The following is a 144179-nucleotide window of genomic DNA, read 5'->3' on the forward strand; positions in this document are numbered from 1 at the left end:
GACTGGGCAGTGTTTGTTAAAGACAACTGTGGGACCCCTGGGCACATTGCTGTGAAAGAACAACTCTGCAACAGAGACATTGAGCTATTAGCCGTTAGCATCCGTGGAGGCAGCCTGTGACTCTCTGTGGTCCGCAGACTGCAAACGCAATCTCCGAGAGCTCTTCTTCTAATATCAGGGGACTTTAATCATGTCTCGCTGGACTCCACACTGCCCACCTTCACCCAATATGTGACCTGCCCCACCGTAGGCAATAAAACATTGTACTTGTATGCCAGTGCAGAAGAGGCATACAGTTCATCTTCAAGATCTGATCGTAACCTAGTGTTTCTTGTCCCTGTGTGCAGTGCAGAGATGGTTCGCGGAGGGCATAATCAAGCAAATAAATGACAGAATGCTTTTTATTTCATGTCGACGTGCAATTTATGTATAGTTGACCGGGAAATTAAAGCAGCGATCACTTGGACTATTCCGTAGCACCCCTCTCACAGTGGTACATCCCTCCAGGTAACCATTCACAAGTCTTGTACAGTAGAGCGGGACATTACGTTTACTCTCAGCGGAATTCACCCGAGAAGGCATATAAGTTCCTGCACTGCACTGGCCTGCACCACGATTAGTATAAGGTAAGAATGAATACATTTTCTTCTATTCTTATTTCCAGTACAGTAAAAAACTCATTAATTTACAGTTTCTGACAAAATGTAGGAGCCCGAAATTGTGTCTACTTTCATCTTACAGTCCAGCAACAAAGAACACATTTTCGTTTCATACTTTTGTTATATTCCGTTACAAAGCTAGCCTTAGCCTTGCCGTCGCCTCGGCCACCATTGATTACGTGGCTCTAATATTAGAGCCACGTAATTGCGCATTGATTTTCCGGTATGGTTGTGCGTAAGTGCTGCATATAATACAATATGTTCAATGGGAGAAACTTAGTCATTTCACTCTACAGCCGAGTAATTATCCCAATAGCCTTTTTCCAGTAAGCAGGATTAACAGACTGTCAAACCATGAAGTCATAGTGCAACACCAAGTTGCAATTTCAGTAAACTCATCTGAATTAGATCGTGACAGATGTTCCGAATTTTCAGCTTTTGATGTTCATCCTTATAACCAGGCATGTGCCTTTTTAAACGCATGTATAGTTGTATCTACAATACCAGGATTTAGTAATACAGTGGTGTATACAAAGAGCCACATGAGACTGTTAAGCAGTCAGTAAACCCAACACTGCAGACTGAAAGACAAAATCCATGAACTGAAAACTGACCTTAAATATGAGTGCGGGAAATCCGCAGTGAAGAGAGATAATGATATTGATTAGGGAGAGAGGACGCAGCTGGGAGAAACAAGACACAGGTGAATTGAATCAAACAAGTATGACCAGTGGAAGCAAAAGCAAGTGCACAAAAGACTAGAGGTCAACAATATAAAGCAGTAACCAACTAAAGATAGGACACAGAAATGCAGACTTTGCACTAGGAACACAGAATGGCAGGAGAACAGCCTCAAAGAGTAAAGAAATGAATAAAGAACAGTATATGCAGAAACTAAAGAATAAAGTTAAAAGACAGCGTGGTCTTCAAGAACCCAGAGTACGATACAAAAATGTCGTTTTATTCAAGTGAACAAAACAGTGTAGACCATGTTCATTTTGTTAATAAGTTGGAAAAAAATAAAAACTAGTGACAGCATTTAAAATAAACAAAGATGAATAACATAGATGGGAACATTTGAAAATGGAATTGTAACATTATCAAAACTGATTTTTCAGATATGCAGAGTAGAAGATGTGGAGATTCAAATTTTTAACTTGGGTGTGTATTTGAAATATGAAAATATTGGTTGACATCGTTGACATACTGTTATTAAAGACAGGAATATGTATGAAGAGTAGATTCAAAAGCTCTATTAACAGAACTATAACCTGTTAGAATCTGACATTTATTTCAGATGTATTCTGTAACTGTTCACAGTCTCAATACTTACAGTGATGACAGAGTGTTTCCAAAAGTGCTCAGTCACATTTTTCATAAGACTAACATGGAATTTTTGATTTATTTAAATATATAAACCTGTTGAAAGTAATAATTTAAATTTTTGTCTTTGTAGGATCACAGTAATGTATAGATTTCTAATATAGTCCAAGTTTGTCTATGAAAAAACACCAGCAAGCAGGGTATGTCCTACAACTGTCGTATCACTGTAAATGACTAAGACTATAATCAAACTCTCTTCCTTAAACAACGAGAAACATGAAGTGTACTCAGGAGCAGATTCGAGCACAGGCTCAGAGTGACGTTAACAGAAAACGTTCTTTACATCATCATCATCATCATCATCATTTATTTATATATCACTTTACAAACACACCTGGTAGACCAAAGTGCTGTACAATAGAAATAGAATTATAGGAAAAAAATAGAAAAAAACAGACAAGTATGTGTATGTGATGCAAAAGGTAAAATTAAAAACAAGGCTAGAATGCATGAATGTTAACTTTGAGTTCTACAACTAGGAGCAAAATGCTATGAACATGGACTACGGTAGTTCATACTAGAGGGAACAGTAACATGATCTGTGGCTGCCGGAGCTCGGCAAGTGAAACAGTGGTGTGAGAGTTGATGGTGGAGCGGCACTGTGGGACCCATTTTTGTGTTGTTACCTTATGTGTGCCGCTACGGGTCACCTTTTGTGTTTTTATGTATGGTGTGTTTATGGAAATGTATTTAAGATAAACGTAACTCAAGCCAGGTGTTTTTGGTCAGAACAAGCAGTTTGTAAACTCTGAGCTGTTATGATAAATGACATTGGATAAAGAGAAGCAAATAAAAATGATGAATACAAAAACAATCTTAACCGTACAAGACAAGTATAGCTTGAGTTGGGCTGTCACAAGTTTAATTCATAACAGTTACATTGCCTCACCCCTGCCATCAAACACTTCAGTGGCTTCAAGTGTAGGCATAGCCTCTACAGGTACTGCAAGAGAGGGAGAGCAGAGTCAGGAGGGTCTTGGAAGAAGTTCAGAAAAGATCCAAATAGGCAGTCTGAACAGTCTTACTTGTTTGCAGGTGGAATAATGCACGAATGGATAAAAAAGAGTGAGAGGTCAGTGGAGATCCGTGTCCAGGGGAGTGATGCTATTGCGAGTGTGAAAGGTTGTCCAGGAAGTAACTAAGAAGACATGAACAGAGAGGTAAGTACTAGAGTACTAAACTTACTCTTTAAGTGTGTGTGTGTGTGTGTGTGTGTGTGTGTGTGTGGGTGTGTGTGTGGGTGGGTGGGTGGGGTGGGCTGCTTTTAACCATGTAAAGCACTTTGTGCTACATTTTTTGTATGAAAAGTGCTTTATAAATAAAGATTGATTGATAGAGCTTTGAGCAACGTGAGGCCAATAACTAACATAGGTTAACAGATAATATGGCAAAGACTGGTTGTGAACGGTTGTCTTAAATACAGCTGGCTTGATTTGTCTCAGGTGGTGATCCTCAGAGGAGCGATGAAGTAGAGCAGCCAGCGCTCCAAGTAGAGCAGGCACTGTGGAAAAATAGTTGTGACTCAACCAGACCATTACAAAGTATGGCCTGGAGGATTTTCATCTCAAGGTGCAAGAACATTCTTAATGACTGTACACGGCGGCTGCTGATGGACGATGTTGGGCCAGATGTGCTACAGTTAGCGTTAAGGAGGTATGATCAAAGCAAGATCGAAAACATTTAACATTTAAACTTGCATAAAATGTTTAAGGGGAATATGGCCTGAGAATATAACATGAATTAAGAAGTAATTTTTGGATATCTTTGAGGTTGGAGACAATGCAGAGAAGCCTTCGGTGGGCAAGAGGAAGACTGATCAATGTAACTGCAGCAGATCAACTTCTGCGTGACTTGGCTGAATTGATTCAGGAGGTCGAACTGTCTACTCAGGATGGCCAACAAGGTAAGCACATATTGTGTTGATTCCTTGACTCATCAAAAGTGTGAAATAAATTATGACTCTGTCTTAACCTATTTTCCAAATACACCAAACGCTTATATATTTTCAGGCTGTTTTGGATACCAGGCACCAGTGGTTTTCAACAGAGGTAGAGGAAGATCCCTTTACCTTATCACTCGGGAACAGCTTTCATTCCTGAAGTCATGTGGATTCACTGCACCTCAGATGGCTGATATTTTGAATGTTTCACTTCGTACAATTCGAAGACGTCTGCGGTCAGTGACTTTTGAAACCAGTGTGACTTTCAGTTCTTTGTGACACACACTCACTGTTTATTCAAATTAAATGGTATTGTGAATTTGTAAAAATAAGTTTATTTGAATGTGCACCACTAGTCAGGTAATGAAGTGTGCTGTTATGGTAGTGATAAAATAGTCATGGTTTTTTTTTTGTCTGATTTCAGACAGTATCATTTCACCCGTGCATCAATGTATGCGGAACTGACTGACAGTGCCTTGGATGAACATGTGCAGGACATTGTTGCTGGCAATGAACAAATTGGTCCTGAGGCTGTCAGAGCCTCCCTGCGAGTACGTGGACTACGTGTACAGCAAAGGAGGGTTGGAGCAAGCATGTTACGGATGAATCCTGGAGCAGCTGCCCTTAGAGCAGTTTTGCGGAGACCAGAATGAAGAACATATCAGGTTGCAGGTCCAAACTCATTGTGGCACATTGATGGAAATCACAAGCTAATACGGTAACCAACCACACTGATTTGTTGAACACCTATTTTGACCAAAGTGAAATTCAGCATTACATCAAATATAATTGTTGAACAATAAGACACGTCCACTAGAGCCAGGCCCTGGGATGGGCAGTCCTCTAACACAACTGGTTATGTTTAAAGGGGAAGATGAGAGAACACAGACAGCGCAAGCAACATACAGAGAAAAATTCAAACTTGACATGTAATAGTCCCATGTAAATCAATTAAGAGTGTATTTTCCATTGTTTCAATAACAAAGCAGAAATAATATTTTTCTTCTTATGGACCACGGTTTTAGGTGGAGGATAGTCATTCATGGGGCTATTGATGGATACAGTCGTCTTGTGGTCTTCCTTCATGCCTCAAACAACAACCGTAGCAGTACCGTTTTATCAAGTTTCATCAGACCCGTGGTATCCTATGGTGTACCCTCGAGGGTCCGGACAGACAGAGGAGGGGAAAACAATGCTGTCTGCCTGATGATGAACATTTTCAGAGGCTTTGATCGTGGAAGTGCCCTACGAGGAAGGAGTACCCATAATCAGAGAATTGAGAGGCTCTGAGGTGATCTGTGGTGAGGAATGCCCAATGTCTACTGTGATTTATTTCACCACCTGGAGGAGGAAGGCATCATTGACATTGACAATGAAATGCACCTTTGGGCTCTCCATTACATCTATCTCCCAAAGATCAACAGAGATTTGAAAGACTTCACTCAACAGTGGAACAATCATGGCTTGCGGACAGAGAGACACTTGAGCCCTTTACAGATTTTTGTCCGAGGCAGCCTCCAGCAACAGGGCCGAGCCTCAACTGCCATGCAGGACATCTTTCAGACTAGAGCAGCTGCTGCTGCTGGGACTATTGGTGGGACAGCTGATGGTAGTGTGACAGCCACTGAGAATGAGACGACTGCTGCTCAGGGCTTAAGTACGGACTCTGGTGGTGGTGGTGCTCATGGTACAGATGAGCTGGGACTGCTAGTCGACTGGCCTGAGAGGATTAATGTGCCAGACATTGAATTTACTCTGGACGGACCAATGATGGAGCAAGTGGTAGAACTATTTAATCCACTAACTGGCACCAGAGGGAGTCATGGTATTGAACTCATCTCTGGCTTAATATACTTTCTGGACTCCACATATCACTGACACAGTTCAATTAATGACTGAAACATAATAGCAGCAAGTGGAAAGACTTCAAAATATCTAGGTGACTGGATACATATAATGTGAAAAGTTATAATACGTGTTTACTATGTACCATTGAGTAGTGGAGATACAAGAACGAGCTGTGTGACACTGACAATAAAAAAATGTTGAGTGATTTTTAAAGTGTATAAGATGGAAGTTGTGAAATGGAAAGTATACAACTGAAACTGAATCTCGATAAAGTCAACTTGATTAATCTAAAAGTTACAGCTGTTGATATTGATAAATACAACTATAAGGCAGTGACAGTAAATAATTAAAAAATAAAAAAGTGTATAGTAGGTCTTGAAGTGGCTCAGTATAGTGTAGTAGATATAAAGTGGTTTAGCGTGTGTTTGATGTTGTGACAGTTCACACCGAGCACATTATGTTTTGCTTTGTACAGATTATGCTTTGTACAAACATAGTTCTGAAAATACTGGACTCCAGTGTAAAATGTGAATAAAAAAAAGAGCAAGCAGTGATTTGCAAATGTCAAAGGCAAAGTTTATTCACAGTAGAACATAGAAAACATGTCAAATGTTTACACCGAGACTATGTCGTTAAAAATAAGTCCATTTTAATTTGATGGCAGCAATATGTTTCAAAACAGTTGGGATGGGGCAAGAGAAGGCTGGAAAAAGTGGTACTAAAAAGAAACAGCTGCAGGGATATTTTTTAAAAGTAACAGGTCAGTTACATGATTAGATATTAAAAGCATCTTAGAGAAGCAGAGTTGCTCTGGAGGAAATATGGGCAGAGGTTGATCAATCTGCAAAAAAACTCCATTAACAAATTGTGCAACAATTTCAGAATAATGTTCCCAAATGTAAAGTTGTAAAGACTTAAAATATTCCATCCTCTAGAGGCATAAAAATATATTTTATCAAAAGATTCAGTGACTGGAGAAATCTCTTTGCAGAAACAATGAGGCTAAAAGCCATGATGTCAGTGATCTTCAAACGCTCACAGGAAAGTTATCATCATGGAGCATTAAACAGACACGATTCTCTCATGGAAATCAGTGCATTTCCTGTATCCTTTGGGGCAACAGACCTGAGTCACACTTTTAGAGAGGTACCTGATGAGGTGGATTGAGAGGAATATCCATGATGCATGGCAGTTTGTTCACTCACTTCCTCTCCACCACAGCTTCCGAAGCGCGGCCAATCACAGAGCTTGCTCTCCTGATCCAAGAAGAACACATCAAAGTGCACTGCACTCACCTGAACTGACAGAACACCTGTCATTAACATTTTGGTGCACACACAAGCTTGTTCTCAAAAACCCGCCTGCCCATCCACTGCTTGTGTACAGCCTCTGTTTTGATCTTCCAGGTAAGCAAATGTATAAATGTGGGTGTCCAGGTATTTGTATTCCTCCACCACATCATATCAGCGGGTTCAGTATCTTATACTTTTGTCAAGATAATGCACACTGCAGCCCATTTGTATCTACAGTTATCAGAAAGAAGCCATAACCAAGTTACATGGATTCTTTTTTTTAATTACTTCATGTCATACAGGTAAACTAGTTATATGTGCAACGCTGTCATGTGCCACTCTCTGTTTCAAATTCATGCAAGACATCCAGAGTACTCTGATGACATTGACAAGGACATCTACAGTTTACATGGGAAACAATTATTTCATGTTTTTGAGATTATTTATTTACATCACTTTTCAGAAAACGTACATACAGGTCTGATTCAAAACTGCATATCTATTTTTAATGCATGTTGAAAGGGCAAAAATATTCCTGAGATGCTGTTAACATTATTAAATTTGAAGACTATTATACAGTGGTATTACTTTAAACTGAGTAAAACGGTATTTTGATAAAAGTTAAGGTCTCCGTTTGTTTCAGAAAAAGCATTCTGTCATTTATTTGCTTTTATTATTTATTTATATGCCCTCCGCGGACCATCTCTGCACTGCGTGGGTGATTAGTGGCTCCGTGCACACTAAGTGCTGCACACAGGGACAAGGCGCAGGAGGTTACGATCACATCTTCCCTGGGCAGGGAGGTGATGAACTGTATGCCACTTTTTCATTGGCATACATTAAGTACAATGTTTTATTGCCTACGGTGGGGCAGGTCACATACTGGGTGAAGGTGGGCAGTGTGGAGTCCAGCGAGACATGATTAAAGTCCCCTGATATTAGAAGAAGAGCAGTCGGAGATTGCGTCTGCGGACCACAGAGAGTCACAGGCTGCCTCCACGGATGCTAACGGCTAATAGCTCAATGTTTCTGTTGCAGAGTTGTTCTTTCACAGCAATGTGCCCAGAGGTCCCACAGTTGTCTTTAACAAACACTGCCCAGTCCCCCTCCTTTCCTCTCACCGCTGTCTCTCGTCTTGTCCGGCCGCAGCAGCTGGAAGCCGGGCAGCCTACTCACAGAGGGAGTACCGGGCAGTGTCGGGGTACTGCCACTGTGACCGGGTTAGCGTCATTAGCTCCTCAATCATATCAGGGAGCGATCTCACATCTACAGTGATTACAGGAAGGAGAGATGGTGTGTAAGGTGTCCTTATCGGGAGACATCACCCCCGTCTCTTCCCTCACTGGGGACGTAGGGTCTGTCTGCCGGTAGCGCAGCTGCAGGGCGCAGCGCTAACAGCTGATCCCTAACGTAAACAAAGGAGCCATGCGTCGAGTGTCTAATTACGGGTGAAAAAGTGGAGAGAAAAGAAGAGAAAAGTCAACATAACTAGCACGGAGCGCTAATGCATGATGGCAGAATCTGATTGCTAAGACATAAGTTAAAGGTTAAGAGAAGTAAAGAGGAAAATAAGAAAGAAGCTCAGAAATGAGCAGAGCTAGCTCTGCTCATTACCTGTTAGCTGCCATAACAGGTAACACAGTTAAGGTTTCAGCAAAAGTATTCTGTCATTTGTTTGCTTGATCATGCCTTAAACACATCAAAATGCATAGTGGGATTATAATACAAGTCAATACTGTGACAAGCACTGGTACCGAATAGGCAATCACTTAGCAGCAAGGTGAATCGGTGATGCATTAGTGTGGTCTGCACTTCCTCTTCTTTGATTGGGTGAAATGAGTTGAAAGTAATTGGATGAGGGAACCATGGGGAGTGCCCTGCATAATTTCAATAAAACGCCGTTTTAAACGCCGTTACAGCTGGCACAGAACGCCGTAAAAAACGCCGTTTTTATGCATCTATGAACGGCGTTTCCTGCCGAGTGGCGGAAAAAACGGCGTTTTCGTCTGTCTTTGAACGCCGCTTTTTACGTCACTCGGATGGTGCGTTCAGGGCGCCATGTGAGAGTCGGAAAAAGCGGCGTTTGTCGGAACAGAACGCCGTTTTTTTCGGCGTTTTGAAAAATTAAACGGCGTTTTTTACGCCGTTTCTTAATCAAACGGGTTAGAAAAGTGGCGATTTATGGCACTGATGGCTTGCCATACCGGCCTGCCTGTGGGGCGCCACGAGACATTCGGTGATCGGCCAGCATAACCCGGCGATCCAGTCCCGACGGACAGAATAGCAACAGTGGGAGGCGACGCGTGAAATCCACAGCAGGGCAGGGGGACGCCTCTGCCTGCATCTGGCGGGGCTACGAGGGAGGCCGTGTACCGGTGTGGAGAGTGGTTGGACTGCACGATCGCGCGCCGCCAGGCGGAGATAGGAGCCTCCTCCCTGGTCTTCTGCTGGCGAGATTCCTCTCCTGTCTCTTTTAGCTAAGGAACATTTGTCCGCGTGTGGCTAGACTGTGGGAATATAGGACTCTGGGGGGAAGTTTTTAGCATATGAAAAAACATTCATTTAGTTTTATTTTTTTAGTGTATCGTTATTTCTGCCGGCAGGGTTTTTAGCGGGTTGTGAACACTATTTTTATTGTATAGCGGGGATTTTAGGTTGTATTTGTGATTCTGGCTGCGTTTTCTTATGAAAATAAATGGTGTGTTTAAAGCCGGTTTAGCTTCTGTGCTCTGAGCGCTGACCCACTCACTCCCCTTCCGCTTGTATGTATACAGACGTGGTGGTGAAGATTTAGGTCCACCTAACGGCTACATCTGCATCCAAAAACTGCACGTGTGATCTACAAACACACAGATACCCACTAATTAGTGCTAAGCAAAAGAGGAATAAAATACAAAAATTTCATGCACCAAAACTGAAGCACAACTCCTTAAATAAAACGCCATTAATGTTAGTCGGTTACTTTAAAAATCCGAACACTGCTACAGCTGCCAGTGATAGGACACGTGTACACACCCTGTAAAACTGGGCATTTTAACAAAATAGTTTCTGATGATTGATTTGCTTTTGTACGTTCATTATAGTAGCCATTACAGAGACTGCAGCTTTTAACAGTTCTGTTGCTTTCACTTTTCAGCCCCATGATTGCAGCTTGGCTCCATTAAGCAGGTCTTTGTGTAATTGTGATGCATCTATACGCTATATTGATGCAACTTGCTAACCATTGGGCGACATATATAGCAACAATTCACAAGAACAGTCACATTATTATTATTATTTATATTACAATAAAAAGACCTACAATATTGAGACTAAGCTTAACATTCAGATGGTCCTCTGTGAAGAAGCCGTTGGTGATGGTGGGAAGGAAGAACTCACGTTTAACAGGTGAAGGGGACAGAAGTGGAAAAAAAAGAAAGCTTAAAGAGAGGAGGATGAAATACAAACTATGTGGCACAGTATTACTGCCACCTACTGGAAAGAAGCGGGTATAAAGGTTAATAAAAGTGTAATCTGAGTATTATCTGTAATCTGCTTTTACTTGGTATTCTTGTCACACCAAGCCTTTACCTGAGGAAAACCTTTTGTTCTTAAAATTATGTCACTGACACCCCACACAACCTGTCCAATATTTAGCTTGTTTCAAATATTTATTTATTTATCTGGGTAGATGGTCTTCATTTTTAATGATTAATGTTTTTTTTTATTGTTAAATGAAAACAAAAACAAAGAATCTATTGATTATTTCTTTATTAGAGAATTTAGCAAATAATAAACAATATAAACACTCATTATTTTATATATATATATATATATATAATGGTACTATTTAGTGTGAATGCTAAGTTATTTTTTAATTAATTTGTCATTACTCAGCTTTTTTAGATTTTATGGATGTTCAGCTACTTTCCAACTTTGGAAAATTCTATGTGCACTTTAGATTTTTAACAGTTCTACACTTTAGCCTTCAAGTGAATGATTCGGCCTTTTTCAGCTCATTTAACATTTTTAACTTAACATTCAGCAATTATTTCATTTCAGCCCAAAACATTCAGCTATCAGCATTCACACTGCAGTTTCTTCAGAAAATGCATTTTCTAGTTTTTTTTCCCTTTCTTTCCTGCGACACTAGATGTCAGTGTTGAGGTTAAAATGAGCTGCTGATGCAGCAGAGGTTTACAGGCTGTGATTATGGAAACACAGAAACACAACCTAACATTTATATCCCATCTGTGGAGTAGCTTCTGCGACTAAAAGTTATGTAACTGTGTATATGATGTCAAATGGCTCATTTTAGAAGACAGATCCAGGCTGCTGACAAAGAAACCACTGAATTTGGAAGTTTGTTGTAAATCATTGCGGTCGGGTAAATAAATTATCTTTCGCTCACTATTTAGTGTAAAATGACATTTTTCTTTAATATATCTAACTTTTCGTGCCAGACAGACCATTTGTGAAGTTGTATTAATATTTGTGCTCAAAGTGATAACAGAAAAAGGCTCTTATTCAGGCTCGGAGAGGGTGAAGAACACTTTTAAATGTTTATGCAAAATTGAAATATTTAGGCTATTTTTTTTTTTAATCTTCATTGTTTCAGCCAAATCTTAAGATTCATGACAAGGGAAACGTTAAAAAAAAATAAAGATATAGATTTAAGAATATTAGTTTAACATGAAATGAAACATAACAATAAGAACTGCCCTTCGTGATTCTATATAATCATGTAATTACGATTTTAATGAAAAACCCATTCAGGATTTCAGTGTGGTCTTTATTCTAAGGATAACGGATCCATATAACGGACTTCATTTCCTTCGTCTGCGCTGCTGCCCTCATCAAAGATCGTCTATTGAAACAACGCCTCAGTTACCAGAAGGAAAAAGACACCGAGAGACACAACACAGACTCGGTGCTCCACTTTTTAAATAATAGCTCCGGTTATTAAAATAAGTTCATTATTAGGATACTAGATATTAATAGTCAGAAATTTTTAGAAGTAAAAGCGGTGTTTACATAGGCAGGTTTCAAAGGTAAGAAAAATATGGTTATTTTAAGAGCACTGGGAACAATCTGTGTGTTGTGTGAACTTGATGTTTCTGCATTTCTGTAAATGCTAACTTTAACTCATCATTGTCCTTTTCTTGCTTTCTTATTTTTCTGAATCTTCGAAAAATTAAAGGAAAAGATTTGGACACATCTGGTCAAAAAATCCAATAAAGGTCACATTTCTGCACATTATTCGTCTCCACCTTTATTAATTCAATTCTTGTTCAATTCTTCAAGATTCATTATTACCATTGTCAGAACAATTAATAATATTTGTTTGATATATTATCTACAATTTTATTTTCGCATTTTCTAAAGGACTTTTAAACAGTTATCAAAGCCTCTCAGCGCGGCTAATGTAAATCGACTCGGCTTGTCCAGCTCCACTCTTTCTCAGTTACATAGATACATAGCTTTGATTGTTCAAATTGCAGTTGTTGGACCTCAAAATGGTCCAAAGGAAAAGAAAAACAGCAACAACACGTCCCCCCTTCTTCAATTTCAATTTCTATGTTTCTACATGAGAAACACTGAATTAAAGCCTCTGACTATTTTGTCTCCAGCTTTGAGCAGTTTCTCTCACTCAGTCCCTTTTGCCTAAAACTCAAAGGCAAACTCTGTTCAAACCCTGACCTAGCCCAGTCATCCTAGGATTTTCCCCCCTTATTTAACTTATTATTTTGTTTATTGATAACATTATTATTATGGTAATTTCGCTGTGCTTTTCATTTTAATCATGTTGTTTATGTGGGTTTTGTCTTTTGTTCTTGTGTTTTTGGGGGGACTTGGGATCTTAATACGTTTACCTACTTTACTACCTAATGTACGTTTACTGGAAAACACTTTTTGTAAACTCTTGTTTATAAATAAAAAACGTTTGACATTATTTTCAATGCCATGAAATCTTTTAGATATTATTTCAAATTCTTTTGAAAATGTGTATTATTCTTGCCTTGCACCTTAGTGAATGTTATGACTTTAAGCAGCGTTGCTCCAACTGCCAGTTTAACATGAGTTGCGACCAAGGCCAACTTTGATAAAGCACAGAGGACTGAGACGAGGCAATGGTGGAGGTCTGGTCTTTTTTACTACGAACACTCTTCAATCACATACAATACCACAGTGCCACCTGCGGGTGGGAGGTAGTAATAACTGCTGCTTATTACAATATACCACATCCCTCCTTTCCGAGATAAAGATACAACCTCTTAACTCCAATATCTTGTAACATGAATGTACCCTTTAAACCGTAGGAACATTATCAATATTATATTCATGGAACATTAGGTCAAGCACACCTTAAATTGCCTATCATTTGAACAATGCAACTACATGCCAGTGCAAAGTTTTGAAACAGACGAACACGTGACAAATTGGATGAGACATGTCAGAATGAACATATGAAACATGACATATTTCGCTCTAATCCAACAGGACAGTTATCTGACATGTACAAAACAACTCAGGTACAGGGTAGAGCGACTTCCAGTTTCCAAATCACTTAGTCTCTATACCTGGCAGGGCGTATTATTGCTCGGCCACTGCGTGTGTAGCATGTGGGTGTATTGTCCATACTTGCAGGACGAGGGTGTTGTGGGGTGTCACTTGCTGGTGGCGCAACTGGCTCTTGGGTGTGAACAGACAGATCATCTGGGTCCATGGATGTGTCCTTAAACAGACTTGGGTGTATTTTCCTCAGATGTCTCCTGTTCCGCCTGAGCACCTCACCCTCTGGTGTTTGCACAGCGTAGGAGCGTGGTTCCTCTCGCCGATGTGCTACAACAGCTGGCTCCCAACCGCGCCGTGTTTGCATGTGCACAGTATCGCCTGAGGTCAAAACAGGCAATGGTCTTGCATGCTGATCAAAGTGGTATTTCCGCTTTGACTGCAGTCCACGCACCTTATCTGGAATGTTCTGTGGGGTTGACTGTCTCAACACAGCACTGGCGCATGGCAGTGTGCTGCGGAGAACCCGTCCCATCAACATTTGTGCAGGTGACACACTCAGTCCTGTGACTGGAGTGTTCCTCAGAGATAACAGCACTAGATGTGGATCTGTTCCAGTTCGCGCCGCTTTTTTAAGTGCATGTTTAACAGTCTTTATGGCTCGCTCCGCCATTCCATTTGAAGAAGGAAAGCCGGGACTGGAGAAAGTTAGCTTTATCTCCCAGGATGCTGCAAACGATCTCATCTCGTAGCTGGCAAATGGAACATGATCGCTCACTATCTCTTTGGGAATTCCGTGTCTTGCGAAGACTGATTTCATCTTCTGAATCACAGAGTGTGCCGTTTTGTCAGGTAAGTTAAGAACTTCTGGGTATTTGGATAAATAATCAACTAACAAAAGATATGGCTGACCGTTCAGTTCGAAGATGTCCGCTCCGATTTTCATCCATGGCAGCTCTGGAATCTGATGTGGAATAAGCGGCTCAGCCTGGTTCTGTGGCTGCATTTGCTGGCATTGTTCACACTTCTCAAGCATAGTCTCTATGTCGTGCGACATGCCCGGCCAGTACAGTACTCTTCTTGCTCTGGCTTTTGTGCGCTGTACACCTTGGTGAGCGAAATGCAACTTCTCCAGGATCACTTGTCTGAAGCTTTGGGGTATTACAATCTTGTCCCCTATCATAATAATGTCATCGTGGATACTGATGTTGTTTCTCATAGGCCAGTAGCTGTGGAGTGTTCTGTCTAAACTCTTCCTTCTGGCTGGCCATCCGTTGAGGTGCCTTTCACGCACAGCTTGTAGCACGCTATCTGCTGCAACTGCCGTTCTCAGGCTGCTCAGTGTTTTTTCACTCAACGCTGCTGTGGCCTCCAGAGCATACACAACTCTTTCTTCATTTGTGTCTTCACTCACATTCTCGTTGTCACTAGTGGTTGTGGCTCGTGAAAGTGCATCGGCTATGAACATGTCTTTGCCGGGGGTGTATGTGACGGTGAGATCATATCTCTGCAATTGCAGCAGCATTCCTTGTAACCTTGCTGGTGCCTTGCATAGCGGCTTACGCATTATCGCCTCCAGGGGTTTATGATCAGACTGCACGGTTACTGGTCTTCCATAGACATACTGGTGGAATCGTTTAGCGGCAAACACAATGGCTAGCAGCTCCTTTTCTATTTGTGCATACCTTTTTTCTGTGTCTGTGAGTGCTCGTGACGCATAGCACACAGGTTGCCCTTCTTGTAATAGGCATGCGCCCAGCCCATCTTTTGAAGAATCGGCCTGCAATGTTAAGGGTTTCTTGTGGTCATAAAATCTCAACACTGGTGCTTGTGTGAGCGTCGCCTTGAGCATCTGTAGCGCTGCTGTGTGGTGCGGCTGCCAGTGCCACGCTGTGTCCTTTTTGAGTAGCTGTCTTAAAGGTGCTGTGAGTGATGCTTCATTTTGAATGTACTGTGCCAAAAACTTCGTCATTCCCAGCAGACGCTGAAGACTTTGTTTGTCTTCCGGAGTCGGCATGTCAACAATAGCTTTGATCTTTGAAGCATCTGCTTTCTGCCCAGCTGCTGTGATGATATGGCCCATGTATTTCACCGTGTCGACTTTGAACTGAATTTTGTCCTTGTTAAACTTCACGTTAGCTGTTCTTGCTTTCTCCATGACCTTCTGCAGGATCTCATCGTGTTCGTGCTCTGATGTAGCTGCAATGATCATATCATCTGCAATGATAAATACACCAGGAATGCTGCCGAAAGTCTCGCAATTCTTTTGTTGAAAAACCTCGCTGGCGGATTTGATCCCGAATGGGAGCCGGAGGAAGCGATACCGGCCCCAAGGTGTATTAAAGGTACACAGCTTCGATGACGGCTCGTCCAGCTTGATCTGCCAGTATCCGTCTTTTTCATCCAATATGGTGAAGATGGATTTTCCTGCTAGCTTGCTTCGAACGTCCTCGTGTGTGGGAATGGAGTAGTGCTGGCGTTTAACTGCTTGGTTCAGATCACAAGGGTCCAAACACACCCTTAGTGTTCCGTTCTTCTTCTGTGTGGCGACAAGACTGTTGACCCAATCTGTGGGCTCATTGACAGGCGTTATGACATCTCTGTTCTGTAAGTCCTGTAGCGTCTGCTTCAGCGGGTCCATTATGGAGAGGGGCACGTTCCTGCATGCATGAATCACAGGTGTTGCGTTTGCGTCAGTGTGTATGTGATGGACTCCAGGGAACTCACCCAAGCCTGTGAACACATCAGCATACATCTCCACAAGCTCTTCCTTGGTAGAAGGTGGTTTGGCTGGTTTCGGTACAGCGGATGGTAAGGCAAGGGCTTCAACTCGCTTCACCAGATGCAGCTCCTCACAAGCTCGCCCACCTAGGATCGGTTTATCTGCATGGTCCGACACAAGAAAATCAAACACAGCCCTGTGCTTCCTTGCTTCACACTCAAGAGACACCACACCATCTACATGTATGCGGGCCCCACCAAAAGCTATGAGTGCCGTCTTCGTGGGCTGTAACCGAGGCATCCCTGGTAACTTGTTGTAAACTGATCTGGGGAGCACATTTGCGTCCGCGCCTGTGTCTAGCTTGAAGGTGACTGATGCGTCCCCGATTGTTACACTTTCGTGCCACCTTCCAGTTTGGTGCTTGTCACTGCACACCATACCTATGTACAGTGAGTCCCCATCAGTCTCAATGTTATTAATAGTCTTTGTTTTCTTGTAATTTCTACTTTTCTCTGCGCCCACTCTGCATACTTTTGAAAAATGGTTATTTTTCCCACACCTGTGGCATGTTGCCCCATAAGCTGGACACTGTCGGGGCGCGTGTTTGTTGCCGCATTTGTAACAAGCCGTTTGCTTGTCGTTGCTCGGTTTGTTTTTACTGTGTCCTGATTTAATGTATCCTGGCGTTTTCCTTAATGCATGTACTGACGTGTCTTGGGGTGCAGTTGTTGACTGCATAGCCTGAATCTGTGACTTGGCCACCTCTGCTGATCTGCATATTTCTATCGTCTTGCGCAGTGTGAGGTCGTTGTCACGAAGTAGTCTCTCTTTTAGTCTGGTATCATTTATGCTGAACACCAACTTGTCCCTGATCATGTCATCTTCATTGACCCCAAACTCGCAACTTTTACTTTTCTGACGGAGTTCTGTGACATATCTGTCCACTGTTACACCTGCTGACATTGGGTATGACCAGAATGTATGGCGCTCAAAAACAACGTTCTTTTGTGGACTACAGTATTCCTTAAACGCTTTCAGAATGTCCTCCATAGCTAGCGCGTCTCCGGCCGGGGTTACAGTGAGTGTGTTATACACTTCAAGTGCCTCCTCGCCGATAGTGTGGAGAAGAATGGCTGTTTTAACCTTTTCATCTTTCTCCAGCGCACCCGTAGCAGTCATATACAGTCTGAATCTTTGTTCCCACCTGCGCCAGGTCTCAGATAAATTGCCGGTGAGCAGTAGCGGCGATGGTGGCTTGAATTGCTCCATGCCGTTAGCACCGTCCACCGTTAGCTAATCCACAGCTAGCTTACTCACGTCGCGGTCGGTCCCTGCTCACACGGTCCTGCCAACTTCTGACACCATGTTATGACTTTAAGCAGCGTTGCTCCAACTGCCAGTTTAACATGAGTTGCGACCAAGGCCAACTTTGATAAAGCACAGAGGACTGAGACGAGGCAATGGTGGAGGTCTGGTCTTTTTTACTACGAACACTCTTCAATCACATACAATACCACAGTGCCACCTGCGGGTGGGAGGTAGTAATAACTGCTGCTTATTACAATATACCACAGTGAATAAGCTACCCCGCTGCACAACAGTACGAGTAAAAGAAAACACAAACACGATTTATTTATTTATTTATTTATTTTTGCTTTATTTAGCCTGAAAATCCAAAAGAAAGTGAAGTTTTTCTTTTCTCCACACTACGTGGTCCTGGGAAATTTCCTCAGAGTGAGCGCTCATCCTGTTTCCGGCGCTTTGTGCTGCCCATATGTCAAAGTCTTTGTGCTTTTCAAGACAGAGAGGCGACAGAAGGGAAAAAAACAGCTGGATCCAACGACCATCCAGCTAGCGTTACCACTAGCAGCAACCAGCTCCTCAAGCCTGCTAACCCCCCTCGGCTGCCTGACTTCCAAAAGGTACCGTGTCTGAAAACTGTCCGTTAACCGAGAGCTAACGGCTCCTTATTCCGACCGCCTTATCTTTTACCTGAGCTTTCTCTTTGACCCAATTTTCCAACTGCCAGCCTGGCTAGCCTGTTAGCTTCCACATTAGCTTCTTTAGATGCTGATTAGCTAGCTAGCTTAGCTGATTAGCCTCCTGCTGCTTGAGCAGGTATCAGAGGATTAAACAAGCTGTCAGCAAGAATCATAGGAGCACACTCGCCTCCCATCCTTTGTTGTCATCTATAAAGCAGAAAGCATAGGGCTCTGTTGGCGTCTTTAAGTCTGCTTCATACTAACTGTCCTTTTAAATACATTTTACTTTTATCTGCTTTTAAAGTGTTACCATACTACATGTACTTTTTTCATTTAAAGTATGCAAGTAGTGCTTTCTGATTGGATTAATTGTTGTCTAGTGCGAAGTATTCCTTTTGGGTATAGAAGAAAATGAAGCAGGAATCACATAAACACTGATCTCAGATGTTAATTTGACTTTTGTCTCATTTTTGTCTTTGCAACATAAATTCTATAATGATACTCAACAAAACAAAAACCTCACGGTAGTGATGTTTCGCTAATTACATGCACATCTTGAGTTAATCTGTATTTCAAATGAATCTTTCTCGATATTTGCATATTTTAAAGCTTTTGTGTTTAATTGCAACCAGCTGATTTCATTGATCTGATTACGTATTTAATGCTGTTTCTGTACAACGTGAAATACAGCTGCTGAGCAGAAGTCTTGGTTTGTTACACTTAAAGTGTGAAGACAATCTTCTTTTCTGAGGTGTTGAAATCTGCAGATTTTTGATAGATTTACTCAGTTTTTACTGGAAAAAATAGCTGTTATCTATCAGACTGCTTCCAGCTAATATTAAGGCCAGAATAGGTAAAGTAACCACCTGTCAAATCAAACATACGAGGCTACTTGTCGTGGAAACCTCTTGTGAATAAGTGAGCACTTGAAAGTAGCATTTATTTCTCTGGTGCAAACACTGGTTGAGGAGCTGAATGGCTCCTGTAACCAGAAAGTCCCACAGCAGTCCCAGCGGAGCACTGGTTAAACACCAAAGTGTTCCTAGCTTGACGAAATGTGCGTTTTGAGGGTGAGCTGGTACGGAGAGATAACTCCCTTTACTGTAGGAGGTTTTCTGAGAGGCATCCTGGTCACATGTCCAAACCATTTCAACTGGCTCCTTCCACAGACTCTAGGTCAGACTCTAAATGGCTTGTTTAAGCAGCTTGTTTGAGTGAGAGAAGATGAACTGGATGCCCTGATAAAGATAAATAATGAACCATGAATGATGCCCAGTCCAAGAATAAAAATAGGGTGCTGATATTAGCTGTTCCTCCTTAATTGGGTAATCTATCATCTATTTTTTATTTTCTACTGCTCATCGTCTCCCCAGGTAGCATCCATTTAGTCAGCTGTGTCATGGGACTTATTGTTATATGCTGTGGCTATCATTGCACTTTCTTTTGTCAGTGTGGGTTTTCGACTGCATGGACTTACTTTGGATATTATGATTGTAATCCAGGTTTTGAATGTCGTTCTGTATGCTGTCATTTAAATTTAACTTGGTGAGCTCTGAAGAAACTCCGTGTCTCGATTCTGTCTGATTTACAGCTTTATCTTGCAACCTGTGTTTGGCAGGGCTCAGCTGACAGCGGCGCTTGAACCCAACAACCTCACGATGAGTTCAGGGTTTTAGAGGTGCTGTGTGCATTCCCCGCTCCCAGTGGTCGTTAGATCACTGCTTCCATTTCTATTTTTACACTAGTTCAACAAACAAGTCAGAACATGTAAATAAGGGAGACTTTGAGATGATGGAAGGTGGATTTTAGTTTCACTGATTTCCATGGGAAATGCGAAGTAGCATGCAGTAAATTTCTAATTACACTTTGAGGAAAGAATAATCTCCCATCCTTGTTTCTTGTCTTTCGTCCAAAACAACGCTTCATCTCTGATTATTTTTGTGTCTTGCTGCCTGGAAGGATTTGGACTCGTCAGCTGTTCACATAAACAGAGTGAGCAGACGTTGTCCTCCTTCCTTTTCTTTTCTTTAAAAGTTCTATGTTATTTTTGATGTCGGGTTTCGAAGCCTAAACTGTTGTTATCAAGGATATGCAGGCTCGACTCTTTCTCAAAGCTGCAATCAGAGGTTTTTTTATTTTGACCCGTTGACTCCCACGCAGTCTGAAAACAGCTCCAGTCTTACACGGACGCACCACAGTGTGTTGCTTTCTGAACATCTTGGACTTCCATGACTGGACGTTTGTTCTTCTCAAAACATAAAGAAATCTCTAAGCGTAGTCTTAATGTGTGGCCAAAGAAACAGACACATTTCTATTATTGCCTTGAAAATGACCATATGAATTTTAAATTACTTCTTGCTATATTTTTCTCTGAAAGCAATGTACAAGGAAAAAAATGTTAGTAATCAAAGATGAGAAAGTTCGGTGGTAGAGTAGGGGTTAAAGCTTCTTTAAGGCGAGGCATGGCACAGCGGCACACAGTAACTTATTATATATGTGAGAAAATTGACGATTTTTCAGTTTGGTTCTAAATGTAGATAGTTGTAAATGATCTCACATCAACAGGCACCATGATCCCGAAAGAAAGAGCCAAAGAAATGAACTGTTCCCTCAGAACATCTGGATCTTATTGTAGGTACACCACCTGATGACGTGAGAGGTCTCACAGTCTGACTCCACTGTAGCCATGGTGTTATTTTAGGTTCTTGTGATCCTCTCATGACTAATTCTTCCATCACTGATTAAGCTGCAGATTTCTTGCAAATAATGGGGATAACGGGCAATCAGTTTTTTTAATTTTCATTTTTTATTTCTAATTTGTGTGTGTAGATATTTTTTAACATCAGCACAAATTTAGTCTACAAAGAAATTTTGCCGCTTTTTTTGACAGCCACCTTTGTAACAATTTGGGAGTTATTGTAGCTGTTGTTTTGAAGCCTCTTTCTAAATGTGCATACATTTCATTGGTCTTGTGTGTATAAAATTCCACCTATAGCCAAATAAGACCGTTAAATAAACAAACACAAAAAATGTTGACTTAGTTTGAGAATGAGGTAAAGAAAAATAACTACCCGTCCCAGTTGCAAGTTATAAAGCACTGATCAAATGGCACGCTGCTTCAGATGAGAAGGATGATGGTAGAAATCTGCTGTGCTGCTTTAAATCATATTTGTCCAGTTCCAGTTTATTTATGTAAACTTGGAGGGTTTTTTTCCTGTCATACAAAAGATGGAGTCATGAGTTCTATAGGGTTTCATGTGGTGCAGAGAGCAATGCAGTTATACATGGTTACATTTCTATTACTATACAGATAATAACTGATTTTCTTTAACTATTAAGTCAGGGAGAAAATCCATTACTGAAGCTACAGGCATGTCTTGTAATTTTTGACTTCAAAACTCGAACAAAACTGAGGTCACTGTATTTGGCCCTAAAAAATTCCAAAATACTGTCTAACCTGATACTCTGGGTGGCATTATTGCGTCCTCCTGTTGTAATGTGAGTCATTTTTGACCAGCATATGTTCTTTAACTTGCATACTGAAATCACATATAGGACTGTCATCTTTCATCTGTGCAATACTGCTAAGTATTACCAGCTCCCAGCTTGGGTTTAAAAAAAAATGTATTTTTTACTTTAAAATTATGCTTAAAACTTTACTTTTTAAGAAAATCTATATAAGGTTCAGGTGAACATGAACCATGGGATATAAAGGGGAATTTGGTGACTGCTGTTGTCAGTTGATGCTGTATAAATACATTTGCATTGAACTCAATAATGAGCCAAGGAACATTTCAAGAAGTGTATTTACCTCCATCTTTACAATAACGACTGAGAGAGATACACCCACTCCCACGCAGCTGAAACTGAACCTCAACAGTATACGTGTGCCGCACAACGTGGCAACATTGACTTGCTATTGCTGTTTGGGTATTTGTGTGAAGGAGTGGGCCACTGGGTGTTCAGTGAAATCTCCTTCTTATACTGTATAATGTGTCTGTCTTTTGATGTCTCATCTTTTCTTCAGCACATCTTACTTTCAATTCTAAGAAGTATATTTTTCACTTTTTGGCAGTTTTTGGTAGTTATTTTGTAAGTGGGAAATAGGGCTGTGCGATATGACCAAAATCTCATATCCCGATATTAAGACATCTATCGTCCGATAACGATATAAATCACAAAAATGTAACATTTTCTGTAAAATATGTGAATCTCGGGCAGCTCGACTTGCGGGAAGTGTTTCCAGCTGCGCGTCATGTAGCTGGAGTCGAGTGTTTTAACCGATGCATGAAACTATACATTTTTAGACATAAGTGGTAACGGCCGCCGTTTTCTTTGTGAGTATTTATTACACAGCGTGCTGCGGGGAAAAGCCTGTTCTAACGTTTGAGTCTAAGGTTTATTTTTTAGCACCTGGCGGCTCTTGTTTTGCTTCTCATCTGTAAATAATCTGCTCTTTCACGTGATTGAGTTTATTTTGAAAAGTCTCAACAGGATCTTGAGCTTTATTGGGAAGGGTTTATGTGGAACATAAACAAGCGGACACGCGATGGTGTTACCGTCGTTGTTGCTAACCACAATGTTGTCGTGCGCTTGTCCGTCCGTAGTGTGGTTATAATAATTATAAGAGAGAGAGAGAAATTAAGAAATTAATATAGCCACTACAGTGACCATCAAAACGATAAAAAAATATTGCCGTAAACAGTTTATTTTGCGACACCACGAAACAAACGATAGCGTAAAATGAAACGATAGACGTTTTTATATCGTCATCCGATATATATCGTTATATCGAACAGCCCTAGTGGGAAACATAGAATTAAAATGGCCTCAAGTGTTATTATAAAAATATGCTAATAGAGCTTTAAAGTAATTTACTAAATACTGGAAACTAGTCTGTGTGAGGTTGGTTTCTATGAAGAGCTTTCAAAGCCAGTTTCATCTTTGATCTGATTGTTGTTATGAGCTCTGAACTCAAAAAAGATATGTAAACACGATCTGATTTAAGCCATAACCATGTTACTCCCTGGTTACTTAATCCTACCAGCTGGAATACAACAGGAAATGACACAGAAAACACTGGCGGTTACAGCATTGGTGAACAATATTTTTTTTTACAAACCATACCAGCTTCATGGTCAGAGCTTATTCTCTATTTGGCCGGATTTTCAAAGAAAGAGAATGGCACTGATGAATGACATGAGCTGATGACGTGTCTTCTCTTTCCTTGCAGTCTGTCAGGATCTTAACTAGAAACAGTGCCGATGTGATTGTTGAGTTTTTCTGTGCTGTCATGTAAATGGAATCTGTTCAATATGTGTTTTCACATTCTCTCTCCCTCTGACAAAATGAGTAATTTGGAAACATCCCTGTGGGCTCTGGAGACTTTTATAGGGTTAGTGTGTAAATTGATTAAAGAACAAAAGTAATAGTTAGAAACCTCATAAGCCATCTTAGCCCTCAGTCACACCGGCCTAGAGACCAGTTGACAACCCCATGACCAGTTCCAGAGTGGTTGCTAGAAGTTGCTGTGAAATCAGTTACTTGCCCCAATCAGCCACATTCATGCAGGCCCAATGATTAGTCAGTGATCCCCTGGTAACCACAGGTTGTGAGTGGTTACTGGAGGTTTCATGTAGTCATCAGGTGATATTGGTTGGAAAGAGGGCGCCACACCAAAAGCCTCCTTGTGAGGTCAAGGTTTGGTAAGGTTTGGTCACTAACAGATTGCTGTGGTTGCCTCTAGTTTGCGTGAAAGATGCCAACTGGTCTGGAAACACTCCCCATTTACTTTCCAGATAGTAGTAAAACTTGAAAATGCATGCAATGCAGCCTGGGAACTTGGAAGGTTCGGCTTCAGAGTAAAAGTTGTGCCCTACGTCTGCAGCCAAGTCCAACTTTTGTTTTGAAGGCGAATGGTCTCATTTGCAGTTTGTATCACACTTTACATAGCAATGAATGAAGGCATGCAGCTTACATGTGTTTATCATCCCTGAAATTTTCATGTGGTTATCCTCTACCTATGATGTTAAGAGGACACAAAAATGTTGGAAAATTTAGGCATTTTATAAATGAATTCCTATGTACTCAGAGGCCATGCATGTAAAGCGGAAAGGTTTCCTAATGTGGGAGTAAAATTCTGCATGGCTTCATTAGATAGCCTAAAGTTATTGTACAAAAAAATAGTGAAAACTTTCAGATTTGACTGATTTTTTTTTTCTTTTTTCTTTTTTTTTTTTTTTCTGTTTCTTGTTTCAGAGTTTGGCTTTTGTTGCCAGGGAGCTTCTTGCTCTTGTGTTTGTTGAGGTTGCGTGCTCATGGTACAAGTCACGCTGCTCTGTGATTAGTCCTGATTATCCCGCTGTTTGTTGCCTTTGATCACAACCGCTCAGTCAGATTGTGCAGTTGACAGTTAGGGCTTTAGGCAGTTTTAAATGTGCGGCATTACCCAGTCGAAGAGGATTTGATTTGCTTCAAATAATCCCTTTTAGCCCTTTCTTGGTGGGTGAAAGACAAAATTCTCCTTAAAATAGAAGTGACTTTGTTATTTGTTCTTTGACTTTGTGCAGAAATTTGTCATATCAGTTAGAAAAAGATCATCAAAAAGCACTTTAACGCCCACTTTCAGCCAAACTGTTTCCTGCAGCTACTTCCTGTGTTTTATCCCTGCTGATCATATCACTGCAACAGTAATTCCCAGACGTGTTTTTTTTTTTTTTTTTCATGTTTATGATTTAAATGCTGCTAAATAAAAAACATAGGCAAAGAAGGTTGTGGCTTTTATTGTCCTGATTTGTATGAAATGCAACCCCCCCCCCCAGAAACGTGGTGGGAAGAATAACTACCAGTAAAACCCAAGTCTCCTTTTTTTTTTTAAATTGTTCCCATAAATTTGAAAACAGGACTTTTTTAATTGGCTCGGCTAAACCAAAAACAACAGGTCAAACATCTAATTCATCAAACACAGAAACACAAAACTGTCTATTGACTTTGAATGTTGATGCTGATGAGCAGAGGGAAACCATTAGTGATATCCTGTTGCTTTGTTAGTGGTTTTACAGTCACACATTGACATCTTGCCTTTTTGTCTGCAGCTGGTTGTGAGGCTGATGATGTGGTGTGAAGATGGAGGCTCCTGAATACCTCGACCTGGATGAGATCGACTTCTCTGATGATTCAGTGGTCAGTATGACATGACAAGCTGCCCACAGGGGCACAACTACCAGCTGCATCTTCATCACCAGTAAAGTTTGATGGGGTTGTACGCAGCTAACAGAATATAAAGCAGTTCAGTCTTTGCGTAAGGATTTTATTTTCAGTTTTTTGAATTTGAATATTTGTGGAACTATCCATAATCTCCACTTGAGCTGACATCTGTTTTACTAGATTTAGAACTTTGCATATCCCTTTAATTACTTTCCCCCCCAGAAAAGCACCTAATGACAAAACACTGTGTAAACCCCATGAGCACACACGCTTGCCCTACCAGTCAAAGCGTATAATGGCTGTTCTTAATTACATATAGTCTCCGGAGCTCAAAAACATGATATTCACTACCACCCTTCAGTTTACACACAGCTATGTAAATAATGCTAACTTTGCAATACGCATATTTATGGTTGCTCAGTTCATTAAAAAAAATATTATTTTGATCAATGATTAGCATGACTGTTGATTGACTTAAAATCATCCCCATTAAGTGAACTTCATAAAAAATGTGTACTTTTGCAGGAACTTAAAAAAAACACTTAAAATGAAAGACAAATAGAGGAGTTGTTCAGTAGAGAGTTAAGTTACATGCACACTGGAAGCAATTTGCAGGGACGTGTCATTGAGAGACTGTAAAAAGTGAATGATATTTGGCAACTTCAAACAGCTGCGGGGGAAATGACCAATGACGACATGAAATGGGCAAGAACACAATAGATTTTCAGGTGAGCAACTCAAGAGACTACCAGTGAGAGTGTTAATTGACATATGATGTGCTAGTAAATACATTAGAGGCTCATTTGGGCCTGGATTATCCACATATAACCAGACCATGTCTGTGCAGATGGTGCCAGCAGCAGACTCAGGCAGTAACCTCAGATAAAAAGTGATGAGGAGCTGAAGCTGATAACCAACTGACACACCACAGAAAACAGATCAGGTTAAAGTCAGAGATGCTGAGACAAAGGCAGCTGCAGACAGCTGTTAGTGATCATTGCACAGGTTCCACAGGATGTGGGCTTTTAGGGTAGTGGCAAAGGCATGGAGCAGGGATGCACTTTCCTCTAAGTTACATTATAAATCAGCCATACACCCTAATCCTAAGGGTAAGGGGCAGGACCTGTTTTATCTATCTGAAAATAGGAAAATAAAATCAAATGAATTAGCCAGCTCATAGCATTTTATCAATTTTGGATGGCTGAGATGATACAGGTGGCCTTGACTGTAGCATCGTGCAGAAGTTTTAGTGAGGTTGCTCTCAGTTCTTGGTCGCATTTGGTCAGTGCATTTTTTTTATATCGTTAACTTTCATGACGGAAAGATTTGGACAGATTTTCTTGGCTTTAGGTCTGTGTAGGAAGGAGTTTGAAATTACACAGCTGTAACTGCTTCAAGTTACAATCTGTCAGTACTTAAAGTAATTGGCTAATATCTAAATATAACTTCTTTGCACAGCTGCTGGACTGCTGCGTACAATTTTCTCTCTCTTTTTTTTTTAAATCTTTCCTCATCCTCCTACAGTATTCTGTCACATCTCTGAAGAGCATCCCTGAGCTGTCCAGGAGAAGCGATGGTCAGGCAGAGGAGAGGCCAGGTAACTTAACAATAATATAATTACAGTTTGGCTGGAAATAGTTTAGATCACATCTCTGATCATCCTGTCCTCCTGCAGCTCCAGCCATCAATTGGAGCCGCGGTGTGTCCTCCCACAGCGGTGGGGGAATCAAACCCACAGGGATTGCTGAGGTTCACAGTAAGTTCCGGCCGGTGAAGAGGGTCTCACCTCTTAAGCACCAACCAGAAACCACTGACGCAGAGACCGATGGTAAAGTCCAAGGTCAGGGGCTGGTTCTAGGGGAGCCAGCTGAGAGTAGTAAGGATGACCCTGATAAACAGACTAATGCCTCCTCTGACGGGCAGGGAGGAAAGGCTAAGAGCCTGGGCAGCAGTGTTGGTGTTGTTGGAGGGAGCAACAACCCCCAGGCTTTGTTTGGGGAACTGGAGCACTATGACCTGGACATGGATGAGATCCTGGATGTGCCTTATATCAAGTCCAGTCAGCAGATGTCCACGCTGCCCCGTGTTCCCCACGACAAGCGGTCAGTGACGGGGAGCAACATGGGTGGAGGCACGCTGGAGAGGAACCGGGGAGGAGGGCTGAAGAACTCTGCTTTAACCCACAATGAGCCTCTGAGCCTGGGCAGCAGTAGTAGCTCACAAACGCAGGTGAGTCAGCCAGCATCTTTTATGCTTCATATTTGTGTATGTATTTACAGATCACAGTGCCTCTGTCCAGACTTAAACATATACATAAAAAAATAAATATAACTTCCACTTCTGAAAAGTGAAGCTAATGTGGATGAAGCTAAAGTTATCTTTTAATGTAAAATAGAAAGGTTTTTTTTGTTTTTTCATCTTCAATAACCATCTTATTTAATATTTAAAGTACACAGTGGAGTAATAATATGCAGAAAAGGGCACAATATTTGAACCACTGATGTTTAAATATCAGTGGTTCAGAATACTTTATTAATCCCTAGGGAAATGATGTGGGTTACAGTTGCTCCTCTACAGTAACATTAACAAAAACAGACTACACTATTTAACAATACAGTATGTTAAGATATAAGGAATAGCACAATATATTCAAATGTGACTACAAAGGTGATTATAAATAAATATCAAGAAAATCGACAGCAACATTACAGAGTAAGAAAAGAGCGTGTGCGAAAAGATGTAACTATTGCAGTGTTTACAGTGTGTTAGATGGAGGAGTTGTACAGCGAGATGGCCACAGGCAGGAATGATTTCCTGTGTCATTCAGAGGTGCTTTTTGGTACTCTCAGTCTCTCACTGAACGTGTTCCTGTGGCTAGCCAGCATGTCATGGAGTGGGTGGGAGGTGTTATCCAACATTGGCTTTATCTTGGACAACATTCGCCTCCCGAAACCACTTTAAGAGAGTCCAGCTTCATACCCACAGCATTACTGACCTTGCGGATCAGTTTGAGTCTGTTGGCCTCAGCAACTCTCAACCTGCTGCCCCAGCATGCAACAGCATAGAGGATTGCACTGGCCACAGCAGACTCACAGAAAATCCTGAGCATTGCCCGACCGATGTTGAAGGACCTCAGCCGCCTCAGAAATTAGAGACCACTCTGGCCATTCCTGTAAAGTGCTGTAGTGTTTTTAACCCAGTCCAGTTTATTGTCTATGTGTACTCCAAGGTATTTATAGTCCTCCACAATGTCCACGTTGACCCCTGTTTCAATCCACGGGGTCAAGCGTTTCGTGGTCTTCCTAAAATCCACGATCAATTCCTTGGTCTTTGCCACGTTGAGCTGCAGATGATTCTGTTCACACCACGTGACTCTGACCACGTGGTCAGAGTACCGACCACAGCCCGGTACTCTGACTCATCACCCCTGCTGATGCATCCAACCACCGCAGTCACCAGAAAACTTCTGAATATGGCAGGTCTCTGTGCAGTGGCTGAAGTCTGTGGTGTAGAGGGTGGAGGAAGGGGGAGAGGACGGTCCCCTGTGGTGCCCCTGTGTTTCTGATTACCTTGTCACAATGTGGAAGACCCACATATTGTGGTCTTCCTGTCAGGTAATCAACAATCCAGGACACAGAGAAGCATCAACCTAGCTTATCACCCAGGAGGGTCGGCCTGGTGGTGTTGAATGCACTGGAAAAGTCAAAAACATGACCCCTGCAGTGCTCGCCTGCTGGTCCAGATGGGTGTAGACACGATTGAGCAGGTAGATGATGGCGTCCTCAGCTCCGAGTCGGGGCTGGTAAGCAAATTGAAGGAGATCCTGATGTGGTCTGACTATGGGTCGGAGCTGGTCCAGGATGAGTCTTTCCAGGGTCTTCATGATATGACAGGCCAGTGCCACAGGCCTGTAATCCTGGGGGCCACTGGGAGGTGGCGTCTTTGGTACAGGGATGAGGCATGATGTCTTCCACAGCACTGGGACCCTCTGCAGACTCCAATATAACTGTAACTGTAATTTTCTCACTTGAACTAAAAGCTCACCTGGTGTTTCCTGCAGTATTGCGTTCTGTCACCAGTGAAGTGGTCTGACCTGAGGAAGTCCAAATCAATGGATCCAGACCTCCACCACCTCCACCGATCCCCAGGTGGAGGAGGAGGTTACCAGCCAGAGATGTCTTCTAGCCTCCTTAGCTGCTCCTCCTCTCTCTCTTCTTTCTCTGATGCAGGTATTAAACAAGTGTACTGTCCTCTGTTCTGTTCTTCTGTGCTAACATATATATACATATAAAGACATGACATGATTTTCAGACAAACTGCTGTCTGCGCGGGTCTATCCAGACTCTCAGAGCCAGAGAGCAGGTGTGGACCCTCCAGGGGGCCCGGGACTAATGTTCCCTCTGCCAGGGTGCAGCGTGAGCAGGCAGGACAGCTCCAAATCCTGGGCTCCTGCATCAGGAGGAGTGGGAGGTGGGTCAAGGGGGTTTGGAGGGAGTGGCGGAGCAGGAGGGGAAGTAGACGAGGAAACCAAGAAGAACCAGAACATCATTAACATCGTTAGAGAAGGACAGATCTCATTGCTGGTGCGTATTTCATCATATTTTGTTATCCTTCTCCTCATCACCCCCTTGGTCTTTATGCTTCACAACCTCTGTGTTTTCTCCTCTTTGTCCTCCTTGTGCAGCCTCACCTGGCAGCTGATAATCTGGAGCTAATCAGAGACGAGGATGGAAACAACCTGCTCCACATCTCAGCCTCTCAGGGCCATGCCGACTGTCTGCAGCATCTCACATCTTTGATGGGGGAGGATTGTCTCAATGAGCGCAACAACCAGCAGCTCACCCCCGCTGGTCTGGGGGTCAAGGTGAACTTCAGTGTTAGACTGGGTGTATGTCTCCAAAGTAACATGTTTGTATTCAGGTGCTGGCAGAGATTCTGCTTTAATGGCATTGAGAAGACAACTTTGCATTACATCAAGCCAGAGTACTGGGACCCCACTGTGTGGGGTGTTCAGGGTCACCCAGCAGTGTTGGCATTCAGCGGTGTCATCATGCATGTTACACACATTAACTGCAGTATCTTGTTTGTCAGGTAAAGCCCAACAAACGTGTAAAAAAATGTGTTTATGCAGCTTCAGCCTTATTTTAGCTATGTATCTACCCTGCTTGATGTGAATGTAATGTGTCCCTATACCCTTTAAGTCTTCAAATTCCCACTGTTCTTACCTGCAGGTCAAAATATTAGTCCTACTGAAAGCAGAAAAAAACATCTGTAAGCTAACAAGGGCATGCAGACATTTGATTGGTAGCTGACAGCTGGTCAGTGAGGTCATACTGTAATAATAAGATGGAGGTTTTTGATAAAATTAGGTAAACGTTTACTCCAGCTCTATTGGCAGCCGCAGGATGTTAGAAAGAAAGAAGTTAAATGCCGCAAATATGAGCAGGTCCTGCTTTGGCAGCCCTGTAGTGGAAACTAGGCTCTTGATTGGCTGCCAGAAGGGAAGTGTGTTATCTGGAGACAAGCTCTGCAGCTGTTTGCTGATTCCTGATTGGCTGTTATTAACAAGACTGTTGTTTATACAGTTAGATTAACAGGATGACAGATTTCCAGCCACCTGGTCCTCGCTGAAGTATGTTAAATGAATGTAGTCATATTACTCACGTTGCAGGGGCATAAATCTTTTCACTGACTCATTGTGGGAACTTGGCTACTTTTTAGGCCACATATCAGTAGTACATAACAGTTTGGATCTAAAGACCCAAATAAGTGCATAGTTAGGAAGGTAATGGTTCCTCTCTGGAAAATATCACAAGAATCATGTTGTGACATTTTAGGAAGCTGTCTTTTCTCACTGTAACACATTATAAGAAATAAATTGTGCCAGCCCCATTCTTACTCCTAGAAAAACTTGTTTATTTTAGGTGAAGTTGTTGCCTGCATGAAGAACACTCGTTAGTTGTTTGTTTTGTTTTTTTTCAAAGAAGCTGGCTGGCTAAATACTGATCTGGTCACATTAGACCTTACAATTTGGACATGCACCGGCTGATGTGGTTTGAAGTGATTGAAACACGAGTGTGTGTTTGTCGTAGAACGGTCATCTGGAGTGCGTGAGGTGGATGGTAAGTGAGACAGAGGCCATTGCCGAGCTGAGCTGCACCAGAGAACATCCCAGTTTGATCCACTACGCGGCCCGATATGGACAGGTAAGACACACACACACACACACACACACACACACACACACACACACACACACACACACACACACACACACACACACACACACACACACACGCAGGTGATGAGAGCAGTCGATTTTATTTTTTCCACATTACGCATTGAGTGTTTTCATCCCTACAAGTCAGTAGTTGGATGTATCGGTAATTTATAATTTGCTTGTGACATCTGTGATTTCCAACTTTGTGGCACAGCAGTCAATAAACAAATCAGATTGTTTAAGATAAGATAACCTTTATTAGTCCCACACGTGGGGAATTTGTTTGTCTGGTTATTTAGTCTAAGTTTAATTTATGTTGTATTTTAAAGTTATCTTTTATTATTTCCAGTAGGAAAATTCATTCACTTTATTTAACCCATCCTATGAAATAGGAGTAGCGTAAAGCCACTGTGCAAGGGACGAGCATCTTAATAACTTAACCTGGCATGTTTTTGGTGTTGATATTTTAGTGTAAAGGCTAAAATGAAATGCTTGAATCGCATGAACTGTTAAAAGCAGCAATAAATTCTCCTAATAAAGTTTAACTATCATTAACAAATAATGACACATTATCATGGTTACTCTAACTCATTTCACCGATCCAGTAAGACGATGAACATTCAGTTATATTGTTTTAATGGATATGTCATCTCTCCCTTCAGGAGAAGGTGTTGCTGTGGTTGCTTCAGTTCATGCAGGAACAGGCTATCTCTCTGGATGAAGTCGACCAGAACGGAAACACTGCAGTCCACATAGCAGCTCAGTATGGTCACCTCAGCTGTATACAGGTAACCTGATGTTTAAGTCTGTGATATAGCTTCAAGATTTACATCGCTGGATGTTTTGCTCCCATAAATACAGTATACAGTCGGCTCTGCTGTTAGTCCGCCTGCTGTCAGAATCTGTGTGGACTGAATGACTTGAGCTCTAACCTCAACCTGCGGCAGGTGGAGAGTTGGTTCATGCCACTAGCTGTGGGCCAAGAAAGCGGAGGGTCACAAGAAATGTAATTTAGCATAAAAAACTAAAATAAAAGACTTTAATGACACATTACACATACAATACACAAAATAGTCTATACCTGACTAGTATCATATTGTTTATTGTCTCAGAGCAGCTAATGCTTTGTCTTCATTCATCTGTTTCTCTGGTGATGTGTCCTTCATGGGGTTTTCTAAAAGTTCAACTATCTTGAACCATTTTTTCCTGTTCCTAAATATTGTTTCTTTGCTCTGAGATTTATCACTTTATCACCGTCCATCACGCTTCTGTAGAGTAAAAGGTTAAATGCTTGCTGCAACATTCTGGTTAGTTCCTTTTTCTCGTACTTAACCTGACACAACACTGATTTATTACAAGAATTAGGTTTTACACTTTTCGCTAATTTTCCTACAATAGAGGCTGAGGGGTATTTTCTCTGTAGGTGGCACACCCTGCTGAAGGAAGGGCGGATATTATTAGTCTTGTCTGCTTCCTGCTGGCTAGCCCAGGCTGACAATCAAAATACTGATAACTAGTGATATGGTTTAAATGAGATAGCTGCTTCTTTGAAACGTCTGAAATTTGAGGGCTAGAGCTCAGAACTGTGAAAGGTTTGTGTTTGTTTATCCAGACTCTGGTGGAGTACGGCTCCAATGTGACATTCCAGAACCAGCAGGGGGAGCGGCCTTCCCAGAGTGCCGAGCGGCAGGGACACACCACTTGCGCGCGCTACCTGGTTGTAGTGGAAACCTGCATGTCGCTGGCCTCACAGGTTGTTAAGCTCACCAAGCAGCTCAATGAGTAAGTTGATGTGTTTTTGCATAGTTTAGAATTGTAGTATTATCATCCTGTTATCTGAGTCTCAAATGTGTCATAACCCCAAAGTGTTCAGCTTATCACATTATGAGATGAGAACTTCATAAACACTGGTGGTCATTAATAATAATTCTTTGGAAAAGATCCAGCCGTCCATTTTTTTTAACTTCTTATTCACTTCAGAGATGCTGGAGGCCTTGAAACTATCCAGGGCCTGTGATTTTTTTTTTTTTTTTTTTTTTTATTGGCTGTATATTCAGTATAATTATTGAAATTTCAGTGGCGTCTCCAAGGATCTAAACCATTCCAAGTTAAACTTCTTGTGCCCTGCAGAAAACCTGATATGACCTCATCCCTCTTTTCCACTAGTACCTGCTGAGCTCGGCTCGACTCACTCAACTCGGTTTTGGTCATTTTTGAATACATTTGAGTACCACCTGATGTACATGGGGTTGGTTTAGCAACACCTCTGAAAGTTCTGTGACATCATCTGTATACGACACAGATCCAGTGCCTCGATGTCCAGTGGAGGACAACTTTTAAAAATGGCGGTTTGGATTTTTCTCTCATGACTCATCATTGACTGGTTAATCGGTGGCATGCTGTCTGTTGACATCACATTTTCACATAGGCTCAGCTCACATCGAACCCCAGCTGAGCAAGTACTAAAAAAGTACCTGATACCCGGTACTGCTATCTAATGGAAAACCCTAAAAACCGAGCCAAGTTAAGCTGAGCCAAGATGAGTGGGTACTAGTAGAAAAGAGCTATTTGCGTCTCTGTGGGATATCTTTTATGAATTATTTGCATCATGAAATCTTTATGTATGTTTGTTTTGAAACAGCCAGTATTCAGACTTCAGTGTTCTTGGAAGAACACAGGAGGTGTCTCAGTGTTAGATCTGTTATATGTGTTGCATGTCTGTCATGTAGACAGGCGTCAGAGAGAATGGCTTTACAGAAACAGCTGCAGAGACTGATGGAGCCCAACAAGGCAGAGGGGACACCGTCTAGATCACCCAGGTAACAGGCTTATCCTACCACACACACACACACACACACACACACACACACACACACACACACACACACACGCTCGGTGTGTAAAAGCCATACAGATGAAAGTTAATCATCTAATAAAAGAAGTCAAGATGTGGAAGCTAAGATCTGCTTTATGAGTCAGAGCTGGTAAAGTGACACAGCAGCAGTTTTCTTAGTATGTCTGTTTATTAGAGCTTGGTGAGGGACCACAATAACTTGAAAAACATAGACGCGAGCCTTAGGTCATGCCAAATAAACCACAGCAGAAATCTTTGCTAATGATTCCAGCAGATCTAGCAGGTAACAGCTGAGCAACAACCTGCTTAAATAAAAAGGCTGTTATACTGTTGAATGGTGTGTATATACTAGGAATGTGAATAAGTAGTTGACTAGGCAGTTTAACACTGCTTTCATCGCTAACCAAAGGTAGAGATACTAATCAGTTAGAATATTATTTTTCATGTGCATGTTTGGCCACACTTGGCAAACTACTCTCACATTATGTATATATTGTATAAAAAATGCAACGCAATGTCTCAGCTTTTCAAAAATGTGTTTTACAGTTTCAAATGTGTCTTAAATACACAATCAGTATTTGTACAGACAGTGTTAAAGTTCATCTGTTACTTTGGTAGCAAAACAAGTATCGATTAATGTTTATTAAAGGAAATGGTGGTAGTAGTAGTAGTAGTAGTAGTAGTAGTAGTAAGTTCACATGGGGAAAAAAGAAAAGAAAAAAATTAACATGGAGCATGATCTCTGTCTCCCTGTCTGCGCTGCAGCTCCCATCAACCCTCTGTGGAGGCGTGGCAAGAGATGATGTTGACTGCTGAGGGGACTCCTGGGGACGGTCACTGGTTGGTTCGTCAGGGTGGGGTGGGTCCAGACTCCGTGCTGCGGCAGCTCCTGGGGAAGGACATGTCTGAGACACTCTGTCCTAGAGAGAGACTGCCTCCTGCGGGTGGTCTGAGCAGAGAAGGCCCTGGGGCTCCTGGGGGCCGCAGAATTGGGCTGGTGGAGAGGAGAGAGCTCAAACTAGCAAGACTCAAACAGATCATGCAGCGTTCCTTAAGTGAATCCGATTCAGATGGTTATCCACCAGAAGAGGGCAAGAATCAGGGAGCTCCACCCTCAAACACACTACGACCTGATAGGCCATCCCACTTGCCAATCACAGAGGAGGAGCCGGTGTCAAACCACCTCCAACTAATGATGAAAAAGCACCTCCCCTCATCATCATCTTCCACAGTTGAGAGGAAGCTGGCATTTTCTCTCAGTGGATCAAAGTCAGTAGATAGCATTGGCTACAACCCGTCCCCCACCTCCAGTGACCCTGAGGCCACAGATGGCAAAACCTCAGACATTCCAGGGGACCAGGATGCCACCAACGGCCAGAAAGTCGCAACCAGCCCCAAGAGTGCTCTGAAGTCTCCCTCGTCTCGCAGGAAGACCTCCCAGAACCTCAAACTGAGGGTTACATTCGATGAGCAGGTGCACAAGAGCTCCAGTCAGGAGGCAGAGCCAACAAAAGTGCATCAAGGGAAGGAGAGGACTCCAACAGGAAGTTCTGAAAGCAAGCGGCCTTTCGGGACGTTCCGCTCCATCATGGAGACACTGAGCGGAAACTCAAACCATAATAACAACAACAGTGGTGGTCAGTCGGGTTCTGCGGTTAAAGTGTCCACCATGCAGAACTCATCTGGCAGGAAGTCAGAGAGTAAAAGCAGCCCAGGAGGCGGAGCCAAGGGCAAGAGCAAAACTAGTAACGTTTAACCAGCGAGTGCCTACTGAAGGGCAGAATGAACATAATAAACAGAAAGCAATCAAGAGCAAACAGTACGAGACAGAACATGAGAAACTTAAATTAATTTACATAATCTGTGTGAGTCATTACAGAAAACTGACCACAAATAGTGACACGGGACATAAAAATGCTTCTTGATAGGCAGACCTTACATGTTCCAGTGGTAATGTCTTAAGAGCTCCCTGAAAAGCCTTCAGTTGATCCCAAGTGATCACTACGCAACAGTAAGAGGATTAAGGGGACTAAAAAGAGAGAGCATATTTCTCCCAAATTAGCTCAACTTCATGGGCTCCCTGTTAAATCCAGAATGTATTTTTTAACTCTTCATCCTTACATAGAAAGCCCAGAATGATCAGGTGCCATCATACCTTAAAGACCTTGTAGTAAAAGTTTTGTAGAATGAGAGCTGAAGAATTCAGCTATCGGGCTAAAGAATTAGCTCCCAGTTTGGATTCAGGAGACAGACACCCTGAACTGAACTGTCCACTTCTAAAATTTTCTTTGTAATAAAGCTTTTACTTATGGTTGGATGAGGTGACCCTGAAACATCCTTTTATGCTGCTATAGGTTCAGGCTGCACTTCCCATGATGCACTGAGCTCTTCTACTTCACTTCTTTTTATTCTTTTATGTGCAACTGTTGCTCTCTTGTTGTTTGTAGTCTCTGTGTCCATCTTTTTTCTCTTCCCTTTTGCTCCACCCTCCACCCAGTCACACTAAATGCAGCCCAACCCTAATCCTGGTTCAGCTGGAGGTCTCTTCCTGTTAAAAAGGAGTTCATTCTCCCTGTTGTCACCAAGTACTCCTTATAGGTGATTGTTGCAGTTCTCTCTCTAATAATGTAGTATGTAACTTACAATAAAAAGCGCCTTTAGATGACTGTTGTTTTGAACAGACACTGTATAAAGATATAAACAACTTTTAAAAACAACAACTAGCTAGAGTGTAACTGAAGTTTCTCGTGTTCATTGTCTCAGATGTTTGGCTTTTGATTGGTTTCTTTAGGGACTAAAACAAACTGTTTCATGTCTTAAGTTCTCTGAAGGATTTGTTTTATTTGATGGGCTGATGATGATGATGATGCTGTGGTAGCTGATGTCCTACGGAAACCTCACGTCTCCATATTTCAGCTTTTCATGCATTTTTACTTTTTTTGTTTGTTTTGTTTTATTTGTTGACACTTTTTGTGTAACAATTTTCTAAATGGAGATTTGTAGTTCCTGTTTCTCTGCCGCTGTTACTGTGCTCTGATCAACACTAAAGATGAACTTATGAATATTAGTATTTATGTTTACACACAGTTATATGATTAAAATTTTTTATGTGGTTATAATCATGCACATTTCTAACGTGCAGCAGCACAACAACCAAGTTTTAAAAACCACTGTATATATTAGTATTTAATTATGTGTTTTTGTTTTGTTTTTTTACATTATATTCAACTTTTTAATTTTTGGCATGAAGTAGAAATTAGTAGTTTGATGTGTTTTTGAGACTGGGAGGTTTAAAGATGCACCTTCTACAGCAGCTGATAAACTGGCTGACCGTATGAACGATGAAGTGGGAAAAGAAAACGTTTAAGCTTTTTTTTTTTTAAGCTTGAAACACGAAGACTGAGGCTGTAATCTGATACTGCTATCCATTTTTTTTTTTTTTTATGTCAACACTGCAACATTTTCTGGTTCAGTGTTTAAAATGGGAGACTTTATTTAGCCACATTTCCACCTAAATTTATCAGAACTCTTACTTATATGTCTAACCTTTTCAAGTTTCCACCACACTCTGGAAATACTTGGCAAATACAAGCCGGTCATTTATAAAATCATTGACTTACTATTAGCAGACCCGCATTGTCGGGTTAATATTTAAAAAAATCTAAAACATAACAATATATAGATTAAAAAGTGAGCGTTTAGTCGAACAATCAACAACGCTCAGGACTGTAACCCCGCCTTAAAAGATTAAGCCCTGCCCACTTCTGCTTCCACCTCGCCATACATGCGCCTGCAGAACACACTGTAGAGTCTACAGTGTAGACGATTCTCAGTGGTTAGATGTAGCTGGCTGGAACCACTGACCATGTACTCTAACTCTAATCCCTTATGCAATTACAGTTTGTGCTCTTTAGTTGAGAAACGTCCATTTGTGTTCTGCAGAAACCTCAGCTTTGTTTCTAAGTTTTAAACAGTCTCCCTGAAACTAAATTTTGTAGAAGAACTCACAAGGTATTTACCTCCCAGGAACATTACTGCATTAAATATGTTGCTTTACATTGGTATAAATGCAAAGATGTTGCTGGGGGTTTTTTGGGGGGTTTTTTTGTTTTGTTTTTTGTTTGGTGTTTTATAGATCAAATAATTTTATTGCATAGAAGAATTGTCATCAGCATAAATGGCTCCAACTATGCTGCCCAGCTCTAAGTCACAGCATATATCAGAGATAACAATATGAAGCAGGACTAAATGGACTCAGTAAATGAGGCATTCCTAAGTGGTGGAAAGTTTTGTGGCACTTTCTTGTAATCCTGAAATGATTTGCAATTTTCTAAACCTTTAATGTTTGACACAGCCTCTAGAGCCTCAGTAGCGCCCTCTAAAGGCTTTTGTTTTACTGTCTGCCTGATTGGATGAAAAGCAGCACAGATTACAGCCCCAGTTTTTTTTAAAAGCTGTGGGAATAACTGGATCACATCTGTTATGTTTTAAACGCATGTTTATGTTCATTCAAATACTGTTACTGATGTTTCGCCGTGGTTGGACTTTATTCTCTAGTTTTTAATTCAAATTCCTGTATATTTCCTGCAGTTTGAGTCAGTATCATTCTGCACTGCGGTTTCAGATGGTTTACAGTCACCTTTTTGCAGTTTGCTATTCCTCTGGCTTTGCACACTCGCTGTGTGTGGTGGGCTGCGGTAGTGGGTGGATATCTGAGGCAGTGGGGCTCAGGAGGATTTACCTGCATCTACTCCTGATCTGTTAAAGGAACAGTCCAACATTTTAGTTTGTCATCTCTGTGCACTTTGCCTCTGATTGGATGATTAAGTCTGGGGACTATGCGTACAGAGTCTCTTCACCTCATGTTTTTATTTTTTTCCCCATTTAATATTTATCTGAATTGATATTTCCCAAATATCTCACTCTTCACTGTTTAATTGCTAAATTTAGACAGTTAAGTGTAAAGGAGGTATGACAATGTTAAAACGTTACTGTTACTCAGGACATAAAGGTTCCCATGCTTGCTTCACACCCCTTCCAGTGAGCACACTGAAAAACACAGGCTGTCATTTGGCTTAAAAAAACAGTCAGATTTGGCTTTAAATGGGACCTGTTATGCATTTACTTCTTTTCTGTGGTATACATACTGTTACAGTGGTGGATGCTCACATTAAACCTAGTTTCAAGTAATGAGGTCAGTGTATGTACAAGTAATCCCTGAAGCCCAGGCTTTAGACTCCCCTAAACACCCCATTGTCCTACAGGGGGGTTTTTTTCCCCCTATTGTTGGGACGTCAGACACAGCAGAGCCATAATTCAGTCATTTCGACAGCCGCACCAACCTGCTGATTATACCTTCAGGTTTTCAGAAAGTTGCCTCAAAGGAGCAGCTGGGGAAAATATGGCCTTTTGTATTTAAAGGTCTGTAATCCTTCTCAAAGATTCAACATAACGTTCATGCTTTTCTGCCAAATTATAATTAGTAATTTGATACTAATTATAAGAAAATAATTTGTAATCTTTTGTTTTTATACAGTAACTTTAGCATAACTGAGGTCATGCAAAATTTTACCATAATACTGTGAAAACTCTGAATTACAGGCCTCTAAAGCATATAGGGTTGGTGCTTTTTAAATTGCCTTATCTTTCCTTCATCACTTCAGGAGCAGATGGACACATGAAATTTTCAGGACTGAAAAGACAATCTTGAAATTTGTTAAAAACTGCAACCAAATTTAAAATCGGTTTTAAACCAACTCGAAGTGTCACACTTTTTTTCTGTGAGGATATGAATTGTTTTAATTTTAATTAATTTTTCATCTGAAATTTCGTGCAGCCAGCTGCTGAACCTGAGAGTCATCTGTAATGTCTACTTAGAAGGTCTGGGACTTGGGAGAAAAAAAACATAGTATGAAGGCGCAGTGAATGAATCATGTCTTCATTGTGAAATGCCAAATTTATTGTATATAAACTGAGCTGATTCTGGCATGATCCGATGGGAACTTTTTTATGTGGAATTACCAGATTAAATACTTTAAGGTCATTTTGAATTTCAAAATTTCAGACTTTTAAAATTACAAACAAAAATCAATGTCCTTTAACAATAATTTCCTGGAAAATATGAACATGCTGCAGGCCTTTAGGACGGTTATACCTGGAGCAGGTTGCAGGGAAATGTTTCAGCTTCCATTGCCCCAAAATATTGCTCGTTGCCAAACAATCAGTGTTCTCTTGGCGGGGCCAGCTGTGTTAAAAGGATTGTCTTTGAAATGAAGTTCTTTTTATCTGGAGCATTTTCTTTGTAGGCACTCCCTCAGGACAAGAGAAGGGAGACAAACTGAACTTTTGTGCTTCTAATGAACTCTTCTGATGGACCCTTACTGTTGCTGCATCAACTTGGATGTTTCCTCTCAATGCAAAGAAAGAAAAACAATAAAATGAGACGCAGTATCGGTGAATGTTGAAGTGTCTGACCTGAGTTTAGATTTTTTTTTTTTACTAACCAATGTGTACAGAGACGGACGTCTTCTGTCCTTCTGCTATTTAAATTGTTGTGAAGGCTGAAGACAAACTGAAATAAACTTTATTTCTGGACTTGCAGGTGGTGTCGGGTCTAATTGTTCACAATGGTGTGATGAATAACGTTCCTCTTTTTTGACCCCCGTTATCAGAGCAATATTTCATAAATATTACCTTCCCTGTATCACAGTGACACCTGAACTCTTATTTAGATATTAACTTACTGCTTCAACAATCATTAACTGGCTGTACAAGTGTTTTGTTTTTTTCATGTTTTATCAAATGAGTAAAGAAAAGGGATACTTTATGCCAGAAACCTTTTTCAATTCCTTTAGTCGCTTCTCTTACACTGTAGATCTACTTAAAACTAAAATCACTTCCTGTCTTTCATATCACTGATACTGTTTTCTAATAAGTGTAGAACCCCAGTTCCACGTAGCTTGGGTGCTGCGTAATAGATGTGCAAATCTTGTAAACTAAACTTTATTCATAATAGAACACAGAAAACATATCAGATGTTCAAACTGAGACATTTTACTGTTTCATGAAAAATATTAGCTCATTTTGGATTTGATGGCAGCAGCACATCTTTAAAAAGTTGAAATAGGGCAACAAATGCCTGGAAAAGTAAGTGGTACTAAGACAAAACAGCTGAAGGAACATTTTATTTCTACTTAGGTTAATTGGCAACAGGTTAGTAAGGTGATTGGGAATAAAAGAACGTCTTAGACAGGAAGAGTTTCACCAATCTGGAATTCACCGTGTGCAAGGGACAGGACCAAAACTCTATATTGGAGGTGCTGCATTAAAAATGAGCGTGGTTCTGTCACGAAATCATTCCATGGGCTCAGGAAAGCTTCGAGAAATGATTGTCTGTTTTGCTGTGCCCTTCAGTGTAAATGAGAAAATGCTGCTTCCACTCTGGGCCAAAGCTCATTTAAAATGGAGTGAGAAAAACCAGCACACTGTTCCGTGGTCAGGTGGATCGAAATCTGAAATTGTTTTTGGAAAACACTGTTGCCGCATCCTCAAGACGAAAAGGAGCTTGTTCTCAACACTCAGTTCAAACGCCTGTATCTCTGATGGTATGGGGGTACATTAGTGCCTGTAGAGCTAGCTGTTTGCACATCTGGAAAGGCAATGCTGAAAGGCATACACAGGTTTTAGAGGGATATTTGCTCCAGACTTTTACTGACTGTTGTTAAAAGCATTGAGGTCAGAAAGCACTGGTAAACATGAATTTGGTGATATGGTACTTTCATCAAATCAAATTTATTTTTTTTGTCTCAAATCTTTTTGTTTTTTCTCAATTTAAGCATTTGATATGTTTACCATGTTTTATCCTGAATACAATATACCTGTTTGAGATTTGCAAATCATTGCATTCTGTTTTTACATTTTATATCCCAACTTTTTTGGAACTGGGATTCTATTTAGGGGAACCTGGACTCAAACCTTAGAAATAGGCTGAAGAGTTTGGTCATTTGAAAGGGGCTCAGGGTAGAACCCTGAGATGCTTTGGGCATGTCCTGCAGGGGAGGAGATTCTGTGACACAACTAACATGATTGTACTTCAGAGCTTTGCAGAGAAGTCCTGACTTTAAGGTTCTGGAGAATAAACTTTGTTCATCTTGAGAATTTGATGGTCTCCGTTAATCTGACAAATAAAACTTCCCAAGTTTTGCAGCCCTCTTCTTCTTCTTGAACAATAAATGAAGCCGTCACTGAGCCGTCCTCCAGCACCGTCAGAGGTCCTCTGCAGGTCCCAGGACCCCACTTTTGACCACGGCTGACCAAGATGGATGTCATGTGTGAATTGTGCTCACTGGTAATTTAATGGACAATACATAACAGAGCGTATATTTATTTCTGCGCGCTTCAGCAGCATCAAAAACAGTCACTTAACAGGGCAGGATTTATGGTGTTTGGGTAGCAAATTGGTCTTTGATGGTTCCCACGCAGGGTCAACTGCTTCCCCACAGAGCCTAATGGGGTTTGCTCTAATAGCGTCCCTCAATCATCGCAGTGAATATGAAACATGAGCTCACCGGCTGACAATTAGCAAAACAACAAGGAGAGATGTGAGGGCGTGATATGTGAGGAATGCAGGATTTATTGGGATTTTTTTCCCAAACACTCCTCGCCTGCTCATGCAACAAAAAATGAAAGCTATTTGTTTTCCCTTTTTTCCCCCCCACCCTCTACTCTTTCTCTTCACTCCTTTTCTACGAGGGGTTGGAGTGGGGTGGGAGGGTGAAGTTAAACTGATAAATTAGACCTCATTTATTGGACAACAGTTTGAGTCAATACCCAGGGGCCTCCACTGTGCAGTGCAGACGAGGCTCCAGAACCACTAATTGGATCACTCTGTGTGGATGGAAGGGGAGGGGCTGTGGGTGTTTGGGTGAGAGAGGGGGGTGTTTAAGGGGGCGGGCGGGACAGGCGGTGCATTTGGCCAACACTGACGCCTTCACACACACACACACGCACACACACAGAGTAGCAGTTGTCTTGCGGTGGACGTCCACGGCACACGCCACGAAAACAGACGAGACAAGCGCTTGATTTGACAGCCGGGGCGGAGGGCCGGAGAGGGTGGGGGGGCTGCAGGAGTCATGTATAGATTTTTGTGTCTGTTGTTTTGGCTTATTTGTGTGCTTCTTTTACTCAGTCAATCAAATTTAATTGACACCGCTGGGCTATGGTCGGGGGCCCCGCGGCATGCTGGGATGACAGGCCTTTAATGCCAAAGAGAAGAGAGGAGGTTCTTCTGCCTGTGAAGGATGGAGGGAATGCGAGGGGGTGAGGGTGAGGAAGACGGGGGCAGAGGGTGACAATTCCTCAGCCCATCAACAGCATTAATTGATGTAACGACAGCGATGATGGATTCTAATAAATACAACCTTTAAGAAAAAAGGTAATTAGATGGCGTCCTGTGCAAAGCGCCAAGCGCTGATTCCAGACTGGCTGATAAACACCATTCGTCTTCCACAGCGGCCTTCAGACGGACACGAGGCATCATTTACATGCAGATCAAACTCAGCATTTGCATTTTAGCTTAAATGAGAACACAACAGAGCATCATGTCGCTTTGTAGTCTTACCAATAGCCAAACTTGGCCTTAAGCTGTCTTCAGATTTTCAGTGTCCTTCAATCCTTAACAAATGTGAAACTGTTGGTATCAAAAAGTGCAGATTTGATATTTCTCATGTCAGAATACAAGTGACAAAGAGTTCTGCATAAGCCTGAAAGTGGCCTAGACAGGACCCAGTTAACCCAAAAGGTGCTGGGCAGGAGATCTGATGTCATGTTTTTCATATTGCATTATAGCTATGATTAATGTTGCTGTTAGCCTTAGTTTTTCAGTTGCTTCGTGTTATATAATATAATAACAAGATCCATCTGTATAGCACATTTCAAAATCTGCATTACAAAATGCTTCACAGAAACAATGACTAAAAGAGGAAATTGTAAATCAGACAATAACGACGTGAGCTTCTTTTTTTGGCAGGTCATTCCACAACTGAGGAGTCCTAAACACTCAATCGTGTTTTGTCCTTAAGTGTGATGTGGGAACAGTTAACAGGTTTCTGCCTGAGGATCTGAGGCTGTGTATTGGTCGGTAGAGGAGAAGCAGTTCTAGTATATATCCTGAGACAAGACTATTAAAAGGCTTTAAGAGTCATAAGTGAAATCTTAAAATTGATTGTAGGTGTAATGACCAGCCAGTGTAAAGGCATTAAAACTGGTGTCTTGGCTCTTGTAATAAGCCTTGCTGCAGCATTTTGTACCATCCGAAGTCAATTTAATGTTTTCTGATTTATACTTCTTTAGACAGCCATTAGAGTAATCTAAATGAGAGGACATGAAAGCATGAATGATGGTATGAGTGTTACTAAAACTCAATATTGAAAGGATCCTTGCAATATTCCTGAGGTGGTAGAAGCACAGCTGGGTGAGATGAGATTAGGATCAAAAATCAGGGTTTCTGACAGCTGATTTTACATGTGTGGATAAAAGGCAGAGAGAAGATTTATTGATTCTTGGGTTCTTCTTGTGTTTTCCTTTTTTCACTGTGCTGCCTGTCTATCTAGGCTTGGGCCCTCTTTCAGTTTACTTCCTGTTTTATTTTGAAGGCTAGACCCTTTTGTGCCTTTCTGTGGTTTGATTTGATTTCCCCGCTTTGTTCTTTTCCCACCCTCTGTTATACCTGATTAAGTTCACCTGTTCATACCTGTTACCCTCCTCGTGCATATTTAGTCAATGTGCATGCACTCAATTCTTTTTTTAATGCAGTGCTTTCTGTTGCTCGTTCTTTTTGCTTGGATTTGTCATATTTTCCCATTTTTGAGTTTTCTTCCCTCTGTCTTCATTGTGTGGTGTTTATTTAGAGTTAGTTTTTCACGCTCCCGGGAATTCTGAGCTACTTTTCTGTTTGCAGTTGGATCTTTTCTCATGACCACAACAAAGTTATTCATATGTGTATATTTAGCTCATGTTTGTTGCCTTTTCTCCAAAGGTTTTCCATCAATATATGGAGCTCAAGTGTTCCCCGGTGTTCTCAGGTCCTTTTTTCCCCTTGTCTTAATCTGCTTGTCCTTATAAGGCTTTTTAGAGGCTGGTTGACACTTCACCCCTGTCAGGACTAGCCTTCCATTCACCATCCAACCTCAAACAACTCAAATGCCTTTTCATCAACTGGCAACTTCAGGAGTTGAAAGATTAAGCCAGCATGGACGTGCCAAACACTAGAGTTCCAATAATAGCCTCAAAAGCAAGTTAATCTTCACAGCATTAGCACAGCATTACAAAGCGTGCTTACATCCTGGTACTGGTACAACAATCTAACACAGACAGAATTTGTGCTCTTGGTGCCTTTTCAAGCATTTTAATGACATTATGCTGACATAAATATGCCTTTTCATAAAGCTTATGATTTACTTTAAGTGAGGTAAATGTTACTATTTTATTTATTTTTCTTAGCACTGATTACTAGAAATGTGGCTAATGCATCTGTTTATGGTAGCAGTTATCTAAGTGAGCTTGTTAGCATTAGCTGATTAACTTTCATCCACATATTGTTGCACAAAATCCAACATGGAAGCGTCCAAAATGCTAAACCAATGGCTCACAATGCTAGTATATCTTGGATATGCACTCTGTGCTTTCCATCCATGTGTTTTGTATTAAGTGTGATCTTACACTGTTATGACGCCCATTAGAGTTGCTTCAGGCTTTTATCTAAAAGTGGAACGAGCAACCAAATGAATCTTTGCATGTAGGGCAGAACAACATCTTTCAGTCTTAATGCATCACATTGCAACACATGAAATGCACAGACTGACACGACCCAAATCAGAGATGAGCCTGAAGCTTGGTGTGACGGGAAGTGGTTCAACAACAGGTGCAATTACTTCAGGTCAAACTTACATCGTTCTAGGTCTGCATGGACACAGACAAAGCCTTCACTTAGATTTTGCCTTTTAATAACATGTTGTGTTACCTGAGTAGTGTTATTAGAATATGATAATACTGATGGCATGCACAAGGTCTGGTGTGTGGTGGATCAGTACAAGCTGCAGGCACACAACCAGAAACAAATCTGTGTACCTAAAGTAAAAATAAAATTAAAAAGATTACATTCACTTTTAAAAAAATGTAAATAGGGACCTGCTTAGTTTTAGTATTTCGTCAAGCTTTATTGCGTTTCACTTATTTATGTTCTTCAAATCATTTTACTGTCACCTTTATGTCTTTGGACATGTGATCTAGAGTGTGATAGTTCAGCCTGTTAGTGAAGTTCAGGGTTTATATTGTGAGCTCAGCATTTATGATTCAGCTGTGATATTGGCAGATGCAAAGAAAACATCATCACTCAGAGTGATAACGGGACTCCCAGCTGGGAGCTGCCATATGTTATAGTTAAATTACAACAAGGCTTTAAACTGAGGAAGCTACAAGAGCTCAAAGAAAGAAAAGAGAGAAGTCTTCATCACAAAATGACAGGAGAAAAGGATTCTTGCAGGTCTATCAGTATTTTTTTTTTTTTTGCCTCATTGTTTGCATTTTTATGTGCTTTTTATTAATCATGGGATCTATTACATTGTTTTAATGCAACTTCATATAAAAATTAAACAATCTGAGTTTAAAAGGTTAAGGAAACCAAAACAGGTGGTTGTAGACCTTTGTCTGTTCCTTTATTTAAGTCTTGAGCTTTCTTTAACTCCAACACAACTTTGATTATATTTCATTTATAATATTTTTTTTCTTCTGTATATAACTCATTGTTTTTTAATCTTATATTTTATCTGGAAAACGAGTGAACCGAGGGTCGAGTCAGCTGACCTGCAGTCCCCCTACAGGGCCAGCTGGGGGCAGCATTGCAGTGTTTAAGCCGCTGCAGAAGCAAACTGACCCCCAGCAGCAGTTTCGCTCTTCAGCAGCCGTTTGGCATTTGCCTCCTCTCTCACGCAGTCGATTTTGTTGATTCTGAGCATGAAAACAGCAGCGGCACCTTGTTAAAGTGTTTGTTCGGCCTGCAGACTGTTTGTCCCCGGAGAACCGGCTCGCTGGGAGCACGTATCCCGAATAACCTGCGGTAAACCGGTGTCTTATTTTAATCTTTTTTGCCTCTATAATTGACAGTGGGCTCAGTTTCCTTCCCTGTGCACAAACAGTTTGTGACCCCGGAGACGACGAGGCGATCGTTGATGATGTTCTGTAAAATGTCAGAAACACGCGAGTGTTACACCCAAAGAGATGATTGATTTTTTCCCCCCACCTCCCAATTTCTAAAATGTTGTGGAAGCGGGAGGCTTTCAGCTGAGAGGTTCTTTAATAAACAGCCGCTTTTCCCTCCTCACACAGGCGTGAAATAGCCACAGAGGGAACATGTCGTTAACATTTATCTGTTTTAACACGAGAGAGCATCAGAGTATTTCTTTTCTCTGAAGACAGAATCTCAAATGTCACATCAGCATCGCGCGCGCGCGCACAGACACGCGAGAACTGTGTGATAAAAATCTCAGAGCTTTAAAATTGTGTGTGCACTACTAAAAAATACACGTTTCCCTGATGTTCTTACAATAAAACTCGATGGAAGCTCCAAATATGAACTTTAATGCTAATTTTTCATTATTAAGATTAGGATAATTAATTTACATGATCCAAGCATTGACAACGGTCACGTCGTTATTCTTTTTACAGTAACAGATGCAGTTGAGTCTCTAAGTATTTGGATATGACCCTGTTTTTTTTGTTGTTGTGTTTTTTATTTATGTATTTATTAATTGTAATTTTGCCTCAGCACAGTCTGACATTTTAAAAACGATTCTTTGTGTTGCTTTATTTTTACTACATTTACTGCAGGACCTTCAGCAGCTGGTTGATTTGAGGTGTGCTTTCAGTTTTGTCTTCAGTCACCAAAACTTAAGCTCTACTGTGAAATCTCTTGTCATTTCTTTGCCTTGAGAATCTCTTGGCTTGCTTTTATAGTATGATTTGCCTCATTATCCAATGGCACTGTGAACCTCCATTCATTCGATTTTTCAGCATTTGACTGCATGAATCCTAGTAGAGCGTATAATTAACATAAACAGAAGAGTTATGGCTGTCCTATTGTTTCATTTTCCATAACTGCTGTTTCCTACCATGATGACGTAGTGCATGGGGCGAAGGCATGCTAACTGGACTGTGCAGGAGCCAGGCTGGGACTGGCATTTCAGGACTACAGCAGATGATTGGCTTCAAGGAGACAAGAAGGGTCCAATCTATGGAGGTTTATTTGTAGCTCTTTATCCAACCAGCCACACCACTGATTGTTTTAAACTTTACTTTGATCTGGGACTAGAAAGAGTAAATTGAGGCGAGCTGCCATTTGTTTTCTGTTACTCCTAGGAGATAAGCGCTTGTATAATACTTTGTTAATGTTGGGTCAGCTGGCTGGAATTGATAGTTCCTTTTGTTTTCTAGAGATCTTGACAGAAAAGAGTCAACTAGACTTCTTTAGGTTCTTGATGACGTTTCACCTCTCAGACAGTCATTGCTATCATCTGAGATGCTTCTTCAGTTTTAAAAACAGAATGTGGAGAGTTCCAGATGTTTAACCCGTAGTGGGGTTTGTCTCCTTGGACATTCATGGGTGTCACTGACCCACAACTGATCCAGTCATAATAGTAGTAGTGGGGTGTGTGTGTGCATGTTTAGACGTCTTTGCAAGGACAGAAAATTGGGATGCTACTATAATTGCGGGGACCAACAGTCACTTAAAAAATGCCGTCCCCACCAGTTTGAAGGCATTTTTGAGGTTCAAAATGTGGTTTTAGTGTCAGGGTTACAATTAGGTTATGGTTAGGATTAGGCTGATGGTTAGGGTTAGGGTTAGGGTAAGCGGCTAGGGAAAACATTGTCAATGAGGTGTCCTCACTCAGATATGAAAATGAGTGTGTGTGTATATAATTTATCTATTTCACTTTATGTGGCATGTTGTGAGAGTAAAACATGAACTTCAAGAGCCTGCTGTTCATTCATGTGATACGGATCATGTGACTAAACCTTTCATCATTCCAACGCTGCAACAAAAATCCTCCCATGAAGTCGTTCTATCAAGACTTAAATCAGTTGTTTCAAAAAGTAACATAAAATAATGTCGGTTAGCTACACTGGAGTCAACAACAATAAACTTTCCTCAAAACAAGTTCACCTCTTTTAAGAAAATAACTCTCTAAGGGCTCAATTACAGAAAAGCTTGACTTGATACAAATGATTTTTTTTTTTCTGTAAAATAGATCCAATAAAAAAACCTCCAGCAGCTGGTTTTTAGTAGTGTGTTTTATGGCTCAGTTTTCCTTTAAATACTCGCCGTGGATCACAGCGTGGACTCTCACACTGTAAAAACTTCAATTCGAGAGGATTCAGTCTGTCACGTACTCAGACCCAAACCTCTGATCGCTCATTCTCACTCGTTCCGTTATCTCCTCCTGAATGAAATAATAGTCAAATAAAACTCTCTCATTTTGCTGAGGGGTCCTCCGGGAACCTCTTAAGGACCCTCAAGAGTCCCCAGACCACAGTTTGGGAGCAGTCGGTCGGGTCCGAGTTTACAGGCTGCGGTAATGATGCTTGTTTGTCCAGCGGTCTGTAAATCACACCAAAATTAGAGTTGTCACAGGATTCACTGGAGACACAGCAGACCATCACTAATACCTCTGTACCCTGGAGACACTCACGCGCGATCTATAACACCGAAACACAAACACACTAAAACCAGCCTGCAGAGGAGATAAAAGTAGTTTTAAACTGATACAGACCATCTTTAATAGGAGCCTCTGGAGTTATGACTATGAACTGCAGACACACAAAGAGACCATTTAAAATAAAAGAATATTATTATTATTACTACTACTAGTGATAATAATAATTTCTTAATTTATTACAGTTTGTTTATGTTTGTGATTAGTGTTGGACAAGTTACTTTGAAAAAGTAATTAGTTATAGTTACTTCTTCAAAAAAGTAACTGAGTTAAAATGTTCTAAAATTATATGTGGGGCAAATTATTGACAGCTGCCCAATCCACAAAGACTGTTGTTACATTAACCTTATGCTGACCCAATGTTGATGATGGTGTGATGAAAAGCAAAAAGATCTCAAATTAATTCTTCCTTATTTATTTATTTTTATTAAGACCTACAGATCAGTGTGATTCGGAGTTGTAGGCAGTTGTTCCTGTGGCAGAATAACATTACAGACATTGAGAAGACTAACTTGATTTTTAAGGCTTTGTAGTCAAACTCATTTCTGTAACCCAAAATTCAGTATTTAAAAATTCACCCAGTTAAATCCAGTTTATTAGCATTCAAAACACTACAGATTACTCAGCAATGTTTAGCATGTAGCTAACATATGCTCTACTAGTACCTTGACATTTCAGTTTGCCTTAAACAGAGACAGTCCAAAAAATCCAGACGACTAATTAAAAGACTGAATATATCATAACACTATAATAACATATAGCTAATATTTGGAACGACGCTGATGAGAGTCACAGCGTCAAGTCACAGCTGACTGTCATCTCTGTCACTTTGCTGGACAGAAGGGGCAGGAGTTGTTCTTGCTGGACTGGAGCCACACCTGGATACAGTCTTTGTGGATGGTGTGAGAGCAGCTCAGTGGGTGGCGGCTTTCTGGGTCCACATGGTTCTGGCACATCAGGCAGAGTTTACGGGGCCCGGCAGCATGTCCACTTGGTGCTGCTCTCTGAATGGGATTTGTTGGCCTCTGGATGGGGCCTGGGGGAGTGGGCCGGCTAATGGGCCCCAGGGCTGACCTCTCGTTTTGGGCCAGCCTGAAGCCAACCTGCTCGATGACTTCCTCCATGGACATGCCGGCCAAGGTACCACGAGAGCTTTTCACCTGCTGGAGCAGAGAGGTCAGCTGAGCCCTGTTGCATTGTGGGAACCTCGCCCCGAGCTTCTCCAGGACTTTGTCCAGTTTGCCTGCCGGTGCAGAGGAAGCTGCAGTAGTAGCTACAGCATGGGGTGGCGGAGAAGGAGCTACAGGGTGGGTGGCCTGAAAGGGGGGAGAGGGGGACAGACTAGGAGGGGGAGTCACCCTCACTGGGCCTCTGATGTGAGGCAGAAGCTGAGGGGGAGGCTGGAACTGAGGTGGAGGCTGGTCCTGCAATGATGGGGAGGGTTGGAAGTATTGCTGGGATGGGGGGTGGTGGTAAGGGGCACGGTACTGGGGATGGTGGGGGTGAGGGTGATGGTGCTGCTGCTGCTGTTGGTAATACTGTGGGTGCCTCTGCTGTTGGAGGGGTCGATGAGCTGGGTTTGAAAGAGGCGGGGCCATGATGTGTGGCTGAACCAGTGACTGCATCACCTGATCGAATCGCAGCTCAGCCTGTTCGAGAAAACACGGAAGTTACTAACAGAAATAAAGATTTAAAAAGGTGAATAAATATTGGAACTAATACAAAGTAAAGTAAATAAAGAGGGAAATTAAAGCCTCAAGTTGATACAATGTGGTGCATTTAATATTATATTTATTTCATTGAATTTGTTTCAGTCTCTCACCATGGGAACCTGCGGTAAAGAAGGCACATTGATCCTAGGGAGGGACTCTAACTCTCGCCCCTGGTGAAGCTGCTGCAGAACCTCCTGGAAGCGACTTTGGAGCTCAGCCTGGTTCCTCCTGACCAACACTTCTTTCTTCTCCCACTTCTGTCTCTCATGAGAATACTGCTGTGGAAACTCCACCCTGAGTGCGTTCAGGTATTGCCCCACCTAGGACATAATCAGTCTCATGATTATCAGTACTTATAAACAATAAGGTGCCTGACAGATTATGATTTGTTTATCAGAGACATTCTGGGGTCTAAACCTCTTTCAGCCAGGCCTCAATGCGAGCCATGGCTACGTCTCTCTGCTTCTCCACAGCTGCAATCTCGTCCTGCAAGGCCCGAAGCTGAGTTTCCTGTGCTTCCTTCCTCACTCGCTCCATCTCCTGCCTCAGCTCCTCCAGCTCCTCCTGCCACCTCCGTTGTTCCTCGCTTTGCTCCTCTGTAAGAGCTGTCAGCTTTTTTTCACCCTCCTCCAGCTCTTTGGCCAGCCTGATTGCCAGAGGAAGATGAACAGAGAAGAGGAGAGTTAGCAAGCAGAAAATTATTTTGTAACAAATTCCTCTTTTTAAAATTTAAATATATTCTAGTTTCTTTGATTTTCTGTCAAAAGGAATTAAGGCATTATCTTAGGTTTCATAAAAATGTGACTTTAGCTGTGATTTTAGAACCTCATTTCAGCCTACCCATATTGCCATATCACAGATATATCACTGTAATCATATGTTGTCCTCTCGACCTTGAGGTTCAGGTCACTCAAACTCATCCAACATTTTAAGTAGATCCACCTATGGTATCAATTTTAAGCTTGTACATTGTCTTTTTCTCGAGGCAAACTTGGTCTTCAGGTCTAACATCATCTTAACCACAGGCATCTTTAATGTACAGTCTATGATTACAATGCAGCGATATAAAGTGAACAGAGTTTGTTTTGTTGGGAATATGGTGCTCCTTTTTCTTTAAGTCTTACCTGTTCTTCTCCTCCTCTGCTTTGTTTTTCTCAGAGGTCATCTCTGCTTTCTTGGTTAAGAAGTTCTTCCTGGTGGCCTTGGAGTTGTTCAGCTGCAATTTCACTCGCAGAGACTCCAGTTTGTCCAGTAGACCCTGAAAACACACACACACACACACACACACACACACACACACACACAGTGGTCAATCCCACAAGAAATTGAGAACTATAAACACATGCACGCACGCATTGCATAGCTGTGTGTGTGTGTGTGTGTCTCACCTGGTGTTGCCGAGTGGCCTCCTCCTTTCTCTTCTGCAGCTGTTGTTTGTACTTCTCGTGTTCCACCTCTTCCTGATCCTGTTTTTTCAATAGTTTGTCATACTGCTCCATCAGGGTGGAGCTGTACTGAAACACGGCCGCCACGTGACTCTCCCAGTCGGGCTCTGTGCTGACACTGGACTCTGCTGTCATGCTGTCTGTCTGCACAGCCTGAACCCTGTGTTTCAGATCTACAAAAGACGACAAGGAAACAACTTATTAGGTACAGAAGAAGTTATGGTAACAGTGAGACTTTAAGGAGTTTAAAAAGCAGTTTATGGTTTCTAAAATCCAAACTGCCACACTTAACAGATCTGGTACAGCAACTAAACAGCCTGTGAAATACAGTTTCTGTGGATTTACAGCTTTATAGAGCTTAAAACTTAATTTCACATTCATAAATCACCATTTCTAGCTATAAAAACTCTTTAACGCGAGTTCACTGCATTTCCTCTTATCTGGAACACATTATTTGAGTCTATATCAAGGACCACTATGTGCAGACTTCTCAAATTCCCCTTTCATCTAGACAACATGACACCAGATGTTGTTAAGCTCCACCAGGTATTCTTCACTGTTCAGCTGTCATTGTAAAATTCCGGCGCTTTACCTTTCACTCCCATTTTGGCGAAATCCAGTTCAAGGTCCAGGTCCGGGTCTCCATCCTGTGTTACATGATGGTCTTCCGCTTTATCCTCTGAAGCCTCAATAGCCGTTTCCGCGCTAGCATCCATGCTAAAAGAACTACAAAAACGAAACTTAAAGTCTTTTAGATTCGCTTTTTAACTTGACACAAACATTACGTGTTCTGTAAACACCGAGCGAACTTACAACGACGTAGTGAGCTCCAAAAAGCCTCTTTAAAATAAAACCTCCGCGATATCAGCTGCCGTTAAGATCCTGTTTACACCTGCCGCCAGCTACGAATGTGTGCACCCCTAAATGTAATCCGGCTGAAACGCTTCATCTGTCTAGTGGCTCCAAAACAAAGATCGTCTATGTAGGTAGCTAATTAAGTAGAAATATTAATTCACTTATTTATTTATTTATTTGCACAGGGACATATAGATATAAAACTACAACTACAACAACTGCAAGTATACATATAGATGCGACAGTAGTGGCAGAAGTGAAATGTAAAGCTGGTAACTTTGTAAGGAATAAATTCATAATAATTAGAACTGTTATTTGCTACATTGTTATTTTGCAAATATAAGAAAATATAATATTGTTTAAGTAACAATAATACATTTTAAAAAGGAATAAATCACTACATGCTCAATTTGGATGTTTTTTAAAGAATAAAGTCGCAAATTATTTCTTTATTTTCCGCCTGAATAGTTGATGTAATTAAGTATTTATTTGTACACTCTAAAATTTAAATTTTCATATATTTAGCAGTAGTTAGAAAGCTCAAACCTCTACGCACATACAATGGTTATAATAATGCATAATTATTTTATATAAAATCATTTATAAAAGCAGTTTATTTTTTTTTTAAATTGCATTTTTCTAAATGATCTTTAAAGAAAAAAAATACCATAAATTACTAAATCACATCTGTAATTTTCTACTGTTAGCTTATATATTTCAGTTTAATTCGGTTTTTCTTTCTTCTTTAAATGAACTAAAATCCATCCATTTTAAATATTTACTTTTTCTGCTTATTATAATTTTCAATACATTATTTACAATACTCTGTTAAATTAAATAATGATAAAAATAAACTTCAAAGAAAAGGTATTTTTCTTTCAATTAATGTTTCGTATTTTCGCAGAGAGGTTCCACGAACTCGTGGCGGAGTGAGTCCTGCTCTCTTTCCGCTCCACTCTGGCTCCCATAGGGATTCCTTTTATTGGTCACATGACAAACTGGGAAAACCTCCTGACTCCCCGCTCCTCCTCTCCTCCTCCTCTCGCCCTGTCAGTCGACTGTTTTCGGGCTGTGTGTGTGTCTGTTAGCTAGCTGCTAGCCATCATCACCACAATAAACTGCAGAAACAGAAGACGGATATGGCGGATACAGCCAGGGACGCTCCACCGGAGCAGACCGACTTCCATGAGCTGGAGGACGGGGAGGAACTGTTCCCGGAGCCGGCCACAACACAGGAGGTGAGGAGGAGGTGATGAGGGGAGGCCGAAGGGGAGCTGTGGCAGGCAGGGCGTGATGCCTCCAGCTGACAACAGATGGAAACTTAGAGGAGGGGCAGCAGGCGGGCTGGACACCCTAAAATCGCTTAATCTTTGAACGAAGTTTGGCGTGTGTGGAGGCTTCTATTGCATACATCTTTGCACTGTCATCATTCAGGAAAACGGCTAAAAATGCGGGGTGTTGATACACCAAACGGTGGCCTTCTAAGCCACTGTTACAGGAGCCGATAAGGTCTATTTGGGCTGAGAAAAAGCGCAAAGGAGGTGTGTTTGCTCGCAGTCAGGTGACAGTCACACAGGTGTAAATGATACATTCAAGGCGGATTGGGAAAAACGGAAAAACAATAGTTTAGCAGATTAAAGTTTCTTTGTTCTTTGTTTCTTTGTGTTTGTGTATCTGAGCTGATTAAAGACAGTGGTTAAAGTTTGTAATTATTATTTGTCAAAATTATGTAAATATACTGGTGAAAGCAGCCCAGAAAATCCAGCAGGCAGATTATAGTTTTTTGAAAAAGTGAAGATACTCAAAACAAACAAAAGAAGAAGAAATATCAAGGTGAAAATGTTGAGTAATAACATGTAAAACGGCAGTTTTACTAATGGTGAACTAGTTTGTTGTATAGGGTTTGGCTTTGATAAGATTTGGATTGCATTAGTGGTCATTATTTCAGCCTTTGCAGTGTTTGATCAGTGGAATATCCAGAGAGTAATTACTGTCAAATATTTGCTGTCTACAGCTTCTTAGACTTAAAGGTTGGATACAGTACTTTGTGACACATGACAGCAAGCTGAACATTTCTGTGTTTTGGTGTTGACTAGATTTGTTGGAAAACAAAATCATTTTTTATTTAATTTTCTTTTTAGTGTTAAAATGTTTGTTTTTTAAAGGGAGCTTAGTCTATGCTTTTAATGCCATTAAAAGCATAGACTGTAAATGAAAGATGGCATCACATGAGACCTTGCCATTTTGAAGCCTCACTTTTTGCATTTTGGCCACAACCATGTCAGGTTTTTGGAGGCACAAGTGGATGTATTTGGATGAGAGGGTGACGTGCAAAATACCAGCTAACAGTAGGAAGCTTGGTTAGCTTAAAGTACTTTTAAAAACAAACAAACTGAAGCAAAAGCTTCCTGTGTGTGTGCCACACAGCAGACCATATTATGTTTCAGATAACTGCATAAAATACCCTAGAGGTCACCAGCATCAACTTGATCGAGAGGTCCAGTTCAGTTAGCTAAAGCTTCTTGTGTCAATGAAAGTGGCCGTGCCCTTATTAACTTCATGATCATGGGGGGGAAAAAAAGTTGGGTATTGATAAGCACCAAGTGGCCCTTTGAGGAGTTACAGATTTTGGCACCTCCTCTTTGTTCCCAGAGGTTGCTGCATGCATGAGAGAGGGTTTTTTTTTTTCAGTTTTCATATTTGTTGATGTGTTCTTTATACTATCTTTATGCTTTCTGACCATTTTTGACCAACCCGACCCACTGTGGTGCGTGTTTCAGCCTAAATAGAAACAGGCAGGTGCAGAAAAATGAATGAAGGAGCAGTTTATATTCTCTTGTTCTATGATTAAGAGGTAAATAAAACAAATTACAAACAATGTTAAAGAATTTGCATACAGAAAAACAGGAGCTTTTCATAGTGTTGGAACCTCAAATCAGAAACAAAGTTACCAGTCTGCAGCAGGAAAGCGCAAACACACACACGTTCTCTTAAACAGGCCTCTTTTTGTCATGTCAACACTCTGGTTTTTCTTCCCGTTGATGATTGCCTTACTTTAGTGTCACAACTGCACTCTTCAGTGGTGTGTGTGTGTGTGTGTGTGTGTGTGTGTGTGTGTGTGTGTGTGTGTGTGTGTGTGTGTGTGTGTGCGTGCGCGTGTGTGCGTGCGCGTGTGTGTGTGTGTGTGTGTGTGTGTGTGTGTGTGTGTGTGTGAGATGCACTTCTGCACTTCTCATGGCCCACATGTTTCTTCAGAAGGACTAGTAAACTGACAGAGTGACCACTAAAGTTTTAACTCCTCCTCTTTCCCTCTTTTGTTTTTGGTTTGCAGGAAGGTGAAGCATATTCTCTCTTGTATGTTTCTGATCATAATCCACTATGTATTTCCTCCTATTATCATTTCCTCCTTCCTTAAATGACTGCGATCCAGTCTGACAGTTTTTCAGAAAACCCACCCCTGGTTACACTCGGTTTTAGTTTTAGAAAGATGTTGATTGAAACAATAATTTTCACGTTTTTGTGCTGCAGGTTTTGCTGTTCTGTTTTCTTGTAGTTTCTGGTAAATTGAGGCCCTTTAACGATTACATTTGAGTCATATTTTTTGTAAGTTTCACATTTGATTTTAATTCAGGGTCCAGATCAGTGGTTAGTTTTGCTTTCATGAATTATCCGTCAGTTTCCTGTGATTTTCCTCAAAGTTTGTTTAAATCCTCACAGTCTTGTTGGAACTATGTAAGTGTGAAACACTTGTTGTTGAATGGAAGCAGCTGCTCTGCTGTGTTTGTGTGCGTGCGGTGTTTCCTCTGACCCCTCTGTGCTTGCTGAGTAAGGAAGGAGGAAGCTCCTCGTTATCATCACTCATTTCCTTCTCTCTGCCTCCACACTCTCCTCTTTCTGTCCTCTCAGCTAAAAACGCTCCTTCGTTCGTTCTTCCCCCTTCTCTCTTTCTGGGACTCCAGCTGAGCTCTCAGTTTGTACTGGTGTGGTTCATTCAGTATTTTGACACCACGCTGACCAGAGAAAGCTCCACCTGCCACCCAGATAACCCAGTGATATGTTTGTTATGTGCACCAGCCAATCAGAACAGCCCTCACAGAGACAGCTCGATGTTGTCGCCCACGCTGGGTTGCATGATGCATTCGATTAAACTACCAATCCAACTTTGTGGAGGGCCTTGAGCCTATCCCAGCTACCACAGGCCGAGAGGCGAGGTGGAGTCGAACTCAGGACCTTCTTGCTGAGAGGCAACAGTGCCTCGCACTGCCTCAACAGTGCCTCAGTGAAACCTAATTAATCTGAACCTTTTCTCTAGTCATGTCATCAGCGTGTTAGAGATCAGGCCTTAAACTGGAAACCTGCACATAAAATAATCTCCACTCCTAAAGCAATAAAGTTGTGACACACTCTACCCAAGTGATTCATTAACCGTCAACTGCTCCGTGCAGTTGACGGTTTATGCTGGGAAGGAGTGTGCTTAGGTCACTGAGAATCACTTTCTTTTTCCCTGAAAAAGCAATGGAAATGTCAGAAGACACATATGAGTATGTAGAGTCTGTAGGCAGGATTGTTGGTGTCTTCTTCTTGTCTGAACAATCACGTTTGAGCAGGCTCTGGTTGGGTGCAGGTAAATGGTGGATGAATAGAACAAAAGAGGGATGGAAAGCTGATGACCACATAAAGAAATGACCTCCAGTCAGTTCCTCACTGTGAGGAATGGAGCTTATTAATTTGACACTGCTATCACATTAGTACTCAGTATTTGCAGAGTCCAATCAGATTCTGGGCTACAGAATGGGCTACACCATCAGATTCAGTGATGGTGTAGCCCATTTCCCTGAACTCCTTGCGATGTCTGTAGTGAGGCATGAGTCATTTCTAATCTTTGAAGTCTCTTGTTTCTCTGGAGGAGGCAGCCTGTTCAGCCTTTGTTGATGCTGCTGATCGATCAGTGTTACCTTCAGTGTTTGTGGAGCAGCTGGCCCAGGCAGGAAGTCCTGTGGTTCAGCAGGATGGATGACACACACTGCTGGAAGCTTCCTTTTTGCTTTTTTTTTTCTTTGCCTTGCTTCTTCTGTAGAATATGTTGAGTCTGCACAGCTTCTGTGCAGATGTGGCAGCTGCTCTCCTTCCACTTTTCTTCCGCGCTGGCAGGAAAGAACTTAAATTTGAGTCAGTCTGCTGTGACGTGAAAATGACGCTCAGGCTCTGTTGAGCTCAGAAGTTTGCTGGAAGTGAAACAATGTGGAGTAAAGTGCACACTCCAGCTTGAGTTTTAAGAGGAATTCAGTGGTTTCTGCTACACAGATGTAGGCTGTTGAAATTTCTGCTGTGCCTGCATTAGTCAACTTTTAACAGATACATATTAATATGAAGTTTGATTGTAGAAGCGGAGATTTAGAGGAAAACAGACAAAACGGTTTTTTTATGCTATTTCGAGACCTTTAAAATGCTTTTTTTTTCTTAAAGCCTTTGCAATACAGAAAGCTCTCCAGACTTGGATATTAATAAAGTATTTATTTAACTGAAATATGATAGATTCTCAGTCTTGCAAAATCAATAGGTGACGAAAGGAAGCAAGGCATGAAATGGTAAATAATTCAAATCTTTGTGCATAATAAGATGTCATTATGCACAGAACTAGTACTTGATATAACCTATCATCAGGTCAAAGCTCCTTTGTTCCTTGTTGCACAAGATCTCACACTTTTTTGCATCTGTGTTAATGTGCAGTCCCAACCAGCCAGTTTAGCTGCTGAGGACATCAGCACCAACTCAAATGGACCCAAGCAAGACTCGCTCTTCGATGACGATCCAGAGGATCTGTTTGCAGGTAGGAATCCACAAACTCACTTTCACATTAAAATTAAACTTCAGTGACTACAAAGAGAAGGACAGAAATCTATGCAAAAATGACCTCACTGTTCACCGTCTGTGACCTCAATAAAGTTGTTCCCGATGAGCTTTTGATGAGCTGGATTCCAGTCTTGCTGAATACAGAATGATATTCATTTAGTAAATTATGGTTCCATTAGAGTCAAAACAGATGAGTCATTGGAAGTATGAAGCCTGAATCACACAGAGTCTCAGTGACTTCCTGTTGTGTCTCTGTGGTGTTATAGAAGCGACAGAGGAGGTTTCGTTGGACAGTCCAGAGAGAGATGTTCTGCTGTCCGATGGCCCATCGCCCGCCATCACCCCCATCACCCCTCCCACGTCCGTCATCACCCCTCGCATTGGCCACACCCACGACGACATGTTCACACACTCCTCATTCGATGAGGTAACGGCACTCAAAGCTGGCTTTTAATACTCTAATAGCAGTTCCTCTAAAGTCTTTCTTAAACAAAGTGCTGAACAAATTCAAGTTTCTTGTGTATTTGTGTATTTTCAAATTGGAACAAAAATTTAGTTCCTACATTTTATTTTAATTTAGAATAATTTCAGTCTCATGAGTTTGAGACTTAAAAGAACAAAAACAAGTCATTATAACATCTGTGACATAATTTTATTCTATTATTATTATTCTATTATTGTAACATAATTATATTCTATTTTCTCCTGCTTGTAAATTTGTTTCTTTGTTCTAGAGCGAATGCATTTTCTGAAAGGCTCATTTTAATACATTTTTTATCATAAAATTAAAAGTTTGACAAATTTAAATTGCATCTTTTTGGCATATCGAGATGACTATAAGTGCTGGAGAAATCCATATAAATATTGTGATATGTGGTGTAGAGCCTGACTAGTTTTGGAGGTTAACCCTGAATATGGTGTTCCTAAAGGAAGTATTCTCGGTCCTTTTCTCTTTTCATTGTATGTGTTCAGCAACATTATTATGTATAATATTGTCAGATATTTCTGCTGCTTGTATACGTAAAAATGTTTTATAGCGTCATGAACAAAAAGAGAGGTTTTAGATGTAGACTTAAAATACCAGAAAGATAGAGACTGAAGCAGCTGCTCTGTCTGAAAGCACAAGGTCCAGATCTGGTAACAATTTTAGACTCTGACCTGAATTTTATTAGACATTTTAATACGGTGACAAAAATCACTTTTAACCTTCGAAACATGAGACAATTTTTAACTCCAGTGTTGCTGAAATGCTGACGCATACTTTTACAAGTGACTTAGGTTACTCCAGCTCACTTTGTACTTGACATCTTAAGAATGCTGACGGTTGGCGTTAATTCAAAATGCTGCTATACTTCGAACTCCAATTACTCGCTTATAAAGGCTTCAATGAAGTAGGAGCTTCCTTTGTCAGCAGTTGCCTTTCAGTTTATGTACCAACAATGCCTCTTAGATTATACTGCCTTACTCTTGAATTTAATGGCACTGAAGTGTGGAATGTTCTCCTTGTTGTTTTTTAATTGCATTTTGAGCAGTATTAAAAGTTTGAATGGTGAGGATTTTAATGTTTCATTGTATTGTTATTTTCTTTATATGTAAACCACTTGGGTTACTTTGCATGAAAGGTGCTAAATATTAAAATTGGAGTCATTGTTTCAAAACTTACATTTATTGGTGAGCTTGCATTCCATTTTTGTTTTGTTTTTCATCCTTTCTTAAAAAAAACATGCATTTATTGAGAAAAAGTATTTGGCAGAAAGTAAAAACAAATCCCTGCTGAATGGGGAATTGTTCACACATATACTTCTGAGTGTTAAATGGAGTCTAAAAAATAAATTAATCAGAAATGTTGTTTTGAAAAATGCTCAGATTACACTTTATATCCTTAGATGTGATTTACATTTGTAGTGTAATATTATCGGTTAGTAGCTAAAGGACATCACTTGCTATATATACAAAGTGCATTTTTTTCCCTGTTGCCCTCATTAAATATTCATCTTGCTGTTGCGCCGATGTCAGACACTAACACAATTTCCCTGGAGGAATAAAATTGGGAAATGTTTTGCTCCTATTTTCTGTAGATTGAAGAAGAGGAGGGCGGAGATTCTTTTGACATTCACATATCGGTGTCTGACCCAGAGAAAGTCGGTGAGTACATGGCTTCACATCATGACATATCCACGCAAAGATCTTCCCAGAGCCAGAAATGCAACTGATTTTAGTGGCAGCATTACGAGATGGTTCTCTCACTCACTGAGCCTACATTTCCCATCAGCCCCCTGTTACTCTGTTGCATTTCCTCTCCCCGTTTCACATCAGCTTCTTCTGTTTTCATCTGCTGCCACCACAAACTGAGAGATGAAGAAAATGCAGAGAAGACACCGACAGTCTGCTTAATCACAATCTTGGTCATCATGCAGGCAAATTATTACACTAAGCATTAGCGCTGGAGCTTTGCAGCCCTGCTAGAGCCCTGAACAAACTCTGCCATTAGTTATTCAACAGGCACAGTCCCTTTAAATAAATATAAAGGTCAAACAAGGAACAGTAAATAGTAAATTGCTGATGCTCGTCTGTCACCGCAAGGAAACAGATGAAACCAGTTTAACGAGTCTGGCATCTGATCAGAGTGTATTCCTGTTACATCAGTCAGGTATTTTTCTTGGTGTATTATTACTTCTTTAAGAGTGACACAATATGTGTGTGTGTGTTTCACTGGTTTGTGTAAATACTAGTGATGAAATGGAGTAATTAGAGTAATTATTTTAGTGTGACTCAGCTTTCTGTGTGTGTTCCAGGTGATGGGATGAATGCATATATGGCCTACAAAGTGACGACCAAGGTGAGATTTTTATACAAAATATTCATATAATGTTGATTTTTGTTTAACATTTATTTTTGTAATTTATATTTCTAACATAAAGATGGTATAGCAAGCGGGACTTATGATTCTCTTTTTAAACATTGCTTTAATGTTCAGTTATCTTTAGCTAGGAGAAAAACAACTTACTAATCAAAAAATCAATTTTTTTAATTATATTTTTACAAAATGTATTCATTAAATTAACTCTTCCTAAAAGCAGCGATGGCTGAAGGCTTTAGAGGCCTGCCAAACTCATATTTCAGACGTTGTTTTCTTCTACTCATAATTTATCGTTCTCTGTTTTTCCTGTGATGTTGCTCCTTCAGACCTCCATGTCCTTGTTTAAGCGAAGTGAGTTTGCAGTAAAAAGGCGTTTCAGTGACTTTCTGGGTCTGCACAGTAAACTGGCCTCCAAGTACCTGCATATAGGCTACATCGTCCCCCCTGCACCGGAGAAAAGCATCGTAGGTGAGTAAATGCAGCGCGACATGCTGCACCTGCTCGACTCCTGGGTGGATTTCAGTATCTGCAAAAAAAATAAAAAAATCTCTTCATTAACTTCATTTTAACTGCAGTCTAAGACCTGCACAGATGAAGCAAATCAGTCATTAGTCACAGCACTGGGACGTGATAGTCCCTCAGCCTCACTAAGAACAGAGCATTTGGGTCCTCCTCACCAACCAAGTCCATAAATGTTTGAAGTGTAACAATTTTAACTTACTATGTGAAAAGAAACCGATCTATGATTTATTGAATTTACTTTAAACCCCTGAAAATACAGAACTCTATGTATACGAATGTCTGAAATTCCAACCCCGTGACTTGAAGTTGAAGGTCTGATCTTTAACCGCGTCTGGATTGGTTCATTTCAAATCTATTTTGGCAATTTACAGTGGCACAATTATAACACTGTCCAAAGTAGGGCTGCACAATTAATCGTTAGAAAATCGCGATCTCAATTCATACTTATGTGCGATCTCATTTCCAAATGACAACGATTTAAAAAAAAAAAAAAAAAAAAGATGACGATTGTACCGCATTTTGATCCGGGACATAATCTGCATGAAAACAAGCGCTCACTCTTCCTGCTCAACAAATGACAAGGGTGGAGCCTTATACCCCATAATACCGAAGCCAGCTGGCAGGGAAAAAACAACGGAGAGCACCTGAGAGATGACGAAGCTGTAAAGGCCAAGAAAGTGACAGGAGAAAATCCGTCCCGGTCAACCACCCAAACATCAATAACGGGAACCTTATACAGCGTTTCCCCATACCCGTCGAACTCCCGCAGGCACAAAGAAATTACGGAGGCTATCACTTATCACCTGGCTAAAGATATGGCTCCCATCAACACTGTGCAAAACGAGGGATTTAGGAAAATGATCAACACCCTAGACAAACGCTACACAGTGCCGTCCCGCAACTATTTTTCAAATGTTGCACTACCTGCTCTATACACGCAGTGTCGAGCAACGGTGGAGACGGAATTACAAACAGTACAACATTTTGCGGCAACGACAAAATGTGAGACATTTATTGTTTTTATGTTCATTTATTCTTTTTATGTTCAGTCTCAACTGTTACGAAGTTGATGTGCAGTTAATAAGTGCAATAAATATTTATACTGGAAAAGAAAATCGTGAGAGAATCGTGATCTCAATTCTAAGCAAAAAAATCGTGATTCTCATTTTATGCAAAATCGTGCAGCCCTAGTCCAAAGTGTCTATACCTAACAATACTTTTCTGTCACACCTATCAGAGGGTTTGTATCCAGATAATGTGGGCTGCCCAGAGTTAAACTGCACTGAGATAAAGCCCCAAATTAACTGTCAGGGAACGCCCTGTGAACTGCACCCCTAACCACTAGTCACACAAATGTATCTATGCTGCCTGGAGCATGATTATCTATATTTAAATATCCTTAAATACAGCTGCCTAGCTAACCATTTAATTTGGCAAAGGACAGTAGATCTGTATAATGAGCACATGAAAGAGCATGTGGTCCATAACACTGCTATTAATATATAAAGATATTACTTTAAAAAAAAGTACATTAGTTATGAAATACTAATGTATTGTTATAATGTTATTTATATATTTATATATATGAGTTTTAATATGTAAAATGTTTACAGGAAATTGCATGTATTAATGCAAAATATTCACTTACATGTTTTTAAGTTATCAACACACTGAAAAAATAATATTAATGTCAGAGAGGAAAAACAAGATTACACAAGCAAGAGGAGGCTGTGAGAAAACTGATAACATATGCATGCACGTGTTCATGTTAATGTCCCGTCCTTAACCTGTTTGTTATTCAGTTATGTTAATGAGCTTCTCCTCTTGTGCAGGGATGACAAAGGTGAAGGTGGGGAAGGAGGACCAGTCATCCAATGAGTTTGTGGAGAAGAGGAGGTCGGCCCTTGAGAGGTATGAAAGATTGTCCTCAGACATTTAACATGAAACATGAGTGTTTGTGTGTGATGAGTGACCTGCTAGCGAGCATTTTCTGGTTTATTATCTATAGAAATCAGATTACATGGAAATATGAATCATCACAGCCCACATTTGCATTGTGTCATCATCGTGTGGTGATGGTGTAACGTTGGGAGCAGTTTTAGATCAATTATCTCTGATGCTCTCAAACACTAATGGAGGTCTAAAAATGCACATCAGCTGCTAAAAGCTGTTTGTTTTTCTTTTTTTCTATTTTTAATATGTTAGAAAGTCAAGAATATTTGAGGATAAATATAGATTAAATTATTAAACAACCTGACCACGTTCAAAAAGAGTTTTGTTTTTTTTTTTTTTCTCTTCTCAGAACGTCATGACAGTGTGACTATGTGACAGAAAATGACAGTGAATCCACATTTTTGCACAGATTTGGCCTCTTAAAGGCATGCAGTCCTAAACCTTTGATCAGCTGTAAAACAGCCTGTTTCAGTTTGCCTTGTGTTTTCAATTAATTGCATGCTCAAAAAAAATGTTTTGTCACAATCCCATTTCTTCTTGTTGCATGTTGAATCTCTACTTGGAACATTGTTCATTCAATACATTTGCAACTTTTTTGTGGATGCTTTTAGTCTCTTTCTGGATATTTTGTATTTGTGATACATGTGCTAAATTGTTATTTATATCAGAGTTACTGTTATTTACAGCTGTACAGTTTGTTTTCCGTCATTGTTCACCCAGAATGATGACGAAATAGGTTTTTAATTATAATCTGTGTGGTGTTTCAAAAGTCTAAAAATGTGAGAGAAACAGAATTGCCTAAAAAGGGGATTACTGATAGATGGACTGAAGGAAAATGACTTGGAAATGTAAAAAAAAAAAAAGAACTATAGAACTGTTGCATCAAAAGTGGAAATCAGGCCTTTTTCACAGGAGACTTTTATTTTGCCTGAACCTTAAGCTGCTAAACTGAATGCAGCCGTTAGTGTTTTCAGACTGTAAATGAATGATGGTTAAACCACAAATATTAGGTGCATCATTATCAAAACATCCATCTTTGTGTTTGTGTGTGTTATGTTGAATGGTGAGCAGTAAGGTGGAGGGAGGACGGGTAGGACGGGGCTGACATTCTGCTGCCATTTACTGATGCCGTTTGATTGACAGGAAGGTCAGCCAGTGACAGCTGATGGAGCTCAGAGCTGCTGCTCAGAACTCCACCCTGATGGACACACACACACACAGACACACACACACAGACACACACACACACACACACAGTTATTAAGATCACATTAATGGAATTTTTAAGGTTCACAACAAGTATACGTTGTTTGAAAAACACCTTTTTTTCCCCACCATCAGCAAATGCTGTGCGAACACCAAACCAACAATGAATTGATTTTAACATCTAGGCAGAAACTTTTGGAGGATTAAAGAGTCTGATGGCAGAATAGAAGCCATCGTCGATGTGCTGAAAATGTTAAATACCTCTCTTTGTAGAATAAATTTGGCTCATTGAATCATGCACTCGTGTTGCTTTCAGGGCCCAAAGGTTATCACCCTGTGAGGGCTACTGCCCGTCTAGAGCTCACTCAGGCAGTTACCTTTGCTAGTGTCACATGGGCTCAGGTGGACATGTCATGGACTTTATACTGTGGTGCAGAAAAAGTAAAGCCTGTTTAGCGTTTTTGGCTCAGACATTTCTCAAGGTCAGGTGTGATGTCTAGTAAAATTCGGTATTGCATGAGTGAAAATGGCTTCAGTTAATAAGAGAGTCGAGAAGTGTAACCAATAGATAAAAAGATGGTCCACATGAGAAACCAGAATAGGTGGCAGGCCCGTCTCAAGCTACCAGTAATGACAAGGACACTAGCAAAAAGCAAAAGTAGAGAAAATCCTGTCAGGATGGATAAGAGTCTGTGCCCACCACCTGCACAACCGTTCCCCTGCTGGGGGGTTTCTTGTTGCCTCTCCGCCACACCTGTTGTCACTATCATTTGCACCAAATGAGGGGATGGTTGATGCTTCCTAAATGGACAGATTGATATCTCTTAGGTTTAACTGACTTTGACTTTGCAGCCACAGCTTATCTACACACTTTAAGGATGACTAAAGAAGAGCCATAATCACTAAAATGATTTATTTTTCTCTGGCTGCTGCAGCTTCTCTCACACAACAGGGGAGATTCACTTCCCAGAACAAACCCACTCAGTGAGTTGGTGTACTGTGACATTGTTGAATAAAGCTCCGGAGACTGCTGAGGTGTTCATTCTTAATTGTGTGGATGCCCTCAAAGGCATCCACACTATTGAGTTCCTGTTTCTCTTTATTCTTTATTCCACTATTTACTAGTTGCTTCCGTACGTTTTTCGGCACTTAACTACTCCCTCAGTTTTTGTGCTATTTTCACCGTTCAAATCTTAAAAAATTCTGCTCTTTCTGCTCTTTCCTGCTATGACTTTTGGTGCTCATAACTTCTATACTTTTTGAGATATTGAATTTTTTATGCAATATTTTTTGCCCATTTCTGCCACATTATCAGTGGGGTCACTAGTTTTCCTTGCCGGTTTGAGCTGTGTTTTAGCTCAGTGAGATAAGCAGCCGTTCTCAGACTGGGAGGCCCGGGTTCAAATCCCACTTATGGCAACATTTATTTCAGTTAACAGTTAAACTTTTTTTTAACTCTTTTCAGCACAAATCCCAGCTTTTTCAGCTGTTTTCAGCAAAAACCTCTTTTCAGCAGAAATTCTGCTGATTGAACTCTTTTCAGCAGAATTTTCAGAATTTTCACCTCTTTTCAGCATAAATTCTGCTTATTCACCTCTTCTGCAAAATTTTCAGCCTTTTCACCTCTTATTAGCACAAATCTCAGCTGTTTTCAGGAAAAACTCTTTTCAGCAGAAATTCTGCTGATTCATCTCTTTTCAGCGCAACTTTCTGCTTCTTTACCTCTTTTCAGCAGAAATTCTGCTGATTCACCTCTTTTCTGCAAAATTTTCAGCCTTTTCTCCTCTTATCAGCACAATTCTCAGCAGCTTCTGCTAATTTCAGCAGAATTGTCAGTCTGTCCACCTCTTCTTTACGAGAATGAGTTTGGCTCAGTGAGATGAGTAGCTGCCTTGAGCCTAAGAGGGCCAGGTTCAAATCCTGCTCAGGGCGATATTTTTTTTTTTTCACCGCCATACAACTTTTTGCAACTTTTCATCTTTTTCATCTTTTCAGCAGACAGCTTCAGCGTTAAGGCATCCACACAGCATTTTCGCAGGAAATGCAAATTTTTCTAGTTTAAAACAATTTTCTTGCCTTTTCTTGCTGCTGCTGCTCTTCCCCTCTCGCCTGCTTTCTGAGCATTCGAGCTGACTCCATAAACCTGCACCATTGTTCCCTGACATGAGTTTGTCACTGATCTGATTGACTCCCTGCAGTTTGACGCTTTTCTTTTTAACTTTTTACCTTTTTAGCAACAGTGACTTGTAGTAAAAGTCTGATACTGTGACAACCCCGTCTTATAATATAAATTCTAAGAAAATATTCCAAAAATCGAGACTGAAATGCAAACGTTGCAAGGTTGGTGATCCTGCCAGTTCCCGGCCTATAGGCTGCCCATGATTTAGAGTTGAGCATCATCAAATATAAGTATTTCACAGCAGTGGTCAGATCAGAAAATGTGTAAAACTCCAGTGGTCCGTTTTGGAATCATTGCATAAGGAAGTGCTTTTCTTTAATTAGAGCTCCTTGAATGGCACGTATAAAAACAGAGCTGAGAATTGCAAAATAACGAGTTTAAACACCAGCCAATCGTGTCAAAGAAGAAGCTGATTACTCCACAATGTCATCTGGGATGGCACCGGAAACTGGAAACTAACCTTCATAAAAAGAAAAGTTTATCTTCTGATTCATATTTCTTCTTGTTTTCAGATATCTGATGAGAACGGTGAAGCATCCCATCCTGCTGAAGGATCCTGACGTTCTGCAATTCCTGGAGAGCTCAGAGGTAAATAAGAAAAATTACACCTTTTGCTTGGAGATGTTGGACTCATCAGCGTCAGTCAGTGCAGGCAGGACTTCCAAACCTCAGCAAACTTGTTCATTATCATCACATCTCTGCGCTTCCACTTTTCCCTACTGAACTGATGTAGTTTTAACAGCAGCACTTCCTGCAGCCCAGTGTCTTTTGAATGTAACGGTGGGCACCAGTCTGCATCATTATTTAGAAACTGCTTCAACGCTCCACTGCAGAAAATCAACACAACCTGCAAACCTGGAGTCAGACCTCATTCCTGCTTTTGTCTGTTCTATTTCTGGAGTTTAATTTTTACTTTAACGCTAAAAACTGAGTTAAAACTCAGAGCAGCACGTTCAGTTATGACATGCAGTTTGTTTGCGGTGAAACTTTTGAATCAGGTGAGCTGAAAAATCAATTTATTTCTCCACACAAGTGTTTGTCCATTTACTTTCCAGACAAACAAGAGATGGTATTTCATGCATTAAAAACGGCGAGCACTTCCACACTAAACCTTATTTGAGAGAAAACCTTAAGTGCAGCAAACTCTATGAGTAGCTGGAGCTGAGTATCGATATCCAGCTCGTAAGGATTTCTATGATGCATCACGCTAAAGCTGAAGGCTGTAGAATATTAAACATAGTCTGTATAGAAAAGATGGATTTAGCCATGGTGATGTCACTAACTGGTTAAAGAAGTCTCATTTTGAAGTCTTGATTTTAATTCAAGGTTATCTCACACTATTAGCCAGCTTGGTTACCAAGTTGTTTCCATGCACTGTGCAGGTGTAATACACAGACACAGTTATCTGCTAATTAGTGCCAAGTACATAATAGAATACTTTCACTCAACAAAACCTGAGTACAGGCTTCCTGTATGGTTGCTGGTACAACGAATGGCACAGCAAGCCCTTGTATTTGACAATAAATCCACCAACACCACAAACACTTTACAGAGGTCCGGTTCACTGTCGTTGGCTGAAGTCTAGCGGATGGCTAGCTGGGCAGTTGATACAGATTTGATATTCAAACAGGCCCTAATAAAATTTAAAGGCGAGAAAAACCATGCACCTTGTAAAGCTGTCACAAAGGAAGACAAAGGGAGCAGCCACAGCTTTATAAAAACTAAAGATGTGCCAGACTGTGGAGCTTCTCAGTTGCTTTTGAATCCAGTCTCAAGTGAGCATTAGAGGAATGAGCTGAATGACTTTCACTGTTAGAATCTGGGCATCGCCCCCTGCTGGACATTGAAAAGAGTGCAAGTTTAAGGGATTTTGAACATGGGCTCGGACACTATGTCCATCTTTGGACCGGTGATTCGGCTCACTGGGCATTTGCTGGTTGGGCCAGCGCACTAGTGGGCTGATAGGTCAATATGATTATTTTGGCTGTGGCTGTGGGCGATTTGAAACATTGACAGCTGTCTATTTGTTCATTTTCTTAACTGACACTCCATTATCCCCCGGCCACTCTCCTACCTTTGCTGTGCGCTCATACACCTCGTAGAACAGAGTTAAGTGTATAAGAAGTGGTTGATAAAGATGGACAAACAGGAACAATTAAATAAATAAACTAGAAATAGATTCAGCTAAATGTCTCAAATTAGCCCAACAACTGCTGTACCAATCTGATTAGAAAAACTCTTTCAACATCAATAATCAAACAAATTGAAACGTGCATAATTTGGATGCATATGGTATTATTTATATAGTTTCATTTGTTTAATGTGTATACTCTTTGCATTTTTAACTGGGCCATCTGCACTGTTTCGACCAATCATGATGGGCCGCCTTGTCCCAGTCCACACCTCTTTATACTGTGTGTAATTTAATTCATCAACTTTTTTTGCATCATTAGTAATATGACCAATAGGGGGTGCTATTGAGCCACCACAACTTGCCTAACAAGGCAAACATAAAGGTTGTTTATCTGAATGTCCATAGGCCTGCTAGAAGCAGAGCTACAGGATGACCATAGTTGAAAGATCAGGTTACTATTTTGATTCAGCCTGTGAGGACTAATGGCAGCTATGTAAATGTCAGAATTGTCATCTTTCTTTAATCATACCTGAAGGAAGATTGCCCTAACAGAGCAAAAAACAAATAAAACCTCCTTTAAGAAAAAGGCAAAAAAAAGGCTCTCACTTTTCCAATCTCTTCACTTCTTTTTCCCAACCAGTGGCAAAATGTCCCGACAAGGTCGAAGCCCAGAGTCGCTGCTGTGAACCAAGCTTTCCAAAAACCGCCTCGGGGCTTAACAGCCTGCGGCGTTTTCTGTTTCCTTGTTTTATTGTCCACTCCGACTAAATCCTGTGCAACATCGTATTCAAACTATCCTGCCCCCGCCCCACTCCCTCCTCTCCTCCCCTGCTACCCACCTGACTGTTGGTGGGATTGTGTTGTGAAACAGCTGCAGTCGTTGGGTCCAGAATAAATGGCTTTGTGTCACAGATTTAACAGGTGAATTGCTCGGACGCTTGACCGAGCGTGTCGGTCCGTCTGGCCCGCTTAATGAAACACAACCAGAGGAGGGAGAGGTGGAGGGAGGGGGTGAATGGCACCGAGCTGCAATTGAAAGCTATTTTCACCCCCCACCTCAACTCATTTACCCTCGTCCTCCCTTAGCTGAGGGCCCCGGGGACGCCGCCGTCCTCCGGCTGCTGCCGCTCCTGCTAAATGAGATTGGAGTGGAGGGGGGGAGAAGTAAACCGTCACAGGAAAACCCTGTATGTCCAGAAAAAGTAAACTTTTCCAGAATGAAGAAAAATGAGGCTGTTTTCAAATGGATGTCCCAGCTTTTTCATTCTGATGCGATGGATTCTGTGATGGTTTTTGTAGCCGTAAAAGACGATCAGCACATAAAGAAGCTGCATTAAACCTGTTTGGAGCTAAAATGTGGTAGACAAGACAATCAGAGAGGAAAGGAGAAAAGACCACAGATGTTTGGAGTGAAAGACGGAACAGAACGAGAAACAATAGGAAGTGAAAAGTAGCAGGGGAAAAAAAACTCCAGGAACAAAGTGATCAGGAGGGTGGAAACAATCAAAATCAAAGAGACAGCAAATCAACGCAACATATGCAGTAAGGATGAGATGAACGGAAAGCAGGAATAAGATGAAATGTATGAAGAAATGAGCTAAATAAATATAAAGGTAACGAGAACCTGAGCTTGTTTGTTTGTTTGTTTGTTTGTTTGTTGTGCAGTTGCCGCGGGCTGTCAGCACTCAGGCTCTGAGCAGCGCCGGACTTCTGCGAATGGTCAACAAGGCGGCAGATGCAGTCAACAAGATGACCATCAAGATGAACGAGTCCGATGCTGTGAGTGACGGATAGAGAGGGAGGGGCGAAGGAGGAAAGGAAATGGAGGGATGAATAGAGAGATTGAAGGATGTACAGAAAGATGGGAGAATATTAGGAAGGCAGAAAAGAGAGGAAAAAGATAATGAAGGAAGGAAAGAAGAAACTGGACTGGGGGACTAATAAAAGGTGTGGAGAGGTACTACTGAAAATGAGGAATGAAAAAAGATAAAGAAGGGTGAAATGAGAAGGAGGGAAGACGGGATGGAAACAAGAAAATAAGGAAGAACAAAATGGGAAGTGATAATATAAGAAATACATTTTAAAATATCAGGTGTGAGGTAGAAATGAATAGGGAAAAGATGGAGGAGGGAGAAAGAAGGAAGTATAAACAGATGGTAGTGAGCTAGTGACTTAAGGAGGGACAGGAAGGACAAAAATGAAGAAGACTGAGAAAAATAAAGGAAGGAAACACGAAAGAAATCTGGAAGTGGGGCGGAGCTGGGGGAAGGAAAGAATGTAAAGCAAAGCAGGAAAATTAAATAAGGAAGGAGAGAAACAGCTGGATTAGCAAAGAATTGGAAATGGAGGCAGAGGTGAAAGTGACAAGAAAAGGGAAATAAAATAGGAAAGATAACAGTAAGGAATGAAAATCAGATGGGAACACTGGATAAATGAAGACTGTTTTAATGGCTGGGTGTGTCTGTGTCTGTGTCAGTGGTTTGAGGAGAAGCAGCAGCATTTTGAGAATCTGGACGTTCAGTTGAGGAAACTTCACACCAGCGTGGAGTCTCTGGTCTGTCACAGGAAAGGTACGCTTAGTGTTTACCAAAACCAATGTGTTTCTTCTCTTTGACACGGTCTTCTTTGTTCTCTGTGTGTAATCTTATCCTGAGTCTATCAGAAAACAGAGGCTGAAAACTGTATTAAGTTCAACAAAGGAAAACAAGCAAACACCTGAAAGTTTTTAACATAGAAATTAAATTAAAAGTTCTGATAAAATGTCCGTACTCTTCCTCTGTTTGTGAGTAGAGACCCTGTAAAGTGGCTGACTCTTAAAATCCGTCTCTCGCTCCTCTCCAGAGCTATCTGTGAACACGGCGCAGTTTGCCAAGTCGGCGGCCATGTTGGGGAACAGCGAGGACCACACAGCCCTGTCTCGGGCACTGTCCCAGCTGGCTGAGGTGGAGGAGAAGATCGATCAGCTGCACCAGGACCAGGCCAACGCTGACTTCTACCTTTTCTCCGAGCTGCTGGGCGACTACGTCCGCCTGCTCACCGCCGTGAAGGTATGACTTACGACTGTTGGAGGTTCCCACTACAAACGAATGAGAGGTTAATCAGGACGTGCTGGAGCTGCCTAAGAAGCATAGAACTACATCTGAGCTACCACCAGCTTTTACTTGCTGGGTTTTGTCATCAAGACTGTTTGTCTGATAAATGGAGGATAAAAAAATAGAAAGTGATGGTTTTGATGTTTTTTAGCTTCTTTTCTTAAATAAGCTTTTCATTTTTTCATCGTTACAAATAAGAACGTGTTCTTAATGACCTGGCTGCATAAAGGTTACATCGACTCACTGCGCCATCTTGTGGTACAAATGGGTTTTAGACTAATTCACATTACAGACTTGTTGGTCACAGCAGCTGTTTCTTCACGTTCTTTTCAGAGCTTTTGTTAATTTTTGATGGTTTTAAGTACAGAAATTACAATAAGTGTGTGTGTGTGTTTGCTCAGGGTGTGTTTGATCACCGTATGAAGACGTGGCAGAAGTGGCAGGACAGTCAGATGTTGCTGCAGAAGAAACGGGAAGCTGAAGCCAAACTGCAGTTCACCAACAAACCAGACAAACTGCAGCAGGCCAAAGACGAGATCAAAGAGGTAAGACGGTCGTTTTGTGGAGCATCATCACCAAAAATAACATTTACTATGATAGAAATGACAAATCCCATTAGAACACATGGAATCATCCCATTTTTGATATTTTTGCTCATCTGGTCATCAAAACTGTTGCTTTGCTTTTTAAAAAAAAATTTTTTATGCAATGATTTTCAGACTTTTTTGCCCATCACAAATGGGAATTCGGAGTTTGAAAGCACACCCACACTGTGTCATCTGACATCTTTGTTTTGCTACACAAAGGCACTTCTTACAGCCCAACAATTTCTTTTTGTGCATTAGTGTCACCACTCTACTTTACATATTAGAACTTTCAGCAAATAATCTGAATTTATATATATATTCATAATATTAACAAAGTAAGACATTAGATTGTGTTTGGGGGGTTAAAGAAGCACCATCCACCTGTTGCAGCCTCAGTGTCAAAGTTAGATCAGCTGTGTTTTGGGGAATCTTACAATTCATGCAATTTGTGTGGCTTTTTTATTTCTTTTAAATTAATCCATTTTGTTCACTTTTTTTTCTGTCACTTTGCCAAACGCTTAAAGGCCGTCCAGCTGTTGGTCTTGCTGCCTTTGGTTCAGACCCAGCACTCACTTGAAGCCAAATTTCAGAGGAAATGTTTGATTTCCAAATTCCTCTTTGTCTTACCTGGCACCACCTTATCATTAGCCACCTTCTCCCAAAAGATAATACACCTGGTCCTGAGGCTATAAGACTGATAGCTTTTATGATACTGTTAGCTCTATTTTCTGTACTTGGTGAGCTGCCTGCACAAGAGCGTCGTTTTAATGTCCTCGCTGTCAGTCAAGGCCTCTGATGCGTCATCCTCTGATAATTCCCACTATTGTTCAAAGTGAAAAATGAGGCAAAAGATCGACATAAATTCTTTTTTAAAAATTTATATTGTCCCCTTGATTTCTCTCTAATGTCAAATCGCCATCTTTAATCCACCTGCACCAAATTCCTGTCTAATTATTTTCTAAGGTTGTGTTTTTTTCTGAAACCCTTCCCAGTATGATAAAAACATATGGTGTCATTCAGGAGCGACTCTCCTCTCTCTGTGGTTTTGTTTCTGTTGGGATGCCCGGTCAGGTCGAATAAATGTACCTTCACGGTTCATTCCTGTGAAAACATTTTTTTTCTTTTCGTCTGCAGACTTCACTTGAACTCGGTACGACAAACACGAGCAGGAGAGAACAGAAAAGTACTTTATTAGAGCGTCTGTTGAAGCTGTCACCACACAAATTCATCCTCCGTGCTGTCTGTCAGGATTCAGCTCACACACACACACACACACACACACACACACACACACACAGACGGTCGGGGGGTCTGTGCATTAGAGCCGAGCAGCTGTCAGATGTGGGGTTTTGGGTGGAGAAAGGGGGGAGTTTTTTGGGTGAGGTGGGGGAGGCTGTCAGAAGCTGCAGACGAGGACAGATCGCAGTAGAGTTACAACCAACATTTATTTGGAGCCGACGAGAGTTTTGCCGCCTGTCAGGAGTCGGGTTTTGGTTCACGCTTTGACAACAGCCAACAGAAAACACACACGAGCTTTTTCTAAAGTCCAGAAAAAGAGTTTTACAGCTCGCTGCTGCTGCTGAACCTGCTCAACCACCGCTGCACACATCATGTTAAATGTTGACTGCGCTCTGCTGGATTTTAGGTGAATCTGTTTTGTCCAATCCCAGTGCTTCATTTAAAGAGAACTTCAAATCAGGGATGTCCTCCTTCCTTTTTTTTAATAGAAAAATATATATTTTCTAAAATGTTTCTATTAGTTTTTGGTAATTTGTGCATTTTTCTGTTCCCGTGCTTGCAGCGTTAGCGATGTGGAACAAACATTTCTGAAAGATTATATAAGGAAGGAAGTTGACTGTGGAGCTTAATGGGTCTCTACTTTACTGCCATCCATTAAAAACAACAGCTGTAGTGAACAGTCAACACAAAGTGAATCATATTGTTTTTATTTTATATAACGTCAGAGTGAAAGGAAGTTGTTTTTAAAGCTATGACGGAGCTGAACCTACACATTCCAGATCAAGAAGAATAATCACACAAAAAGAAATGCAGTATATCAGAGGTTATGGTTTAATAGCTCATGACTGGGTCTTCCTCTGTGTGTTTATATCCATAACTGAATGCTGTTTGACCTAAACAGAGTCTGACAAAAGTTGTGTGTGAATTTTGACCTAGATTTCTTACTGCATTCCTACTTCCTCTCACTCCTACAGCGGTTTGTTTTTTTATATTCCACTTGGCTTCTTTATTCTAACACACAGATTCAACTTCAAACCTGAACGTCATCATACGTTTAAGTTTGTCTTTAAACAGCTTTGCCTGGAAAAAGGATGCACAGTGGATGTAGCATTAAACGCTTTCTTGTACATTTATGGCCACATTACTTGTGTGCTATGATACAGGAGTCTATTTAATGACAGTATGACTCAGTAGATGAAAATCAACTATGAAAATTATGTATAATTGGTGTTATTTTGGGCTGTAGTTTCCTCTGTCACAGAGATGTGGACTAGTCTTTGGTGAACAGTCAGATTTTTAACCCACACTGCCCCCTGTGGGCAACATACTGAAATAACTATCAGAGTCTGTGAATCAGGAGTCTGAGACACTGCTGATTTTTTTTTTTTCCTAAAATAATCTAAATAATCTTCTTTTGCACCAACACATTTTTTTCCACACTCAGTGATTATTTTATAACACAAATGATCATTTCTGAGTCATTTTATTCCCTTTTTTTTTTTTTTTTTTTTTTAGATAAGTTTTTATTCTTTGTTATTAATTTCGGTCTTTTTTTTAAAGAGTTGCATGAACGGTTTGAACATTTTTATGCTTAACAACATTTGATCCTTATTATTTTAAGGGAAACAAAGAAACGAGCATGAAGAAAAACGTTTGGGACACACAATTACTGTTAATTAACCAAATATAATTAATTATTAATTAATTAGTTAATTTCCAAATTAACAGGATATTTTAACAGACTTTTTTAAATTTTTCGATTAAGGACTTTCTTCAGTTTAGCAAACTTCACATTGTGTCATAAGGAACAAGTCTTCATCCTATGTGATGTTTAACACATTACAGCTAAAACAAAATTATATTATATTATAGATTCATTCTTTTTGGTGGTGATTTCCTTTTCTTCACTAGATGAGATCAGAAGATTCATATTTAGAAATGATTCTCGGTGAAAGAAGCTCACTCTGGTACGAGAGCCTTTTAAGGAACTCACTTGTTCTGCTTGTGTTTGCACTACAGGGACCAGAGGGACTTGGGTCCAGTTTTATATCAGATTATTTTTGGTTTGTTTTTTTGAGTAACTACAGTAAATGAATGAAGTAACCAGATTACGTAAATAGTGGAGACAAAATACTTCCTCTTTGTGCTGCAGACATCTTCACCAAGCCCATCTAAACAAACCCATCTACATTAAAAATTATATGCATTTAATTTAACACTTAATTATCCTGTAAACCAGAGAGAAACAGGAAGGAGACCATTCCTTCCAACAACTTAAAATCCCAGACTTCATCTTTATTTCTATGAACATTGTTATTTATATATAGATTTTATACTAATTTAGTTTACATACAAAAATAATTAGGATGGGGCTTTTCAAGAGATTTTGGCTACCTATTCAGCACAAAAACTTTCTAGATGGAGAGGCTACATGTTTTTCTTATTTTCTGAGACATATATACTGTTACAGTGGTGCATGCTCAAGTTTCAAATGAGGTCAGTATATGTGCAAAATCCCTGTGAGCCAAAAGCTCAGGCTTCAGACCGCTCTAATCTGTCTTGGCTCTTAATGGTGTCAGTGAGAGCAGATATCCCATATACGGTCATCTCGGGCACAAAGAACCCTCACCAATCTGCTGTTCAGACCTGTGGTTTGTTTGGGGCAGTCACTCAAAAGTTGGTTTAAAGGAAGGGTGTCCTTAAAGGGGAAGGCCCAAAACTTGTTCCAGATAGTTAGGGGGTACACTGGAACACAATGCACCCCCTACAATGAAGACTATTTTAAACTATGAGTCATGGAAAGCTAATCTAGAAGAAGCCAAAAATGTCTTCAGGAAATTTTAAACCTTTTTGTCATCATGTTTAGTACTGATCTTTGATGATGATGTAATTTTGGCCATTTGCCTGCTGGAGCAGTACAACAAAAACTGGCAGAAATGACATTACAAGTATTCAAAGCATTTAAAAGAAGAACATTAGGCTAGCATCACTCCATAGTGAACACAGATTTATGTTTTAGAGCCATCTGAATATTTCAGTCCATAAAATACTTCAGATTTTTCAATGAATGTGTCATATTAGATAAAATCACGAGACGTACGAAAATACAGTAACATGATCAAAGTGTTGATTTAAATCTGCGACTATCTAACTAGACATAAGCTGATAAATTATGTAAAGACATGCTCAGCATTTTTATTTTGTGTTGGAGGGAGGATTTTCTTTCCTTTCAGTGCCTGCATTTCTCCTCGGTGTTTTTGCTCATGTCTCTGGATCTTCCTCTATGATTTTGGAAGCTCTGAGCATTTTTTTTTCCTGCCTCTTAACTTTTGTTGCATTTTCCCTGCCATGCCTTCCTGCAACCAGGAGATTGAGGAGGTAGGACCTGCCCTGTCTGTCTGTCCATCCATCTCTGTGTTCACCTGCCCGACCGCCTGCTTCACACCTTTGAGTTGCTTCTCTTTGCTGTTTAGTTCTCATATTTATCAGTATTCATTTGTGGCATATTGTCACCATGTTACCCTTTTGTTCTGTTTTGCTGTTATGGCCCGTCACATGAATCAGACCGTCAAACTGAAGAGTTTTCTTACAGCCATCAGTTTTTGAACCAGTTTCTCCCTTTGGGACCAAATGTTGACTCAAAACTTTCAGTGAATGGACAAACTCTTTCATGTGACATCGAGTAGTCTAGTGATTCCCAACCAGACGCGCTTGTACCCCAGATCAGGTTAGCTTTGGTGATTTGAGATATCTGCAAACTTAAGGTAGTGGATTAAATGTTAAACAAATAAATTGTTCAAATAAACAATGCTAGCTAAAAGCAATTGAAGTAAATGGTTGACTAAGCCAAATACTGGATTATTGATTATTTGTAATACATAAATGGTATTTGTTATTAAATTACTTAACATATTTTTCACCTGCACTAACAAAGAAATTTCCCGACTGGGATAAAGTGCTTCATTTATATGAAAGCAAGCTATGAATTCAGACTTACAGACTGACTGTTCAGTTGTCTGAAAAATATAATCGAAATCTGGCTTTTATATATTTATTGGTTTTAGAATTCAGTTTAAATTGAATTAAATGAGAATATCTGCAACCTTATCTAAGGGTTACATCCGGCAGGAAGGTTGGGAATCACTGATCTAATCAAAGTCTTTATTAGCATCCTCATAGCTTACAGCATAGTTTGTTTTCTTGTTTTGTTTTTTTTATCCATGACCATGTAACACATAATAATTTAAGTTTCATTATTGTTTTATCCTTTTTAAAGACTTACTGAACTACAACTATCTGTTAATTAAATATCAGTAACCTTAATTAAAAAAACCATGTAAAGTATAAAAGTCAGCACTGCTGAGTCAGTTCTTAACAGGGGAATGTGATTTAGGAAAACAAATAAAATGCTAAAGTCTTCTTTATGAGCATCGGATCAAAGATCAGGATGAAAAAAAAGTGTGACATTAATTTGTTGCCTGTATTAGCTTAAAAATATATAAAAAATATATTTTTTATTGAGTGAGTGGAATCTCTGAGCTGGCTCACAGTCAGCTGTTCATTTAAACATTATTTTGTGTTCTTAATTTTTTTTACTTTAACTAAACTCACCTTTTAACTTTGCTGGTATCTGACTCACAACAACAACACACATTAACACAAAGCAAACTAGTTTGTATACAACAGTTTAGTTTGTGTACGACTAAATAGTTTTTCCCGCTATATTTAGGGCGCAGAAAAATATCTTGTAGGTGAACCTGTTACTGACATAATCAGTGTTCAGGTATTTGCAATTTAGCAGATATGCTCACAACATTTCCTGTGATAGATCCCATTCCAAATCAATTCCCAGTTGGATTTCCTTCACAACATTGTTTCTGTTCCAGCTTTTCCAGCAGGAGTTTTAATAGACAAAGTGGGCGTTCTCAAATTTCATGCTTAAGATGCATCCAAGTTACAGGTGCACATAAGTCAAATATGAATTATTATTTTTTTTTTGGTTAAAATCTTTTTAAACTTCAAACTATCAGCAACAACATCGATAATTACTGATTGGTATTGTCATATTGTTTTTTTCTTATTTAAACTGGCATGTGAAATCAGTCATCTAGAAGAATCCTAATTATGATGCAGTTTAAAGGTGCAGGTTTGCAGAAAGGCATTAAAAACTTAATAATAACCAGCAATGTTCCTAAAATATGACAATGAAATTTAGAATTACAGAAATATTCTAAATGTAGTTTCCCCTTTTCCCTTTTTTTGTGTATGTGTGTTTCAGCTGGAAGGGAAGGTCCAGCAGGGGGAGAGAGACTTTGAGCAGATCTCCAAAACCATCCGCAAAGAAGTCAGCAGGTTTGAGGTGCGTGGGTGAATGTGAATATGAATCAGTGAACTGTTAAATGACAGAATGAGGTGGGCAAATGAATATACTTTTAATGTCATTTTCTAACAGAAAGAGAGAGTGAAGGACTTTAAAACGATCATTATCAAATACCTGGAGTCTCTGGTTCAGACACAACAGCAGGTAAACAAAAATATTAGTTACATTTTTCATTATAACTAAAATGCTCTCAAAACACTCTTTAAATATAAATTTTAAATAAAAAAAAACTTGTGTTAAACTTTGTAAATATCATGTACTGATACGAAAATTAAAAATGTTTAATTTTCATTTGAGCAAGATACATATTTTTGTGTGAAAACTGTCTGAAAATTGCACTTTTTAAGAAAAAATAATTACATATTTAGAATATAACATAAAATAAATTACCGATCTGAGTACTGAGGACTGATGTCAAGCTATAAATTTTGGTGCCTTTTATTTGACAAAAAAAGATTAAAAACATGGATTCTAATTTAAAATATAAATAGTTATATGCTTAATAAAAACATTTAGCACTTGTCTCAATTTTAATTGTTATTTTGGGAACAGTTATGCAGTAAGGAATGTAAGGACATTACAACCCAAAAACAACAAAACTGGCACCTACAGGCTTCCATACAGTGTGAATGAAACCAACACTACAAGTTTTCCATAAAAATGAAACAAAATGCATGTTTGTCTCCTTGATAACTGAATATTTCTTCACTTTTTTCCTCTTTCAGCTGATAAAATACTGGGAGGCTTTCTTACCTGAAGCCAAGGCAATCTCATAGAATCCGATCTACACACAGACAGTCCTGACTGGCTCTGGTCAAACTACACTACCCATAATGCACATGTCCTCCTGGGTCCTTCCTGCTCCTCCTTATTAAGCTCAGACTAAAGAAGAGAAGTGAGGCAGCAAATCAGCTGAAATCTGATAAAGTTCATGATGTTTAACTCCTGCTTTTTTTTTTCTCCCCCCCTCCCCCCACGCTGTGCTGCGTTCATGTCACGACTGACGCTTTAGAACATTTAGAATAATACCTTAGGAATGCTGATACACCAAAACTGATTTCTGAGTTCCCTTATTAATTTTTATGAAGTCTAAAAGGGAGCGATTCGTTGGGTTGGAAAGTCATATTTTCGTATGGATGTGAACGCAGCACGGGTTATGGCCCTGGTGATTTTTATTTTAATTTTTTTTAAACATTCTGGTTGATTTTGTTTGTTTCCTCATTGTGCATGAGGAAGAAGGTGATTGGAGAAAGCTATTTAAGGGCTTTTTACATAATAATGGTCAATATTCAAACTTTTAACTAAAGAAAGTTTTTTTTTTTTTCTCCATAAGCTTAGCATTTGAAGGCATGTTTCCATAATTCACATATCTTTGAGTTTTGAACTGACAAAACAAGATATTCCCTTAAATAAATAAATAAATGAAAAATAAATTGGTGATAAAAAAGGGATTGATAACAACAGTTTATTTGAAGAAAGTGATTTGCTCCTCTCAACCAAAATATTGTGTCTTTAGTTAAATGAAAGTATTTACATTTCATTTCTTTCATGAAAAACAAACAGGACCCCTATGCCCAGCTTACCTTATCACCAGTTAAATTTCATCCAGTTTAAGTCACCAGTTTATTTTACTGAAAGAAGTTTTTACCTTTTTTTTTTTTTTGAAACACTTCAAACCGCTAAGTCAGAATATCTGCGCTTTTATTTTGGAACATGAGCTGTGAAACCGATCCAGAGTACGTGATCAAGGACGACCGACTGCATCGTTTTTGTGTATTGTGTCTTGTTACCTCCTGTCACCTGTACTTTCACTTCCTCTCATTCCTTTCAGAACAAGAGCCTGTGTTTTTGTTGCTGTATGATCGTAAGTGAAGGCAACATTTTCTGTTTCTGTCCTCTCTGAGCCAACAAGAGCAGAGAAGGAAGACTCTCACATGCCGGTTTAGTTCATTGCTGTTCTCGAGAAATTATGGATGGAAGTTTCTGAAAAAAACCCTTTTAGACAGTTTTTTGGGCAGTAAGTTTGAAACCCTTTTGAATATGAACAGAGACTAATACGCTTCAGTGGACACTGTGGCATAAAAAAAAATGCTTTCTTCTTTTAATATTTTCCACCTTTTCATGACAAATTTACTAGATGTCTTGGCCGTCTAAGTCAAAATTTCAGATTATCTGAAAATTTCAACTTACTAAGTCAAACTTCTGAGAAAATTTAATTGACCTTGTTGTTTTCTTTTGCTTCTCCCGATTCTAATGTGAATCTACAAGAGCTGAAATCTTAAATGAAACATTAGTAACCATAAAAAAAAATGTGAATGTTGATTTTCTTACGACTTGAAATCATTATACGAATAAACGATAATGCGAGAATGCCCCTCTGTGGCAGATTTTCTCCATCTCTGTGAAATCATGCTAAATATGTGGTTAATTAGTACCTTATGAAGCTTCAGTGTGAACTGGGCCTTGGTGGTTTTCTTCCTGCTGCTCATGTTCAGCCCAGTTAGGAGAATTTAAGGTTTTGAGTTTTAAATTTAACAAGAACTGATTAAATCAATCAGAAACTGCTTTTTAGTATTTCTAAGTCTTGGAGGCTTGTGGTGTTCCAAGCTCTTCATTACAGATGAAGGATTTCCTTTAGGGAATGATCATAAATCTGAAGTTCGGAGCGTCTGAGTAGTTTCAGGCCTGGTGGAGGTGAGACTTTGTCAGTTGACTGAGTAGGTGTCCGTCCAGAGATCAGCCTCAGACTGTGAGATTTATTTTTTAGTCTTTGTTAATTAAGGTGACGACTCCAACTTCCTGCAAAATCCTGCAGAATATGAGCTTGATTTTATTTTTTGTTGAATTCAAAGAACACTTTGCTATCCAACATCTCAAATCTGTCATAAAATCTATAAATCAGATATTTTAGCTTATTTGATTCAAGCAGAAAGTAAAACTGGAATTACTTTTGATTTTGACTTTTCTTCTTTTGGTGCTCAGCCCACATTACTCCTCAGTCTTAAATTCTACAAAACTATGTTGATTGTTGTGGTTTTTATCATGTTTTATTCCTCATTTTTTTGCCACCAAATGATGTGCAATGGTTGAGAACTTTTACTTGATTTTAGGTTTTGTTTTTATTTTTTTTTCACAGATGATGAAATGCTTTATCTGCTGAGATTTTTTTAAAGCCATTTTGGTTTTGATATGACATTCCTGAAGTGTGACAGAGCAGACGTTTGAGTACAATAAAGGAATGTATCTCATCCATGGTTGGACTGGGTTTGAATTATTTATCTTCTGATTGGTTAAGCATCAGTTTATGTTTTAATGTAAACCTAGACTTTAACTTTTTGTAAGGCTTGTAAAAAGTTACTGCTGTGATTATATAACAAACATTACGCATAGGTCAGATAATAAACTGAGGTTAATTGATTCAGTAAGATGATTATATATTATTAAATTACAGTAAGAGTATCATTAGTATGAGCTTTTGTGTTTCATGTGCAACAAGTAAAGACTTTAGATAACTATATTTAAATCAAGCTCAAAGAGGTCATTCAAGCCAAATTTCTACTCAGGTTTTACATTTAGGTCAGTTTTCGCAGCAAATTCTATACATCCAAATACTGTAAATCAAAACTGCAGTTAGTGTGCATTAAATATAAGAAAATGTAAGTCTCATATTTTGTAACTGTAAATCAAGGTTAGTTGAATACCCTGTAATATACCTCGACCACTGCTTCTCACTCCAAATTCTCTTTCACATACATGGTTCTCAGTGTGTTTTGTCAAAAAACATCTGGAAACACAAGTTTCCAGATAACATTTTTGCCAAATATTCATCAAATGTTTGCAAAATAGTATAGTATTTATTGCTTATAACATAGTGTATTGAATGAAAAAACTAACAGCCAGTGTTTAAATCCTATGACACTGTAGCAAGTGGGTTAAAAATATCCGTACCTCTTTTAAGTGGGCATAGTTACTTAACAGGTGAGCTATACTAATACTAACTAGATTATTGTGAGTGTACAGTACTTAGGTATCATATTACATGAAGAAAAATGTAGTAGACTAAAGTAAAACAGTAATAAGAGTAAATTTTGTAATGCATAAAGTCAAAAATGTCACAATGTAAAAACTAGATTTATTTAATTTTAGAAAGTTAAACTTCACACATTTACAAATACTAATAAATTAGAAAGTTATCGGATGATGTTACAAAACTTTTTTTCTGTAATTTTTTTCACTTGTTATATTGAAAATCAAGTTACCATAAATAGTTTCCTGTCTAATAAAGGGTTATTTAACAAAAACTCAATATCAGTGCTAATCAGGAGTCATTAATTTTCACCGGATTTTCTTCTATTGTGGCCTTTTTCTAGATTAACTTTTACACCGTTCTCAGACACACAGACCCTGGAAGCCACATCATACAGCTTCAAAAATCAAAGTCTAAACACAGTATATGATGATCAAATATTGCTTACATCAGGATTTAAAGTTGAACATAGTCTTGTGACTCTTTGCACATGCTCTGTGTAAATTGAATTAAATGTACTAAATTAAATGGTTGCCATTATCTTTATGAAACTCATCAACACTGCAGTAGCAAAATGTGATTCCAGTGATTTTGGATCGTGTCCTTGCCTACACTCAGTCAGTCCTCAGCTTTCCTCTGTCACATGCGTTTCTCTCCTCCGGCTCTGTTTTTTCATCCAAACCGTTGTTTTCTCGGAAGCTCGAAGTGATAATCAGGGTGCCGAGACCGAAAACGATTCACACAGCCTGTCAGGAGGCTTCACGCCAGCTCTGCTTATACAGAACAGACTGGGCACAGAGGGAGAGTGATATCAGAAAGTGGGCTGTGCGGTACTTTGCATCGTGGCTGTGACAGGATTGACTAGCTGTCATATTCAGCTTTCAGGTTTCAGCAGAGGGCAAACAAATTCACACTTGACTATATTAAGAGACACTATAGCAAATATTTACACCCACTGTGTCTGTGTAAGTGGTGTTTTCATTCATTTCAGTATTTGTTTGACATAAGTTTATCTTTTAAAAAGAATTACCAGCTGTGATAACATGGTTGGCTGTGTTATCACCTTTTGATTGTGTGTGTGAGTGAGTGATAGCAAGACGCCTACTGCAGTATGAACCGCCTCATTCTTGGAGCCAGAAGTGATTAAATTTGATCAGGACAGTGAAGTAACGCCCATGCATTTTGCTTGGTTACAGTTAGATGCACTATATAGACAAAAGGACCGGACCATCTATGCATTACTCCTACAAAACCTGCTCAGCCATGGAAACCCATGCCATGAAGCTCCTGATGCACAGTCTTTGTATTGGTGTTAATGCAAGAGTAGGTTGGAAATCTGCAGTTACTGAGCCAGCCGAGCATCTGTGACACTACGGACCTCAGCACTAACTTTGCGTGATCTGCCCTTTGCTGTGGCTGCCAAACACTTCCACTTCTCACTGTGAACACATTTGATCATGGATATTTAGACAGGGTGAAATTTCATGAACTGACTTGTTCCAACTGTGGCATCCCATGGTCAAATTTAGTGAACTCTTTAAAACGACCCATTGTTTTACGAATGTTTATAAAAGCAAGACTGTATCGCAGTGTGCCCAATCTTATACACTCATGAAAGGAAGGAAGCGAAAACATGCGAATTCAAAGATTAAGAGACAGATGAGATACTTCAGATTAAATTATAAATTAAGAGACACAATGCTTTTGTTGATACAGTGTATCCACTAATCAGAGCAAAATAAAAGATGTATAAAATGTCACCACCAAAAATTACATGGATTGCCTATAGCTGACCCCAGAGCAAGATGTCTGTTTCCATACACATGACATGTAATTTTGGACTTTTTTTTCCCAGAGTGGAATGATTTTACTACATATATCTTTATTAAACCAGGTGTATGTCTGAATTTATGTTAGATTTTCTCTAATCCACACATTCATCCATTCCAAACCCGTTTTGATTTGTGTTGGGATCATTGTCCTTCTGGACAATTTTAGATAAAGTTGAAAAATTTGGACGTGGCCCTCCTCCATTATTCCATCTACTTTGTATCAGTACCACTAGCAGCAGAACATGAAGCTACCACCACCATGCTCAAAAGCTGGTACACTGTTCTTAGGTTTCAGTATTCTGAATATTGGTGAATCCAGTGAGTGTAGTCAAACAAATCCTTTTTATGCTGGCAAAGAGAAACTACCTTGTAGTCTATAATGATCACTGACGAGATGTAAATATCTCTTGGCTTTGTCAAGTTGAAAGACTTTGTAGAAGCTTAAGCAAAAATCCTAAGATTTAAATTAATGGATGTGTATATTTGAGCCTGTATGAATTGGGGAAAATTCTAAACCAATTCAAACTTATGTATCCAAGTTGTTTTTTGTTGTTGTTTTTTTTAAAGTTGCTGTATAATCATTTGATCACAACTGTATTTGCATTAAAATGCCCCAAAAGGCAAAACAAACACAGTAAAACATTCCTGATGATTCCGTAATGAGCTTAATTAGTGGAGATGAGACCTACTTATAGTTACCTGTATCAGCATTCAATGGTCTCTTCATGTAGCCACACCCTTAATAATGCAAAACTTTAAACCTTGATGACAATTTTACTGGATAGGTTAGTGTGATGGAAACTTGGGCACTTTAACATGGGAGTCTACTGGGATTGATGTGATTTTGGAGGCAGTGTGTAGCGGTCATTCGAGGAACTACAGTTTTTGGCACATACATGGTGATCTGTGGTTGTCACTCAGCTGTGTCACGTCAAGTTTGGCTGCAGTAAAACCACTGGAACCACTGCTGTGTGATTTCCCTCGGAGCTCTTCTCTCAGGTTGAGAATAATGCAGGTAAACCTGCATGCTTAACCTTCCCACTATCAATTTGCCTGAAGAGTAATGGTTCATCCAGTTTTTCAGCTTCACCTCCACCTCTAGAAATTTCACCCTGACTCCAGAATAATGCGTCTGCATCTGTTTTCCTTGCTCACGCTAACCTCTCGCTCTCACATGACTCTAGAATAATGTAGATGTATTTATTTCCCCTCCTCGACCCCCGTCGCTATCAATCTGGCCTTAGAATAATGTAGGCACATCTGTTGTGCTCACCCTCCTAACCCCTCAATTTCCCCACCACTTCAGGATAATGTAGGTGCATCTATTATCTCCGCTCACACCAGCGCTGCTGTCTACGACACGTTTTCAGAATAATGTAACTGCATTTACGAAGAACGGGCCTCCCCTCCTATCCTCGCATGTTATCTAACAGGGTTAGGAAATAAATAAAATGCCATGCATGTAAACCTAAAAGTGCAGCTTCAAAACTGTGCAGGGGAATTTATTTTTTCAGCTAATCAGCTGCACTAAATCGTCACAGCATCGCAGGTTTCCATATTCTCTCTTGTGCCAACTTCAACTGCCCCCCAGGGACACCAACACAGACGAGGTGCAAGGAGGGAAGAGAATGGAACAAAAAGCACTCAGAAGCAGATAACAGTGTTGTTGCGGCCTCACCCCCGCCTTTTATTTATCATATCTCCAAATGGCGGTGTAGCTGTTGTGCTGTGGTCAGGATACAGTGACCTTAGTTGATCAACTACCCCCCTCAGCAGCCTGATAAGAGGGCTAATATAAAAGCGAGCGAGTGAGGAAGGCTGTACTGTAATTATTTCTGCGCTGTCAGAGGGGGAACGGACCGAGGCCCTCGTGCCGATTCAAATCTGAGGGGAAACTAAAAAAGAAGCAGAGGAGGTGGTGGAAGTAAAGAAGGGCCACAACAACAACACCAGCGAGACAAATATCAGCCGGGCGCGGCGACACGCTTGAAATTGGACCAGTTTGTCATGCACAGAACTGCCACACACACACACACACACACACACACATCTGTGAGACCATATAGGACTTAATTCAAACTTTACTGGTAACACAAAAAACACTCACAGTTAGATGTGTGAGAAATGTAGAATTTCAGTACTCACTTGGAAGCTGAAGTACGCACAGGTATAGCCTGCCTTATACAAACTCTGTGATTCACATGGGTCCAGACCCACATGCGGCTAACGAACCGTGTTTCAGGAAAAAACACAGTTTCAGTAAAATTCAGTAAAAAAATGAATAAAAATGGCAATTGGGCGGTTGTTGGATTTGCATATATGGACTTCATATATCCATGAATCCTATGATATCCATGGCTCTTAATTGCCCCTTGGGGATAAATAAAGTCTCTCTGATGGATATATACAACTTGGCAAGTTTATATTTGTCAACTAAATATTATTTACTCTTTTACTTTTCACATATTATTTAAGGATATGTTCAATCAATTGCAATCTATTATGCTGAAACGAAAGAAAGTATCTATATTTTCTCTTCAAGTTCCACCGTCTGTGAGGTGCAACACTTAAGTCGTACCTCAGAATAGTCTCCCGAGGTTACTTTGGAGTCATCCAGCTGGTCTTGAAATTAGGAGGCAGCATATTTTCAAAGAAAGCAAAGCACTAAAGACACTGAATGGGCCCAGTCCCGGTTTTCTGTATTCCCGTGAGACAATTTACTAATTTAACTTCCTGTTGCAGTCGCACTTTATCTTCCTAAGATCTCAAGTTAAATTTCTGATAGAAATCTTCCGTAAGGACTTGTGGCGTTGCAACTGAGGTCCAGCAGTGTGTTGTTGAGTAAAAACAAAAAGAAGCAAGGTTCCAGTTTATCAAGAGGTGGAAATGAGGGAGCAGGAGTGCAGGAGCACAAGGAGATGATGAAGATATACATGTACAAATGTTAAATGCTCACAGATTGAAAGAGGTATTTTGGATTTTGAAAGTAAAAGTAACTTATAGATGTACTACAGTACGTACGTGGCTGGTCTCTGGTCACATACATAAAACACTGTCTTGGCCACTGTATTCAAGATGGCAAGACAAACTGGAACCTGTGTTGATGTATTTTTAAAGGATTGATTCCAAGTTTATGTGAATGCATCACTGCCCTGAACCATCTATGAGTACAGCTGTTTTTTTCCTTGTATGAATTAGAAACTTATCTATTACTTAAAACATCTTATGACTGTTATCCGAATTACTCAAACAAGTAGGCATACTGTGTCCCAATGAGATTTGGGTTTAAAATTAACTTTATGGCAGAAAAAGATATTTTAGAAATCACCGACCATCAAACTCTGAGCTCACGTGTCTAAATTCTACTTAAAACTTTAATTATTATGAGCTTGATGTCTCCTAATTTGTGGTGTTACTTATCACCACAAATTAACTTCACTGAACTGGACCTCTTAACTGTGTTTGTGGTATTGTAGACTGTTTTCAAAGAACAACAATAATTAAAAGAATTAAGTTTGTGCTCTAGGTTTGGGTGATGGAGCCTCTTACTTAACACTCATTAGGAGTCGTGTCTGTGCTTTGCACCTGTGTAGTTTATGGGTGGAGCTGCCTAACCAAGCCTACTAACATTAGCCTCTCATCAAAATATGGTAACTTCTGGCTGTAGAAAACAGGATGGTAATGACCACAAGGTTAAGGTGTGCTTGTAAAACCTACACATCAGAGGCGGGTACCCTAGTTCCTTCCATCTTTTAAATATAGTCTATGGAAATTCTCAATTATTCAAGTGCAGGTGGAGCAGGAAAAAATAGGAAAATATATAGTGCTGGAATCTCTTTGCATTCTCACTCTTTTCTTTGTTTTTTTCCTCATGTTTTTCTTCTCTTGACAACAGTCTTGCATATATGTCTGTCTCTCTCTGAGCACTCTCTGTATTCATGCACTCATCGTGCGAATGTCGATCAGCTGATGGTAAGTGCTTCAAGACTTTGTTTGAGTGCATTTCTCTGCACTTTGTCCTATTCCATCTGTCATATATAATTTATCTTGACACTTAAAACCTGATCAGAACTAATCACAATCACACATTTCAATAAAAATTAAATAAAAAAAATAAAAATTATGAACAAATTTCTCAACCTGAACCTCAGCCAAGTTTATTTGACCTTGAAAACAACAAGCCCAAAGCCACTTTGTAGAGACTGCAGCATATAATTGTTAACAAACCAAAAAAAAGAGTGTCAATTGTGGCTTTTATTGTGAAGCTGGGAGGATGTATGGGCTAGCGTCGCCCTGTGATAGATGACACGATACCCAGCTTTCCTGATTTCGCAAATTTCTATGAAATGTGTCCTGAGTTCATGAAGGCGAGCAGATAAGAGACTGGAAGAGGTTCGCCGGCCAATAGAATTCATCCATTTCTGCCTCTTATCTGCTGATAGTGGAGGACCCTCTCTCCCCTCCTTTGCACTCCTTCCCTCCTCTCCTTTCCTTTGCTTCTTCATCACTTTCCTTTTCCGTTAGTCTCCTTTTTACTTCTTTCTTTGCTCTTCTTTCATCTTCTTCTTTTTGTCTTTTCTCTTCATTTCCTCTGTCTTGTCACAGATCTGTTCTTGTTCTCATCCTCCTTTCTCTTTTCTTGTTCTTCTTTGTCTTACTTCACACTTGTATTCCACCTTAAATAAAGGTGACAGCACCAGCACAAACTTTAATTGCACATATTCACACAACTGCTAGAAGCTGCTTACCTTTAAATGTCACCAGACACATAATCAGGTGCTTGCAGAAGCAACTTATTAGAAACAGAATCATCTTTATTTGGCCCACAAACAAGGGATTTGACTCTGCTTCACTTTGGTCTCTGCATAAAAAAATCTTAATTAAAATTAGCAGCATAAACTGATGCAAAACATCACCAAAGTTTTAAAGGCTTTTAACTTGTTGTGCAAATCAGTTTCACACAAGTCCAGACATAAGAAGGAATTACCAGAGGAAATTCAAAAGAGCTAAATATAAATGTGCATCCCTTGCTGGTATATAATACACTAATACGAGAGTGCACCACTTGTCTAAACAATGCTGCAGACCAAGTGCCCTCCTGCAGCAAGATAATGCATCTCAGCCACACCACACAAACTTATCTGGGAAAAAAAATCTAAAATAAGTTACCAAATATATGTGGTTGAATGTTCATAGTAAAGTCTGTCTGTGGAAACAACTCCACTGATATTGGGCAGAGTTTGGACACAGTTTTAAACTTTTATCTTAAATTTTTCATTATAGAAAGAATGTGTTGGAGACAGCAACTGTGTGTTTTCTAACTTCACACATAACCAGAAAAACTCCACTACAAAACAGAAATGTAGAGTACAGCCCCAACAGTGGTAGCTAACTGCTGCATTTCTTCAGTGTATTTGGCAGACCTCACCCCTGATTCACTCTTTGTGTTTTACTGAAAAACAGGTTCCAACTGTTTGTCTCCAAAAACCTCAGAGACTCAGAGCTTCCGGTAAAACTGCCAGCGCTGCCGTTTGGCAATCTGAGACACTAGATCTTCTTTAAGACACTTCAACTCTTTTTTTCTGTCTTTCTGTTTTTTTAGGGTCCCTTAAAACAACATTGATTGTTTCCCGCAATGACTTTCTGTCGCTGTGGTAATGATTATGCAGATGTGGCACAACCTTTCCGGTTGACGGGCGGTTCCCACGGGGAGAGGCGGTGACACCACAGTTGTTGCCATGCCGACAGGCATCCGACACGATCCCTCCCCTCCTCCTTGTCTGCTCCACCCGACCCTCCTCCTTGTGCTTAGTCTGGCCTTCTGGATGCTGAAGAAGGTGATGGAGGAGTGGGATGCTCTGCTTGCATTAAAACCTGGAGCTGCTCACATAAAACTGTGAAACATGTTTCCTGAAATGCTCTGTAACAACATAATGTCACAATCAAAATTACAAAAAAACAAACCAAACCTATTCAGTGCATTTTTAATTCTAATATTGTATCTAGTCTGCCATAATTGTATTATTTTGTATTTTTTGTAGTTTAGAGTTTAAATCATAAACCTTAAAAAAATGTCAGAGCAGGGGGGAATGAAACATGTGCCCATGAGCATGGCATAGAACACTGTTCCAGCAAATGCTTAATGCACTCCAATGTGTGTGTGATGATATGCTAGAAGATAAAATGTCATAATATACGTTAAGAGAGAGAAGGAAGACAGGCTGAAAGACATGCTGTGGAAGAGAGCCAGGGATTAATAACAAGTATGATTCAATGCACAGAGGTCTATTAACACATAGTGAGTGAGAGAAGAAATACTAGTGCCTCATGGGAATCCCCCAGCAACCTATGTGATGATGATGATGATGAGATGATGAGATAGCCTTTATTTGTCAGTTGCAGGTCTTTTGCCCGCAACCGAGATGACAGACCTTGCCAACCGTACATACAATACACAAACATCACATTGGGGAGACAGGTCAGGCTAATGCATGTGTAATGCAGCATAACTAAGGGAGGATTCAGGGTCACCTGGTCCAGCCCTATGTGCTTTATATGCTTTAGCAAAAAGAAAAGTTTTAAGCCTAATCTTAAAAGTAGATTCAGAATCCAAACTGGAAGCTGGTTCCACAGAAGAGGGGCCTGAAAACTGAAGGCTCTGCCTCCCATTCTACTTTTAAATACTCTAGGAACAACAAGTAAGCCTGCAGTGCGAGAGCGAAGTGCTCTAATAGGGTGATATGGCACTACAAGGTCATTAGGATAATATTTAAGACCTTGTATGTGAGGAGCAGGATTTTGAATTCAATCCTCAGTTTAAAATTTCAAGTTCTCTGTATTTCTCATGATTGGATATTTTCAGTATATTTTAGGCTTTCATTTTCAAATTTTTGTAAATTATTTATTATACGGACAGTAAGGACAGATATTCCCTAAAAGTCAGTGTTAAATATATATGATTTTGTGTTCTATGTTTTCTAAAGAGAAAAAAGCCCTAGCAATGCAGATTCTGAAAATTAAGTAGGACAAATTTTAATTTTTAAATTTAACTTCACATGTCGTGAACACAGTATGTCAAACTAAGCGATATTTAGCAAGCAAATATGTACACCACTACACTATGATGACATTTTAAGTATGTTGTGTTCTTAAATAGAAATGATTAATATCTTTTTAGCCTTTTTTCCTTGACGTGTTGCTTTTAAACATGTGTGACATGTCATAGAAAGAGATCTGCTAAATAAAAGATTTTGACATAGTAGATGTAATTGGACTGTGACAGAGTAAAACCTCCTCTTATGTCTCCTGGCTGCTCTTCTCTCCTCCAATGACAACCCTGCACTGATTTATTCTCTCTGATGATTGGCCGTCTGCCGTCACCTTGACAGCAAGCCTTCTTCATTATAACTCCACTTTTCCTCTCCTCTTCTTCAAATCATTTTTCCTTTCATATTAAGTTTTTTTCCCCCTCCCTGTGCTCTGCCACTGGATTTTATTTGACAGGAAATATTCCAGGCGATGCGGTGCGGTTGTAGATCTCGGGCCGTGGCAGAATGTATCGATCGGGCTGATTTGCATACATAAATCTATTGGCTATCTGACACTTGCCAATATTCTGGGCAGCGGGGAGCAGTGGTGCTGAGTCGGCCAGGTCACATTATCATTGGTGATGGAGCTTTGATGAAGTGTGACAGCGCTGCACAGCTGCTGACTGACTGGCTGAGAGACTGCACTGTAAAAAAATTCATGTTAGCTTTAACAGCAGCTTAGTGCTTTTTAACAATGAGTCTGTCGGACTATATTTACATATTTTTATTCAACACCTTGAACAAAAAGTAGGGTATAATTCCCTGAGCACTCCGAGGTAATTTTAATTTGTTAAGTTAAAAACTAAATATGGGTGTGATAAGATAATTAGTTAACTGAAATAAATATGAGAACTAGAAAATGACACACTAAAAAAATATTTGAAATGAGCAAACCTGCTCTGGACACCTAACTGTAACTACACTAAAAAACAAACAAATTAAAACTTAAAATAAGATAAAAATCAAACCAATTAGAAAATTATAGTGACCGTGACTTTTTTGAAACATAATTTACATGAGATTTGAAATTAGCACTTAGCACTTAGCAACATCATATACTCATTAGGAAAGCTGAGTAAAAATCAAGGTTGAAATAAGGCCCTTTTTTCCTACGCCCAGGTAATTAATTAAGGTTATTATCTTAATTAAGAGATCTTTCGGCAGCTGTACGGTAAGTAGACTCCACGAAGAGATACACTTAGTTTAGTTAATTCATTTCAAATCCATTTATATAGTGCCGCTAAATAACAGCAGTCACCTCAAAGTACTTGTGGTACTATGTCGTAAAGTATTAGAAAGAAACCCCAATGATCACATGACTCCGTATGATCAAGCACCTGGCGAAAGTGGGACGGAAAAACTCCCTTCTAAGCAAATACAACTCAGAACTAAGCTCAGGGAGCTGACTGGTTGGGGGTGAAAGGAAACAGAAGAGAGCAGAGAGAGACAGGACTTGTCATGTAGTGGATGAAGCTGGAGGCTGGATTGAAATGGGGTCTTTGTCTTCTATACAGTCTGACTTCTTATTGCAACTATAGTAGCTGTCCCCTGCTGGCCATTAGAAGGAATACAGCTTCAAGGTTTTTCTCCACTGGCTGAACATTTTAGACCCAGAAGCCAATGCCATCATTTCTTTACAGTCCACAGGCAATGTTCAGTACACAGTGGGCTTTTGAGTGGGATCAGCAGTAGGAATAAAACTTTCTTAGTATTTTAAAATGCAAAGCACAAGTTTTAAGTTTGTTTCCCACCTATCATGGTCTAACATACCTGACGTTTGTTAGATCAGGTTTGGTTAAAACGTACATTACTCAATTATCATTTTTATTTAGTTGCACTGTCCAGTACATGAGGAATCCATTGCACTCCATTGCAGTTGCTTGCAACCAATGATACTGACTGGGTAATTGTCAAATTTTGACTTGGGCCTTTAAACAAATAAACACATTTAATGCATTTAATTGATAAATGTCCAACTGTCCTTTTGAATAACTTCCTGTCTGGACTTAGTTTCATCACTTTTTGTTCTGGCTCTTAAGTGTCCTCTTTTTAAATCAGTGATCAATAAAATTTGGAAAACTTTTTATATTTTTAACAGGCAGAAGCTGTTGTGCTACTGTATCGGGCAGGGAGCCCAGAAGCATCATCCTGACTCAGACAAATTGGACTGTTTACGCAAGAAAAAACACAAATGTCTTCAGCTTACACAGTGCTGCAAACAGTATTAAGTGTAAGCACATCTGTCTGCTCATATATCAAAAGCAGAAATAGATGACAAAGCTGGGACTTTGTTGTCATCCACAAATGTCTTGGGTTGCTGATTATTATCAGGCAATAATCTGCATTTTCAAGTTCAAAAAGATGATGTTCAGCAGAGAACTGAAAACACTGGCATACGTGACCAAATGAATGTGGTCGGCACTGCAAGCCTAATCCAAAGCCTTCAGGAAGTGCTACACCACCCATGCAAGAGACTTCTTAAAACTTGTTGAAACCTGGTTTATTTAGTTAATTTAGTGGAGATCTGGGCTTTGAGATTTATCACCAAACACAGCAGTGATTTCAAAACTTTAAACATCTGTAAACTCATTAAAAATATGAATAGTATGTCATAATTTCCAAATTTAGACTTTTTTTGTAAGTGTGCAATATGTGAGGAGGTTTCTACGTTTAGGCATCATTATGTGTGCCTATGCCAAGAGGCACACATATTACTATTCGTCGGATTTATTATTCTTATTATTATTATTATTATTATTCTCCATCTTCCGCCTAAATTTCGGCACGTATCACGCCCCGCAGTTTTGAGAAAAGCTTCATATATGTTACCTCATTTTGTGCGGCTGGATCTGGAATGGTGTGCTATGACTTTTGGTGTTTATGACTATTATAGTTTTTAAAATATTAATATTTTAGTGAAAATTTTCCCGCGCTCCTCTGCCAAACAGTTTTGACAATAGGGGTACATATGTTACATCATTTTGTGCGGCTGGAGCTGGGCTAGTATGGTGTGACTTTTGGTGTTCATAACTTTTATAGTTTTTGAAATATTTAGATTTTAGTGCAAATTTAGGCCAATTTCTAGGCTCCTGAGAAAGATTCTGCTTTTGGCACCATAGAAACAGACTTCATTTGTGGTGTGTTGGCTCTCTCTAGTGGTATACCGGGAGTAGTACGGCCTAAAGGGTGCCATGCTTGGTGAAAACTACATATCCCACAATTCATAGCATGCCTCTACCGAGTCAAACAATGGCGGACACCACTTCGTTTTATATGTCTTTTATTCGTGTTTCTAGGTCACAAAATACACTTTTAAGATATTTTCAGGCGAGAATGTAGGTGTGTAAACTTCAAATATCTGCTCGTTTTATCAAGACATCCCATATTAGCGACAATTCTTTTAAGTGTTGCTGATAGCCGGCTAGCTAGCTAGCGCCGCTAGCTTAGCTAGCTAGCGCCCCTTCGTGAAAAACCACCCAGGCTTGGCTGATAGTGAGGTGGCTAAAATTTGTTTAATCGCCCGATCGCTCGGCAAGGGTCTGTGTCTTAGCTGGACTTATTTTTCGTTTATATGGGCCGATGATGCTGGTCGATGTGGAAAAAATAACTGAGTTGTTTGGTGGTGGAGCTACAACAGAGGGCAGCTATCCACCGGTGTGTGACAGAAAGGACATGCCGCGAACGACACATACAAGGCGGTGAGGCTACCGCCGATCGTCTGGTGTTTGCTAACGCGGAGGTCAATCATGGATCAGGGAAAGCGAAGGCAGGAGCGTGAGGTGAACTGAATTTCAGGTAAGAAGTTATGACCTGCACTCTATTTGGGTCAGATATAAACCGAGTTTAGGTGTAGTTTATTTAGCAACAGTTCTCTTACGTGTTGCTGATAGCCGGCTGGCTAGCTAGCTAGCGCCGCTAGCTTAGCTAGCTAGCGCGGCTAGCGACCCTTCGTGAAAAACCACCCAGGCTTGGCTGATAGTGAGGTGGCTAAAATTTGTTTAATCGCCCATATCGCTCAGCAAGGGTCTGTGTCTTAGCTGGACTTATTTTTCGTTTATATGGGCCGATGATGCTGGTCGATGTGGAAAAAATAACTGAGTTGTTTGGTGGTGGAGCTACAACAGAGGGCAGCTATCCACCGGTGTGTGACAGAAAGGACATGCCGCGAACGAGACATACAAGGCGGTGAGGCTACCGCCGATCGTCTGGTGTTTGCTAACGCGGAGGTCAATCATGGATCAGGGAAAGCGAAGGCAGGAGCGTGAGGTGAACTGAATTTCAGGTAAGAAGTTATGACCTGCACTCTATTTGGGTCAGATATAAACCGAGTTTAGGTGTAGTTTATTTAGCAACAGTTCTCTTACGTGTTGCTGATAGCCGGCTGGCTAGCTAGCTAGCGCCGCTAGCTTAGCTAGCTAGCGCGGCTAGCGACCCTTCGTGAAAAACCACCCAGGCTTGGCTGATAGTGAGGTGGCTAAAATTTGTTTAATCGCCCATATCGCTCAGCAAGGGTCTGTGTCTTAGCTGGACTTATTTTTCGTTTATATGGGCTGATGATGCTGGTCGATGTGGAAAAAATAACTGAGTTGTTTGGTGGTGGAGCTACAACAGAGGGCAGCTATCCACCGGTGTGTGACAGAAAGGACATGCCGCGAACGAGACATACAAGGCGGTGAGGCTACCGCCGATCGTCTGGTGTTTGCTAACGCGGAGGTCAATCGTGGATCAGGGAAAGCGAAGGCAGGAGCGTGAGGTGAACTGAATTTCAGGTAAGAAGTTGTGACCTGCACTGTATTTGGGTCAGATATAAACCGAGTTTAGGTGTAGTTTATTTTCGTTGTGCTGACTTTTTCAATCACTTACAATGACTCGTACTGCGTGCTAGCTAGCACTACGGAGTTTGTATACAGCTGTGTGCGCGCTAAGTTACCGATGTTACCGATGTTGAACTTTATGACAGCCTCCCCTGTCATTCTCTCGCCTGTTGAAACTTCAGTCATGAAACTGATCAATGATCGGCTTTTCTCTCTTGTTTGTTTATCGCGCTAAACAACAGCAGCACGTTTAAGCTTGATCAGCTGTTGTTAGAATTCTTTTGATTTTAATTTCTAGTATCAGCTGATGTTTGCTGGAGCATGAAGATGAAATCAGGAGATGTCCTTACTGAATCATCAGAGCTGAACTGGTGATGGAGAAACAGGTTTACCCTTAGGTGACATGAATGAGTTGAAGGGAAGTTATGAACTGTTTCTGACAGACAAATATACACCAAGCTCCTTTTTTTGTGTAGCTGACAGCTGGTAACTGTGCAGGGGCGGATCTAGCAAAGCTTTTGCCAGGGGGCCAGGTAGGGCATTAACAGAGAAAGGTGGACACAAAGATATACTTTTCTTTCTTACTCTCATATAAAATATTTAGCTTTTATTAAATAGTTATCTGAATCTTACAACCAAAGTTTGTATAATAATACACAAGATTGGCTGTAGACCACTGTTCATCATTCAGAACACTGTGTAAAAATAACAAAAAACAAAAAGTGAATGCAAAAGTGCATAAATATTTATTTTACGTGTTTGATGTGTGTGGCGGGGCGTGGTCTGCAGTGCCGCTGCAGGGGAGGTGGACCCACCTGAGCGGCACCTGCAATCACGCCTCTCGGGCGTAGTCTGTGCTCTCTCGGCTGTTTTTGGGTGTGTGTCGGGCTGTGAGTTGAAAAGCTACAGCCGGCTGTTTGGGTACACCAACCATGTGTGAAAAGTGGTCCATAACGTAATGCTTCAAAGCGTGTTCATGCAAACATTGTCGGATCTGCCGTGGTACAATGGGACTTCTGCTCATGAACCTGTGTGCACAGCGTCTGCAAATCGGCGCTGTACGAAGTAACTTCATCTTTACACAAAACTGTAAGCTGTTATCTGTGAAGCGTGAGCGGTGTTTGTTTTTACCATAGTTCATGGTGGAGAATGGGTGCTCTTCTGAGTTTTGCTCTCTGTAGCTGTATGAATGGCAAACTACACTGAATAGCAGCGGCATAGGCACACATAAAATTTCTTCTGAAATTTTCGCTTTCTAGTTTTCTTTATATTAGTGTCTGTGTCTGTGTCTTTCTTTGTGTATGCATTTTTACATCGGTGTGTGTGTGTGTGTGTGTGCGTGTGTGCGCGCGTGCGTGTGTGTGTGTGCGCGTGTGTGTGAGCGACAACTGGAGTAGCATCTAGTTTCTTTGTTTCTGTCGAAGGAAAAGGTCAAAGCGGCAGAGAGAATTAATTGAAGAGTGAGAGAGCACAGCTGGCTCTGTCAGTCCAGCCATTGCTGTGTGTGTGTATATGCGTGTGTGTGTGTGTGTGTGTGTGTGTGTGTGTGTGTGTGGCTCTGTATACGGGTTTTTATATGCTGTTCTGCATGTTTTGTGCATTTTTGTTCTGTTTTTTTTTTCTTATTGGTTCATGAGAGCTACATCCGATTATCAAATTGCAGAATTAATTAACTGTTTGTTTGTTTGTTTGTTTATTTTTTCATTTGCTTCAGCTACCTATACTGCACCTGCGTATAAATGCACGTACTCACTTCACACTGAAGCACTCTTCCATCTGAAGGGATACCCTCTCACCATATTTGTTATAGTTTTGTACCAATCTTGGCTCTGTAAGCTCAGACATTATCTTGTGTAACCCTATGTAATATCTTTTATTTTCACTTGTAAAAATGCTATATAATATAAATAGTATGAATACTGTATACATACATAGGTGCACTGAAAAGTGCCATTACTAACAAAGCATATATATAATCCTAGGAATGAGCGCTGCACAAAAACCTACTGTGCGAGTTAACAGATTTATCAGCATCATGGATCCATCAGACTATCATTGTGGTTTTCTGTTCCATTAAATGTGTTTCCCACATGCTTTCTCATGGTGTGTAGGACAGTTTTATCAGTATTCTTTCAGCTGCAACCCAGGTGGTGTTAAACAGCCTGAGAAGAAGTAAAGAACAAACATCTTATTTCCAAAAGTGATATTGCCCCAATGAAAATTGACTTAGGTTCCCTGTTTTAGGTTTATTTTAAGGCTTAAAGAACAATAACATTACTTATAATTGCTCGAAGCCAACAGGAAAAAATCCAAGGAATAAATTTGCTTCAAAGAATCTGTACTTCTTATTCATGTTCATCACAGAGAGACAAAAACCTCTGACGCCACCACCTCTTTCTCTTCCTCTTCCTCTGCTCTCTGTGATTTCCTCCAGCTCATCCTGGAGCCAGTCCTGGAAAAACTGGTGTAAAATTTCCCCTCAGGGTCTCTTATCGTTTGGCTTTGCCTGGTAGACCACCAACAGCAGGTGCTTAAACCACCTCAAACACTCTCAATACGCAAACGTTTATTAACTCCCTTTATTTCAAATAACACCAAAAGTGTAACACTTATTCAGACTCTGCTGCTGTCATCTGTATTTTTTAGTGTTGCTAAAGTAAAATATCTCTTCCCTTCCAACTTTCAGACATATGTGTGTGTACTTTTTTCTTTTGCAGTATTTTCTGTCTACTAGCATGCTTGCGCTTATGTGTGTGCGCTCTTGACTGTATGTATACATCTGAGTGTGTTTGTGTGTGTGTGCTCCCTCATTACCTGGCACTGCTCCCGGTGTTCTCGTCGTGGGAACGCACTGTGACAACCTGCTACTTTGGTATGCAGGAGACCAGCACTGATGACGGGGTCGAGTTAATAGCTCTTCTGTGGCGAAGCTCTGATCCTTCAACGCCCCCGCACGCATCCCCGCCACAACTCCCCCTCCGCACCGTGATACAAACACCGAGTGGCACAATTTAATGAAGTTCTGTTCTTTAAAGCAAGTGGTGGTTTGCAGGGATGGAGGGATGGAAGGGAGGTATGAGAAGCCCTCTGCTCCTTCAGCTCATCTGTTTCTTTGAATAGTTTCCACGAATCAATCGATGCGCCGGTTTTCTCCTGGCCTTTCAGTGCTGTCACCCGTCATTGAGGGATGCAAATTCATGTCAGAAACTGGCCTGACACTTTTCCTGTCGGGGCCCGCCACTTGAAAACGCCGCAGCTCAGCAATAAACGGGGTGAAGGCCTCATTTCTCAGAAGGCCGACAGAGAGAGAGATGGAGAGGGAGACCTTTTCCATCAAAGTTTTCTCCCTCCGTCCTGACAAGATGAGGATGTGAAAGGACACTTGGTAAAGTTCATCTCTTTCTAGACAGAGAAGCACCAAAGTCAGAAAAAAGATTTAAGTTCTGACTGTTAAGATGGTGAGAGGCGAAACAAACCGACTCCATGAACAATATAAAACACCGAAATCACACAGAAAACTACATATGCAAGTCCCACAGAAAAGCGTGTGCTCTTACATTTTTCTCAGGTTCATATTTACCTCACAAGAAAAATGTGTGTTAAGCCAAGAAAATGACACTGATCACCCAAACCTAAAGACGCAGGTAATGTTTGACACGGCAAATAAATGTTAATTTGCTGTCTGCAAACACAGCAGCTCCCCACACACTGAACTGGCAAAAGGCAAGTTACTCTATAGCCACAACATTTTGCAATCAATTCAAAAACCAAAGAACCCCGTCAGATCGGCTGTCTGTAAGCCTCACTTTCACTATGCTGCCTCTGCTGGAAAAAATTAGACTCCATTACTCCATAAAAACAGGGACAGGAAACCTTTTTTTTCACCAGGCAGGTGAAGTGGAGCCGATGGAAGAACTTGAGTAACTAAGTAAATTTACCAATCACAAAATCACAAAAATGGCCAGCAGGGGGCGACACCTCTGACTGCATAAAGAAGTCTGATTAGTTAGAAGTCAGTGGAAGGATTATGCTCACTTTATCTGTGGCCTTAGTAAATACTTTGCTGATTAATTTATGGTATGAACTGTTACTTTCAAGTTGAATTCATCCAGTTTCCAGCAAGAATCATTAAAAGGGAGCGTGTCCTTTATGGTAGTCCAACTTGAATGACAAGTTGAAACTGTACCAGCACGCAATGTCCTTTGGTTTCTCCGTCCACGCTATGTCCAAAAAAAACAGTGAATGGCTTCACAGAGGCTACGTCCATCTTTTGTATACAGTCTACAATATAGGTACATTGTGGCTGTTGCCTTGTTAGAGCGAGCAGCAGGCAGGACACGTAACACTATAGTATAATTACCGGTGCTGTCCTCAAATAAGCCTGTCTGCTCATGCGCAGGTTGTACTAGAAAGGTTAAAGGCTGTCAAAAATCAGACCCAAGAGAATCAGAACTAGGCATTATCACAGATGATCTTTGTTTGCCAGTAACTAGTTTTAATTTGGGGCTTCTGCACGTACCATTGTCTGTCAGATATTTCTGAAGATAAAGGAATCTGAAAAAAAAATGCAAGAGAAAGACCTTTTCTACAAAGTTTGTTCGGTGTATCCTGACAGAATGTGAATGGGGAAAGAACCTTTGGTAAAGTTCACCTCCATCTGCTAGAGGATAAAACTGAGAAACAGCAAATTAGGAAAAAAGTAAAAAGAGCAAAGAGAGAGAAAATAGTAACAAAGACCTCATAATCCAGGCGCTGAAGCCTGTCCCAGCTACCATAGGGTCAGAGGTGGGATACACCTTGGACAGGTCGCCAGCCTGATGCTGGGCTAACACAGAGATTTATGCATTACATTACACTGCTTCACTCCTTAATAAAAAATTATGATGCATTGTTCGTTATGTTACTTTTTGTGTTTACTTAGACCAAAGAGGCTGTAGAAACAGGCAGGGACGATGCTACAATGCTACAAGGCTGTCTGCTCACCACGGCTTCAGCTCTTCTTCAGCTGAGGGAGAAGAGAGCCTGGCCCTAATGCGTGTGTCCTTATATTGTAGATTCAAACTTTTTCAAACTTAAAATGTTCTTTAATTTGTCTTTTATCCACTTGAACATTGCATCTTCATCTCTTCTCTCTTTCATTCTGTCCCTTCTTCAACTCATTTCCCCACTTTTCTCAGTTTCTCTTTTTATGTCCTCTCATTCCCCAGGCTTCACTATATTTTCCCTTCCTCCTCTATTTTAGCCTTCTTCCTCTTCCAGTTTGTCATCTTACACCTTCTCTTATTTCTTCCTGTCAGCTTTAAACTTTTTCTTTAACTCAGTACCTCATCCTGTATCTCTGGTTTCTCCTCTATCTTTTCTCCTTATCTCTTTCTCTCCACTTCTTTCTCATCACCTTCTGTTCTTCCATTTCCAATGATTTCTTTTCTCATTTCTAGTCTCCTCTTTTCTTCTTCGGTATCCTCTGGTATGACCTTGTCTCCCTTCTCCTTTTCCTCTCTACCCTCTTCATTGTCTCCTTTTGTTTTCCGTCGTTGGTGCTTCATTTGCTTCTTCATTGTTTTCCCATTTGTCCTTTCTTTTGTTCCTCACTTGCTAACTTTTTCTTTCTCCCCTAACTCATCCTTTTCTTTCCTTCATCTCCTCTCCACTTTACTTTTTCCTATCACCTTCCCTCTCATTACTTCTTCCATTTCTTTTTTTTCCTGTTCACCTTCCCCTCCCTCCCTTTGGCTTATTAAGATTTCAAAGATACAAATGGCGGCGGGCTGATTGCTTTCAGGGAATCTGCCTTTAATAATTACAGGTGGAGAAGCTCGGGGTAACGTTGGCGAGGCAGAGCCTAATGGAAAACTAGATTTTTTCACTGAATTAGAGAGCGGGGGGATGGGGGATCCATATATTGACAAGCCATCAGCGGGGCACAGATCAGGAGAAGTGCTTCAGACTTGTCGGAGAGTCGAAGGCAAACTGGCTCTGATGCTCCGTGGCATCTCCGTGTGCTTCCTGCTGCTGCTACCAGCCTGTGAGGAGGATCCAACCCGCCTTCATCTCCTGAGCTGCTCTGTGGTGGGAGGAGGAGGAGGAGAGTTAAAAGGCTGCAGAGTTAACCTTTTTTATTCTGATGACTCCCTCCTCTTCTCATCGAGGGCCCGAATCAAAATGTAAATGCTGGAGCCTCTGAGGGACGCGGGGCGCCGGGATCTGCTCGTATTGATTATAAGTGAGTCAGAGTCACTCTGCTCAACAACCAAATGTGTTTTCCCCTGACGCTCTGTGACAGGTATTACCCAGTGTTCAGCTGGCCTTAGGCTCCGTTGCTAATGACATTTCTGATTTCAGAGCCAACACACACACACGCAGGCATCAAAATCACGGATTATAGTGATTTTTACTTCAAAATGAAGATGTTTTTTACTAAAATGAACACAATGGACTCTATGAATCTTTTCAAACTGACCTGCTATCTTTATTTTGTGTTTTGAGCCAAAAGCTGCTGTAAACACACAGTTCCTGACAGTTTACGTCTACTCTGTGTGGCATCTTAGAGAGCGCGTATTCCTAATATGGTCATATTGAGCACTGATTATTATTTCCACATCTCCAAGTCCGATAAGGTTCACTGTGGGTGTAGGTGACATAAATTTTATCAGGATCTGTGCAGACGTCCATGTGATCATGCAGATTCGTCAGAGGAGAATTTGCATTATTCACCATCTACGCATCCACCCAAGGCAGCAGATCTCAAGCAGACTTTAAAGAAGTATAATGAGAAGGACTGCTCAGCCATCAGGTCTCCAGCTACCTGTATCCATGTCCACAATGAACTACAATCAAGACTTCAGGCTTAGAGCTCTAGTTGTGAGCACAGAAGTCCAAACTACCTGCTGTTCCAACCTGTTGTTTATGAGGGGCTGACAAAGAAGTTTGGATGCTGTGTACAATGTCTGATAAAGTCTCATAAAGACACATATTATTCAGAACAGAACATAGAAAACATATCAAATGTTTAAAATGAGACATTGTACATTTCATGAAAAATATCTCATTTTGAATTTGATGACAGCAACACTTCTTAAAAATGTTGTTATAGGGCAAATAAAGTTGGAAAAGTAAGAAACAGCTGGAGGAACATTTAGAAAGTAATTCAGCTAACTGGCAACAGGTCAGTATAATGATTGGTTATAAAAAAGAATGACGTAAAGGGACACAGTATCTCAGACATGCAGATGGGCAGAGGTTCACCAATCTGGAACTGCAAAGACTTTGGCTATCTTAACATATACAGTACATGGAAATTAGTGCATGGGCTCAGGAAAACTTCCAGAAATGACTGTCTGTAAACACAGTTTGCGTGTTGTCCCCAAACGCAGCTTAAAACTACTGTGCAACAAAGAAGCCATATGTAAACATCACCGTCTCTGGGCCAAAGCTAATTTAAATTGGACTGAGGCAAAGTGGAAAACTGTTCTGTGTTCATACAAATAAAAATTTAAAATTCAGCTTAGAAAGCATCAGTGAAGAAGACTTGGGACTGTTAAACAGCTAGAATCTGACATCAGGTAAGAATGGGATGACATTCCATCCCGAGAGGTCCACCAGCTGGTCTCCTCAGTTCCCAGAAGTTTATGTACTGTTGTTAAAAGAAGACGGGGTGCTAAAAACTCATGTTCTTCTTAAAAAGGTACATTTTGTCGTTTTAAACATTTGATGTCTTTTCTATGTTCTATTGTGAATAAGATTTGGATTTCTGGCATCTGTAAATCATTGCATTCTTTTTTTCTGTATATTTGACACAGTGTCCCAACTTTTTGGAGTTGGGGTTGTAATTGACTTAAAGGAAGAAGAACAAAAACAGCTTGTTTCAGATAAAGGATGGACTGTGGGAGTGCACCAGGACACTGTAAAAGATAAAAAGGAACTTTCTGAACTCTGAATCATGCGAAGGCACTCTACTAGTGTCCATGAATACAACTGTGGGACAGGAAGCAATGCATAATATAAGTCGCCTTTAACACCCAGGCCACGTCGGGCCACTTCCTTCTTGAATGTGTACATAGGATAGTAATTTTGATGTCTGCTCGTAGAATAGAGCCATCACAAAGTTTGCACTGCTACCCTTAACCTTCCATTTCCTGTATGGTGGCAGGTTCAGATCAGATCTGATCTACTCATGATGTATGAAGCATGCGTTAATTACAGGACAGATCGAGTGGTGCCCTGAATTTGCTTAATAAAGCATTAAGCTTTGATGATTCATTTATACAGCAACATTAGCTTTAAACTTAATTTTAGGTTCCTGCATCATCAATGTTTTTCTTAGGACTGAGATGCTCTGTGTGTCTCCCAGAATCCACTGTAGCCTCAGTGAAAGCCTTCAGCCTCCATTAAAGTTGAGTTTGCAGAGCAGCAGGCAGTGTGACCTCCTCAGGAGTTCATATGTTTGACCATAAACACTGATGTTAAAGCTCAACTTTGATGCTGTCTGGGGGATTTTTGCTTTTCTGTCACCTGAACGGATATTAAATTTTCACGCTTGGCGTCGTACAGTAAACACACCACATGCAGTACTCGGAGTTTGTGTATTTTAAAAAAGTCTATGTGAGGTCATTTTGTAGTCTGTGTGTTTGTGTGTGTGTGGAGGAGGAGGGGTGTTTCCTGCCAAAACTGGTGATTTCTTCTCTATTTTTTTTGTGGGGTTGCATGATGTGTTGTGCTGTGAGCACTGTGTGCTGTGGCAAGGCAATGCAGCTGACTGATCCATCCATCATCAGCTCGTAGTCTCTCTGCTGCGCGCTCCTCAAACTCGGTTTTTGTTTGGAAACCATCCATCATATTCTTGAGCATGACACTCTGGCAAAAAGACATCCCGGCCATGACTGCGTGCGTGTGTTTTTACTGGTATGTGCTCATGTATTTCTGCTTTGAATGAAAAAAGAAAAATCTGGTTGTAATATTGTACTTGGACATTGAACATTTTTACATGGCTGAATCCATCAGGAGAGTAAAGAAAGATTTTTTGTCTATTAGGTTATTGCAATTATGATGAAGAAGCTGCTGTTAGGACTTAAGGTTTAAAGTAAATGTAATCTATAAATGGAGACGGGGAGGCAAGGTGTCAGCAACTTTGTCCCACATTGCCAAAATATGCATTAAACAAAGAATTTAGAGGTATTCGTCATCAGGCAGAATATTAACAGTGATTCTTTGACTGCCCCCTCCCCCTCCCCCCAGCATACCTCTCTGAGTAATGATCTATTTAAAGAGTTTTCATGGAATCAGTCCTCTGTGATAACAAGAGCTAGAGTTACTCTGAAAACAGCTTAAAGTCAAAGTTTAAGCTGCTTAGAAAAACTGAACTTGAAGTTCTTGAAGTTTTCAAAATGAACAATGATTTAAAAATAATAATATGGTCATCAACATGTTAGGGAGGATTGACACGTATCCATTTCAAGCTTAAATGGTCTCGGCTCTTATTTGCTGTGAGTGATGTGATGCTAAACGTTGCTACAACGAGTAGTGGATTTGTTGACTTGCTTCTGAAAAGTTGAGAAAAGGGAGTAAAATTGTATTCATACAGAAAGGTCCAACATTACCTCTAGTCAATAAAATCACAATATGGATACATCCTGAAACAGTGAAGTTAATGTATAGTTGTTGTTTAGTGGTGAAAGGACGAAGAAGTTGATCATTACTACTAAGTTTGTTTGTTTTTTTTAAATGGAATGTGCCATAGATGCTTTATAATGCAGAAAGATTTTGAAGCTGAAATACTTTAAACAAAGAGGCTTCATGATACTCCACATTAATTGTCCCCTCAGTAAGCAGCTAAACTGGATTCTCTGAATCGGCTTTAGAGGGGAAATCCACTCACAAATGTTGTTCCCAGATCCTGCTGGACATTATGCGGCAGCGCTCGCCGGTCTCCTAGCAAGGCTCTAGGGTCTTTCTCCAAGTTGAGCCACAAGTGACTGGGCAAGAGCAGGACATGACACCCTTAACCATGCCACCACTGCTGTTCACCCGAGAGGATCCAGTAGCCATAACTACTAAAGCTCATCACCCTGGTCCATAACCTTCGAGGAGCTTGTATGATCTTCACGGAGGAGAAGGTGAGAATGGCTGGTGCGGGGCAAGTGGTTATTATAAGGGGGTCGAGGGACCCCCTTATAATAGTGGTAGTAGAGCGTCCATGATTGGTCACGCTAGAGGGTGCTTTGCATAGCGAGATACAGAGTGAGGATTGAAAGAGAACTGCATTAACACTGGGTTTGAAACTCTTTCCGGCAGACTGTGAACAAGTTTATTGTATATATTGTATAACAAGTTATTCTCTGAAACTGGTCATTTTAACATGGGAGTGTATGAGGACTGACTCATTTAAAATAAAACCAAAAGTTTGAACGAAAGAGTTTTGATGTCTTTACATCCAACAGTTTAGCTTCCAAAGTAAAGAACCTTTGTTGTGCCGTTGGTCTATAAAAATGAATTACACAGTTTGAATTGTGAAGTTTTTTAAGTGATGTATAATTCAGAGGGTCAGGATGCTTTGTGCTGGTGTCCAGGGTTAAACTAAGGCCAGAACGTGAACGTTTAACTTGAGAGCTCGAACAAGCTTGTTCCAGCTCTGTGCTCTAATGCTAAACATTTTACAAAAACATTATAATTAGTGTGCTTTAATCCAGATCCTTTGAGACAATACTATAAAGTTTTGTCTCAACTACACATACAACTGAAGCTGAGAAGAAAGCTCAAAGAAATGGAGCAGAAATTCTGATGCTACAATTAGTTTTTTACCTCGAGACAGGTCAGACCTCTTTATCTAGGTCTCTCTCTTTCTCTCTGTAATGTTGGCCTGTTTCTAGTACATCTGTGGACTCAAAGCTACAAATGACGTGATTATGATATATCATGTAACAGAGAAAGTCTCTTTGTTTCTGCCGTAAAAGAGAGAAATCAATACCAGGGCAGTGCGGAGCCTTCAGGGGCCGCGGCGTCTCCCCTGGACTGACCAGGTAAGGGTTAGGCCCAGCCGGAGGTTTGGCGGGCTCAGAAATGCTGATTCTACATTTAGCTTGACAGTGATGCATGCCTCAGCCTCGGCGTCCGGTTAGCCTGGTACCTGAGGGTCCGGCCGAGGAAGATCAGCTGCAGACCAGGACGGGGTTAAGGATGGGGGGTGGCAGAGGAGCAGAAGGGGAGGCCAGAAACTCTTATTTTTAGAAGCAGCAAAGTCTGGGAGGGAGGAAAGATGGAGGAGACGGTGGGAGTATTTTTTATAGGGGTGGGGGACAAGGGAATTGGAGAGAGAGAAAAAAAACAGTGTTAGAAACAAGATGTTTTAGGAGCAGTCAAAGTCTGCAAGAGCAAATATCCCCCAAAAATACACATTATAAAATCTACTTTTATAAAATTAACCCATTTGGTGGTTTTACCTCTTTACTCACTTTAATCTGTAACTTTGGGGTTCTTCAAAACAGAGTTTGTCAAATTCCATTTAGTGCTTTGCAGTTTTTCTCCATTTTTACTTTTACTTTGTGGGGTAGCTGTCATTCAGGAGGCAGAGCAGGTCATCTACTAATTGGAAAGTTGATAGTTCAGTCCCTGGCTGCCAAAGTATCCTTGGACAAGATACTGAACCCCAAGTTACTCTTAAATTTTTCCTGAGAGTTTAAATGTGTGCAAAAGTTAATTTAAAAAAGTGCTTCGGTGAATAAAGCATGAAGCAGTTTGAAGCAGAGTAGAAAAAAAACTCATTCTCCTTTTGTCACTAGAATTCCCACCATACAGTATTTAAATCAGATGAATTTGGACATTAAAAGACACAATAAAAAAGTAATGAATTTACTTCATCCTGTTTTTAATTTCCAAAGATGCAGTGTACAAACAGCTACAAACATAAAAAAGTGACAATTCTAAAAAATGAAGAAAAACAGAATCTAAATCTAAATTCTGAAATAATAATTATTCCCAGTGAAGCATTGCTTCCAGAGAGAAGACGCAGATTGTTATGTTTCGTCAGTTTTTAGCAGTCTGAAAGAACAAAATCTTACAATGTTCTGTTGGGGAGCTTGAATCTTCATCCATGCTCCCTCTTCACTACTCCATTGAATACTCTACACGCGCACACTAGCTTTCTTGTCTTTGATGTTGACCTTTGACCCCATCTTCTCAGTAGAGCATGTCGAGGGTCATCATCAGAGTGGTGTAAGGCCTGTGGGAGGCGTCCAGTACACGCTGTTCATGCTCACTAGATATTGGATAGATACAACTGATGACAATGCGTTACATTGTCATTACTCTAGTTTCTGAATTTCAGTGACTGTGTTTTATTTTATTTTAAAGTTAATATTTTAATCAGTATTTTATGCTTTCATTTCTACAAAGTAAAACTATACAAAAACAAAAAAACAAATATATTTTTAACAAAAGATCAAGAAGAAAAAATAAGGTATTGTTTTCGGGAAAACAAACAAATTTAAAAATACTGATTGTAAAGTAGTTTTATTAAAGTAGAAATGAATATCTTGTGTTTTTCCAATTTGTTAAGGAACGATAACAAATAATTTTGGAAGGTTGGACAATTGCTACCTGGATTATGAAGCATGTCAATGAAATTTTGGGGAATATTTCAATATTCCAATCCCTTCTCCTCAGATATTACATTCTGCAATTTCATCATCTTAATTTCATCGTCTTCATCTCGACAGCTTGAGATCAACTAACAATAAAATGCAAGTGATAAATCCTACAAGGTCATTTTTTTGTGGGGGAAGGCCTTGACCCTTGGGTCTCGCTCGGGTCACTTTGATTTTGACCTCCAAATGAAGTTATTTAGATAATCTGGAAAAAAAAATTTTGCTCTGTCAGACTCTGAGTGATGGCACCGTGTTTCTGCTGTTATCTGGGTGAGTTCGCTTTATTATTTCTGATCAAAATGATGAATGTAACACCGTCTACCTCAGACCAAAATAAGATATGGAGTTTCTATCAATTTATATTTTTCTTGATGCAAAGCCAGATATATTTTAAAATTGTATCCTATTATTACTTTTCCCATTATTAATTAATTATGATTAAAAAAAATAAAACATTGAAATTGGAATTTGAATATAAAAAAAGATGAGACTGATGTGTTTTAATGAACAATGCAGTTTAAAGAAAATAACAAGAAAACAACAAAGAGCAGAAACTGTTAAGGAGGCTAAAACGCTGGCAGACGGTGCAGCTGGCTGAAAGTTAAAAATAAGGCGGCGGTTCTAACAGCGAGTGTGTAAATCCTCACACAGGATGGATGTAGCTGTCGTTATTGCTGTTGTTGTTGTTGTGTCCACCATTCCTTACAGAGACAATGGTGTTAATGAGCCTCACACATCAACCACAGCACACTCCATCCTCTCGGTGTGCTTGTGTTTGTGTGTGTGTGTGTGTAAATGTGTGTGTTGGTCAGGAGCTGTATATCTCAGCGTGAAGGGTTGCTTTAGCTGATATTTGTCGTGAATTGTCTTTTCAAGTAGCTCAAACTGAAAAACTAATCCTCACTCACTCAGACAGGATGGATGACTGACAGCACAGAAAGGAGCTAACAAGTGAGTTTCAAAATAAGGACAAACATGCAGAAAAAAATCGTAAACGCGCAAACAAAAATCATAAAATCATAAATCATAAAATGACCAAAAACAGATATGAAATGACTGCAAAAACACCCAAAAATGAAGAAAAACCCCACAAATATTCAACACAACCACTAAAAGACAAAAATGTATAAATGAAAATTAATTTGAAGAGACATAAGGCGCACAGAAAAGCATGCAAAATGACGACAAACTGACACAATGGCCCCAAAGATACACAAAATGACTGCTTAAATAAAATAATACCAGTGATCTGTACTGAGATGCAAGATGATCTCAGTGAGTCATGGCAGAAACAAACTGACAACAACAAAAACACAAACTTTCCAAAAATAAGATTCAAAATCATAACAGATGAAAAAATGCTTTGAAGAGACAAACACTGAAAAATAAAGAACACTGACTGATTATACAGTGACAAAAGCCTCAAAACCGCTGAAAAATGAAATGAAATGACTACAAAGAGAGGTACACTGACTGAAAAGCAACACAAACACAGACAGAGAGTCAAACCAACAAAATAAAAATGAAAATGACCAGTGAATGACAATAAATTCTTATAAAGAGATGACAAAAGCTGATAAACAGCTTCAAAAAAGTACACTGACTGCAAAGACTCAAATAAGAACCAATAGATGCAAAACAAACACCAAAAAAGGCAATAACAAGACACGAAATGACCATAATTCTCCAGATAATGATAAGAAACATACCAAATGACCAGACAAAGTGATATATATACATGGGCAATAACCACAGAGGGGTGGGATATGACCAAAAAAAGAAAGACAGCAGTGGGAAAATGTGTCATGGTGACAAAAGCCTTAATAATAACAAGCAGTAGGGCACAAATACTTCACATAGCAAGGCTGCTTTTAATTTGAAGGGACAGATCAGTGGTTTTTTTTTTTTTTTAAAGTTTTTAAAATTAATTCTAAAACTACAAGTTTTTTAAGATATTGTCCTCTAACAAAATTTTACTAACACATAACAAAATAAAATACAAATCACATTTTTTTTTAAACATAGCAACAGATTCTAGAGTCAGACTATACAAAGTGATAAATAGATGTTTTCACAGCTGGTCTGAAAGCAGGATGACTCTCAGGCAGGTATGGTGCTGTGGGGGGCGGGGCATTGTGGTGCGTTCGCTGTCTGTCAGTGGCCGGATGTGGTAGAAATTCTCTGGTGGAGAGTCAGGCTCAGGTTTGCCATCTGTCAGCTCTGATGGGCCGGCTATCGATCCAGCTCAGGGGTCACACCAGGATCCTGACCCCCCCACGTCACTGTCTGACACACACACACATGCACACACACGCACACAGGGGAAGGTTTAGGTATGTGACAGTAATGTGACAGTCATTTTCCCAGTGTGATGGCTGTCGACGTTAGCCTGCTGGGCAGTGACACAGCCGTTGCTCCTAACCTTTTTGTCCTCCATGCTGACCTGGATCAAACCCCAACTATCTCCATTAGTGAATGGATGACATGTTGTGAGACTGCATGTGTGTGTGTGTGTGTGTGTGTCTGTGAAGAATGTGGATAATGTCTAATGTGGCTCTTTTAAAGAAGATAAGATCTGGATAATTTTTAATTCTTATTCTTTAACCAAATTAGACCGATAGCTGCTGAAGGACATCACTTCAATTTGCAAAGAAGGGTCACCCTCACTGACAAAAAAACCTTGGTTTTTGTTTTTCCATGAAATTTTGACTTTATATTCTGTGTTTTTTGTGACATGACTACAAAAAGTAGTAGAATGAAAATGGCTAGCTTTATTAACAACACCTTTTCTCCTAGCCCACATCATTCATTCTGCCCCATCAGAAGGCAGAAGTTTGAAGTTAGCAGAGGTAAATGTGGGAAACCCCAGAGGTCAACAAATTATCATTACTCGTTTGGAAGTTGCATATATATGCATATAACATGTAAATACTAAATGTAAAAAAATGCAAACACATTTTTCTACCTTAACAGATAAATTTAAGTCCATGCCAACTGGTGAGGCGCATGCAGAATGTCCATAACACAGATTTTGTTCATAACTTTAATGGACAGTTGAGTTCACCGCTTTCGGAAGCTCATCTCATTTGTTTCACTTAGCAATGACCTCAAACTCTCACAATTTGCAGCCAAATGCAAAGTGGCTTATCTGAGAATTGGCACCTCCAAATCTGAGGCCGTGGTTCTCTGCTGGAAAAGGCTGGAGTGCCCTTCCCTGGTTAGGGAGGACTTTCTGCTAGTGGAGGAGTTCAAATATCTCAGGGTCTTGTCCACAGCTAGGGGAAGAATGGACTGAGAAATTGGCATACAACATGGTAGAGCATCTGTAGTGACATGGAGGTCTTCAGGTCAGAAATTACTGTTGGTCCCACGTACTAGGTTCAAAACACATGGAGATCGGGCTTTTCAGGCACTGAAAAGGCTGTGGAACCGTCTTCTGTTGTCTTTACACTGTTTAGACTCCATTGACTCTTTTAAAAAGCAGCTGAAGACATTTCTGTACAAACAAGCTTTTAATTAATTTTCTCATTGTTTTATATTATTATTTATATTTCTGGTTTTATTGTGAAGCACTTTGTGATTTCTATCCGTGAAAAGTGCTATATAAATAAATTTTACTTATTTACTTACTTACTTAGATGGAATCTGTTGATTTACTGGGCCATACCTTTACCGATTGTCACGAGCTGTGGGTAGGGAATGTACGGTGGCCCCTAGAGACAAAGCACGTACAAACTCCAAAATAAATAAAGTCAAATAAAATAAAGTCTATCTGATTTTGATTCTGAAAATACATGCAAACTCTAAAACACAACGGAAGTGCTCCAGGACGCTAGGGGCAGTGTTGAGCTTCTCTCTGAGCAAAGCACAATGACTGTGAGCAAACGTCAGATTTGACTCCACCATAAACCAAGCGTTCATAGTAATTAAAAACAAATCAAACAAACAATACTTTACACATTACCTTTCTTATAAAGCGTGGTTGTTCTATCCTTGCAGGTGTTTTCAGCTGGTATCCAACTTCATGTGTTTGCAACAAACTTGCCATTTATTTTGCAAATCGAGCTCAACACTGCCCCTAGCGTCCTGGAGCACTTCCATTGTGTTTTGGAGTTTGTTTGTGCTTTTTGGAGTTTGTACTGTGGAGGTAAACACAGACGACACGAGAGCTCTCGATTAACACTCCTCGTTTATTACTCATCACCACACAACTGAACACTTTTCCCTCCAAAACATAGCAACAACACTTCCTGAGAACTGGGTGTGAGTGGAGCCCTCCAGTGGTCAACCACACATGCCCCCCCCCGAACACCCAATAGGGTCATCCCCTAGTCCAGAACCCTTGCTTTAATCAAACGTCCAGAACGGCTGAACCGGGGAGGTGGAGAGCTGGCTGAGGGGAAACGAGCCTGAGGACCAGGCTGGCATGGGCAGCCAGGAGAAGCTGAAGATAGCTCGGGCCCGCCAGGTGGGGGTGCTCCAGAGGAAGAAGCAGGGTTGTCCAGTCCAGTGGAAGGTGGGCGGCCATGGCAGGGGCCTCAGCCGGCACCAACTGATCATCCTGCAGCACATGTGCCGGTTTAAGTCTGTCAATAGAAACAGTCTCCTGACGACCCCCAAAGTCCAAAAGGAAATGCTTCCGGCCCGGTTGAATAACCCTAAAGGGGCCGTCATACTGTGGACGCAGCGGAGGCCTATGAGCGTCATGCCTGACGAAAACAAACTGCGAATGTCAAGGGTTTATGATCGACATACACGGTGAAACTCCGACCCTCGAGAAAAAAACGAAAATGCCGGGTCGTGAGGTGCAGGGCCAGCAACTCCCTGTCAAAAACACTATATTTGCGCTCACTGTCCCTAAGCGTGCGACTGAAAAAGGCAAGCGGTTGCCAGACACTGGAGACCCGCTGCTCCAACACTGCGCCCACCGCCACGTCCGACGCGTCGGTGGTCAACGCAATCTCCGCCGACGGAAACGGGTGGGCCAGCAGGGCGGCGTTTGCCAGCGCGCCCTTGGCCTCGGAAAATGCCTGGATGCGTTCAGGGAGCCAATCAATTGGGTCCTTAGCAGTTTTACCCTTCAAGGCAGCATAGAGAGGCTGCAGCAGGTGCGCAGCTCTGGGGAGAAAGCGGTTGTAGAAATTGACCATCCCCAAGAACTCCTGCAGTGCTTTAATGGATGCGGAAAAGCCGAAACAGCCCGGACCTTTTCCGGGAACGGAACCACACCATCAGCGGAAATGCAGTGGCCCAAGAAATCCAGAACCGGCAAGCCGAACTGGCACTTGGAGGGATTGACGATCAGGCCGTGTGCCGCCAAGCGCTGGAAAATCTGACGCAAATGTGACGCATGCTGACTCTCAGAACAGCTGGCCACCAATATATCATCAAGGTACATGAAGACGAAAGGCAGCCCGCGCAAGACAGAGTCCATCAACCGCTGAAATGTCTGGGCGGCCCCTTTCAGGCTGAACGGCATGCGCAAAAATTCAAACAGGCCAAAGGGGTAATAACGGCAGTTTTTGGGACGTCTTCGGCGTGCACGGGAACCTGGTGATACCCCCGCACCAAGTCAATTTTAGAAAAAATCGAGGTGCCGGCGAGGTGGGCGGAAAAATCCTGTATGTGGGGAATGGGTAACGGTCGTTCTCCGTGACATTATTCAAATGGCGAAAATCCCCACACGGCCGCCACCGACCGTCGGACTTGGGCACCATGTGTAGCGGAGAGGCCCAGGCACTATTCGAGCGCTGCACAATGCCGAGGCGCTCCATAGCGGCAAACTCTTCCCGAGCGACGGAGAGCTTCGCGGGGTCGCGGGGTCGAGGCGCCGCGCGCGTGCGAACACGGGGGGACCGACCATCGGAATATAATGTTCAACCCCGTGCTTCGTTGCCGTGTTTGAGAAATTAGGAACAGTCAGTGAAGGGAACTCAGAGAGCAAACGCTGAAAAACATTCCCAGAAGTCACCAAATTAGCCCGATTCAGGGGCTCGATGGCGCGAGTGAAACAGGGTACTGAAGAAAAAGACTCGGCGTTGATTAAGCGTCTGTTAGCGACATCGACCAGCAGTCCGTGGCCACAAAGAAAATCAGCGCCCAAAATAGGTACAGAGCTAGCGGCAACAACAAAGGTCCATTGGAAATCCCGACCATGAAAACAAACAGTCACGAACCTTTCCCCGAATGTTGCGATGGGAGAGCCATTAGCCGCAATAAGCTGCGGTCCGCAGCCCGCTGCTAAACTGTCGGCGCTGGACGGGGGAAGGAGGCTCTTCTGGGAGCCGGAGTCGACCAGGAAACGTCTCCCGGAGCACGAGTCTTCTATGAAGAGCAGTTTTTCTTTGTTGCCAGCGGTCGTGGCCGCTACAGCGCGCTGTCGGGGCCCGTGTCCCAGGGTCGGAAAAGCACAAGGCAGCAAGCAGCGGCGCGCTCTGGGGCCAAAACACTGATGGTAGAAACAGAGGTCCCGTCCGCGGTGTCGCTGTGCCGCGACCTTTGCCGCCAGCGAAGGAGCGGACACGTCGGGGCAGGTCAGTGGGGAAGTAGAAGGCGCCGCCGGCGAGGCTGGAACTAGGTTGTGATCGTGGAAAGTGCGGGTAGCCAAGAGAATACGATTCGCGTCCTCAACCAGGGAGCGATAATCCTTCGTGCCCAGAAGCGGAGAGTTGGCGAGGCCGGCTCTCACGGCCGCCGGCAGCTGTCAGAAGAAGATCAATCAATCAATCAATCGATCAATCAATCGATCAATCAATCAATCTTTATTTATAAAGCACTTTTCATACAAAAAAAAACTGTAGCACAAAGTGCTTTACATGATTAAAAGGGGCGAACAGGAATCCCCCGTCGTCCGGACCGAGAAAGGACAGCATGCGCTCCATCAGTTCGAGAGCCGTACCGCCACCCAGGCCTGAGAGGGAGAGGAGCTTCTCGGCTCACTCTGCGTCAGAGAGGGCATAGCGCCGAAGAAACAGCTCCTTAAGGGTGGCGTACTTCCCTCGGGTGGGTGGGTCCCGGAGGAGAGTCAACGCACGACGGGTGGCTAGCGGGTCGAGAGAGGCCACCACCTGGTGATATTTCGTGTCATCAGCCGAGATGCCACGAAGGGCGAACTGAGCCTCCACGTGCACGAACCACGACGGGGGATCGTGAAGCCAAAAGTCCGGCAGCTCGAGCGGCACAGCAAACGCACCTGCAGCCGGAGGCAGAGGGCTGACGGCTGCTGATGCATCCAGAGCGGAGTCGGTGCCACCATCGGACTGCAGCATGTTCGAGTCAGGGGTCACCAATGTGGAGGTAAACACAGACGACACGAGAGCTCTCGATTAACACTCCTCGTTTATTACTCATCACCACACAACTGAACACTTTCCCCTCCAAAACATAGCAACAACACTTCCTGAGAACTGGGTGTGAGTAGAGCCCTCCAGTGGTCCACCACAGTACGTGCTTTGTCTCTAACGGCCACCGTAAAGAATGAGATCAAGTGGCAAAAAATAGGCTTACACTGAACAGACTCTGGGGTCCCTCTTTAAAACAGTGTGAGGCACCCAGACTGAAAACATGCTAGAGAGGCCCTTGGGTGGAGTAGACCTAGCATAGGTGGATGGGGAGAGGAACGTGTGGCCATGTCTTCTTAGTCTGTGGCAGAAAAACGATGGATATGGATGGGTTTAACACTTTAATCTTAAATTTTTTTTCTTCTTTTTCTGAATATATCCACCTACCTCCTAGAATGGTCCTTATATGCTGTCATATATTTCTAACTGGTCTGTTTGTATTAATTTTACTTGTAGTAAATGTATGTTTCCTGTCAGACTTCAGCTTTTCAAACATGTCCAACACAGCCAGTTCTCAGGCTTCGATCCGTATGGAGATCAAACATCCTCTCCCACAGCCTGGACGTCCAGCAGAAGAGACAAAAGACGAGAACGCATTGAAGTAGAATTGATACTCAGTTAGGAGTCTCTTTAATGAGTAGAAAAGCTGTTTTTTCTATTTTCCTGTTTAACACTAACAGCAGCTCATCTATTCAGATTAAACAGCATTGACAGTGAGAAGGTACACCGTCATCATCCCGTCTGTTTTCAAGTGCTTTACATTGTTCCAGAGCTGCATGGTTGCAGTTTCAGTTCTTTCTGTTCCTCCTTGTTGAATCAGAACAGGCTTCATGGTGACCTTTGAACCCTGACCCCTCAAGTAAAAAAGAGTGCCTCTTTAAGAGATAATTTCTTTTTTGGCCAAGTTAACGATTAAACCACTCTCAAATGGTTATTTATTTAAATCTTTGGACATTATAAGTATATATAAAGCACTAATGTTGAATGGTTTGTGTACAATTCTCTAAGTCTGTGTGATGACATATGAGTTCCCATATGAATTTAGAAAAAGGTGCTTTATTGCTGGAATAATTATAGTACCAAATAAATATGCAGACAAAGTCAAGTGGTAACATCTGAGAAAAATAAAAGGGCACTGCAAACTGCAGGTGAATTTCTATATAACCTAAACCATGCCATTAAACTTTAAGCATGTCATGCTGAATTAAGTATAAATTTTTTTTTTCCCAAGTCATTATAAAGTCCTTAAAAATCTCTTATTAAAAACAAGGAAAACAAGGTCTAAAAAAGTGTTTTTTAAATCATTTCAATGTTATGTGATAACAGCGAGCAGAATGGTAATCAGACACATTGAAATATTTTGTATAAAAATACACTGTATGGACTGGCAGACATTACTGGAGCTGCTTAGTCATGAAATTTCATGCCACGAAGCTCCGGGTTCACAGTTTTTGTGCTGATGTTAAGTTTTTTTGTGCTGCAGTTAGTGATTAATCAGAGCCTTGTCGACTTTTAAGCACTCTTTGCCACACTGAGCAACCCTGCTCTGATGCTTCACATCTACCACTTTGTGGCTGAGTTGCTGTGGTTCCTTTTCAAAAATGCACCTTACAATCCATGGAGAAAGATCTAGGAGGGAAAGTTCATGAACTGACTTGTTGCAACAGTGTTGTCTTTCACAGATGTTTGTAAAGGCAGACTGCGTGCTAGGTGCTTAATTTTACTTTATTTTAAGTGTGAAGAAACCCTTCAAACCAGCATGTGTGGTATACCTGAGATACATAAAATAAAACACACACTCTTTCTCGAGCTACAGCCGGACGACGAGGCAGCAGGAAGCGGGCGGTCCAGTTTTTCTTCTTCATTAGTGTTTGTGCCTGCAGGTGTTAAATAATATTAATGACCTCCAGCGTCATTACTTACCTCTGCGCTCGCCCTCGCCTCAAGTGATTTTATCGACTCTCCACTCCTCAGCCGGTGTTTGTGTGTGTCCGCGTGTGAGATTATTCTGCGGCGATATTATCAGGAACTTTAATAAGTTGATTAGCGGCGAGGCGCTATCTGCTAACTGGATCTAGATGATGATGTTGATTGGACGGAGCGCGGCGCCATCCATCTTTCTGATTGGCTAATAACTGAAATCCATCACTGTTTCGCTCGATTTACGCCGCGATGTGTGTGTGCTTGTATGTGTGTGTCTAATTCACTCCACTTTATCTGCTTGGGTTCATTTTCTTCTTCCTCTTCTCTTTTCTCCCCTCTGCTTTGGTTCATTTCACCTTTCCTTCTGTCTGTCCTTTCTGTACATGTCTCTGTCTTTTGACGTTACATTCTCTCTGTTTTATACTTTTAAAATGTGTTTTTCATTCTTTCCATTTCTATTTTTTCGCTTTCTGGGTTTCCAGCCTTGGCAAGTGAGGCCTTCTAATGATTGACACACAAATGTCAAGTATATTATCTGTCGGAGTCAATTTGAGCAACTTGTTCAGTTATATTAACTTTGCAATAAATATCTTTAATGTTACAGTTTTTTTTAAAAAGTGCTTTAAATAATAAAAATTGTGCAATATCAAAGCAGATGTTGAGATGATCACGTCTGAGAAGCAAGTAGTGATGTTGGGGAGCAAGAACTCCCTTTTAATAGGAAGAGACCTTCAACAAAACCAGGAAGTCCCCCAGCAGCAAAAGTGAAGTGTCCGTCTCCCAAACTCCTGGAGAGGAGCCTGTGAAACTAATAACATGCTGTGTAGGGATCCTATATCCCCAAAGGTCTTTACGATGTGATATGGTCTGATCTATCAGCAGTTTGTATGTAAGGATACTAATTTACTAAAATTAAATACTTAAATTTAATTTTAGATTTCAAAGAGGTTCTAATATGGAAGCAAATAATTTTTCTTTCAAGTCACCTGGAGCTCCCTGGAGGCTTTTCAGCCATGAGATCGACACATGTGGAAGATGTGAAGCGATGTGGAAGAATTGATGTTGAACACGATATTTTGTCGATATTTTGTCATTGGTGGGGATAGTGCTAAATGTGTCTCATTGTCACTAACGGCGTCTATAATATGGCTTATAATGCAGTTTGCATGTGAAAAGACAGAAAACCTGTTTTACAATTTAATGCTGACTGTTACACACAAAGCTGAATGTTGCTTTCTGTGTGTGTCTCCTTTTCTCTGCTGCAATGTTTCTACAACTTGCAGCAGCAGGACACACCTGTTGACTCACTGAGATGTGTGTTTGTGTGTGTTTGTGTGCGTGAGTGTGTGTTTGCTTGAGTGCAGCCACCACGTCACTCGGAGTAATTAGTCTTTGGGCTGAGGAGAGAGCCAATACGCCGTTTCTACAACAGCCAAAACTCCTGAGACTCAACTTCTCAGACACAAACACACACACACACACACACACACACACACACACACACACACACACACAAACGCAGCAGTAGCAGGTAGATTAATGTGTGTTGTGTTTGTTGTCCCGGAGGAAAGCAGCTCTCTTAATAAAGAAAAATAATTCCTTCCTCTTTCTCTGGATTGCCTTCACTTTCTGGAAACTCTGTGTGTGTGTGTGTGTGTGTGTGTTGAGTTGTTTGAAAAATACCCTCTTGTTAATATTTTGGTTGAATGTGTATTACATTATTTGGGTTTTACTCAGCCTGCTATATCTTACTTTGCATTGCAGTGACCTGTTTTTTTTATTTGTTTGTTTGTTTTGTTTCTCTCTTTTTTATTATGGGAAATGAAAAAAAAATTGAAAAGAAAATGTTTACATTAAAGGGTCAAGAGAAACTGTTTTTTCTCATCTATGTGAAGTTTGAGCTTCCACAGGCCACTGAGCAAAGCCAAAAACCCCAACAGACATGAAACTCAACAATAACTGAGATCTCTATTTGGAATAGCATATTTCCAAATAATGTAAATTCTATTGCATTATTATTACTAAACTAAGCGAATTAAGTGTTTAACCTTCTCCTGAGCGTTTGATTTAATTTACAGTTTGTTTACTGTTTATATTTTGTACCAAAAATGAACTGGTCACTGTTAATGGGATGGATGGATTTTGAAATCTTACCAGAAGTCCTAGTGAAATCTGTATGATTTGTACTGAACTCAAAGAACGGCAGAAAATCAACAAAACAGAGGTTTATGTAAAAGCCCAGAGGCAAGATAACAAAATCACCATCAAAGTTGTCAGTGATTGTTCCTATTGCACCTATTATCTGCACAAAACCTTTAAAATCCGTAGCATTACTTTCACATTATCTCAAGCATTTTTAAAAACAGAAAGTCTGTCGGAAAGTTGCCACTTTAATACATTAAAACTTTGTTAATTATGAATACTGGTCTATATTAAGCTATAGTAGTTAAATTCTAACTATCTTTGCAATATATTAATGCGCTGTTCTCATTTGACTTTATCTGGCTGCTTCTACACTTAGTGATGAATTAATAGTTTCTTTTGCTTATCAGAATCTGATAAAAATCTAGTGGCTAAAGATGAAGAAACACAGTGCAGTAAAAGACTCATAGTGCAAACGCACCTCTTTGCACCACTGCTGCATGCTGCATCCAGTCTGACTCGTACGGTAACTTTATCTCCTGCATCGTTTTCCTTCTGTGGTCACTGCTGTGGTCTGAAATCAGCTTCAAGCAAACCTGAACATCAGATTGGAGAATTGCTGAGTGTTTTACTGGGGCGAGCGTGCACAAACACAAACAGTTGAAGGAGAGTTGTATCATCATTTAGCCTTGTTTTATTTCCTCTGTTTCCTCATTAGGAGCAGCAGATTAAAGCTGCCTGGCCATTGGTCTTCATTTGGGCCAACACATACTGCTAATGGACCTGAGTGTTTGTGTGTGTTTCCCGACATACATGCAGGTCTTTGTGCTTATGTGTGAACACGTTCAAGTGTGTGTGTGCACGCACCAGCTGACCAGTTGTGTAATTAGCCGGGTCAGGCTAATTGACCTTGTGGTGTAAGGGCGTGTTAGCTGCAGATTGCCAACGTTAGGCGCGCTGTGACTGTGAGCAGTGATGGATGTGTCTGAGAGCTCGTTACACAAACCAGCAGAAAAACCAACAAAACCCTGTGAACCATGGTGAACCAGAAGGGCTTTACTTGTTTTTATTTATAAAAGATTATCAGGGTCGGACCACCAACAAACAGCCGTTTAAAAGCACTTTAAACTAATGGCCACTTCCCTTCAGCTTTCAACATCATGATTTTTCTTAAATATTGTCTCAAATAAAAAGTTGTTTCCTCTTTCAGAATAGAAGAATAATATTCTGCTAAGTACCAAGTGGCCCCACTGTCTGAGTGAAAGGGCATTCAGAAATAATATAGTTCCAGCTGTAGTGGATATTGACAAAACAAATATAAAGAAGTCTAATGAGCTGTGGTTATAAAAATCATCAGTCTTGTAAAATGGATATTTCCAAAGATGAAACCTTTTTCATATATGTTTAAAGGGGTCAAAGGTAAATGATTCTTTTTAGCTGAGTCCATTTCTTTTGTGGGTCGACTTTTTAATTTTCTCTTGGATATTTTATGAGTTGCTATGTAATAAAATGCTCTTAAAACTCCTGTTTAGAAAACAGCTGATGTATGATTTGTTTCATCAGTTTATCAGGTCTTATGAACACATTTCACAGCTGCTGCTGTGACTGTAGTTGGGAACAAAGACGGACGTTAGGTGACGTTGCTAACTAGCAGTAGGGCGGGGATAGGGAGGAGGTTGGGGTGGATGGATGGCCTAACATTTAGCATGTTTAATGTTTGTCCTCCAGGATAGTGATTCATGTTCCTTTGCTTTCACGTTGTTGTTTTAGTGAGGCTGCGACAGCTTAAGAATTTCTTCCTCAAATGTAAAAACAACAATTTTCTCACAAAGGAGCTCCAATTTATTAGAAATAAAAACAACAAAGGAAAAATAGCCCCCCCCCCCCCCCCCCCCCAAAAAAAAAAACGAATCACAGTTACTTAAACACTGGAGCCAAGACCAACTATATAACTCGATTATTTCAACAGGGAGCTGTGTATGCATTTATTATGTGTGCATCTGTTTATTTATGTGCTGTTTGCAGATAATTGTTCAGTGTATGTTTGCCATCAGTGATTGTCAATGACCAGCTATGAGTTTTTAAAAACAGGAGTTGGTGGAGACCAAATCAGAGCTAAAACAGAGTTAAGATAACGTCGGACTATTACCTGTGATATTTTCCGTTTTGTCGTTGTGTTTTCACATTTGTTGATGTTGTTTGATGTTGATGTTTTTATGATTTTAGGATCTGAAAGTCTTTGCTAATTTTAGTATTTTGGGGGGAGTTAGCCACAGCTAGCTTTTTAAAAGTCAAGTGTCCTGATGGTGGCAGAGTAGTTTCCTCAGTTCACATCTCACACTAATTTAATTCATTGTTATAAAAATATTTATCACAGAGGCTTTTATTAAAACTTAGATTATGGGAATAGACAAATACTGCTGTTACACTGTGACATTAATTATACATAAAGTGCTGCTTATGGTTGGTCTAAAAGTTGACACTACGAGTGGTGAAGTTTATAATTTAAATGTGTGATATCTGACACTGATCCAGATATATAAATGGTTTCTGGTCTGAACATTGAACACACATTTGGGATCAGAGCAGCAGCGAAGTGGCTTTCAGCTAACAAGCTGGATGGATTTGTTCTTCAGATCCAGCCCTGACCTGTGATCGGCCTCCTCGCTCCGCACAGATCCACTCTGAGGCGGCGGCAGCAAGTTATCGACGCCTCATGGCCGTTAGAGAGACACACATCCGGCCGCCCGGCTGCTGGCGAGCCCTTTAACAAATGATGAAACAATAAAAATAGGAAGTCATATTTCCTCACAAAGGCTTTTTATAAAAAAAAAAAAAAATAAGGCGGGGTGGTGGAGATGGATGAGGCCTTAAAGTGACGGCGGTGGTCTATGACTGCTATTGAACGGACCACATCCTTAACAAATGTCCCTATCACTCCTGCCTGTGTAGTGAAGCTCGATCGCCCGCCCGGCGCTCTCTCTCTTGCCCTCTTTGCAGAAGATGGATGTGTGTGTGTGTGGCCTATGACAGAGTAATGTGTCCTGGCATGCTAGTTGGGTTTATTAGCAGAAACTAGTTATTTCTGGGCCCCCCCTGTGTGTGTGATTGTGTGTGTGAGTGTGTGTTTCAGCTGTGATAAATGCAGTGTGGCTCCTGTTGATTTTATTCATTTGTCAAATCGCTGGAGAAAGGGTTAATCAGCTCTCTCCCGTTTTCTCTTTTTCTATTTTTTCATCTCTTTCCCTCTATGCACCCCCTTCTTTCTCAGTGTTTCTCCCTTCTCTTGTCATTTTCTTTTTTTCCCCTCAAACAACTATTTTTATATTTACGTATTTTCAAATTTTTTATCTTTTGTTTTGTTCTGTCACCTTCACATACAGAAAGAATATGGACTGTATGATGGCATTCCCACCTAATAAAAATGTTTAAAATCCCAATTTCAGAAATATCTTCAAAACTGCAAGATCAAAATGAAAATTCTTGTGTTTGTGGAAAAGAGATGGTCTGGAGTATGTAGAAGAAACATTCAACCAGCCATTTCACTTCCATCTAATCAAGACTACAAATTAGGGTTTAAATTACATCCTCATAGCTATCTAAGACTGTTGGAAAATGCAGTAAGCCCATGTCGTCACTTCACTGAATGTGCTGCCCTCTGCAAGCTATAAAAATGGTGATGGATTCAATAACAGTAACAGTACAGAGGCTGGAATTACAGTTTTTCTCGATTGCTTTGGCTCAATTCTCACAGCAGAAAAGTCATTCTCACTCCTCTTAATGCAGTTCTCAAATCAGTAACACATTTCCTCACCCGCATTAGACATTCAGATTGTTTTTATACACACTGCTGTTGTTTCTACACGTACTTCACTATCAAAGATATTTGTCACTGTGTTGATGCACTTCTCGCTTCAATCTGACAACTCATCAAAACACTTTGTACTTTATTCAGTCACGGCTCTAGTTCGCTCACTTTCCCCAAAACTGTCCTGCATTGCAGTATTTTCAATCTAGTTACTTCAAGTTTTTTCCAAATATGTGTAAAAGACCAAATACAATAACGCACTGAAATACAGATTTTCACTGTTGTGCCAGAGCTGCTCACCCAAATTTCTCTTTTAAGCACATCCCAAGGATGCTCTAGTGGACTCAGACCTGGTGACAGTGGAGACCATTACAGTGTTTTTCAGTCTTCTGTTGTCTAATTTTGGTGAGTCTCTGCAAAACTTAGCCTCCGTTTCCTTCTCTTAGCTGACAGGTGGGGCCCCACAGGTGTGGTCATGTGCTGCTATAGCTCATATGCTTTCAGGGTCAGATGTGTTGTCTTTTCAGAGATGCTCTGCTGCAGAGTGTGTTTGTAATGAGTTCGTGGGTGAGTTTTTCTTGCCTTCCGTACAATTCGAAGTACTCTGGCCATTCTCCTCTGACCTCTGACATCAACAATGTATTTTCACCCAGAGAACTGCTGCTCACTGGATATGTTCTCATTTCACCCCATTCCCCATAAACCGTGAGATGGTTATATGGAAAAATATCAGTAGATCAACAATATCTGAAATACTCACACCAGCCCGTCTGACATCAACACCACACCACGTTCAGTCATCTTTCTTCCTTATTCTGATGCTCGGTCTGAACTTCAGCAGGTGGTTTGAGTCGCTGCTGATGTGAAAGGCTGATGAGATATTTGGATTACTGTGACAGTGGAACAGGTGTATCTAATAAAGTGGCTGCTGAATTAATGTAGTGGGACTTAATTGGACTATACAGGAGTTGGTGCTATGCTCTCAGATCATGTCTGTTTTCTGATCCATTTAGTTTAATGATCATTATTTTGCTTTTTACTATTTCATTAATTTTGTTTAAAAAAATCCTTCACATTAAATTTTTGTTTCTGAAATTGTTTTACTCTAAATCATGTGAACTCGTCAGTAAGGTTTTGAGAAAGAAAAACATTTTGATCAGTCTTTAAAGGGTGGTGAAATGTTTTTTTATTTATTCATCACACTTTTGTTTTTGATTGGTTTTTATTGTTGGGGTGTCTTTTTGCACAGGTGTGTCTGTGTTATGACAAATGTCTTAACTGTTTTGAGAACTCCATGAAGAGAACGGTAAGAACGACTTTTTTGCTTTGAGAATTGAGACAAATCGATTGAGAAAAACTGTCAAAGGTGAAAAGCTTCAATCTGGTCTCCATTAAACTAATTTCACATCATTTAAAAAATCTTAGTAGCAACAAACATTACATTTAAAGCTGACCAATTTAATTTTCAAAAAAATCTTCTCAAGTTGGCCAGATAGATGGACAAATTTAAACATCAGTCCGAACTGTGCCAACAACAGGATACAGCGGGACTTCTGTGGAGCAATCCAACAACAGCACATACTCTGGAAACAGTCCAGATGTCCACAAGAGGATCATCTCAAATGTCAGATCAGCCAACTTTAAATCATGATTTTTTCCCTACCATTCTCTAAATAACCACCAGAAAATGTTATTAGTGACAATCAACACACTTAAAAGACTGTGATTTCTATCTGCAGCATCTTACAGTTTAGTTGTGGCACGCCTCTGTTCTGGGACCTCCAAGTCCTTCAGTGTGTGCATATATGGAAAATCAGGGGAGGGAAGAACAGCAGAAAGATTCCAGCACAGAACAGAGAAGGCATCATCATGGCACTGATTACAATAGCAGGGAAAATATGAGCTGGGGTGGGCTGCAAAGTGGCTTGCAGACCTACAGCTGTTGTAGCTATGCTAAAGGTAAAATTTAATATAGAAGGGTATCCACTGAACCATCAGCTGATATGAGCTTGATAAGCTGAGATAACCTGATCTACCAGGACCGCACATGAGTTTGACTTTGTTTCCTGCTGGATGGAACTTTATGTATAATTCTGCTGAGGAGAATTTAAATCAATAGCTAGTCTATTTTTTATTGTGGACAGTAAACATTATATACACTAAGTAAGTCTGACATATAAAAGTTTGCACTATGTTAACCACTTAACATTCACAAGGCCGACAATTTGAGGATAAGGATTAGGGAGAAGTTCACATCAACAGCTTCATATGGAATTTTAATGCCCATGGTATTCTCAAGTGAACGTGTTATGACAGGAGGCTTATGACCCCACCTCACAGCCAGGGTTATGATGGAGGTTATGAGGTTAATAAAGCACAGAAAACATTACATCCATGGTATCTTCAGCAGTTTTCACTTTATCTTCTTTAATTTAGAGTGTTTGGTTTTCTTCTATCTGTCATTTAGACCAACCAACAATATAGGTGAGAAAAAAAAATCCACAAATTGATAGGCTACAGATTTAATAAGAATTAATAAGAATGAAAAGCTGAAAATGAAGGCACGGAAAGAAGAGCAAGTATTAAGAAAAAAATGTGAGGAGTAATGAATGACAATCAGGACAAAAAACAGTGATGAAGAGGAGGAAAAGAGCGCAAGAGACAGATGAAGGGATAAAGTCCGAAAGAAAGACAGCAAAAGAGACAGAGCGGAGAAGGTGTCGCCAGGGAACCAAGAAAAGATAAAAAGTAATAGACTGAAACAAGAGGAAGACTAAAGATATACACACACACTCGTCCCCCCGCTATCCATCCATCTCAGCTTGTGGAAATAAGGGCCTCCTCGTTGTCAGCTTGTTATTTTTCCCTCCTCCTCCTCAGTCTCTCTCTCACTGTCTGTTCTTCCCTTCCTCACTCGCCCGCCGTCCTGTCGTCTGCCGGCGTTCTGTCATGTGTGAAGGTATCGATTTGCCAGCGTTTTAACCATCAAACTGCAGCTCCGCTTTTTAAACAATATCTGACGGACGGAGGTAGGAGGAGGAAGGAAGATGAAAGAGGAAACTAGGAAGGGAGGACAGGAAAAGAGGTAGAAGGGGAATAAAAGATGAGGAAACTGGGATGAAAAGGGAAAGGTGAATTGAGGAAAGTCATAGGGATAAGAGGAAAAATTAGGTGTAGTGGAAAGGACATAGGGAGACAAGTGAAGCAAAAGGGAGCAGAAGATGATTTAAACTGAAAGAAAAAAGGGTGTAAAACATTATGAAGTGCAATATCTGGAATTAGGAGTCATAAAGAAGGAATGGGAAGAGGAGAGGAGAAGACATTATGAGGACAATAAAAGAGAAAAAAGGAAGAAATGGTAACAGGGGTGAGTTAGAAGTAGGGAGGAGATGGGAGGTGTGAATGCAAAAAAGAGGCAAAAGAGGGATGAAAGGGAAGATAAAAGAAAGGGGAGATGTGAAGAAAGGAAAAGGAAGGAAGGAAAGAAGGGAAAGTGGGGGCAAAAAAAGTGGAAGATATCCCTTTTGAAGCTCCATCACATTGGTTTTACTTTCAAGGGTGGACAGAGTCATCAAAGCAGAAAATAAGGGGAAGAACAGAGGGTGGAGGTCGCAAGAACACAATGGATGGATGGATTCACTAGGAGAGAAACTACAGGAAAAACAGAGCAAACAGAGATTTAATGATGACTGTTTGAAATTTAAGAATGTTAAATTTGGGAGATTCTGGGACAACCTAAGATGAAATGTCTTTCTTCAGCTGCTTTGGCGGGGGAAAAGAGCTTTTTTCTAGTTTTTTTATTTTGATGCTATCAATAGTCAACATGTCTCTTGTTTATACTTTAAAAATCAAGATAACGGACATAAATATCATCTTTTGTGTTTGCAGATTATTTTATACCTCTTTAATATGGATTTCATTTATTTTCATGGTCGTTTAAATTACATTATAAGCCTTAATTTTGCATTTATTCTTAAAATTTTAGAGATTCACACACAAATATAAATATAAAATATTTTAAGAAAAGAAGAGAGGACGAATGGACCAACAAAAGAGGCACTAAAAGAACATCAGCAACAAATATAGGATTTTACATGATTACAGGTAAAAAAAGAGAAAATTTCAAGAAGACATGTAGGACATGTAGAAAAAGAGAGTCAGGGCGATTTGAAAGACAACAACTGACTGCTGAGAAAGACAAAAGTAAAGATGGAGTGATAGAAAAACAAGCATTAGTCCTCTTTATGGATCGCTGTTTGCTCAACCAAAGTTTGGTATCATTGATCTGCTGCCAGCGCTGCATTTATCACTGCGCATGTGTCTGTGTGTGTGTGTTCACATTTCCTGTTTTCTTTAACAATCATCCCAGTAAAGTGCATTAAAATGCATGTGTGTGTGTTTGATCTTCAGACCTCCAGCTGTGAGTAAAGATCACAAAGACACACCCAAAGTAGATTTTCCATCACTTCAGAGGACATTACATTGACTTCCACTTGTTCCCAGGTGACTCAAACTGAACTCGAAGCCAAGTCTTGATACAAAAATGTTTTTTAAAAAATAACAATGACAGTGATCTAGCTCATGTAGATCTGCTTTTTACCCTCAAAATTAAATACAGTCTACACAGTAAATATATAAATGTCCCCATAACATCAGCAATACCAGTCAACACACATTCAGACCTCCCCCCCACACACACACACACACAGACGTGTCCGCGGGGTGTTAAGGCCATTCAGTGGAGCATCTCGTCCTACTGGTGTGTGAAAACAATAAGAGAGATGGAGGAGGACGAAAAATCCATCCATCCCACTGAGAGGGGGGGAGGAGAGAGAGCTCCATCATCTTACAAAAAAATCTTCTCTCTCTCTGTAGGTGGTTTCAGTTTTAACAAGCCAGTATCAAAGACATAGAAACAACTGAGACATCGTGAAGGTCTCATTAAAAACAACAGCAGCTGAAACTTAAAAGTCCATCCATCATCCAAAAACCTGAAGTGACCATGTTGCACACTCCAGGCCTGAGAAATTTAAGCCAACATAAAGGTGCTAAAAACTGCAGTTCCTCACATGGCCACCAGAGGTTGATTTTAACCATCTCTCAAGAAGAAATAAACATGTTTATGGCCGGGTACACAAAACGGTTTTGGTTGCTTTTACTGACCACAGTCACACAGGCCAAAAGAGTGGTGGCAGACACACTGGTAATACCAGTCCTGTAGGAAGAGAGTGTACTAATGAGTTGGTGAGCGGTTACTGGACGTTGCTGGTTTTCATCGTGTGAAAGTGGTCGCAGTGGAAATATCTTATATAGTGTCTTGATACATGCTCCTTAATCCAGTTAAGGAAATCCCAAAAGGTTGATTCTGTTCATCTGGACGTAGCGTTTCCAGTGGGAGAAACATTAGGATTCTTCTATAGTGCTTTTCTGCTCTACCTGTGCACTCAAAGAACTTCATACAACATGCCTCATTCACCCAATTTACACGCATTTAGATATTCATACTGTCTAACATTCACACACATTCACACTCCAGTGGATGCATCGGAGGGCAACCTGGGGTTAAAATGTTGACCAAGGATATTTGGTAAGCAGCCCGGAGCAGCCAGAGATTAAACTACCAACATTCCATTTAGTAGATGACCTGTTTTATCTCCTGATATACAACCACCTCACCAGTGAGAGTCCTATACCAAAAACATCTGTGATTGCTCTGGTCGCTACCAGATTGCTGTGGTCAACGTATTTGCTTCAAAATTTGCAACTAGTCACCAATTTCTAGTGAAGAATTATAGTGAAGAAGAAAAAAAAGCGCCAGAAGCCAGAAACTGGGAAATTTCGCCTTCGGAGTAAATATTAATCTTCCATCCAATCTATGGTTGACTGTAGCAGCCTACAAGCTGCAAGGAGGTATTTGATGGAGTTTTTGGCCAGTTTCATCTGGTACCTGCCATCAACCTCTAACAATTACTCACCAACCAGTATGGGAATAAAACGTTTTCCTCTAGACTGACTCATGCAGCTGCTAGAGTGCATGGTATGACTGCATTGAATGGCAGGAGAGCACAGCTATAACACTATTTGTCTTCTAGGCCTCATCTTCAATAATTGGAGTCACTGAGCTAGACCGTCCTTTTATTTTTGTGCTGCTAATACTTTCTGAAACATTTTTAATAGATTATCTGACTAATGTTTCAATAAGAAGAAATCATTTGCTACCTGGCGATTAGACTCTAAAGACCCTTCATAGCGACCCTTCAGTGATATGAATTAGGACAGAATCCTCCAGTGTCTAGACACAGGTGGGGTGAAGATGAAGTCGAAGCTCTGAGTGACCAGGATGAGTTAGAGATGGGGAGGAGGCTTGTTGCACAAATGAGAGTCTCAAAGGCAGAATGACAGAAGAGCACTGAGATTTTAAACAAGCAGAAGGGAGGCTGAAGGTGGAGAAAGTAAGTAAGAAAATGATTGGACTAGAGCAATAATGTCAGGATGTAAAGAATAGACTAGCAGTTCAACACCCAGGAAAGCAGGGACAGAGCTTCCTTACTGAACTTATACATACAATAAGCTTCATATTGGCTTGTTGTGTGGTACAGATGGACAAGTTTGTGCTTCAGTTTTGGTTAGTGAAATTCTAGTATGTTTTTAATCTGTTATTCAACACTAATTAGCAGGTATCTGCCTGTTTATCACAACCATTTTGTTTATGAATGCAGCTTGCTAACCAAGCTAGCGAGCTGCTAACTTATTATATCATTTCTGGCTTTAATAAACTAACACATGTTAGCAAAAATGAGGCTGCAGAATGGACCAGAGGGCGGTGGACAAGTGGGTGGACAGTTAAGTTATCAGCTAATACTAGTTAGAATTTTGCTTAACAAAAACTTCTTTTAGCAACACTAAAAGAACAACAAGCAGCTACAGTGGCCATTGTCTAAACCTACCTGTTGCTGAGTGCAGCAATGCTTCTACTTATGATTAATTTGAATATGTGAGTTATTATTGAATTTCCCTCTGTGTAGTTGTGATGGAGGGTGGAGTTGCCTTTCATTTTTTTCTTCCAAGTTTGCATCATCTTCTACCTCACTACAATTGTAAAGACATATCGCTTCAGTTTATGAAGTGATACTTCATACACTCAAAATTCTTCAAACTTAATGAGATATTCATCAGAGAAGTAAACTTTATCAGAGTCTTCATGCTCGGGCATAACATGAACAAGATTAGGCCATATGGGGTTTTTACACATTTTTTACACCGTCTCCAAGTGGTATTAGATTTACAGTACAGTTGCTTGCTTGTTACATAACTGCCTCCTCATGTTTCCTGTCTGTCACTATTGTCAAAGAAAGCTTTGTTGCTTCTTTCTGTGAGTGAGAAATGCAGGCATGAGGAATCAGATCCGATATAAGGAACTGTTGTTTTACTGCTCCGTGGTTAGATAACAGAAATAAAATAGCCAAACTTGACAGAAAGTGCCAAAGAGCCTGTTTTGATGGTTATTTGCATTCTCGCTGACACCCTATGTGCATAAACAAAACTACCCAGATAGCAAGGAAACATTGAAACAATGTTGAGTCAATATCAGGCGACGTCATTGAAGCAACGTTGAAGTGTGACGTTGACCCAACATCATTCTTGCACCCATTTTTAACGTTGAAACAACGTCAGGTTTTGATGTTGAATCAATATTGAAACCTGACATTGATTCGACGTTATATTTTCGAATACTGTTGACATTGAAACAATGTCAGATTCTGATATTGAAACACTGTTGAGCTATGGTGTTAATTTTCCACCTCTTTTGCACAGTTGCTTTTTATTGAAAAAAAAAAAAAAAAAAAAAAAAAAAAAAAAAAAAGGTCAATAGACATGTATCATTTGCAAAATACTTTATTAAAAGACAAAGTTTCCTATTTACATTTCTATGTTTCACGTCACTTTTTATTATTTACTCCGGGATGGGGATGGATGATGTGCGTCCTGCGCGCCACCCGTACGATCTGGAGCATATCTGAGCCATTTCTGGACTGCTTAAGCAAAGACCAACTCAGACATAGAGTTCGCCCCTACCTGCTGCGCCAGGCCATCTAGGACAAAAATAGACACACACACACACACACAAAAAAAACAAAGACAAAAAAAAGGGAATTAGAGCACATGAATAAGCTCTTGTTAATTGTCTTCAGCAGGGAGAAAGTATGTAAACTCCTAGGCTGATAAACATGAAAGTCACCAGGCGGAAATCAGCAAACTGCCGCATTTGATTCCCACAGAGCTATAAGCTGAAAATGTGATATGTCTTAGCATGGTGTGCCGTGTATCCTTTAAAAAGAAAAAAAGAAAAAAGAAAACATGGGGTCCTCGGGCTGTACAAAGTGTACAACCCAAGGACAAAACAAGCCGAAGACCAAAGACTCCATCTCCAGATTAACCGGACATGAAAGTCTTGTTATTAAGAAAGACAAAGTAATATAGCAAAAAAAAAAAAAACATAGGAAATGTGAAACGCACCCAGCACATCAATTGATCCCTTTATTTTTCACTTTAGGCTCATAAAACTACAATAAACAGTAAAACTTACCAAATATGCATCTGCACAGCGCTGTCTCTTTAAATGCCCTTTTTTGCTTTGTCTGGTCCTTGGTTTTTTCCCCTGCCCAGTTGAGTACAGAGGCCAGCTCCTTTGTAATGGCATAAACCATTACACGGCGGACTCGCACCTCCAGTGTGGTCCAGCAGCACCAATCAACGCAAAGCGTCTCACCTATAGACACATTTTAAGAGATGGAATTAGCGTGTCTCATATCTTAAATGTGTATGCAAGTGCTTGTGTGTTTACTTCATGTAATTGATGATAGAAACATGTCATTTAGTTTTCCCTAAAGCCTGATTTTCAAGTCATACAAAGAATAAACCAAAGTATTGGCAGTACAATGTATTTCTATTCCCTTTTGTTGGATATTCATTTGTTAGTTCTTGTAACTGCTAAAAGTGTTTACTAGTTTTTGCCTGTCACATATATTTGTTATACCATGTAAACTGTGAAATTCCAAGATTTTCAAACTTGCCTTGTAATAGTGGCCTCACAGAGTCTCTGGAATCTACAGAAAAAAAAAATCACAACAAGATGACATTCAGGAGTATAAATTGGGGTTTTTTTTTAGATAAGAGTACAATGACATTGTGATGCAGCTTTAAAACTTTTTTAAAAGCATACCATCTATAGGGAAGACATCAGACTCTGCATGCTGGCGAGATCGCAAAGCTGTGTCGGTTTGTGCTGGAGTGGCGAAAGGTGCCGGAAGCTGGGTGGGGCATTATGATGGTTGCTATCAGTGGGCTGGGGGGCAGACTGGAGTGATGAGGGCTGTTTAGAAAAAGATAATTTTTTAAGTATTTAAGAATACAGACAACTTGTCAAAAAAAGTTTCCTTGTGTCAGACACAGATATGTACACAGACACTAGACAGTATTTTATTACCTGGTATTTTCACTCGAGGGGCCTGGGGAAACAGTTTTTTTGTAGGTTGCTCATCCTCTGAGTCCGTATATGTGTACAGGGGATTTGGTCTAAAGAAAAGAAATTAAAAACGGTCTTAAGTAATTGTAAATATGCTTTTGGCATATTGTTTCCTAAAGTTAGTTTGATTTCTAACAACACACACAGGAAACAGAGACGTGCAAGAAGGTACAGTATACAATGAATTTTTGAAGTGCACAAGTGTACACGACTTTGCATTTTTAAAAAGTTTACAAACTTCCACTTTTTGGACTATATTATGTGGTGATATTGCAGTATGCAAGCACCACAGATATGTATAAAAGACAAGATCATAAATTCTTAACAATCAAAGATATGTTTGTGAATAAAAGGGTTTTACTTGTGCTTTCTTTTAAGATTGGTCTGGGTTTCTTCTTCGGACTGAAGGTCAGACGTATCACAGCGTTCACGTGGATATCTCTGAAGACTGCGTTCTGCTTCGTGAAATGTGCCTGGAAATACAAACACAATGTACGGCCAGACATAAATTACGTGTGGACAAAAGGTGCAAACGCATAGAAAAATCAGCGTTTTCAAAAATACGCTGGTACGTGTGGACATAGCCTTATTCATTATACAAGGCACAAACAGAAAGTCATGTACGCGTGCAACGTAAAGTTAGGTCAGCGTGCAACGTACAGTCACGTGGGCATTCAAACTGAGTCTAAAGTTTTCGTGTGCGAATTGAAACGAGTGCTCTCCAATCATCAAAAGTAACAAAGTCATTGAACACGTTTATACAGTTAACTTTACGTTTATCAATCATATATCACAGATTTAGAATTTTTTGTAGTACTAAGCAACTACAGAGCGAAAGTCTGGGTCAAGCGCCGAGGCCACGGCAAGAACAAAGGAAACCGCGAAGCGTTAAAGCTAGCTTTGTAAGGGAATATAACGAAGAAATTATGAAACGAAAATGTTTTCTTTGTTGATATACTTTGTTCGCAGTGCAGTTTATTTGTTGCCGGATTGTAAGAAGTAGACACAATTTCGGGCTCGTAAATAACAGTAAAAAACTTGTTAATGTACAACATTAACGAGTTTTTTACTGTTATTCAAATGAAAACATGGAAATAACGAGTAGGAAAAAAAAATCATTCATTCTTACCTTATACTAATCGTGGTGCAGGCCAGTGCAGTGCATGAACTGATGCCTTCTCCGGTCAATTGCGCTGAGAGTAAATCAAATGTCCCGCTCTACTGTAGAAGACAATGAATACCTGGGGGGATGTACCAATGTGAGAGGGGTGCTGCGGAATAGTCCAAGTGATCGCTGCTTTAATTTCCCGGTCAACTATACATAAATTGCACGTAGACACGATTTTTTTTAAAGCTGGTGAACTAGACCAAGTCATTGATAACAAATGAACAATAAATCTACTTTCTCTGGTACTTTATACCCGATCAGTTGCAGTGCAATTTAATGCTCAACTACAAATCGATGGTTTTTGATGGTGACCGGAGCCGAATGATCGTCAACTATAAATAGACGTTTTCTCGACGTTGTTGTTGTCACCTGGTCGACTACAAATAGATCAAATATCAATGACAAAAAAACAACGGTGAATCAACATCGTTACAACGTCTCTATAGTAAGACCGTCGGTTTACCACAGTATTTCAATGTTGTTACAACATTGGCATTTCAACCCCGACCATATACGACGGTTTGGATGAAAAATCAACATAGATTCAATGTCGTCTTGCTATCTGGGTAACTATACATATATGACCAGACGCGGGGTTTAAAATGGTTCATGGATTGATTTCCTTTCAGCTTCGTCCCTCCTCTTCTTCTTCCTCTCCAGCATTTCTCTTTATATATTTTCTCTTGCTTTGCATAATGTTATTGATCAGCTGTAGCTTTACACAGCCCATCAGCTGTTTACTGACAGAAAAATAAGCTTTAAGCGGAGAGAAGAGATGCAATGAGACCAGAGCCTATTTTAGTCTGTTTCATTCTTTTCTCTGCTGATGTGGGAGGTAGAAACTTTCTAACTTTCAATAAGCTGACAGGTAAACAAGCTTTCCTAACTTGAATTACTACCATACCAGCAAGTCCAGGTGAATTCACAAGGAATACAGCACTGGCCTGGGAAGGTGGACATATCCTCCTGAGAACTGAGGAGAAAGGAATCAACCCAATGAACTTTTTTTGTGATTTCCTTTCTCTTTAGAGCTAAAAAGGCCACCCAAACACATGAGATATCAATGGAAACTCAAGGATGTTCTCTATTTAATACATCAGGACTTAGTCTCAAAAAGTCAAAAGATATAGACCAAAAGTAAATGTCCATTACAGAGGACATAAATGAAGGCTGGTTCCCCTGGTTCTCAGCAGGATATTGTTATGATTCAATAGGACAGGTTGCAGTTTGTTCGCACACATGTTCTTCTACACAAAAGTTAATCATGGAGTTCCCCTTGGTTCTGTGTTAGGACCCATACATCTCACATAATGCCTTCTTGAAGAAATACTGCACACCTTTCCAATGCTATGCAGATGTCGCTCACCTACCTGCCTTCACGTTTATCAGTTGGTATGACTTCCTTAACATTAAAAACAAAAAAAGACTTCAGGGTATGTGAATGTGTCTTTCAAAGTGGCAGGAACCATTTCAATGGACTTTTGAGGGCAATTTGAGGGTTCTAAGTAAGGCTCAGTCAGTATTTGCTGTTTTATGTCACCCTTTGAGCTGCTTCCATCTGGTCACAGATCACAGGTAATGTGTGCCTGTTTCAAGCTAGCTGTACCACAAAATACCCTCACAAATTATGACCTCAACCTATTGTGGCGTTAGCTCCAAAAGTAATCTTAAAATACCTTTTGGGCTAATATCAAGTGTAACTGTTTGAAAAATCAACATGTGTACACCTGGACTAAAATGTGGTTTTGCTCTTGTTAGTTACATCGCCCCTTTACAACAAATGTATAGTGGGTGAATGGATAAGTTATCCTTTTTTGGCTGTTTTAATTGACAGATGGCTCAAGGAGCTAGTCATCGCCTCCACTAGTTCAAGTTAGTGAGCTGGACTCTGTGTTTATGGCGTCAGTTTCACAAACAATAAAATATAACTATGTGACAAGTAATACGGACCTTTGTTTTTTTAAACTGTCTCTTCTTAGGTGTGACAGTTTTACAGTAGTACGGTGCTCGATCCGTTAACTGAAGTGCGTCATACACAACATTTCTGCCCAGCGTTAAAGAGCTTTGGGTTGTTTGTCCCTATTCTCCAAATTTGACCCATGGGGGTTTAACAGTAACATTTTTCTTCCTGCTGGCTTTGTTAAGCACGAAACATGAAAACTGAAATAGCTTTCGATGGATAAGGTGACGGACATCTTAAAGCAATTCTAAGTTTACCACTTGAGCAGCACAGTTGTCAAGAACAAGTAGAAAGAGGCTGTTTACAGCTCTCAGGATGAACTAGGGCTCAAGCCGTCTAATATGGATCTTTTTTCCACTTTTAGTATCTTTTTTCATCTTCCTCCTCTGGTTTCTCAGTCCCCTTCTCGTTCTTCATGTCTCCCCTCCTTCGCTCCTCCCTCTGCTCCGGCCTTCACTGCTAATTAGTTTCAGAGGGAGAGCAAAGAAGGGTGAGGGAGGGTGAGGAGCAAAGAAAGAGGAGAATAAAGGACACATGAGGAGGAGAGAGAGAAAATGGAGAGTTTAGTAAAAATGACTCTTACTACATTGAGGCTTAACCTAATTATATAGCATACCTGTAACAGCTACGACAACTGCTGCTGTGAGTATCAATATGCAGTGGTAACACTTTTCCAGATGGAATTACTTCTACATTTATTTTATTGCATCTACTAGTACCAATCTACATCTAAATTACATATTGGATAACTGCTTATAGTGTTATTATTACTGGAGCTTAATACTAATGTAGATAAGGTGCAATGCAAAATGTTTTTTGATTTCATAAGCACAAAAAATCCTATTTAATTTAAATGTAAATGAATGTTGTGTCTATATTAAGTTTGTCTCAGGACTCTGCACCATTTCCAGAGTCTTGTTCATATCACTTGTTAATGCCTGTGCAGGGTCGAGGGTGGCACATTAGCTTTTCTTTCCTTTTTTACATTCATAGGTTGATTGCGTGAATTAATGTAAAGCAGAGTTCTCTTGTAAATTCCCGAGGTGTCTGTAGAGAAAGATTCATTACAAATGGCCTGAACTCTGGTGCATGCCTTTGTTCTTCTGTGCACACTAAATGTGTACATTTTCTGACCACACAAATGCAGACGCCAGGGCAGGATGCCAGATCCCAGAGTAGACCTGGGAGAGGAGACATTACACCTCTGGGCTGACATGGCCTCCTTAGACTGGCCCCCATGAAATCAGGACCTGGATAAGAAGTAGTAGAAGTTGGAAGGATTTCTTTGTTTCTTTTACACAGGTTTTAATCCCCTTCCTCGGGCTTGAAATTGGGGTCTGGTTAATAATGTTTGCTCTAAAAGTCTGTGAAACGGGTCTAGAACTTAACTAGCATCCATGTGGCAACGAAAATTAATTTTATGTATATTTTAGAAAAGTCAGGACCTGTGCTATGTAATAACACTCGATCTGCACTGCATGTCTGAACAAAGACCAAACCACAAAGTCAGACTGATTAAGATTATCTAAGATTATCACACAAGATCGCCTAAAATTGTAAAGAGACGGATCATGACAAAAGTATAAAACAGTTTCCAATGTTTTCAGTGTTCCCCGGCCTCCAACTCTGAGGAATCTAAAGGCCGCCAGGACTCTGGAACGAATAACTGAGTAACTGTGGAAGAAAGGCCCTTGTAAGGAAGGTGACCACAAACCCAGCACTCTGCTTATCAGATATTAAGAAGTCCTCTGGAAAGATGGAGAACCTACTAGAAGGACAGCCATTAAAGGATTTAAGAAACCATTTACTTCATCGATCTGGCCTTTACGGTTGACAGAAGCAACTCTGAGGAGATCTGATTAGGTGACAATATCATGGTAGTAGAGCAAAGCATGGTAGTGGTATCATTATGCTGTTGAGGTGCCCACAACTGCAGGAATAGTGGGCACCTCAACAGCTCAACACCTCAAAGTCATCAGGAATAGGAAAGCTTCCTGGTAAAGTCAGGTTTGGAGACATAAAGCCAATCCAGAAGCCAAAAAAGCCCTTGTGGGAGGAGGAGGCAACATCTGATGTCCCATTCTGTGATGCCTACGAACAGCCAGTACAAACATTTTGATGTGTGTGTGAAGCTAACACTGAGTTAGGGATGCTAATGTGTCTTGTTTGACCCCAAGTCTTTTAAAAAATGGACTTAATGAGTTAAAGAATGGTCTGAGCAACCAAAAGCCTTTCACTCAAAACAACTAAAGGAAAAAACCTGGAAAAACAAGAGCACTTTAAATAAAACAATGTCTGACAGAGGAAACTCTCCTCTTCTCTCCTCTCAGTTAGGACTCTAATTGGACGATGAGAGGAGCCCGCTGAGGTTGTTTGGCGTTCGTGTGTGTGTGTGTGTGTGTGTGTGTGTGTGTGTGTGTGTGTGTGTCAGCATTTCGATTTTCTTGCACCATCCCTCTCTTTTCTTGGTTGTTTTAAGGATGAAAAGGAGGAGGAGAAGGTGGAGGAGGTGTCACCACAACTGTACTTGCCAGTGGTGACAGGACAGCAGCTGCTCTCTCTCTCTCTCTCTCCCTCTCTCTCTCTCTCTCTCTCTCTCTCTCTCTCTCTCTCTCTCTCTCTCTCTCTCTCTCCTCATTGGTCTGGATGAACGAAACTCAGGGGAAATCATCACTATGTTTACACCGGCCCCTCCCTCCTCCCACACCACCCACCATCTCTGTCCCATAACCCCCTGCTGCCCTGGCCCATCTAACCGCCCACCCCACCCCACCCCATATCTCTGTTTTCCACCCCATGATGGTGGCTGTTAGACAGATAGAAAGCAATACCCCCCACAAACCCTCCCCTTAACTCTCTCTTGTAAATTTGTGACCTCCGTGAGCATCTGAAGAAAAGAAGAAGGAAGATATGGAGGGAAAGAGAAAATGGCCGGCAATTGTGGTGATGTGATGAGGGAGGAGGGGGGAAAGTAAAGGCCAGACAATTGGTGGTGAGGGATGTGCAAGAGAGGGATGAAGGGGGGAGAATGAGGCCTTGAGAGGGCGATCAATGCGATGTTCACCTGCCGTCCACCTCCCCAATTTAAAGAGAAGGCGCTCTAACGATTTCCCCGGCCGGCTCCCACCGACTGATGGAGCCCGGGAGGAGAGGAGGTGTAGAGAAAGTAGAAAAATTAGGCTTCGACGCAGCAATGCATATAAATGGGAGCGAGGCTGTCAGAAAATTAGCTTTTAATGATGGAATGCATGTAGTTAAGACAGAAACAGAGGCGGGAAATAGCTTTTAATATGTGTGGGTGGTGAAAGAAGTGGAGGCAGAATGAGGCTTTCAACGCAGGGCCGCATACAGATGGGAGCAAAATTACTGGACAATTAGGTGTTAATGACAAAATGCATACAGAGAGAGAAATTTGTGTTTAATGCAATAGCGTTTGTAAGAAAGAAGCAGAGGAAAATAAGCTTTTAATATACGGCTGAATTTAAATGGGACAAAGATCACAGGAGAATTGATGCACACAGTTAAGCGAGAAGAAATTAGTTTTACATTAACCCTCCCACAAGACAGGCTACAGTTAAAAAAAAATGCAATACACAAATGTATGCACAAAGATAAAGAAGAAACTTTAAACTGTAAATCCTCTCAAAATTGAAACAAAGTAGTTTTTTTTGATAAATGCAGGTTTTGGTAAAATTTTAAACAAGCATCCTCACCATAAATCTGAAATATTCAAGACATATCACCTATTAATCTGTGCTTCTGCACATGCATTCTCCCATTTTGTTTTATTTACTGTGTTCTGCATCAGAATGATATTGCACACAAAGGTTTTCTGTTTGTAAAGAGAGAAAAGATCCACATTTATAAGCAAAATAAATCTTTTCATTACTCACATAACTGAAAACAGTTCAAGTCCCACAGAGTTTTTAAAAATCTTATTTTATGTTATCTAAATAAGATAAGATTAGGTAAGAATAAAAGGTTAGGGTTAGGGTTATTGGGTTAGGTCTGATAATGAGGATGACAACTTTTCATTTTGGACATATAAAACAATCAAATCAATATATATACCTGCCTATACATGTACACGTACACATATATATGTGTGCAAAGAAATGAAGCAAAATCTAAATAACATGAAAAAAATACTAAACACCTTTTCTGATGAAATATATTCCAATTACTTTTGAGCACCTAAAAATGAGGGGCTATGCCACGGGTGGGACTTTTACCAAAAACCAATTCAAGTAACTCACTGACTTCAAGATGAATAAATAGAGCAAATATGCTAACTCTTTTACAGACTTTAGGACTTATTCCTGCATTGCTCTTATTGAGTCTGAGATAAAAAGTCTTCTTTGTGTCTATCTATCCAACAACTTTGTGATTAGCTCTATAATTTCACAGGCAGCTGATATCAGGCACGAAGTCTTTTGGTCCACGTGTGTCGATATGTAATTTGGTTCAGTGGCAGTCTCAGTCTGCTCAGTTCTACAGTGTTATATGTCAAAGTGACTGGTAGAAATGTC

General features: G+C 40.5%; 4 protein-coding genes and 1 long non-coding RNA gene across 11 annotated transcripts in view; 3 read left to right on the forward strand and 2 right to left on the reverse strand.

Annotated features, from left to right (window-relative positions):
• The window catches only part of LOC112841857 (uncharacterized), a 7518-nt gene extending 460 nt beyond the window's left edge, over nt 1–7058 (forward strand). The window contains exons 1-7 of the long non-coding RNA XR_003213263.1: nt 1–626; nt 3078–3202; nt 3485–3695; nt 3812–3945; nt 4052–4217; nt 4406–4699; nt 5007–7058. The exon at nt 1–626 is cut by the window's left edge and continues 460 nt beyond it. This is a non-coding gene — a long non-coding RNA (uncharacterized LOC112841857). The remainder of the gene's footprint in view (nt 627–3077; nt 3203–3484; nt 3696–3811; nt 3946–4051; nt 4218–4405; nt 4700–5006) is intronic.
• Nucleotides 7059–18066: 11008 nt separating this feature from the next.
• On the forward strand, nt 18067–41197 carry sncaip (synuclein, alpha interacting protein). Its single transcript, XM_005451453.3, has 12 exons — nt 18067–18257; nt 25412–25499; nt 27048–27120; nt 27199–27752; nt 29584–29752; nt 29835–30106; nt 30208–30387; nt 31616–31729; nt 32406–32531; nt 33356–33525; nt 34473–34562; nt 35363–41197. The coding sequence occupies exons 2-12, from the start codon at nt 25443–25445 to the stop codon at nt 36351–36353; spliced, it is 2796 nt and encodes a 931-aa protein (XP_005451510.1). The 5' UTR covers nt 18067–18257; nt 25412–25442; the 3' UTR covers nt 36354–41197.
• A 9569-nt stretch (nt 41198–50766) lies between these two features.
• On the reverse strand, nt 50767–54496 carry rnf214 (ring finger protein 214). Of its 2 annotated transcripts, XM_005451455.4 has the most exons (7): nt 54338–54496; nt 54117–54250; nt 53468–53697; nt 53204–53337; nt 52497–52725; nt 52190–52399; nt 50767–52016 (listed from the first exon to the last, which is right to left on the reverse strand). In XM_005451455.4, the coding sequence occupies exons 2-7, from the start codon at nt 54238–54240 to the stop codon at nt 51192–51194; spliced, it is 1752 nt and encodes a 583-aa protein (XP_005451512.1). In that variant the 5' UTR covers nt 54241–54250; nt 54338–54496; the 3' UTR covers nt 50767–51191. The 2 variants fall into 2 exon arrangements, with proteins under 2 accessions (XP_005451512.1, XP_005451513.1); XM_005451456.4 differs by having other exon boundaries at nt 54117–54457.
• snx2 (sorting nexin 2) lies at nt 53591–84636 on the forward strand. Of its 2 annotated transcripts, XM_005451454.4 has the most exons (17): nt 53591–53729; nt 55284–55617; nt 60110–60209; nt 60499–60659; nt 62311–62377; nt 63028–63071; nt 63419–63560; nt 65447–65525; nt 69465–69540; nt 72752–72865; nt 73563–73656; nt 73928–74133; nt 74580–74723; nt 79371–79382; nt 81283–81363; nt 81457–81528; nt 82110–84636. In XM_005451454.4, the coding sequence occupies exons 2-17, from the start codon at nt 55519–55521 to the stop codon at nt 82158–82160; spliced, it is 1542 nt and encodes a 513-aa protein (XP_005451511.1). In that variant the 5' UTR covers nt 53591–53729; nt 55284–55518; the 3' UTR covers nt 82161–84636. The 2 variants fall into 2 exon arrangements, with proteins under 2 accessions (XP_005451511.1, XP_003444550.1); XM_003444502.5 differs by lacking the exon at nt 79371–79382.
• Nucleotides 84637–112286: 27650 nt separating this feature from the next.
• LOC112848320 (uncharacterized) lies at nt 112287–121258 on the reverse strand. 5 transcript variants are annotated; one of them, XM_025911973.1, is made up of 3 exons: nt 118599–118673; nt 117960–118483; nt 112287–114069 (listed from the first exon to the last, which is right to left on the reverse strand). In XM_025911973.1, the coding sequence occupies exons 1-3, from the start codon at nt 118662–118664 to the stop codon at nt 114063–114065; spliced, it is 597 nt and encodes a 198-aa protein (XP_025767758.1). In that variant the 5' UTR covers nt 118665–118673; the 3' UTR covers nt 112287–114062. The 5 variants fall into 5 exon arrangements, 1 of the variants encoding a protein (XP_025767758.1); XR_003222408.1 differs by lacking the exons at nt 117960–118483; nt 118599–118673 and adding an exon at nt 121047–121258 and having other exon boundaries at nt 112287–114065; XR_003222406.1 differs by lacking the exons at nt 117960–118483; nt 118599–118673 and adding an exon at nt 121047–121258.
• Between the last annotated feature and the right edge of the window lie 22921 nt (nt 121259–144179).

The sequence above is a fragment of the Oreochromis niloticus genome, linkage group LG12 (genome assembly GCF_001858045.2).
Source record: "Oreochromis niloticus isolate F11D_XX linkage group LG12, O_niloticus_UMD_NMBU, whole genome shotgun sequence".
Taxonomy (NCBI): domain Eukaryota; kingdom Metazoa; phylum Chordata; class Actinopteri; order Cichliformes; family Cichlidae; genus Oreochromis; species Oreochromis niloticus.

Excerpts from the sequence above, each read along its gene's own strand:
- sncaip (XM_005451453.3), top strand. The coding sequence starts at position 25,443 with ATGGAGGCTCCTGAATACCTCGACCTGGATGAGATCGACTTCTCTGAT. Across the intron at positions 27,121-27,198 it reads TCAGGCAGAGGAGAGGCCAG|CTCCAGCCATCAATTGGAGC; the intron begins GTAACTTAACAA and ends GTCCTCCTGCAG. Across the intron at positions 30,388-31,615 it reads CCGCTGGTCTGGGGGTCAAG|AACGGTCATCTGGAGTGCGT; the intron begins GTGAACTTCAGT and ends TGTTTGTCGTAG.
- rnf214 (XM_005451455.4), bottom strand. The coding sequence starts at position 54,240 with ATGGATGCTAGCGCGGAAACGGCTATTGAGGCTTCAGAGGATAAAGCG. Across the intron at positions 53,698-54,116 it reads CGCCAAAATGGGAGTGAAAG|ATCTGAAACACAGGGTTCAG; the intron begins GTAAAGCGCCGG and ends CGTCTTTTGTAG. Across the intron at positions 53,338-53,467 it reads AGGCCACTCGGCAACACCAG|GGTCTACTGGACAAACTGGA; the intron begins GTGAGACACACA and ends GTGTGTTTTCAG.
- snx2 (XM_005451454.4), top strand. The coding sequence starts at position 55,519 with ATGGCGGATACAGCCAGGGACGCTCCACCGGAGCAGACCGACTTCCAT. Across the intron at positions 62,378-63,027 it reads GTCTGACCCAGAGAAAGTCG|GTGATGGGATGAATGCATAT; the intron begins GTGAGTACATGG and ends TGTGTGTTCCAG. Across the intron at positions 63,561-65,446 it reads ACCGGAGAAAAGCATCGTAG|GGATGACAAAGGTGAAGGTG; the intron begins GTGAGTAAATGC and ends CCTCTTGTGCAG.
- LOC112848320 (XM_025911973.1), bottom strand. The coding sequence starts at position 118,664 with ATGGAGCGCATGCTGTCCTTTCTCGGTCCGGACGACGGGGGATTCCTG. Across the intron at positions 118,484-118,598 it reads TGTTCGCCCCTTTTAATCAT|CTGCCGGCGGCCGTGAGAGC; the intron begins GTAAAGCACTTT and ends TTCTTCTGACAG.